The sequence below is a fragment of the Esox lucius genome, chromosome 2 (genome assembly GCF_011004845.1).
Source record: "Esox lucius isolate fEsoLuc1 chromosome 2, fEsoLuc1.pri, whole genome shotgun sequence".
Classification (NCBI taxonomy): Eukaryota; Metazoa; Chordata; class Actinopteri; order Esociformes; family Esocidae; genus Esox; species Esox lucius.
In genome coordinates, this window is record NC_047570.1 from 39,609,345 (window position 1) to 39,732,554 (window position 123,210).

General features: G+C 41.8%; 5 protein-coding genes and 1 long non-coding RNA gene across 16 annotated transcripts; 2 read left to right on the top strand and 4 right to left on the bottom strand.

Annotated features, from left to right (window-relative positions):
* Positions 1-3,135: 3,135 nt before the first annotated feature.
* Positions 3,136-15,857, bottom strand: cnbpb (CCHC-type zinc finger, nucleic acid binding protein b). The gene is made up of 6 exons (XM_010874372.4): positions 15,750-15,857; positions 13,871-13,992; positions 10,902-10,967; positions 4,935-5,005; positions 3,550-3,677; positions 3,136-3,370 (listed from the first exon to the last, which is right to left on the bottom strand). Exons 2-6 carry the CDS (start codon positions 13,971-13,973, stop codon positions 3,253-3,255), a joined length of 486 nt encoding a protein of 161 aa, XP_010872674.1. The 5' UTR covers positions 13,974-13,992; positions 15,750-15,857; the 3' UTR covers positions 3,136-3,252.
* A 6,922-nt stretch (positions 15,858-22,779) lies between these two features.
* Positions 22,780-34,996, bottom strand: LOC105013072. Its single transcript, XR_828216.3, has 3 exons — positions 34,846-34,996; positions 26,280-26,362; positions 22,780-23,352 (listed from the first exon to the last, which is right to left on the bottom strand). It is a non-coding gene; the product is annotated as an uncharacterized LOC105013072 (long non-coding RNA).
* Positions 34,066-62,857, top strand: raf1b (Raf-1 proto-oncogene, serine/threonine kinase b). Of its 4 annotated transcripts, none has more exons than XR_004576838.1 (18): positions 34,066-34,318; positions 34,449-34,488; positions 41,013-41,234; positions 41,540-41,652; positions 41,825-41,927; positions 43,639-43,796; positions 44,533-44,625; positions 45,544-45,712; positions 48,313-48,337; positions 48,687-48,802; positions 48,896-49,013; positions 49,611-49,695; positions 49,790-49,966; positions 52,619-52,665; positions 54,438-54,556; positions 56,681-56,812; positions 56,947-57,091; positions 62,202-62,309. XR_004576838.1 is itself a non-coding variant. In XM_034297207.1 (18 exons), the coding sequence occupies exons 1-18, from the start codon at positions 34,179-34,181 to the stop codon at positions 62,346-62,348; spliced, it is 2,139 nt and encodes a 712-aa protein (XP_034153098.1). In that variant the 5' UTR covers positions 34,069-34,178; the 3' UTR covers positions 62,349-62,857. The 4 variants fall into 4 exon arrangements, 3 of the variants coding, with proteins under 3 accessions (XP_034153098.1, XP_034153104.1, XP_034153101.1); XM_034297207.1 differs by having other exon boundaries at positions 34,069-34,318; positions 56,957-57,091; positions 62,202-62,857; XM_034297210.1 differs by having other exon boundaries at positions 34,302-34,318; positions 34,430-34,488; positions 56,957-57,091; positions 62,202-62,857.
* Positions 62,858-68,327: 5,470 nt separating this feature from the next.
* Positions 68,328-87,910, bottom strand: mkrn2 (makorin, ring finger protein, 2). The gene is made up of 8 exons (XM_010874331.5): positions 87,789-87,910; positions 87,091-87,219; positions 86,544-86,731; positions 77,165-77,502; positions 76,630-76,844; positions 74,749-74,859; positions 69,572-69,716; positions 68,328-69,096 (listed from the first exon to the last, which is right to left on the bottom strand). Exons 1-8 carry the CDS (start codon positions 87,812-87,814, stop codon positions 68,938-68,940), a joined length of 1,311 nt encoding a protein of 436 aa, XP_010872633.2. The 5' UTR covers positions 87,815-87,910; the 3' UTR covers positions 68,328-68,937.
* LOC105013067 (MKRN2 opposite strand protein) lies at positions 87,882-96,653 on the top strand. 7 transcript variants are annotated; one of them, XM_034286742.1, is made up of 9 exons: positions 87,900-87,993; positions 88,092-88,371; positions 88,511-88,557; positions 88,665-88,833; positions 92,684-92,764; positions 92,858-92,994; positions 93,671-93,720; positions 93,840-94,008; positions 96,240-96,653. In XM_034286742.1, the coding sequence occupies exons 6-9, from the start codon at positions 92,876-92,878 to the stop codon at positions 96,472-96,474; spliced, it is 573 nt and encodes a 190-aa protein (XP_034142633.1). In that variant the 5' UTR covers positions 87,900-87,993; positions 88,092-88,371; positions 88,511-88,557; positions 88,665-88,833; positions 92,684-92,764; positions 92,858-92,875; the 3' UTR covers positions 96,475-96,653. The 7 variants fall into 7 exon arrangements, with proteins under 7 accessions (XP_012991412.1, XP_034142633.1, XP_034142631.1 ...); XM_034286740.1 differs by lacking the exon at positions 92,684-92,764; XM_034286744.1 differs by lacking the exons at positions 88,511-88,557; positions 92,684-92,764.
* Positions 96,654-99,694: 3,041 nt separating this feature from the next.
* On the bottom strand, positions 99,695-114,970 carry tsen2 (TSEN2 tRNA splicing endonuclease subunit). Of its 2 annotated transcripts, XM_020051719.2 has the most exons (12): positions 114,637-114,970; positions 111,206-111,272; positions 111,076-111,115; positions 109,637-110,186; positions 107,932-108,030; positions 104,297-104,347; positions 104,201-104,208; positions 104,070-104,116; positions 103,343-103,379; positions 101,171-101,282; positions 100,209-100,295; positions 99,695-99,841 (listed from the first exon to the last, which is right to left on the bottom strand). In XM_020051719.2, exons 1-12 carry the CDS (start codon positions 114,823-114,825, stop codon positions 99,782-99,784), a joined length of 1,347 nt encoding a protein of 448 aa, XP_019907278.2. In that variant the 5' UTR covers positions 114,826-114,970; the 3' UTR covers positions 99,695-99,781. The 2 variants fall into 2 exon arrangements, with proteins under 2 accessions (XP_019907278.2, XP_010872622.2); XM_010874320.4 differs by having other exon boundaries at positions 104,070-104,208.
* Between the last annotated feature and the right edge of the window lie 8,240 nt (positions 114,971-123,210).

Genomic DNA, 123,210 nt, shown 5'->3' on the forward strand with positions numbered 1-123,210 from the left:
CATTGCCAGGCATCAACCAAAGGGACACCCACCAACCGCAACCCCCCTGAATGAGGGCCGAGTATTGCTAGCAGCATACAGCCCAACTGCACAAGTGCGCAATAGAGAGTCAACAACAAGCCAGTGACTCTTCCCCCGAAGGGCATTGGAGGGAGGGCATCCCAGTGGCGACGAGAGCCCACCTGGCAAGACAGCAAGGGTGGACAGTATCAAGCCTACTGGTCACCTTCACGCCCCCGGGCCAGGCTACACCTAATTATAAACCGTGCTGTAGAGATTACTTTTTAGTAGACACTTGAAAGTTTGCACTGAGTTTGCATTTCTAACCTTAATTGGCAGATCATTCCACAGGAGTGGAGCTCTATGAGAAAAGGCCCTGCCGCCAACTGTTTGTTTAGAAATTCTAGGTACAATTAAAAGGCCTGCATCTTGCGATCTAAGGTTACGTGTAGGTATGTATGGCTGGATCATTTCAGCAAGGTAAGTAGGAACAAGTCCATGTATTGATGTATAGGTTAAGAGTAAAACCTTAAAATCAGCCCTAACCCTAACAGGCAGCCAATGTAAGGATGCCAGGACAGGAGTAATGTGTTCAATTTTTTTTGTTCTAGTTAGGATTCTAGCAGCTGTGTGCAGCACTAATTGAAGTTTATTTATTAATTTGTCTGGATAACCAGAGAGAAGAGCTTTGCAGTAATCTAGTCTAGAAGTAAATCTGTATGACCACTGTCCAGGCTGTGATGTAGAGATTTCATCCCAGACTTAGCTATCCAGGCAAACACAGCCTGGATCAACTCATCTGCAAAAATAGGGGGATCTAGAGCTTCTGAATCTCTTGCCTGCAAACCCTGGTCACCCTCATCAGCTGGACTTCTACCAGAGCTCTGCTTCTGCAGAGAACCCTAAACCTTTCCCAGAGACCATGTCCTCTACTTCTTCCTGTTCTCTGATAGACTCCAATGATGAGTTGTGAAGAGCCAGGTTACTGACCAAGTCTTGAGAGACACTCTGAGGCCCTGAGCCCAGCTTGGATAATGATTCTTCATCTTGGTTAGTTTGTAAGTGGAGCTGGACTCATGGATCTATCAGATCTGTGCATTAAAGACAATGATATACAAAGCCTACATATCTGTATCAACCAAGCAAGAGAAATCAAATGCATTACCCAGAAGTAGGCAGTTCTGTTGCCTGCAGTGTTTTATTAACTCATAAGCTGAGTCCTTACCTGCCTACAGTTCTATTAACTCAACAGCAGTCATTACCTACCTACAGACAGTTCGATAAACTCAACAGATGAGCCTTTACCTGCCTACAGGTAGTTCCATTAACTCAACACCTGAGCCATTACCTGCCTACAGACTGTTCCATTAACTCAACAGCAGTCATTACCTACTTACAGTTCTATTAACTCAACAGCAGTCATTACCTACCTACAGACAGTTCTATTAACTCAACAGCAGTTATTGCAGGGTATCCTTCCTGTGTAAATGAGCGTCTCAGCAGTGCTCCAGTTACAATCGGTTCCTGTCCAGTCGGTCATCATCCTCTCCCATCAGCCCTTGTGTGCCTGTATACATCTACTCTTCCAGCGCTAGCTTGACCTTGTACTGTATCTAGAAGATAAATGTCTAAGCAAACATACGCTAAGTCACAAAGTGTCTCTGTTGCTATTGTTCAGAAGTCTGTCATGTTCACCTTACGTTTCACTATCAACAACAGTAAACATTCTACATCTCAGAAAACATTCTTTACATCAGTAAACATGTATTTCCACATGAATAATGCTCTGTCCAGCTGTCTCTAATGCTTTTGAATAATTCATGGATGAAATGAAGAGGATAAAAGATTGTTAGTTTCCCTTTAGCTAGACTGGGACACATTCAGTGCAAAAGTGTTATGGAGCCTTCAGATACAGGCTTTGTAGAACAAAGATAAATCTCTGAAATGCAGAATAAGTTACAGTTGTTTACATAAGCGGACTACCAAGCCTTCTTCAGACAGATTAGACACATCCTCACTGACTCAACAAAGGTCTCAACACATGAGGAACGGAATACCAATACTCAGGATTTTCTGTAATCGTATTCCATTTAGAATGTTTGCAGTGGTAGCTCGTGAACATGTCAGTATAACCCTTCATAGCTCAGAAAAGAAACAACGGTCCCACTCCCCTTCCTCCACTTTATTGAGGTTCAATTTACATTTATTGTTCCAGGACATCCGTTGCATTACCTTTCCACTTAAAAACTGAGTACAAGCAAATTATATTTTTACAGTAATCTAAGTGATATATTGTACAAAAATAACATTTAGATTTTTTTGTGTGAAAACAGTCATTTTTTTTTGCTAAAAGTTGTATTTTACTTTTTATTATAATTATTCTTGAAATTCCATCTTATACCATTGTTTTATTATACATCAACTTTGCAATCACTGGATCAGAACTCTGTGGCTGAACAGTGCTGAACATTCAGCACCGGACACCGTACCAAAACACTCATTCAGCATTTTGTGACGGGTTAGCTGGCGTCAGGCATGCTGCTCTGGGCCGGCATGAACCGTGCTGAACATTCAGCACCGGACACCGTACCAAAACAAATGCACCAGTAAGGAATTCATTATCATTTTCTTTTGTGTATTTGCTGTGATCGTCTCTACTCATTCAGCATGTTGTGACGGGTTAGCTCCCGTCAGTCATGCTGCTCTTGGCCGGCTGGCCGGATTGGACCGTAACCATATAGAAAGTCCACCGGCTCGTGCTACGGTGTGTGGGAGTATATGAGACAGAGAAACAGAAGATCCTGGAGGAGGAGGAGGACAGGGAGGGTCAGCCAAGTCACAACGTCCGCCGGCTGGGGCTATGCTCTCAACGTTTCTCTCAACGTTCCAGAAAAACAAAAAGTAAATCTTTATGGGAAGCTCAGACTGAGACTTGCCACTCATTCAGTCTTACTAAGGGCTGATTCCCAGAGGCTGGCAGGGAGGTCCCCACGTCATCCACTCAATCATCCCAGGTCACCAGGGGTATGGAAAGGGGGTTCTTTAACAAAGCATTATACATTACACCTCTATCAGACTAAACAGAAACATTTTGTATTAAATGCAGAAAGTGGATTTTCCACCCTTTTTTCCTCCTTCTACAAGGCAGAGCGGGCGGGTCTGGGCCGAGCCTCCACAGCCCCGGGTCCGTGTGCCAGATAATATTACAACCATCAATGAGAAAAAGGAGGGGCGTACGAGAGGAGGCGACCACTAGGCTGTGGCTTCGATGGTGCACTCCTTCGCCAGGTGACCAGACTTGCCACAGTTGTAGCAGTTGACTTCGCTGGCCTTGCTACACTGAACCGCAACATGGCCAATCTCCCCACACCTATGAGGACCAGAGCAGAGAACAGGCTTTGGCAAAGAGAATAAGTAGATAGCAAATGTAAGTTTAGGAAGAACATGTTTAAAAATAAACTTGGTGTCATGATGCCAGCCAACAGGCATACAGATGTGAAAACATCCTGTCCCAGAGGAGCCAACGGGACCAGCACCTCCAAAATTTACCTGTAGCACTTAACCTTCTCACAGCCCTTCTGGATGTGTCCAAAGCCTCCACAGGAGTAGCACTTCTGCTCGTTGGCATGGTCGCAGTCCCTGGCCACATGGCCAGCCTTGCCACAGTTATAACACACCTAATAACAACATAACATTACACCAGTATTATCTCAACTGGTAGATATAACACCTAAATAACACCATATAACACTAACAGTATTATTAGAGGTTATAATTAGATTATATAACAATATAACACACTGTAACACTATTCTTGCATTAAATATAATGTACATTCTGCTGATTGTATAACAGGTGATAGTGCATTTAACTAAAAAATTAAATACACTAAATATATTAATAATGAAAAAAGTATATCTACTATGCCTAAAGAATGTACTGTAACAAATATAACACCAGCGTTCAATCTGATATTGTGGATTAGAGGGGTAACCTGAGTGGTACTCAATCTGATATTGTGGATTAGAGGGGTAACCTGAGTGGTACTCAATCTGATATTGTGGATTAGAGGGGTAACCTGACTGGTACTCAACATGATATTGTGGATTAGAAGGGTAACCTGAGTGGTACTCAACATGATATTGTGGATTAGAGGGGTAACCTGAGTGGTACTCAACATGATATTGTGGATTAGAGGGTTAACCTGACTGGTACTCAACATGATATTGTGGATTACAGGGGTAACCTGAGTGGTACTCAACATGATATTGTGGATTAGAGGGTTAACCTGACTGGTACTCAATATGATATTGTGGATTAGAGGGTTAACCTGACTGGTACTCAATATGATATTGTGGATTAGAGGGTTAACCTGACTGGTACTCAACATGATATTGTGGATTAGAGGGGTAACCTGAGTGGTACTCAACATGATATTGTGGATTAGAAGGGTAACCTGAGTGGTACTCAACATGATATTGTGGATTAGAGGGGTAACATGACTGGTACTCAACATGATATTGTGGATTAGAAGGGTAACCTGAGTGGTACTCAACATGATATTGTGGATTACAGGGGTAACCTGAGTGGTACTCAACATGATATTGTGGATTAGAGGGGTAACCTCACTGGTACTCAACAACCCTGGTCCCTGGGAATGTCATTCTAAAACCAACGCTACAGTTCCCCCAAGTGGTTAAACTAACCCACAATGCACAGGGTATTTGCTTCTCAGCCAGCCGTTCCAAATACCAAAACGCTCAAGACTCTTGGTAAGGTTGATAGGTGTGGTACAATGTTTTTTTTTGTATTACTACAAGGGATAGAATTACATTTGTAAGGCCTCAGGCTATAACAAATCAGAGTTTTAACATGGCAGAGTAACATATTACCAATATTCTTATTCTCATTAAAATATATACATTTTAACCCACCTGTTCCCTCTCCTTCTTTGGCTCCTTACAGTCTCTGGAGATGTGGCCTCCACGCCCACAGTTATAACATGCTATAACACATCACAGAAACTGTTATAATATGCTATAAAACACCATGTGCATAGTTAAAAGATGCAATAACACACCACAGTAACAGAATTATCAACACATGCTAAAACCTGCTATAAAACACCAGAGGAACACAGTAATAACACAAGTAATAACACATACCACATAAACAGTTAAGACAGTGTCTTAAACCCAATGTTCGCTAGTAAGAAAATAATGCACGTTTTCACTGGGGATGGGCAGGGTTAGTCGAATGTTCAAATGACCGAAGTTACTATTAGAGTACTTGTGTGATTATTCATTTTGCCAATCAAATGTTTTTTCATTTTAATTTATTGTTTTGTTTGAAAGAGAGAGTAAAATAGGTAAGCATCTGTAATGAATGTTGGTTAGATATGAATGATAAGTAGGTGTTTGCATGTATTTCTCCAATCACAATAATAGTATTGTATTTATTTGAATGCGTCCCTTTTCATGTTGTTTCTATGTCCAGTGGAGAGAACAAGTATTTGATAACCTGCCGATTTTGCAGGTTTTCCTAATTACAAAGCAGGCAGAGGTCTGTAATTTTTATCATAGGTACACTTCAACTGTGAGAGACGGAATATAAAACAAAACTCCAGAAAATCCCATTGTATGATTTTTAAATAATTAATTTGCATTTTATTGCATGACATAAGTATTTGATCACCTACAAACCAGTAAGAACTCCAGCTCTCACAGACCTGTTAGTTTTTCTTTAAGAAGCCCTCCTGTTCTCCACTCATTACCTGTATTAACTGCACCTGTTTGAACTCGTTACCTGTATAAAAGACACCTGTCCACAAACTCAATCAAACAGACTCCAACCTCTCCACAATGGCCAAGACCAGAGAGCTGTGTAAGGACATCAGGGATAAAATTGTAGACCTGCACAAGGCTGGGATGGGCTACAGGACAATAGGCAAGCAGCTTGGTGAAAAGGCAACAACTGTTGGCACAATTTTTAGAAAATGGAAGAAGTTCAAGATGACGGTCAATCTCCCTCGGTCTGGGGCTCCATGCAAGATCTCACCTCGTGGGGCATCAATGATCATGAGGAAGGTGAGGGATCAGCACAGAACTACAAGGCAGGACCTGGTCAATGACCTGAAGAGAGCTGGGACCACAGTCTCAAAGAAAACCATTAATGACTCACTATGCCGTCATGGATTAAAATCCTGCAGGGCATGCAAGGTCCCCCTACTCAAGCCAGCGCATGTCCAGGCCCGTCTGAAGTTTGCCAATGACCATCTGGATGATCCAGAGGAGGAATGGGAGAAGGTCATGTGGTCTGATGAGACAAAAATAAAGCTTTTTGGTCTAAACTCCACTCGCCGTGTTTGGAGGAAGAAGGATGAGTACAACCCCAAGAACACCATCCCAACCGTGAAGCATGGAGGTGGAAACATCTTTCTTTGGGGATGCTTTTCTGCAAAGGGGACAGGACGACTGCACCGTATTGAGGGGAGGATGGATGGGGCCATGTATTGCAAGATCTTGGCCAACAACCTCCTTCCCTCAGTAACAGCATTGAAAATGGGTCGTGGCTGGGTCTTCCAGCATGACAACAACCTAAAACACAGCCAGGGCAACTAAGGAGTGGCTCCGTAAGAAGCATCTCAAGGTCCTGGAGTGGCCTAGCCAGACTCCAGACCTGAACCCAATAGAAAATCTTTGGAGGGAGCTGAAAGTCTGTATTGCCCAGCGGCAGCGCTGAAACCTGAAGGATCTGGAGAAGGTCTGTATGGAGGAGTGCGCCAAAATCCCTGCTGCAGTGTGTGCAAACCTGGTCAAGAACTACATGAAACGTATGATCTCTAATTGCAAACAAAGGTTTCTGTACCAAATATTAAGTTCTGCTTTTCTGATGTATCAAATACTTGTCATGCAATAAAATGCAAATTAATTACTTAAAAATCATACAATGTGATTTTTTGGATTTTTGTTTTCGATTCTGTCACTCACAGTTGAAGAGTACCTATGATAAAAAATTACAGACTTCTACATGCTTTGTAAGTGGGAAAACCTGCAAATTCGGCATTGTATCAAATACTTGTTCTCCCCACTGTATGTATGCATGCATGCATGCATGCGAGTGTATATACATTATTCTACATTATTCTTCTTTTTTTTGAAAATTATTTGCATATTTATTTATTTTCCATTTTCCATCAGGGGGTTGGGGATGATTGATTACCTCAAAATGTGTTGTTTGCAAAGTATATGGTGGAAGAACAATAGAAATATTCTAACAGAAACAAATAGACGATAGTGGTTTTGTGACCCAGTCAGTCTGAATGACGCAATACTGTATATACTGTATACCGTTAGCAAGTGGATGAAAGTTAACTAATTGAAGGGAAGATGGAATAGATTTATGGAATTAATGTTACATAGCATTGTTTCGTATGTAAAGTTAGGCTGTGGACTCTAAATGTAGTTGAAAGCACAGAGAACGGTGAGTTAAGTAAATAGCATATAACTGGCCAACTTAGCTAACTACGTTCTCTGGACTTCTTTATCCAAAAAACACATCAACAAACTGCGTGGCTCCACAAAACACTTTTAACGACAGAGCGGCTTGCTTCTACCAGGTGTTGTAGTACACAAACTGGAGAGAGAGAGAGACCTTCTTGTGTAATTGCTCTCCTCTCTCACACACATGTAAAATAACCACTGTCACATTTACAAACCTAAATTAGTAATACAACCAAGCTCAGAACCAATGTGCCTACAGGGCCATACGCTAACAGCAATGAGCTCAATACTACAACGAAGCGGAAAGACAACTTTTTAGGGATTCAGATCCATTCTATGGCAACAATCTTAATAGATAAGCATGGACACACTGACACTCGTCACCATCTATATCAATCGATCCAGCACAAAAATGACTTGGGTGTTATGAAATGTTTTTTTGACTGGCCGTATGCCTCACTTATGGTGGCCTCATCCCATCCTGGTTTTGTGCGTATGTCCTCCATACAAAGCGCAGCGTGGTTTTCCCAAATGTATCGCAACACAACCACCATTTGTGATTTACAGGAGACATCGGTTGTCTCATTTGCCTGTATGGCAACAAATTATGTCTCATCCACTTGCTTGGATATCTCCTCCTTGTACACTTCATACATACAGTCTAACAGTTCAGTTGTACAGTGCTAGATGTCCCTTTGAATATGGGCTGAGCATCATAGTATCATAGTCTCGAATCGCACTCACACAGTCTAAAAAATGCATCTGAATATTCCAGGATTCAGGGAGTCCACTGACTCGTCATGCCCCTGCACTGCGGTTTCACATTTTCCACACAGTTTAATACATGTTATGATCCGACTGAGAACGTACCGGTTTTCCTCCATCTGTTTGTTATGCTGCTCAATGGAGCGCCTGTATGCACTATCAACTTGGGCTGCAATTTCACAGCATTGTCCAGATGACTCCCGCTGCTCTCATCTTTTGCAATCCTCTCAGAAAGATTTCAAATCTTTGTAACCCATCCTCAACCAAGTACCATCTCCACCAAATAGAAGACATGGAAAACAGAATAGTGCCTTCTTTTGTATGGTAACCGTTAGACACTTTCTTCAAAAACCACTCCACGTTAAACCTGTGGTTACTTTTACCGGCAGTTTGAGTGATGACAATATCCTGTGGCTGATGTGCACCAGGTCGCTTTACTTCAAGTTTCTCCTCCAAATTAACCGTTTCAAACCGGTGCTCGAGTATGAAATCCACTTTATTCATTTTCTGAAGTTATCTGGCATTTGTGACACTAACAAGCTAGCTAAGACAATCTACCCTCCTCGCTCTTCTTGCCGACTAATGTTGGCACCAGACAGACAAACAGCCAATCAAGTCTGAAATACGAAATTACGCTCAAGTGTGGCTACTGGCTGTCAGTCCCCCTTGGCATCAAATTCGTGTGATCTACACTGATCACACTAACGTTCTGAGCATGCGTATTAATATTTTCACACGTACAATGTACATTGCATTGTGAGAGAGAGACTAGCCCCACACTCACGCTTAGCTTATGGCCTACTACTGGGAACTCGAATCGGCAGAACTTGCATTCTGCAAGGTGTGAGTGAACAGTGACATTTTGTTTTTCAGTAGGGATGCATCAATACCGATGCCAGTATCGGTTATTGGGACAATACTGGGCTCATGTACTTGTACTCATAAATATGCAGATACCATGCGCCGATACCACACCATGGAAGCCTTAAATGAAACTCGATGGTTGTATCACCTCTGGCCGCATAAGTATAGAATATAATAACACTAATTGAACACAAGCAATTTGATCAAACATCCTTAGAAAGAACACAGTGCAGAGTTCAAGGAGTATGCTAATGCTAGCAGCGCAGAACCAAAACTAAATCTAACTTTGCAGTAATCACTTGAGAAGCAAAATATAAATGTCCAGAGACAGCCCGGGTAGATAAAAATGAGAGCAGAGGCTCTTGCGGAGTACATTGCATTTGATGACTAGCCATTGTTGGTTGCTGATAATGTGGGATTTTGATGGTAGTAGTCATTTTTATGGGAGATACTGCATTATTAAAGAACGTTATTCTTAGCCTTGCTAATGTTAGCTTATGGTTGCTGGCTGCTAGCTATAGAGAGCTAGTTGAAGTCTTCTGCTTCTTTGCAGTTTTCTTAGTGTATGCTGTAGTAGACAAGGAAGGAATTGGCAGTTTGTTGTCCTGGTCTGTAGCTGCTCCCAATTGCTTACTACTGCAATATATCAGCCAAATCTCAAATTGCATGATGCAGATGATGAAATAGTGTTTACATAGTAAGCCTGTATTGAGACAAATTGGACACACTCGTCATAAAATTGCATCGCAACATTAGATCATGTTGTCACACATTAACATCACACCAAGTTTGAATATTTAGCCAGAAACCACTAAGCTTTGTTTTAAACTGACAAAAAATGTTATGAAGTTTACTTACACCACAAATAGCATATATGAATTGTATAGCTTTTGACACTGGCCATTTTAATAGCTTATTAGCCTGAAATAGGCCACTATTATCTTACTACTAGGAAAAGTCATAAGAACTGAGCAATTACTAACGAGCCTGAAGACAAACTTTACACTGAGTACGCTATTTCATTTCATGGCCCAACAACGTTAGTTTTTCTTTCATTCGTGAATGATACAATAACTATCAATACACACAATCATCCATAACATTACGACCACCTGCCTAATATTGTGTAGGTCCCCCTTTTACCGCCAAAACAGTCCTGACCCGTCAAGGCATGAACTCCATTAGACCTCTGAAGGTGTGCTGTGGTATCTGGCACCAAGATGTTAGCAGCAGATCCTTCAAGTCCTGTAAGTTGCGAGGTGGGGCCTCCATGGATCGGACTTGTTTGTCCAGCACATCCCACGAATGCATCCCTGTTTTTCAGTAACTTTCCCAGATCACAGATAACGACCATAATCGTATCATACTCAGAACACGCAGAGGGGGGCGGGGTCAGAACACGCAGAGGGGGGCGCGGACAGAACACGCAGAGGGGGGCGCGGACAGAACACGCAGAGGGGGGCGCGGACAGAACACGCAGAGGGGGGCGCGGTCAGAACACGCAGAGGGGGGCGCGGTCAGAACACGCAGAGGGGGGCGCGGTCAGAACACGCAGAGGGGGGCGCGGTCAGAACACGCAGAGGGGGGCGCGGTCAGAACACGCAGAGGGGGGCGCGGTCAGAACACGCAGAGGGGGGCGCGGTCAGAACACACAGAGGGGGGCGCGGTCAGAACACGCAGAGGGGGGCGCGGTCAGAACACGCAGAGGGGGACGCACATAACATTAAGGGGTCACATGGGATCAACAGAAGGAGTAAAACAGTTGCTTACCATCCTCAGTCCGCTCACAGTCTCTGGCCACGTGACCAGGTTCTCCACAGCGATAGCAGAACAGATCTGAGAATCAGAAATCACAACGTCACCATAAAATAAAAGAGCTGAAAAACCATTCAAAGTATTCACAACTAACTGCATGAAACTGTAGTTAATAATCACAGTTGCTCAAATTTGGGTCTGAAGAAGGATTTTTCCCTTTTAAAACACTAAGACAGAGTCGTTATTTTTTATTACATTTTCATCAGAAATAACATGTCCCTAACATACAGCGAATGCTCCACATGTTTAATTAGGCCTACTCCCTCTGACCAATGTTTAATTAGGCCTACTAAATCAATGTGATTTTTTTTTAAGTGGCTCTTTGTTGAAGACTTCTAAACTACGCTAATAACGTAAGACTCTGGAACCATCTTTACTTTCCAAACAATTTGTGCAAACACACGTATCCACGCACGCACACGTCTACCAGAGCCCAAGCTGACACTATTCACTCACACAGCTCACAACTTGCTCTCCAAAATTAAGACATTAAACAGAATTAAAAGATTTAATTCAAATACACCATATAATTAAACCGATTAGACAGGCCTCCCTTCCCACAATCAGTGTTGAAGTGCATGAGTCAACTGTCAGAAAGAGACTGCACAAACATAGCCTACATGGGGGTAATGAAGGAAGAAGCCTCTGCTTTCAAAGATGAACATCAAGACAAGACTGACATTTGCCAGACAACACCTGGGTAAAAAAAGACCAAACCTAACGGATTTGGACAGACAACCCAAAACTGGAGTTGTTTGGCCACAATGCCAGATGACGTGTTTGGCAAAAAAAAAAAACACTGACTTTGAACAATAGAACCTCATAGTATTGGAAAAATGTTGAGACAGCAGCAATAATGGTTTGAGGCTGCTGTGCTGTCTCCAGGCTGTGTCAATTCACCATTACTGAGACAACCATATTGTACCAGAAAATACTAATTTGAGGCCATCGGTCAAAAAGCTGAACCAAACTTGGATCTTACAACAAATTCCATAAGCACAGCTACAACAGAATGGCTTAAAAAGAAGAAAAGGTTGTAGAATGGAAGAGTCAAAGATCCCAATCCTATTGAAATGCAGAGGGGACTTGAATTGGGCTGTGCATATGAAACAAAACCTGGAACATTACATAGTTGAATCAGTATTGTAAAGAAAAGTGGGCAAAATTCCTCCCAGTCTTAACAGTTACAATAAATGTATATAGGAAGTTATTTCAGCCAAAGGAGGCAACACCAGTTTTTGAAGCTAGGAGTGTACTAATTTGTTCTACACTATGAAAATGCTTTTCTGATCTTTTTTGATGAATTAATGATTTCAAAGAAAACTGTCAATTGCAAGTTAACTTTCTGTCAATAATGTTGATGTTACGTTTACATATCAATGTCCACATGCTTAAAAAATTACTTTCCAGGGGTGTACTTTATATAATGACTTGCAACATTTTAAACATGTCTGACCAATTAACTAAATTCACATAATTATAAATGGTACTTGAAATTTTGTTCTGTTCTATATTTTATTTAAAAATATATCTATAAATTATTGTAAGGTGACATTGTCTTTACATTGGAAAATAATTGTTTGGATCAACCTTATGCTTTGTGATTGTATATGTTGAGTAATGGTCGCCTTTCAATACAGGCCAGTGTTTTGCAGAGCTCTTGATATTGTTGACTGGGGCACCATTACTCCACTCCCAGCCACTGAACTCAGTAGCTTCTGCAAAGAGATTGTTGGCCTCTCTGTGGCTTCACTTACAAGTACCTTGTCTGAGCAAGTTCTTAGGGATGGCCTTGTCTTGGCAGTGCCTCGGTAGTGTAATTCAGCTTTCACTTCCTGATTATAAATCCAACTGTGCTCATTGGGATATCCAAACACTAACTGTGAATATCATTTTGTACCTTTTTCCAAATCTATGCATTTGTATTACTTCATCTCTAACTGATGTAGAATTTAGTTTTTTCTTCCATCAGGTTCACAACCACAATGACCCTTCAACAGAGGGGAATTTATTCAGAAAATGTGACAGCAACTTTAATGGCTGACAGATGTCAATGGTAAAAAGTGACAGCAACTTTAATGGCTGGAAGATGTATGTTAAAGGTAAAATGAGACAACAACTTTAATGGCTGACAGATGTACACTCACCTAAAGAATTATTAGGAACACCATACTAATACTGTGTTTGACCCCCTTTCGCCTTCAGAACTGCCTTAATTCTACATGGCATTGATTGAACAAGGTGCTGAAAGCATTCTTTAGAAATGTTGGCCCATATTGATAGGATATCAACTTTAATGGCTGACAGATGTCAAAGGTAAGGTAATTTTGTTCATGTCATTTCTGAATCTGTATAAAGTGGGATGCTCCACAGCATATATGACATGGAGCGTATTTCCAAACATTGCAGTATTTTAAAAATGTTTAGCCTAGTATTCACTATAAATGTCTTGCAGTAAATTAAATTTTGGTCATCCTAATAGGTAAGCTTACCCTAATTATTGGAAAAGGAGATGGGATAAATCCATTTCATATTTTCAAGATATTCCAGTATATTTTTTTCTGAGACCCAAATGAAAGCACTTCAACCCCTTTTTAGGACCTGTGTTCCTCACCTTTACCCCTGCCACGACCTGTGTTCCTCACCTTTGCCCCTGCCACGACCTGTGTTCCTCACCTTTGCCCCTGCCACGACCTGTGTTCCTCACCTTTGCCCCTGCCACGACCTGTGTTCCTCACCTTTGCCCCTGCCACGACCTGTGTTCCTCACCTTTGCCCCTGCCACGACCTGTGTTCCTCACCTTTGCCCCTGCCACGACCTGTGTTCCTCACCTTTGCCCCTGCCACAACCTGTGTTCCTCACCTTTGCCCCAGCCACGACCTGTGTTCCTCACCTTTGCCCCGGCCACGATATTTGGTCCTTACCTTTACCCCTGCCACGACCTTTGCCCCGACCACGTCCGGCGTTGGGACAGTTCTTGATCCAGTGGCCTGTGCGGCCGCATCCAAAACACTCATTACTGCTCATCTCCGCAAAGTCCTACAACCTGAGAAGAGACAGATAACACAGACACAATCAGACGACGAGGCTTGTTTCTTTTGCTCAGATGTTGCTGACGTCAGTTAGACCTTTCAACAACTGGATAGGAGATGCACACATCAACAAGCCACCTCAAATGTTACAGCAATTAGAAAACGACAGAGCCGGCGATGTGGAACACAACTACTGGCTGATGCATGCAATATCCTAGCAGTGGAATGCAACCAAAATCCCATAACAGACAATCTGATCATGGACATCATGTTTAGAGTTGGAATGATACATCAAACATCACTGATACTAACAGAAACAAACAGTTATGGAGGAACTTTAGAAATTATATTGATTATAACAATGGCAGTCAAAAGAATTGTTGAAATTGGATTACTAATATACCTAAAGTTCTAATTGAGGCACAATATTCAGGAATATTAGATTTTTGTAACTAGTGCACACTAACATTGTAAATATTTTGTTTAATTTCTTGTCATCTTGATAATTCGGTTACATCCTCAACTAGACCACATACACAAGGGTAATGTCAATCATCAAGACGCTGGCTCAGAGATGTTATCTCTAGCTGGTAGATCAATGTGTTCTATGACTCTACTTGTGACACAAATGGAACGGACATATACAGGCACGTTCTTTACTACACAAGGATCTTTAATATATCCCTCATGTGGACTGTTCTAGGCAACCTGTCCAGAGTGGCCATTGGCAGAAAATCAGCTAACCACTGTCCAACCCGGACAGGGATCAACATGATGAGACCGGAAGGATAGCTTGACATGACAGGAGACCACAAGTTGTCCATGGGCACCACAACATGAACCTGAAATGTCCAAACCTCAACAATCCATTCATAGCTACTCATGTACAGCAATAATATGCCTTGTTATTGAAATATTGAAATGTATCATCTAACACGTTTATACTATAAGGTTTGAAAGCACTTTTAATTAAATGTTTTACATCTCAAGCAAGCATGCGAGCGAACTAGATAGTTAGCTAACAATGTCATAGGTCACCAATACGTCTTTACGTCTATGTCGGCAGTATTCCGTGTTAACCCCGAAAACAGTAAAACATACCTAGCTAGCTGCTATCCTGCTAATACGTTAAATAAACACAAACACGCTCAGACGATTTCAATGTACCCATCCCGGCAAGGTATAATCTCAATCAATAAAAACAAAAACTAGTGTACGAACTAACTATAGATTGGGTAGCTGACTCCATGATCAATCTTATCGATCTGGACTCACCGCGTCTTCCAGGTGCCCCGCGTCTGGTCCCGTTCCATTCGGAACACTTCGCAACAGCACCGCCCACCCACGCCCGTGGCCTCGCGACTTGTCCACTCAATATAGCTGACCTAGCTAACAAGCTAACTAGGTACACAACACCAAAACAAAGATGATATGCATTTTATTTAAACATAAATTGTGAAGGTATTACATTTCAAAGATTCTGTCGAGACCAAGTCTGCATTTAGTAAATAAATAATTAAATCCTGCGACTTTCCCGCGCACAGCCTGACGCAGTACAGTACTAGGCCAAAGTGCGCTGTCAGAAAAATGTGTTTAGCTAAAGTAGTTAGCTAGCCACGGAACCACAACAAAGGATCGACTTCCATACACATTTTACTACTACTACTACTACTACTTCAGACTGCGCCTCTTTACCACACAAATGAAACATTTAAACACGTCATCCACCGTTTTATTGTTGAAAACGTTGCCTTTTATTCTTTCCACTCACCTCTGCTACGTGACTGCTTCTGTTTGTTGTCGGCCCCTCCTCTCTCCTCTGCGCCACACGCGGTTTGCACACGGCCCTCTATTCCCATCCTCTCTTCCTCCTAACCGCCTTGTCTCGTTCTCGCGTCCCCATGGACCCTGGCGCTGCACACGGCTTTCTATATATTTTTTTTTAATTTCTCTGAAGGAGCTTTGTAATCCATCGAGTCATTTACAGAAAAAACGGAGAAATTAGGAAGAAAGTAACAGGGAGGACATAATATGGTTAGGAATCAATATTTGTAGTGATGACAAAATTAGAGGAGCTCAAAGAACACCAAGAGAGCAGGATTTAAGACAGGTACCCAGACTTTGTCACAGCCTGGGATATCAATCTAGGCAAGAGCATAGCCATCTGTTGGATATTGGGGTCAGGATGGGCTCCATGTTCAACACCCTCATGCTGCCACACCCCAAATTAATACATCCCACTAATTAACACCATTTTTATTAAGTTATTAGAAATTCATCACCACACTCATACTGCAACTACATTTAAAAATCGCAAAAACATTTAACAAAGTGAGTTGACAGAATCTGTTCATTGTTATGTATATACATTCCTAATTTAAATGCAATCCTTAAAACAAATGTTCTATAGACTTACAGGTTGTTCTGAAACAACTAATGTTTACAGTTTTGAATGGTTAGGCACTAACTTAAAAACTACAAGGTAGTTTTGCAAAGCTCTACACATTATTTACAAAACCTTACACCAAACCAGCAAAACATACATCTCTTGCAAAAGCAAAGAGTTCTTGCAAAACTCTTCAAACTGTTTTAAAAAGTGTGATTCTGCATCAATACAGTAAACACAAACCATAATTTGAATAAGCACAAGAAGCATCAACTACATGCTGATAGTATAATTGAAAAACACTTGCAGCTTTGTCTTTTTCTGTGTGCAGAGTATAGCAAATTGCAATCAAGTTGTCATACATGTAGTAAACACACACACACCAGCATTCAAATGCGTAAAGTATGGATGTGTATTCTGGACATAACACACCATCAATACAAATAATGGGGAATTGTTATTATTTCTATTCTCATGTTCTAACACTCCTTAGACAACAAAAGCGCAGTAGAAGAAAACAAAAAAATTGTGCTAAAAAAAAGAACCAACATTTGTTTTGGCTACTTCCCTCCTTCCTGGGTCTGGCCATAAGACTTCATCCAGATCACATGCAATGTAGTCTTTAGTTAGGCAGCGTGGTAAGTATAATTTGGAGTGCCGTATCCAGGCCTGGCATGACTCCTGATCGATGTTTCCAAGAGCCTCCTTCATTCTCTGTAGAAAGGGGATGCATTAGTGGGGCTGGTGATCATACATCTACCAACGCCATGTAGAGAGGAATTCCTCAATAGGATTCAAGAATGGAGAGTATGGGGGGAGATTGAGCGACATGAAAATAATCAATTGCGGATCCGAGCAGCCCAGTGGAAACTAACATTCAAAAGTTCAAGTTGAAAGTTTTATTTATCAAATGCAACAAATAACACAGTGTCATCATGCACAAGGAAATTCTTGTGACATGGCACACGACATCTATGTAGTGAGAATTTATGAATATATAAAGCAAAAATATAGCAATAATATACATAATGTAAACTAGCAGCAAATTTAAAAAGAACAAGATGGGGAATATGGACAATGGGTAGATGTATTGAATATAATAGGTATAATATGAGTGTAATATGTCAGTAAATGGTACATACAAAAGATTATTGTATTTACATTGAATGTATAGCCGAGACATATGAGAGACATCAGAACATGGAGTGTTCATATGTGATCAGTATTAACATAGATCAGTGTTACTGGTTGAGGAGCTTTGTGGGCAGAGGAAAAAAAAAAATCTGGGTCTGGAAGTCCCAGATGTTGATGTACCTGGGCTACTCCGGATCCTGGTAATTCAGGATTAGTCTGTTGTGGAGGGTGTCATGTAATGTGATAATGTTTGCAGTGTTGTATTGGCCTAGGATTGCATGATGGTGAAGGACACTGTTTTGACTCATAGCCGCACACTTATGTTGCCACCACAGTGTGTTATGTTGTCACCACAGTGTGTTATGTTGCCACCACAGTGTGTTATGTTGCCACCACAATGTGTTATGTTCCCACCACAGTGTTATGTTGCCACCACAGTGTGTTATATTGCCACCACAGTGTGTTATGTTGCCACCACAGTGTTATGTTGCCACCACAGTGTGTTATGTTGCCACCACAATGTGTTATGTTGCCACCACAGTAGACATTGATAATGGCATGGTGTCCAATTATACACTCACCTAAAGGATTATTAAGAACACCATACTAATACTGTGTTTGACCCCCTTTCGACTTCAGAACTGCCTTAATTCTACATGGCATTGATTCAACAAGGTGCTGAAAGCATTCTTTAGAAATGTTGGCCCATATTGATAGAACAGCATCTTGCAGTTGATGGAGATTTGTGGGAAGCACATCCAGGGCATGAAGCTTCCGTTCCATCACATCCCAAAGATGCTATATTGTTTTGAGATCTGGTGACAGTGGGGGCCATTTCAGTACAGTGAACTCATTGTCATGTTCAAGAAACCAATTTGAAATGATTCGAGCTTTGTGACATGGTGCATTATCCTGCTGGAAGTAGCCATCAGAGGATGGATACATGGTGGTCATAAAGGGATGGACATGGTCAGAAACAATGCTCAGGTAGGCCATGGCATTTAAACAATGCCCAATTGGCACTAAGGGGCCTAAAGTGTGCCAAGAAAACATCCCCCACACCATTACACCACCACCACCAGCCTGCACAGTGGTAACAAGGCATGATGGATCCATGTTCTCATTCTGTTTCGCCAAATTCAGACTCTACCATCTGAATGTCTCAACAGAAATCAAGACTCATCAGACCAGTCAACATTCTTCCAGTCTTCAACTGTCCAATTTTGGTGAGCTCGTGCAAATTGTAGCCTCTTTTTCCTATTTTTAGTGGAGATGAGTGGTACCCAATGGGGTCTTCTGCTGTTGTAGCCCATCCACCTCAAGGTTGTGCGTGTTGTGGCTTCACAAATGCTTTGCTGCATACCTCGGTTGTAACGAGTGGTTATTTCAGTCAAAGTTGCTCTTCTATCAGCTTGAATCAGTCGGCCCATTCTCCTCTGACCTCTAGCATCAACAAGGCATTTTTGCCTACAGGACTGCTGCATACTGGATGTTTTTCCCTTTTCACACCATTCTTTGTAAACCCTAGAAATGGTTGTGCTTGAAAATCCCGGGTAACTGACCAGATTGTGAAATACTCAGACCGGCCTGTCTGGCACCAACAACCATGCCATGCTCAAAATTGCTTAAATCAACTTTCTTTCACATTCTGACATTCCGTTTGGAGTTCAGGAGATTGTCTTGACCAGGACCACACCCCTAAATGCATTGAAGCAACTGCCATGTGATTGGTTGATTAGATAATTGCATTATCTCTTCCACCAAAAACTGGTTCTTGCAGTTCCGTAAAAACATTTTACTGGTTTTAGTGACAGATCCTTCTCATTATGAAAGTACAGTACATATTACTATACCAGTAAGACTACAGCACTTAGTACCTATCGGTTCTCATTTGGAAATATCAATCAATCAATCAAATGTATTTATTAAGCCCTTCTTACAACAGCAGTTGCCACAAAATGCTTTACAGAGACACCTGGCCTTAAACCCCAAGGAGCAAACAACAGTAGTGTTGAATTTCAGTGGCTAGGAAAAACTTCCTAAGAAGGTAGAATTTTAGGAAGAAACCTAGAGAGGACCCAGGCTCAGAGAGGTGACCAGTCCTCTTCTGGCTGTGCCAGGTGAGATATTAAGAGTCCAATTGGAATAATAAATACATTTCTCTGGGCTAAATCCAGAGTATATTTGATTTTAGACTAGGTCAGAAGTATGACCAGGTGGACAAGGACAGGGACAGCAACGGGCCCCCCAAACCAGGTAATCCGCAGGTGTGGACCAGGACCTCTGTGTGATACCTGTAACAGTACAGTGGCTTAGTGTGGTGGAACACGTTACCCAGCCTCCCTCATGCTCATCCCAGGGCTGACAACATGGTGTTCCTGACTCCCCTACCTCTTCCCTGTCCTCTCCTTCTCCCCCATCCTACTTCAGCTCTTCCTTCTCCTCCTCTCCTTCTCCCCCATCCTACTTCAGCTCTTCCTTCTCCTCCTCTCCTTCTCCCCCATCCTACTTCAGCTCTTCCTTCTCCTCCTCTCCTTCTCCCCCATCCTACTTCAGCTCTTCCTTCTCCTCCTCTCCTTCTCCCCCATCCTACTTCAGCTCTTCCTTCTCCTCCTCTCCTTCTCCCTCATCCTACTTCAGCTCTTCCTTCTCCTCCTCTCCTTCTCCCCCATCCTACTTCAGCTCTTCCTTCTCCTCCTCTCCTTCTCCCCCATCCTACTTCAAAATTGTGTAGCAATGTAGAGACCATTGTTTACATTTTTGCTAGGAGTGTGTTATTAATTTGAAAACTGAGTGTAAAGCAATGAGTTGTGATTACAGTTTTGCAAAAAGTGTGTTACAAAACAAAAAACTGAGTGTAAAGCAGAGATTGTGCATTCAGAATGTGCAGTCCTCTATTGTGTTAATAATATGAAATCTAGCTAATAGTCTAAAAGACAGGCCGTCATTCCGGAATCAGTCAGGGAAAATAAATGACATGTCCGTTCCCAACAGTATCAATATCATGCCAATGCTATTTTAGTACCATGGCAATTTTAGTACCTCCCCATACTATTCCTGCAGAACGGGACTTAGGACAGAATTAGCTATTACATGCCTACTTACAGAATTGAGAGTTGTCCGTTTGGTCCCTTCAGCCTCTGCCTCTTTCAGTTTCTTTGGATGGTTTAAAATATGAGACTGAGACAGGTTTTAAAAATGAGGCATCATTATGCAGTTTTCATCTCAGTATGGCCTTAATTGCGGGAAAACTCCTGCAAGAATCAAAACAACAACAAAAGAAACAGTCAAAAGGAGCTCAACAAACAGGGTCTCCAAGCATACATGCAGCGAAGAACACTCCTTGCTAGTAGGTTGGGGCACCCAGGAGTCTTACGGTCTGGGCTATGGAAGGAGTATTACGGTCTGGGCTATGGAAGGAGTATTACGGCCTGGGCTATGGAAGGAGTCTTACGGTCTGGGCTATGGAAGGAGTCTTACGGTCTGGGCTATGGAAGGAGTCTTACAGTCTGGGCTATGGAAGGAGTCTTACAGTCTGGGCTATGGAAGGAGTCTTACAATCTGGGCTATGGAAGGAGTATTACGGTCTGGGCTATGGAAGGAGTATTACGGTCTGGGCTATGGAAGGAGTCTTAAGGTCTGGGCTATGGAAGGAGTCTTACAGTCTGGGCTATGGAAGGAGTCTTACAGTCTGGGCTATGGAAGGAGTCTTACGGTCTGGGCTATGGAAGGAGTATTACGGCCTGGGCTATGGAAGGAGTATTACGGTCTGGGCTATGGAAGGAGTCTTACGGTCTGGGCTATGGAAGGAGTATTACGGCCTGGGCTATGGAAGGCGTATTACGGTCTGGGCTATGGAAGGAGTCTTACGGTCTGGGCTATGGAAGGAGTATTACGGCCTGGGCTATGGAAGGAGTATTACGGCCTGGGCTATGGAAGGAGTATTACGGTCTGGGCTATGAAAGGAGTCTTACGGTCTGGGCTATGGAAGGAGTATTACGGCCTGGGCTATGGAAGGAGTATTACGGTCTGGGCTATGGAAGGGGCTCAGGGTAGTACTTCCCACTATCACTATCAGTCATATTGAAAACAGGATTAATGCTCCTTGTACGAAGATAGTGTCACTCATCAAGGCTCCATCAGTGTTTTTGGCACTCCCTTCCTGTATCAGCTCCCTTCCTGTATCAGCTCCCTTCCTGTATCAGCTCCCTTCCTTTATCAGCTCCCTTCCTGTATCAGCTCCCTTCCCCCTCCAGCCTGTGTCTTCAACACTTCAATAGAGGGAGACCAAACAATCAACAAATTCGTATTCAGCTGAACCTGATCCCCACCAACCAGGAGAGGGCACTGTTGGTCTGGCTTTTCCTCAGCTGGCCACTGAGCTCCCACACTGTGTATGTTATTCCACAGCAGAGTGGTTAAGTTTCCAGGAAAGTAAATTTTGTTGATGGAAAGAGGACAGCTAAAAATATATTTTTTGCATTGTAAAGGGTCAGCTTAAAATAAACTTTACACCACCAATTATAAAAAGCATGCCTGGTAACACAGGGCCAAAAAGAGTTTCAATTATTCAGAAATTATTTAAACAGTTGATTTTAAGACACTCAAAATCAATGGCTTTTAAACTCCCATCCTTGCAGTATATATTTCTTAATATAGTTTACATTCTTTTTCCAGATGTAATCAAAGTTCACTTGACTGATGGTCTTGATGGCTTTTGAAGAGATTGCCATGTAAACTGTGAAAATTAATCAAGACAGACTTTCCATCTTGGCCAAATATACGACCAAAAATAGAGATGCTATGCAGCCAAGTATTATGTCTAGATTTGTAGTACTCTAATTCCATATATTCAAATTCTTAATTAAAGAGAAATCCTTGGCAATATAAATTGGACAACCTTGTTCAGTACCTCACTTAATATTAAATACTTAATAATTTGTTTAATCTTCTCACCAAACCCATATCATTCCAACACTACTGATTTTAGTTTGAAGTGTCGGAGATGGTTTCTGCTTGTGGAATGACAGTGTGCCTCTTAGTAGCTCTAGTGTGTGGACTGTGGGTTAGGGTTAGTGTGTGGACTGTGGGTTAGGGTTAGTGTGTGGACTGTGGGTTAGTGTGTGGACTGTGGGTTAGGGTTAGTGTGTGGACTGTGGGTTAGGGTTAGTGTGTGGACTGTGGGTTAGTGTGTGGACTGTGGGTTAGGGTTAGTGTGTGGACTGTGGGTTAGGGTTAGTGTGTGGACTGTGGGTTAGGGTTAGTGTGTGGACTGTGGGTTAGGCTTAGGGTTAGGGTTAGTGTGTGGATTGTGGGTACGTAGAGTTGAGAAAAATCGACCAGGATTTCCACGGCACCAATACAGCATGGCTGAGATTGCATTGGTTGTCATACTAACAACAATACTCTAGGTTTGGTTCATGTCTGTCGTGTGGGGAAAGGAACGAGCACGGTTGTAGGGGTTTTATTTATGTAGCCGCACAAACAATCGCAAACAGCAAGTTCAGATAACAAGGAGAATGTTCTCATACAAATAGGATTACACAAAAGAAACTACAGGACAATGCCCTGAATAAAGGTAGTGCCAAAACAGCATATAAACAACACACAAACCAAGAAACACAATAACGCATAAGGGCCAGGGCGCAGAGGGAGCAGATATACACTAGTAGTGATGGAAAATGTGGATCAGTTGTATGTCATTGGTGACTGGATAGTAAGTGGTGCGTTCAAGACAAAAGTGTTGAGTTGTGCTGGGAAACTGGAATACAGGACCAGGGGAAGGGTGGCGGCTAGAAAGCTGGTGAAGTCGAACGCCATGCCGGAGCCATGCTGGACCAGGAGAGGATGCAGCCTGGAGGAAGAAGTGAACATGTCATCTAAACATTACATCACAGACATTCTATGTTTTTGTGACAATGTCATCTAAACATTACATCACAGACATTCTATGTTTTTGTGACAATGTCATCTAAACATTACATCACAGAAGTTCTAAACCACTCAGTAATCTGGTGTGACCACCATTTGCCTCACGCAGTGCAACACATCTCCATCACATAGAGTTGATCAGGTTGTTGATTGTGGCCTGTGGGATGTTGGTCCACTCCTCTTCAATGGCTGTGCGAAGTTGCTGGATATTGGCAGGACCTGGAACACGCTGTCAACATGGGGCCGTGCATTATCATGCTGCAACATGAGGTGATGGTCGTGGATGAATGGCACAACAATGGGCCTCAGGATCTCATCACAGTATCTCTGTGCATTCAAAATGCCATCAATAAAATGCACCTGTGTTTGTTGTCCATAACACACCTGCCCATACCATTACCCCACCGCCACCATGGGCCATTTGATCCACAACGGTGACAATAGCAAACCGTTCACCCACACAATGCCATACAAACTGTCTGCCATCTCCCCTGTACAGTGAAAACCAGGATTCATCCGTGAAGAGAACACCTCTCCAAAATGCCAGACACCATCTTGGAGGTGAAGATGCTGGATGTGGTGGTCCTGGGCTGGTGTGGTTACATGTGGTCTGCGGTTGTGAGGCCGGTTGGATATACTGCCAAATTTTCTTGTAGAAAATGAATTTATTGGCATTCTTATTTATTCATTATCTTATTAGAAGGGATTTGTACTCTGTATGTTTGATCAATTACACATATGCTGAAAAGCTAGTTTCTTTCTCTGTCTCCAAGTTATAAAGCCAGTGTCTTGTGTTCAGGGGCAGTGATGAATGGAATCTCGGCTGAACAGGGCCTTGGCTCCTTTTAGCATTAAGAGAAACAGGCCTCTGCCTGTGCCATAAAACTGCCATAAGAAACGGTTCTCTAGGAGGAAGCTCTTGAACAGCTGGGGGTTATTATTACTTACAGGTGAACAGAGCTCCATTCCTTATTGGGAAGAGCATAATCCACTTGAGTCCCCATATAGTAACTGTCTAGATTGATATATCTCAGCCTTTGGAGACGCCTTTGGAGACAGCTTATGGTGGAGAAATGAACATTCAATTCACGGGCAACAGCTCTGGTGGACATTCCTGCAGTCAGCATGCCAATTGCACTCTCCCTCAAAACTTGCGACATCTGTGGCATTGGGTTGTGTGATGGAACTGCACATTTTAGAGTGGCCTTTTATTGTGGCCAGCCTAAGGCACACCTATGCAATAATCATGCTGTCTAATCAGCATCTTGATATGCCACACCTGTGAGGTAGATGGATTATCTTGGCAAAGGAGAAGTGCTCATAGACAGATTTGTGAACAATATTTGAGAGAAATAGGCCTTTTGTGTACATATGGAAAGTCTTATATCTTTGAGTTCAGCTCATGATAAATAGGGGCAAAAACAAAAGTGTTGCGTTTATAATTTTGTTCAGTGTAGTTCACACCCTTATCTGGAGCAACTTACTGTAGCCAGTGCATACATTTCTGACTTGGTCCCCCATGGGAAACGAACCCATAACATCTGGTGTTGCAAGTACCTAATTTTTCTTTGTGTTTCCTATGAGGGTCTGTAATACGCCAGAATGCTCACCACAAGTCAGCTCAGGTGAAGAGGTAAGGGAATGCGATTCTGGAATGATCCCGCCCCCTTACCCACAAGTCAGCTGAGGTGAAGAGGTAAGGGAATGCGATTCTGGAATGATTCCGCCCCCTTACCCAGGTGAGCATTCAGTGGTGTATTATTATCATATCACTTTTAGCCAAAAATTCAACCCAATTAAACTATAAGCTTCCAAAAAAAGCATGGTCCACCAAACCTTGGTCCACAGACTGGTTACAGGATGCCTGTTAAACCCGATTAACCTGTTCAACTCTGAGCAGTTGTTTTGGCCCCTAAAGAGCCTGGTAAGTGTGGGTAACAAAACATATTCAGACAATAGAAAGTGACATATCATTTGAAAGTTACAAAGCTTGTTTTTTACTTTGGGAAATATCATAAAAATCCACACAGCCCCTATGTGAATGCCATACATAATCAGCTCTGTGATCTTATCTATCTAGAACATGTAAGTAATACGATTTAAAATCAGAAGTAATGAGTAAATAGCAGTTGGTTACGATGATTAATTCGGTTGCACAGGAGCAAGTCAACAGCACGTCAGAATCAGAAGATACATTAACTGCAGGATTGGTTCTTCTCAGTCTCATGGTTAAATGGGCTTTATATACTCTTGACCAGAAGGTTGATTCTTTGTTACAAAAGGTGTGAAAACAGAGGAGGCCTGGCAACAAATGCTATGGCCATCTTCATTTGTTTTCTCCTACAATGAATTAAATAAACTGGCACTCTCATATTTATATGTATTCAAATAGTTTCACCCACAACTAAACTCTTGGTCTTACTTCTCAAGTATCTTTTGATATCCAGGAAAGCATTTACAGTTAACAAACTACAAATAACAGTATACTCAGACTACACCCTTGATAATTTCAGTAAATGTAGCCTAGGTTAGCACACATTCATTTCCTACAGTTGATATGGACATGTAATTAACAGGCTAGGAAATAACTTTGATCAGGATACAGAAATTGCTCTCTCTTAATGCAATCAATGGACAGGACATGATGGAAATAACCAAGGTATACCACATGAAATGATATACCCCTTAATTAGGCTTTTGTAAGAACGAGGGGGTATTAGACACCCGAATATCATGATCTTAACAACGTACAAGTGGGGGATAAAATAATGGAAAACACTTAACAATATATTAATATCAAGGAGCTAATATGGCATAGGGCCACCTTTTTCCCTCAGAAAAGCTCCATACCTTCTCAGAATGTTTTCATACATGTCCTGAACTGTGTGATGCGGGATCTTGCACCATTCTTCAAGATGACAAAGCCTGAATTTCTATAAAAGATGAAGGTAGAAATACATTTGGGGTCACTCAGAAATGTTCTTATTTTTGAAAAAAAAGCACATTTGTCAAATTTTTCTGAAATACAGTGTAGACATTGTTAATGTTGTAAATGACAACTGGCAGCTTCATTAACCCTTCTAGGCAGAGTTGCAAAGAAAAAGGCCAATAAAAATAAAAGATGAAGATGGATAAAAGAACACAGACACTGGAAGAACTCTGCCCAGAAAGCTGCCCATACCATTACATATTCTCACCATTTTTAACAGTTGACTGCCCATACCATTATATATTCTCACCATTTTTAACAGTTGACTGCCCATAACATTACAGATTCTCACCATGTTTAACAGTTGACTGCCCATACCATTACAGATTCTCACCATGTTTAACAGTTGACTGCCCATACCATTACAGATTCTCACCATGTTTAACAGTTGACTGCCCATACCATTACAGATCCCCCACCATGTTAAACAGATGACTGCCCATACCGTTACAGATTATCGACTAGGTTTAAGAGATGACTGCCCATACCATTACAGATCATCCACCATGTTTATCAGATGACTGCCCATACCGTTACAGATTATCGACTAGGTTTAAGAGATGACTGCCCATACCATTACAGATCATCCACCATGTTTATCAGATGACTTCCCATACCATTACATATCATCCACCATGATTAACAGATGACTGCCCAGGGTTTGTCCTGCTTAAACCAAATATGTTTATTTTTGCTCTGGCTTTGGATACCAGCAGTTTCCAAAATGCAGCTTTGTCATAAATTCCAAATATGTGAAAGTCACTGCGTGAAACAATGACACACAGATGTCCTGACTCAGTTCTGTGGTCATTTTTAAGGCTGTACTTTTGGGGCATTGAACAACTATCCTGTAAAGTGTTCATCTATTGTGGTTGATCAGCTTCGACTCTCAGCCATTATTTCCCGATGCAATTTGTCCATGTTTGGCATATGATGTCTTGATTTGAGACTGTTCACCTTGACACATTGAATAATTTAGCAGTTTTTGTGACTGATTACATTTTGGAATCTACTGTTTATCCCCTTTGTAAATCTCTATGAGATCTTTTAAATATATCAGTCTTGGCAGAGTGACTCAGTAGCTAAGCCAGATGCTAAGGACTTCTGTATCGCAGCCACTTTTAAATAAATAATAGTAGATATAGTGATAATGTCAAATTTTGTGGGATGAGAGATATTGTAGTCTTTTTGGATTGCAGGGCCTGTTCAGACAAAAATAATTGTAACAACTTTGCCAGAGGCTGTTTTCATTTCCAGCATGCTAGATTTTCTGTCATTTGGAAGTTTAGACATTTTTCACCGACAACAAATATTGTGCAATCTTGCTGAAAATTGGCACAGATGAACTTCAGACCAATCCTAACAAAAGTAATAGGATGGATAAAACAGTTTGTCTGTTACAGCCAATCGAATATGGCGATGAGGCCATGGTTGGAAGGAGGTGCAGGCACTAATCGGCCATGTGGGGGCTCTATACCTGAAAGTCATTTTAAAAGCTCCTGAATGCAAACAGATATTTCAAGTAAACTTGGTCTGTTGCATGAGTGCATCAGGTTGTTGTTCTGCAATGAATAGGAAGTCGGTAGTCCAAACCATGTAACTGTGATGGGCCAATGAAATTCAAGGCAATGAAAACTGCACTTATGAGCTCCGTCATATTTGTTTCCTGGTATTTTCAATAGATTAAAACAAAACTAAAATGAAATAGTCCTAGGCCGTGCTTCCCATTTCCACAAAACATCACATATAGCATCTATGGGTACTGCCCATCAATAATAACTTTTTTTTGTTGATATTTCAAACACAGCAGATGTCATATGTCAACAACTACCTGCACCCTACAGTTTCACAGGAAGTGAAAGCAAATCTCCACATACGTATATCCAATTCTCACCAAATTTTGTATGCATCACTGGAATGGCAAGATCAGGACATGTGCAGTATGTGGTGCCAATACCCCTTTTGGAGGCGCTACAGTGTATCGTCAAACTTGAGATTTTCAAATAGCGTTATCTCCATGCTCCTTAGAGCTGAACTCTTTAGGGTAAAACACCAGTGTTTGGCACCAGTGGAAACGTGACACAGGAGCCTCCACTGTCCTCTTCACTATGGCTAGAAAAGCTGGGGACCTGGGCACATGGTGCCTCCTCTGCATGTGTGGTGTATCCAGTGCCTTGCCAGGCTCCTCTAGAAAAAGACGTCTTCTTTGGAGCTTTCTTTGGTTCTAGTCTGGGTTAATTGCCATCCAAACTGTCAATGTGTTGTAGGCTGGGACATCCAAGATATAAAAGATGATCATGAGTAGCCACCGTAAAGTTCTTTTTGACAGCTGTAGCAGGATAGCATGCTGTCCAAGTTGTCTACCCCTCCTTTGGGGGCATTAAAATTAAGTATGACCTCTTGCTGACGGTTCTCCTGGCCACTGATCATTCCATCCCTAGGCAGAGTGCTCATGAGCATCACAATTTTGCTCTTTTTGCGTAAGTAGGATAACAGGGCAGTTATGGCTTTTCAAATAAAGTTGGAGGAATGAACTTGCCTGTTCTTTCCAGTCAGTAGCTGAGGTGGGAGCACCATCTTATTTTTTCTGATTGTCCCAACAGTTGTCAGCTTTATTTTGAGAAGTTCCTGTCACCAGATTGCTCGATGTGTGTATGTGCATCAAATTGACCTGAACATTATATGATGGAATTGTGGGAGAATTGTAGCATGTGTACTCAATGTCAAGGACATGGAATATCAGGTAATTTCAGATATTTTTTTACGGAGTATCATTTCTTTGGGTAAAAATTCGAAATGGATCAATTTGATCCGAACACCACATAAGAGTTAAAAATGAACATTTCCAGTGGTTCTCTAGACCCAATTCCAATAACACTCTTCAGAAATACCTCAGCCAATCCAATTCAATGTGTTACTTGTTTGTTCAACAAGTCCTGGCACACTGGGCAGGTACCTTCACTATTCAAGATGGCAGCCATCACCCACTTGAAACTGTCCCTTGACCTAAACATCATTTCAAATTTCCCAACTCCCATCCTAATCTAATGTCTTAGAGAAGACTGTGGCGACTCAACTTCACTCACACCTCAGTCCTAACCAGCTTAATGAGGTCTTCCAGTCTGGCTTCATGCCAATGCATAGTACTGAGACAGCACTGGAGAAGGTTGTTAATGATCTGCACATGGTTGCAGATACAGGATCCTCCTCCACTCTGATTCTTCTGGACCTCATTGCTGCTTTTGACAGAGTAGATCACACCATTCTACTCCAGCACCTAAGAGACCCCACTGCCATCACTGGAACTGCCTTCAACTGGTTCCCCTCTTACCTCTCTAACCGCAAGCAGTTTGTTTATTTCTGTGAGGCAAGAACAGAGGAGTTCACATTAACCTGTGGCGTCCCACAAGTGTTGGTGCTAAGACCAATTCTGTTCCTGCTATACATGCTCCAACTTTGCCAGATCTTCAGACATCAGTGTTCAGCGCCACTGCTACACAGATGACACACAGGTGTAGACTAAAACCCAACCTGACACAATGTCTGTGATGTCAACCCTGTCCAACTGTCTGGATGAGGTCAAACATTGGATGCAGAACTTCCTCCAACTCAATTGCAGCAAATCAGAGGCCATGCTAATAGGCACCCAACGGTAAATCACCAACTCTTACAGCATCTGCCCTGCCACTGACAGCCACATCATTCCCCTCTCCTCATCACCAATCTGGGTGTGTAATTTGACCCTACTCTCTCTTTTTAGGCACACATTGGACGTGACTGTTAATCATCCTTTGTTCTTCAATAAGTAGACTTTAAAATGATCATTTTAGTCAATAAAGCCATTGATAGTTTTATAAACTGACATGATCATTTTAAAGTGAGTATTATTTTTTGCGAATGTATTACATTTTTGGCAATGTATGTCCGATTCTTATCAAATTTGGTATGCATCATTGGTATGACAAAATAAATACATGTGCAGTGTGTGGCCACCAATTGGCTATACAAGAAAATCACTATAAACGCTCATTACACAAGAGCACAAACAGACTTCCTGGCCTATACGGTCTACCAGGCCAATAAGGCCTATTCTTGTATGGCATTGTTATAGCTTGGACCTCTTAATTGCTGCATGCAGCTATATTTATATTCATATTATTTAATATTTCTTTCATATTGTCCATATACCCCTTTTCTACACTCTTTGGAATTGCTGCTAGTTTACATTATGTATACTTTTTTCTTTATTTTTCTTTATATTTTACTTATTGCTTACAGCGTAGATGTCAGGTGACATGTCATAAGGATTTCACGGCTCTTATTTTGTGCATTTGACAGTAAAGACTTGGAATTTGACTTTAGATGTTAACTAAAGCCAGTGTTGACAGCTTGAAAAAAGTGTTTTAGCTTAGATCTTCATGATAAAGATATGTATGCTGAATTTGTTTTAAAGAAAATATAAATTTAATAACACTTTAGGCTTTAATTGGATGGGGACAGTGGAGAAAATAACCCTGTTCAATTCATATCTGATCATTAAACAAAGAATAATGACACAGATGCATTAACCAACCAGGGCACCGACCAGATTATTAATGTTAAAAGGAATATATGGAACAATAACATTTCTAACATTATTTTTATCTGGTAGGTACTGTAGATCCGTCTGGTTATTATCAGGACAAGGAACATGTTACTAGTCTACTTAGTGAGCCTTTTTCCCACTCTGGTAAGGCTCCTGATTCTTGGGGTTGGTTAGGGCTTCTTCTGCTTGGTCTTCATTGTCACCTCTATAATCTCTATTTTAGGGAGAGCTCTGACTTTGAGTCAGTTCTCAGCTGGGGTGCTGATCCACGCCACTGTGACTTCCCAGCCGAACTCGGCAAGAAAAATCAAAAGTAACAATTTAGTGCTAATGATTGTCATTCTGCCTGATTATTCTGTTCTATATGTTTTTACCCAATTAAATCAAATTAAATTCACAGTGCACCTAATTTTCATATGTGAATAATACACTGTCAGAATTGTGAAGATCTAGAATAAAAAAATTATTGAGGAAGAGTTCTTGCTGAAACATTCATTTGCCAGTATTTTAGTCCATTGCCAATAATGAGAAATTGCTTCACTAATCAGATCACCTAGATAATATAATCTTATGAAGATGAGTTGACATGGAAATCTACCCATGCAAATAACATCTAGAATCAAAGATATATTTGAACGTTAGATTTAACTATTTCTTCATAATTACAATATCCGATCTCTCTGTAAAAGTCTCCACGGACATACCTTACTTCTGTTGTATTTATGTTGTTACAGACCGACTAGCATTGACTGCAAAATGCCAATCAAATCAGTGCACCAGGATCAGTTGTGGATTTACTGCCTTTTAGGTTAACCACATTGTTTCAAAAGGCAGAATTATGTATAGTAATTTGAGTAACAGCCAACTAATTTCTTGACAATAATTCTCCCGACAATCAGCAGATCAGTTTTTAAGGGCACATCATTCATAAGGACGTTCAGTTGGACAGTGGGTCAATAAATGTACAAACAGGAGGCTGTGGAACTGGAATCCAGATCAACAGCACATTCAAGTGGGCTGTGCACAGTAACAAAGCCTGGAGATACAGTTAGGTCTGGAAATAATTGGACACTGACACATGTTTTGTTATTTTGGCTGTTTACCAAAATACATTCAGGTTACAGTTAAATAATGAACATGGGCTTAAAGTGCAGTCTCTCAGCTTTAGTTTGAAGATATGGGGGAAGGGTTTAGGTATTACAGCTCTTTATGTATCGCCCTCTTTTTCAAGGGACCAAAAGTAATTGGACAATTGACTCAAAAACTGTTTCATGGACAGGTGTGGGCTATTGCTTCATTATTTATTCATCAATTAAGCAGGTAAAAGGTCTGGAGTTGATTCCAGGTGTGGCATTCGCATTTGGAAGCTGTTGAACCATAACATGTGGTCAAAGGAGCTCTCAATGCAAGTGAAACAGGCCATCCATCAGAGAGATAGCAAGAACATTAGGAGTGGCCAAATCAACAGTTTGGTACATTGAGTAAAAAAGAACACACTGGTGAGCTCTGCAACACAAAATGTCCTGAACGTCCACGGAAGACAACAGTGGCGATGACTGTAGGATCTTTTCCATGGTAAAGAAAAACCCCTTCAAAAAATCTAGCCAAGTGAAGAACGCTCTCCAGGAGGTAGGCATATCATTATCCAAGTCTACCATAAATTGAAGACTTCACAAGAGAAAATACAGAGGGTTCACCACAAGGTGCAAACCATTCATACGCCCAAAGAATAGAAACGCCAGATTAGACTTTGCCAAAAAAACTTAAAAAAAGCTAGCCCAGTTCTGGAACAGCATTCTTTGGACAGATAAAACTAAAAGATCAACCAGTACCAGAATACCATACCAGAAAGTATGGAAAAGGCTTGGAATGGGTCAATGCAAAGCATACCACGTCATCTGTAAAACACAGTGGAGGCAGTGTGATGGCATGGGCATGCATGGCTTCCAATGGCACTGGGTCACTAGTGTTTACTGATGATGTGACAAACGACAGAAGCAGCTTGATGAATTCTGAAGTGTAGAGGGATATATTGTATGCTGAGATTCAGCCAAAATCAGCGACGTTGATTGGACGGCACTTCACTTGACAGATTGACAATGACCCAAAACATACTGTGAAAGCAACCCAGGAGTTTTTTAAGGCAAAGGAGCAAATTATTCTGCAATGGCCAAGTCAATTACCTGATCTCAACCCCATCTAGCATGCATTTCACTTGCTGAAGACAAAACTTAAGGCAGAAAGCCCCCCGAACAAACAACAACTGAAGCATCACAAAGGAGGTAACCCAGCGTTTGGTGATGTCCATGCATTCCAGACTTCAAGCAGCCATTGCCTGCAAATAATTCTTGACAAAGTATTACAAATGAACATTTTATTTATGATTGTGTTAATTTGTCCAATTACATTTGAGCCCCTGAAATAAGGGGACTGTGTATGAAAACGGTTGCAATTCCTTTTCATATGATATTTTTATTCAACCCCTTGAACAAAAGCTGAAAGTCTGCACTTTCAGTCTAAACAGTTGCATCTCAGTTGTTTTATTTCAAATCCATTGTGGTCCAAATATTTCTGGACCTAACTGTATATAGGCACGTTACACTATCCACTATATTTATGTTTATTTTAAACAACATTTAATTTTATAAAAATAAGTGACTATAATCACAGATTACCAAATCAATCCTAAGAATACAGAAAATCACTGCCGTTGTTTTCAGGCTGGTTGCATTGATGCAGCTCAGGGACGAAGCAAAGCTAACACAGGTAATCTGAAATATATCTGTAGCCGAAGTGTCCTATGTTACCTCGGTGGGCGAAATTCAGATTTTTTGCTGTTTACAATAACATAAAAATCTATAGCAGACTAAATTTTGGCAAAAAGACACATCCAATCCAATTCCAACCCACCCAACACCACCCAATGCCATTGAAACCTTCTGCCTTTTTGACTCTCTCTCCCCCATTCTCTGTCTTTTTCTGTTTTGCTCTGTCCTGGCTATAAGTTGCCAACCCCCCTGTAGTCAAACCTCACAGATCAGATTTCATTAGCTGGCGTCGGGCAGGCGCACTGGCCTTCTAATCTATCGTGCCCCTCCTGCTGGATTCACAGGCCTGTCCTCCTGCAGTAAGCGTAGCGTATTGAGCGGAGGAATACACGCACTTTTAAAACTGCATGTGTTATATCAACCTGCCAGTGCCTAGTTGTGTTGAAATAAACTACAGACAATACAGTAATCTGAAGAGGCCTTTAGCTTTCTTTCTCCGTCCCGGGACAGGAGTCAAGACGTGGGTGTATAGTTTACCGTTAAGCCGGTAAGTCTTAGAGTCAGCGGGATATTCGGGGATGTATCCCTGACAACGAGCGATTGGACTCAACCGCCTTTCTTTTCTGTGTGTATTTGCGAATATGATGATGTCATCAAGTCTCTACTTCTCCCCCAAGCGATAGTCATGGCGGAGTTGCAATTTCCAAACTTTCTTTGGTGAGTAGCCTAGAGTTACCAATACCAATCTGATTTACCTCTAACGTTTCCTGTTTTAGTCGGTTTCTTTACAGGGCTTCGTTGATTGTAAATCAGTTTTTGGTTGTCTCTTTCAGCCTCGACACTTGCTTCACTTTAGTATTGCATTGTCCTCTGAGTTAAGCGCTACACCGCTCCAAGGGTTACAATGTTGCAACAGTACTGTAGCCTCGAGCAAGGTGTTTATAAACAGAAGACCGTTAAGATATTCTAGATGGATTCCAGCCTCCATTTAGATAGAACTGGCTACACATGTAAACATTAACAATGATAATGTGCTTTATATAGATTGTAAATCGAATATGCTAGTTGCATTACCTTACAGACCAACTAATGAAGTAATTCTCATCCCGTCAAGAACTCTTCTAGATCAATAAGGGCAGGCAAGTCAGCGGTCAGATGAATTATTCCATGTGCCACTAGTGTCTATTAGCTTGCATATTCTTCTCATGAGTGTATATTGGCTATCAGATGCTAGTCTGATCTGCTGGCTGGCGTTTGCATTTTCATATCTTTCTCTCTGGGAGAAGGCCCGATTGGCTTAGAGATTTAAACAAGTTTGTTTTGTATAGTTACAATCACCCAATAGGAATTAACTTGGAGTCTAAAGAGTTAATTGAAGAAATGTAAAATGTTTCTATTTTTTTAATATAATTTTCCTGTTTTAGACTTATAACAACAACCTGACATTACCCTTACATACAGTATCTCACAAAAGTGAGTAACCCCTTCACATTTTTGTAAATATTTGATTATCTGTTCATGTGACAACAGGGAAGAAATTACACTTTGCTACAATGTAAAGTTACCGAGTGTACAGCTTGTATAACAGTAAATTTGCTGTCCCCTCAAAATAACAACACAACACACAACCATTAATATCTAAACTGCTGGCAACAAAAGTGAGTACACCCCTAAGTGAAAATGTCCAAATTGGGCCCAAAGTGTCAATATTTTGTGTGGCCACCATTAAGGGAGCGGATCATGCTCTGCTTCAGTATGTCACAGTACATGTTGGCATTCATGGTTCCCTCAATGCTCCCCAGTGCCAGCAGCACTCATGCAGTCCCAGACCAAGACACTCCCACCACCATGCTTGACTGTAGGCAAGACACTTGTCTATGTACTCCTCACCTGGTTGCCGCTACACACGCTTGACACCATCTGAACCAAATACGTTTATCTTGGTCTCATCAGACCACAGGACATGGTTCCAGTAATGTCCTTAGTCTGCTTGTCTTCAGCAAACTGTTTGCGGGCTTTCTTGTGCATCATCTTCTGGGACGTTTTAAGACACTCACTTCTGGGATGACAGCCATTCAGACCAATTTGATGCAGTGTGTGGCGTATGGTCTGAGCACTGACAGGCTGACCCCCCACCCCTTCAACCTCTGCAGCAATGCCAACCTCTGGCTATGACGCTGAGAAGGTGCACTCAACTTCTTTGGTCGACCATGGAGAGGCCTGTTCTGAGTGGAACCTGGCCTGTTAAACCGCTGTATGGTCTTGGCCACCGTGCTGCAGCTCAGTTTCAGGGTCTTGGCAATCTTCTTATAGCCTAGGCCTTTTTATGTAGAGCAACAATTCATATTTTCAGTTCTTTGCCATGAGGTGCCATGTTGAACTTCCAGTGACCAGTATGAGGGAGTGTGAGAGTGATGACACCAAATTGAAGACACCTGCTCCCCATTCACACCTGAGACCTTGTATCACTAATGGATCACATGACACCGGGGAGGGAAAATGGCTAATTGGGTCCAATTTGGACATTTTCACTTAGGGGTGTACTCACTTTTGTTGCCAGCAGTTACACATTAATGGCTGTGTGTTGTGTTATTTTGAGGGGACAGCAAATGTACAATGTTACACAAGCTGCACAATCACTAATTCACATTGTAGCAGTGTCATTTCTTCAGTGTTGTCACATGAAAAGTTATACTCAAATATTTACAAAAATGTGAGGGGTGTACTCACTTTTGTGAGATACTGTACATGCATTTGACAAACAACTCCAAATGACCGTTGTGCTTATAAACATCTGAACAAAAATTCAACGCACATTAACAAATACAAGGCTCCAAATAATGGTTAACCTTACAGACGTGTATAACTAGAAATACCACCTGGATTTTACCTGTCCAAAAATCCAGATCCCAATCAACAGACATTCACAGAGGGTTCACAGAGATGAACGTTGTCTGTACTCTATTAGTGTACTGTAGGGTTCACAGAGATGGACGTTGTCTGTACTCTATTAGTGTACTGTAGGGTTCACAGAGATGGACGTTGTCTGTACTCTATTAGTGTACTGTAGGGTTCACAGAGATGGACGTTGTCTGTACTCTATTAGTGTACTGTAGGGTTCACAGAGATGGACGTTGTCTGTACTCTATTAGTGTACTGTAGGGTTCACAGAGATGGACGTTGTCTGTACTCTATTAGTGTACTGTAGGGTTCACAGAGATGGACGTTGTCTGTACTCTATTAGTGTACTGTAGGGTTCACAGAGATGGACGTTGTCTGTACTCTATTAGTGTACTGTAGGGTTCACAGAGATGGACGTTGTCTGTACTCTATTAGTGTACTGTAGGGTTCACAGAGATGGACGTTGTCTGTACTCTATTAGTGTACAGTAGGGTTCACAGAGATGGACGTTGTCTGTCATGTATTAGTGTACTGTAGGGTTCACAGAGATGGACGTTGTCTGTACTCTATTAGTGTACAGTAGGGTTCACAGAGATGGACGTTGTCTGTCATGTATTAGTGTACTGTAGGGTTCACAGAGATGGACGTTGTCTGTACTCTATTAGTGTACAGTAGGGTTCACAGAGATGGACGTTGTCTGTCATGTATTAGTGTACTGTAGGGTTCACAGAGATGGACGTTGTTCAGTGAAACACTTTGTAAGCCAGTATCAATATCACATTAAAAGTTGTTTATTGGATGAATTTCCCTCCGATAATTAGTTTTCATAACAACTTGGTGCATTAGTACTGAAAGCAGCTATTAAAGTGGTACAAAGAATAAAGGTAAGTATTAACATTTGTATTACAACATCCAAAGCAAACAAACAGTATATTCACAGTTTTACAATGTGGATTGGCCTAGTTTATGCAGAGTTTAACCTATTCATTAACCAATAAGGCTATAGGGGTTCTTATCCAGGACATAGTACAGTCCCTATGCAGCTCTTTTAACACATCCTTTACCCCAGACTCAACCCAGTGCCTTTATCAGTGTTTCAAAGTTACGGGAGCTATTAAGGTCACAACATTTAATTTCTTGGAATTCAAACCAGTAACCTCTCATTTACAGTCCCAACCCTCTCGATCACTGGGCCATCTCTCACTGTTAAATTCTTCTAGAGGTGTAAATGTGGGGACTGACATCCATGATATTTAAATAGTTTAACCATGTTCTCAGGTTGTATAATGTTTGTTTACATTTACATCTGGTTTTACCAATACAATATCTAAAGGTGAATGAATTTTCTGTAAATTGTTTGAATTAGAGTATCTGCAAAAACTTTTTGTTTACAAATGTTGTGTATAATAGTAAGAATTATTTTTGGTAAATTGCCAAATCTGAGTTAGTGGACACATTAGCTAGGTGACTGTATAACATCCCCTGCAAGTAGCCTTATGTTAATCTAACTATCAGAATTCATTTATATGAGCCTACTACCCAATAAGGCCTAGCTATGCAATCATATCAGTATCTCAAAGCTAAATGAAATTGTTAGTGTTGTCATTCGTCTTAAAAATGATTAAAAACCAAAAAGCATAGTTGACGCTGAAAATGTCCATCATTTAGTTAAAATAAATTATACAATCAGAATGCATATTTTTCTCCCGGAACATGTTTTTCCTCAGTGGGAGAGGAGAGAGTGGTGGCTTTTCACACAGCTGCATGCCCCAGTAAAACCGGTAGAGACAGACTCTTCCATCTGAGGAATCACCAGCATCATTTATTTTCTTTCATCAAATCATGAGTTTATCCTCCTAAAACACTGAATGTTTTGATTGAGTTGCCTTGTAGAACGTCTAACTCGCACTATTCCAAATAAATGTTTTGCAGAAATATATTGCAAATATATAAATCACAGATATGACATCACAACCTTAATGTTATAATTTTGTTGATAACAGGTTTATAGTTGCAATAAGGCATCTGGAAGGTTTTGGTATATTGCTAATATTCCACTGCTAAGTGATGTGCCCAGGCTCTCCGTGATGTGTTGTCTTAGAACAGCTCATAAGCGTGTCATATTGCTCTTATACCACACCCTTTCATACCTTATTGCTCAAGTATACACAGTTTTAGCCAATCAGTATTAAGGGGCCTCCAAGTTTCCATTAAAATGTATTCTGTTACATTTTTCCTGTGGTTTAAATGTGTCTGCTGTCACAGACCAGTGTGGGGCTGAGGAAATGTTGTGTGTAAAGTTTTGCTCCTCTATGAAAAAGAGGTGGGCAAGGAGGTGTAGGGCCATTGAGAATAAAGCCGTCTTTTTGAAAGGCTCTAATGTTGGCATTTCTAAAACCTCTTACACGACGTCTGCTCTAAAGCCTCTCACGACACGACTTCTGCTCTAAAGCCTCTCACGACACGACGTCTGCTCTAAAGACTTTCACGACACGATGTCTGCTCTAAACCCTCTCACGAAACGACGTCTGCTCTAAAGACTTTCACGACACGATGTCTGCTCTAAACCCTCTAACGACACGATGTCTGCTCTAAAGACTCTCACGACACGACGTCTGCTCTAAAGACTTTCACGACACGACGTCTGCTCTAAAGACTCTCACGACACGACGTCTGCTCTAAAGCCTCTCACGACACGACGTCTGCTCTAAAGCCCCTCACGACACGACGTCTGCTCTAAACCCTCTCACGACACGACGTCTGCTCTAAAGCCTCTCACGACACGACGTCTGCTCTAAAGCCTCTCACGACACGACGTCTGCTCTAAAGCCTCTCACGACACGACGTCTGCTCTAAAGACTTTCACGACACGACGTCTGCTCTAAAGACTCTCATGACATGGCGTCTGCTCTAAAGCCTCTCACACGGTGGTTGCTTCAAGAGCTCTAATAAAGTGGCTATACTAAAACTTAACTGGGTTACAGTGTGACAATCAGCATATTATTAAGGAACCTACATTCAGGGGAAAGCTGAAGTGACATGAAAGTTGTTTTACTAGTTAAATTGACAGCAGGCGATGAATGTTACGGTTACAAATAGTCAGAGAAAGTGTTTTAGTATAAATTATGTACAGCTTTTCTGACAGGCCAGACCTGACCAGCAGGTTCTAGCAAAACTGACAGAGGCAGCTTCCTCTAACATCTCTACCATTGGGTCATACTAGTATCATGTTGCATCACTGTACTGAGCACTGGAAGCAGAAGTTATATAGAGATATGTCTCTCGAGTCATATCTCCCAAGTCATTAGTCATATTCAGACAGTGTATTTATTTTGTCACTGAGATGTGGTGATAATGCATGTTAAAAGTATTATGCGATGTATTATGTATTTTATATTTTATTTAAACAGAAAAACCTAACTGTAAACCTTTGGTATGTCCAGTATTAGAAAGTCCTGTGAATGTGAGTTATTTAAGCTTGAGCTTAGTAGGTCCTAGGAATCTTGTTAAATTGGGTCATACAGCTGAAATTCATTTATTAGGCCCCCAATCTATGGATTTGACATCTGAACTGGGACCTATCCCTAACACTGGTGAGAATCCAAGCAATGGAAGAACTGGGACCTATCCCTAACACTGATGAGAATCCAAGCCATGGAAGAACTGGGACCTATCCCTAACACTGATGAGGATGACAAGAATGCAGATGATATTTCCAGAAAAAGTTTCTGATGGCTTTTGAAGACCGTGGAAACCCAAAGTACTGTCAGTTGTCTGTATGGGTGTTCTTAAAAAACAAATGGATGGGATTGCCTCAAATTAAGAGAAGAGCTTAGCTAGGATAATTAAGGATACTAAGGTTTTAACTGTTCTTTTTCTACCATTTCAGCTCCTTTCAGATTGTTAGGTATTATTATGTAATTAGGAATCAACATTATCGTCATCATTGGATTTCAGCTTCTGACTCATAATTGACAGGGAAGTTCTCAGATCTAGACTCATTGCCAGAGAGTGGGTTCTCAGATCTTGACTCATTGCCAGAGAGTGGGTTCTCAGATCTAGACTCATTGCCGGAGAGTGGGTTCTCAGATCTTGACTCATTGCCAGAGAGTGGGTTCTCAGATCTAGACTTATTGCCAGAGAGTTTCTCATATCTGCTTTCATCCCTAAAGGTGGTTCGTAATGTTTGGCTGTTGAAATTAGTTTGGTAGACAGCCGAACACTATAGCCCTTCTTCCTACAAGGTCCATCTCCGGATTGGAAGCAAACTAATGCCTGTTATTGTATTTACCAGCAGTAACTGTTATGAACTTTATATTAACATAACCCTCCCCACCCAGGTGATCAAACCCTGCATCATTGTGATGGAGCACATCCAGGGGTCCTGGAAGACCCTGAGTAATGGCTTGGGCCTAACAGACTCTGGGTTTGAGGATCCCTGTTCACCTACAATCATCAAGAGCTTCCCATACCAGAGACGCTCCTCAGACGACAGCAAGATGGGAGACCTCAAGACCTCCAGCACTATTAGAGTCTACCTGCCCAACAAACAGCGCACTGTGGTAAGTACCCTATCTCCTGACCTCTGCCCTTGTCCTGCCCAGCAAACCGTGAGCCTGGGTAGGTACTGTAACGCTTCACTCTTCTTAATAAACCATGCTGTGGTATGTGCCATGTGCCCTGACCCTGTCCCATCCTAACACAGTGGTGTTGATGCTCTGATCACGTCTTACATTGCATTGCTTAGCTATACTATTGGTTTTCAACAAGGCTAATTAGCTCTTGGATGGTCTGGGTTTGGAAACAACAACACTGATTCTCTTACTATGTCTGTCTGATTTTTTGTCTGTTTTATTCTGCTTGTCAGGTGAATGCCCGGCCAGGTATGACTCTCCACAACTGTCTGTTCAAGGCTCTGAAGGTGCGAGGCCTCCAGCCGGAGTACTGTGCTGTGTTTAGACTACACCCAGGGCAGAGAAGGTACTGGTATACATTTGTATCATCTAGTAAATTTCATTAACCTACATCACCAGTTTCACAAGAGCATCTATTCTTTATTACTAGAACATTTCTGTATCATTAGAACATCTCAATATCATGGAACATAACATTTCATTTACGTAATCCTTCCTCTCCTCTATCTCTCCTGCAGCAGGAAGTCCAGGATGGACTGGAATACTGATGCAACCTCGTTGATAGGGGAGGAGTTACTGGTGGACGTTCTAGACCACGTTCCTCTCACCACACACAATTTTGTGAGTTCAGTTTCTTTATCAAATAGTACCCTATTTTCTATGTATTTTCTGGTCCAAATGGTACCCTAATCACTACCTAGACTCTGGTCAAAAGTAGTGCACCCTATTGGGCATGGCTATTTATCTATGTTGTTCTCAATACTTTTTAGGAAATTTTATATTTATTTTCCCTTTTGGCTCTATACTAAAAGTGGGGATTTGTAAATAAAGATATTTTAAAGTATATATAAATCCAAAGTATAGATTTACAGATTTTATTTGAGGGTATTTGTGTACTATTTGGTTTTACCATTTAGAAATAATGAAACTTTTTATTGATAGTCCCCTATTTTAAGTTTTGGGGCTGTTTTGCTTCAAAGGTTCTGTGAACCATGTCATTATACATGCCTTAGTTGACTTTGTCAAGTACCATAACATTTGAGAAAAATCAGGTTAGGTAGTCTTTGGATCTTCCAGTGGGAATTCACACTCTGTCATTGTCAGTCCAAACAAACTGGGATAAAAATCTGGCTAACAAACACCAGCCTAGGACATTTATATAAAAAAAGCATACATTTACAATGGACAGGATAGTCTATGAAAATAGAAATTCCAAAACATGTTTTATTAAGTTAGCTAGAATGCCAAGCTAGCTAGCTGCTACTAAGCCTAAACCTATGAAGTTTTCTCTCCTGTGTCGCTAACCTAGGACATGTACAAAATGTATTTGATCCCTCAGTTAGTTATACCACAGGTAGGACAGGCTATAGAAAGGCTGTCCCACCTGTTGTATAACATTAGCTTTATTGTCAAACGAACTAGCTGTTATATAGTGTGATAGTAATTGACAATGTATCGACACTCGGAGTAAGGAACACAGAGAAAAAAAGTTCTCTTTGCACTTACTAACAGTTTTATTAACTATTATGCAAATATGAGAGACGAGTCAAACGCTTACAGACATAATCATCCGAGGAGTCTCTAACTCCATACATGAACAATCCGTATTTATTGCATAGAAAAAGGGGTGTGGTAAGTCGTCGCCCATCGGTCTCATGTCAATCAAACACATGCCCTTTGTTCAATCACATGTCCTGGGCTTGACACAAGGGACATGTTGTCTTCCCCCAGCTGCTTAACTTTCTCCACCCTTGAGGGCAACTTAAAGCATCTAGACAACCTACAAGTCGGCAGATGATTAAGCCAACAACCTACTGGTGCCGGTCAGAGGATGCCCCCCTAGGACAAACACCCGATCCCCCTCTCCTACATCCCTAAGGAACAGAAAGGACTGACACCCTTCTTTGTCTAGGCAGGAGGACATGGCCCAAATACCTAATAATCCTCTGATATTATACAGACGTGTGTCACAATCAAAGTAAAGATTTACATACCAGCCAATAGAAAGACAGACATTTCTCAAATGCACCTTAGTTCAAAACTTCCATAACATTAGTTAGCTGCCTGGGCTATATAGACTTGTTTCTGCTATTCCCCTTATGTACACCTGAGGGCTGAACGTTCACATTTATCCTTTGAGTTAAAGGTTAGATTTATCTTATCATTTGAGTGTAAAGTCAAGCTGATTTAAATAACCAAGGCATTCTTACATAGCCTTCTTTGCTCATCTTTAGAAGAGGGGGGGTAATCATTTTGCTGGGAACTGTCACATCACATATGGTGCAAAATATGTTTTTCCATTGTATTTATGTATAACTCTGTTTGTCCACAGGTCAGAAAGACATTTCTAAAGCTGGCATTCTGTGACATCTGTCAGAAGTTCCTGCTCAATGGGTTCCGCTGTCAGACGTGTGGCTACAAGTTCCATGAACATTGTAGCACCAAAGTGCCCACCATGTGTGTGGACTGGAGCAACATCAGACAGCTGCTGTAAGACTGAGTTACACTGCCGATACAGCACGCTGTCCAAACACTGACATCAATAAACACTAGGGACCAATACAGCACGCTGTCCACACACTGACATCAATAAACACTAGGTACCAATACAGCACGCTGTCCACACCTGACATCAATAAACACTAGGGACCAATACAGCAGGCTGTCCACACACTGACATCAATAAACACTAGGTATCAATACAGCACGCTGTCCACACCTGACATCAATAAACACTAGGGACCATTACAGCACGCTGTCCACACCTGACATCAATAAACACTAGGTACCAATACAGCACGCTGTCCACACACTGACATCAATAAACACTAGGTATCAATACAGCACGCTGTCCACACACTGACATCAATAAACACTAGGTATCAATACAGCACGCTGTCCACACCTGACATCAATAAACACTAGGGACCAATACAGCACGCTGTCCACACACTGACATCAATATACTCTTAAGTATCAATGATGATACCTAACCAATGAACATGGTTAGGTAGCCAGCTTGAGCCGGCGTAACGTCCACCTTGTGATTTTTGTCTAGATGGTTTTGTATGCAGTCTCTCCTGCAATGGTCTATTTCACTGATGGTATCAATGTAAAGCAGTTGGTCCCAGAATAAAGCTATGCTGATATTGATGTGCTGAGTGTGGTACAGCCTAGAAATACTGCATGGTGGTGCAACATTATGTAATGACGTCTCCTCCCCTAGCCTGTTCCCCACTCCTGGGGAGATGTGTGGTTCTACTCTCCCTCCCCTCACATCACGGCGAATGAGAGATTCCCTCTCCAGATTCCCTGTCAGGTATACGTCTTCCCTCTCTCATCGCTCCACTCTGTCAGCACCTTGTTGAGGCCTCTTTTTAGTCCACCTGCTGTGTGGCACTCCTACTTTTCTCCATTGTCTTTTACTTGATGGCATTCCACCACTTAACCCATTTGTCTTATAGGACCTGGAACTTGTTTTGAAATTGGAACATTTGGGATATGCCATCATTTGGGATATACATTGTAATGTATATCATTTCACACTTTAATGAATGGGCACTATATCTAGCTCACAAAGGTTTTTCATGCATATTATTAGTGATTAAATAATATTTCACAATTGTGAAAAAATTAAAACAACAGTGGCTCCATTCTGCAAAAATTATGTTGTAAATAATTTGTTGAAGCTAACTCTTCCATCGTTAGCTACATTGCTATCGATAATGACCAGCCTATTCTCTTCAAACTGTATACATGCAGAGAAAGAAGAATGTTAGGTAGCGGCAGACCAAGCTGTACTGCTACAGTAGCTAGTGTTTAAATCCATGTAGTAAAACCCACAGGTTCCTGCACCCTTCTTATATCAAACAAACAGTGAGATATTACTAAGGAAGGAGGGATGATGTTGTTATTGATGTTACATACCCTAGGTTTTAACAACTTCTGTTTCGGACACAAAAAAAATCAGATCCCTATTTACTTTCATTGAAAGGCAGCGAAGTGGGCAGGTTACTGGGTGTGTGGACAATAAAAATTGGTTTCATCAATCAAATGTTGGTATTTAATCTGCTGAATATATTAACAAACTGGAGCATGAACTAAAAAAGCTGATCTAGTAGCTGTGATAGGTTTCCCCAAGCTTTACTATGTGACACAGTGAACACAATAGCAAGTAGTTTCCCTTATGTGACATCAGGATGGTGGTTATTGATGCTATTTATCTGTTGTTTCTCAGCTCCCAGCACCGACACTCAACCCCTCATGCCTTCGACTTCCACCTGTCTGCTGGTCCTGTATCAGAAGCTGAGCCGGTCGTCCTTTCCCACCGCTTGAGATCCACCTCAACCCCTAACGTACACATGGTCACCACCACCTCCATACCACTGGACACCACTGCCTTCCAGGTAACACCTAACTCTGACCTTTAACCCTTACTCTGTAATCCAAGGTTGCAGGGCTGTTTTGTTTCGGAGCGTTTAAACTGATGGAAAATGAAAAAGGATCCCAGATTCACAATAACATGAATGAGAAGAAAACAATAACATGAAGAAGAGGTCATAAATGTAATTGGACATAAAGTCTGTGATTTTTGCTGTAAAACAGGATGGCTAGCCCATTATAGTTATATAATGTTAGCAAATATTTTCTTGAGGTTTTTCTTAAACATGTTACTGCAAATTTCAAATAACGTTTGACAAATGCTTTCAAAAACCTATTTGGTACCCTTTGAGTTTTTTTGTGGGGCAAAAATTTTGGAATAATGTAATTTTGCAGCTGACCGACAGACTGGGATTACTGGTTACAATGTAGAAAAAATATTTGTCTCTACACATTCAGTCTGTCGGTCGGTCTGTCTACCCTCCCAGTCTGTCGGTCAGTCTGACTCTACCCTCCCAGTCTGTCGGTCGGTCTGTCTACCCTCCCAGTCTGTCGGTCGGTCTGACTCTACCCTTCCAGTCTGTCGGTCGGTCGGTCTGTCTGTCTCTACCCATCGAGTCTGTCTTTCTCTACCCACCTAGTCTGTCGGCCGGTCTGTCTCTACCCACCCAGTCTGTCTTTCTCTACCCAGCCAGTTTGTTGGTCGGTCTGACTCTACCCTCCCAATCTGTCGGTCAGTCTGTCTCTACCCATCCAGTCTGTCTTTCTCTACCCAGCCAGTCTGTCGGTCGGTCTGTCTCTACCCTCCCAGTCTGTCCTGTCGGTCGGTCCGTCTCTACCCATCCAGTCTGTCGTGTCGGTCGGTCCGTCCGTCTGTACCCATCCAGTCTGTCCTGTCGGTCGGTCGGTCCGTCTCTACCCATCCAGTCTGTCCTGTCGGTCGGTCGGTCCGTCTCTACCCATCCAGTCTGTCCTGTCGGTCGGTCCGTCTCTACCTATCCAGTCTGTCCTGTCGGTCGGTCCGTCTCTACCTATCCAGTCTGTCCTGTCGGTCGATCCGTCTCTACCTATCCAGTCTGTCCTGTCGGGTCGGTCTGTCTCTACCCTCCCAGTCTGTCGGTCGGTCAGTCGGTCTGTCTCTACCCTTCCAGTCTGTCGGTCGGTCAGTCGATCTGTCTCTACCCATCCAGTCTGTCCTGTCGGGTCGGTCTGTCTCTACCCTCCCAGTCTGTCGGTCGGTCAGTCGGTCTGTCTCTACCCTTCCAGTCTGTCGGTCGGTCAGTCGGTCTGTCTCTACCCATCCAGTCTGTCCTGTCGGTCGGTCCGTCTCTACCCTCCCAGTCGGTCTGTCTGTTTCCAGCCCAACCAGTCTGTCTGTTTACCATGTCTCTCACTGCCAACTTTGTGTCTTTGTATTTCTTTGTGATAATCTTTCTCTGTCTCCTGTGTATGACCTCCTGGGTGTCAGTTTTTATGTATATATGTGTTATAAACAGTCTTTATACTATAGCAGAACATAGACATGACACCCAGAAATTGTCATGTCTTTTCATTTTTCACTTTGTCCTTCCTCGCCTATTATGTAATTGTGTGTAGATAGATAGCATCAGCCCCCCCACAACTTCTTGGTCTCGGCGGTTCCACTTGAAGAGAAGCACTGTAGGTATTGTTCTGTTCTCCAGACTTTTAGTAGATAACACCAGGAAACATCTACAAAAGGTTTGGAGTAATCATCCCTAGTTAGGTGTACCCGTCCCTAGTTATCCCTAGTTGGGCATGCACATTCCTAGTTATCCCTAGTTAGGCGTACACGTCCCTAGTTATCCCTAGTTAGGCGTACACGTCCCTAGTTATCCCTAGTTAGGCGTACACGTCCCTAGTTATCCCTAGTTAGGCGTACACGTCCCTAGTTATCCCTAGTTAGGCGTACACGTCCCTAGTTATCCCTAGTTAGGCGTACACGTCCCTAGTTATACCTAGTTAGGCGTACACGTCCCTAGTTATCCCTAGTTAGGCCTACACGTCCCTAGTTATCCCTAGTTAGGCCTACACGTCCCTAGTTATCCCTAGTTAGGCGTACACGTCCCTAGTTAGGCGTACACGTCCCTAGTTAGGGGTACACGTCCCTAGTTATCCCTAGTTAGGGGTACATGTCCCTAGTTATCCCTAGTTAGGCGTACACGTCCCGAGTTCGGCATACATATCCCTAGTTAGGTGTAAACACATCTACTTACTGAATGGTTGCAACAGTACTGCCCATACTGAAGCAAATGCCATTATGACACTGATACACAGAGAAATCAAATTCCATCTCTGAGTGACATTAACCTAGATAACACGGATACAAGGGAGAGAGAGAAATGTCTTTTCATCTGTATGAGTGAGATTAACCGGAATAACACAGATACAAATAGTGACAGTGATCCCTTTTCATCTTTGTGCGTGAGACTGACCTGGATAAGACTAGTAATTCTGCTTGGCCCCAGCTAGATGGCAGTAGGGGATCTCATTCTGCCATTTTCATTTACTGTTAAATATTTTGAGAAGTTTACCCTGTACATTTAAATGATATGAAGGCTTTATTTATAAAGCATACTTATCCCTCTCCTGTTCCATTATTTCACAGGATGCCATTAAAAGTCATGAATCTGGTAAGACACATTTCACCACAGATCCTCTTTTCATATTAGAAACATTTCTGTCTATTTGATTATCTAATAGCCCTACCCGACTGTACTTACATACACTATGATCTGACGACAAATGGAAATACAATGAAGACATAGCTGTCTCACTCCTCATCCACTCCCTCTTTATTCTCATCTCTCCTCCCTTTCTCACCTCATCTCTGTCCTTGTCTCACTCTTTCCTTGTCTCACTCTTTCCTTGCCTGTCTGCTTCCACTTTTTTTCTTCTCTCCCATTGCCCATCTCCTCCCCTTCTTCCCTTATCTCTCTCCTTACCTCTTTTCTCCCCTTATCTACTCATCCATATTTCCAGAGAGCCCTCCTGACCTCAGCCCAACAGGCTGTTCCATGTCTGGGCAATGTCGTGCTCCTGCTCCCGCGCCCAGGGAGCGAGCTGTCTCCTCCAACGCTCAGGACAAACACAGAATCGTAAGTAGAGAGCATCCAACACTGGATGATTTCTTCTTTGTTTCTCGTTCATCTGCTCTGGGTTTGACTGTGAGAACCCCCCCACAAACACAGCGGCCCAGAGATAAGCGGGACTCTTCATACTACTGGGAGATCGAGGCCAGTGAGGTGGTACTCCAAAACCGGATCGGATCAGGCTCCTTTGGGACAGTCTATAAAGGGAAATGGCATGGTGAGTTAGTATGGGGGAACCAGTCAAGTGTTTATTGAGGCAACCCACCATATCGGCTTAGCGGGTTGAGAATACACAAAATAACTAAAACGTTGATGAATAATAATTAGAGTTTGGCTTCTTGTAACTCGTTTTAAGAGTCTTACTATATAATTAAGGAATTATTTGTTTTCTGTTTTTTCTAGGCTTAGAGGTTGATGGTCATGGAAATGAGCTGACAGTGCTGCTGTTTACAGCTCATTTTCTAATTTGTTTAATTAAACTGAGAACTTTTCCTGCTGTTCTATGCATTTTTACATGCCTATTTTTAAATGGTATCCTTATCTTGAATTGGCTTTTATTTAGGTAAAGGTTCTCAGATTCTATTATATTATTTTAATAATATAAAGGTCTGTTGTCTATTCTACATTGTTTTTAACCCCTGAAATGTGCACAAATGAATGATATCATTAAAATGTATTTATATAGATTAGAACATGCTATCCCATGATCCACCTGGGCCCACAGTGAAACTTCAGGCCTAGTAGACTGAGGAACTAGTGTGATCAAGAAACTGAAAATTAAATAAAAAGGTCTGGACTGTTGTCTCCCCATTAGGTGACGTTGCAGTGAAGATCCTGAAGGTGGTAGATCCTACACCAGAACAGTTTCAAGCCTTCAGAAATGAAGTGGCTGTTCTCAGGTCAGGTATAATTAAGATTCACAGACTCCTTGAGATTAATCTCCTTAAAGTATTCACAAGGAATGGCGATTAACATCTTTCTGGTATTCTACAGGAAGACACGCCACGTCAACATCCTCCTCTTCATGGGGTACATGACCAAAGACAACCTGGCCATTGTGACCCAGTGGTGTGACGGCTCCAGCCTCTACAACCATCTCCATGTCCAGGAGACCAGCCTGCAGATGTTTCAGCTGATGGACATTGCCAGGCAGACAGCACAGGGCATGGAGTATGACTGACATTTATAATATTACAGTACAATCCTAACCATAGACAGCACAGGGCATGGAGTATGACTGAAATTTATAATATTACAATATTCACTGATCAGCCATATGACCACTTTATGACCACCTGCCTAATATTGTTCCCCATTTGATGCCAAAACAGCCCTGACCCATCAAGGCATGGACTCCACTAGACCTCTGAAGGTGTGCAGTGGTATCTGGCACCAAGATGTTAGCAGCAGATCCTTTAAATCCTGTAAGTTGCGAGGAGGGGCCTCCATGGATTGGACTTCTGTGGGGTGTCCAGCACAAGTCAACACCTGGCCAAGTCAACACCTGGAACTCGCTGTGTTCCTCAAACCATTCCTGAACCATTTTTGCTTTGTGGCAGGGCACATTATCCTGCTGAACGAGGCCAATGCCATCAGGGAATACCGTTGCCATGAAAGGGTGCACATGGTCTGCAACAATGCTTAGGTAGGTGGTATGTGTCAAAGTAACATCCACATGAATGGCAGGACCCAAGATTTCCCAGAAGAACATTGCCCAAAGCATCACACTGCCTCTGCTGGCTTGCCTCCTTCCCATAGTGCATCCTGGTGCCATGTGTACTCCAGGTAACCGACGCACACACGCCATCCACGTGATGTAAAAGGAAATGTGATTCATCAGACCAGGCCACCTTCTTCCACTGCTCTGTGGTCCAGTCCTGATGCTCACGTGGCCATTGTAGGCGCTTCGGCAGTGGACAGGGGTCAGCATGGGCACCCTGACTGGTCTGCGGCTACGCAGCCCCATACGCAACAAACTGCGATGCACTGTGTGTTCTGACACCTTTCTATCAGAACCACCATTAACTTTTTCAGCGATTTGAGCTACAGTAGCGCATCTGTTGGATCGGACCACACGGGCCAGTCGACAGTTCACCTCTTAACCTTCCTTGGACCACTTTTGATAGGTACTGACCAATGCAGACCAGGAACACCTCACAAGGGCTGCAGTTTTGGAGATGCTCTGACCCAGTCGTCAAGCCATCACAATTTGGCCTTTGTCAAAGTTGCTCAGATCCTTACGCTTGCCCATTTTTCCTGCTTTTAACACATCAACTTTGAGGACAGAATGTTCACATGACAGGTGCCATAATAAGGAGATCAGTGTTATTCACTTCACCTGTCACAGCGGTCAATGTTATGGCTGATTAGTGTAATCCTAACCATAGACAGCACAGGGCATGGAGTATGTCCTGGTTTGAATAACGTATTTACAACCCTGTTTCCAAAAAAGTTGGGATGCTGTGTAAAATGTGAAAAACAGAATGCAATGATTTGCAAATCATTCAATAGTACAGGATAAGTCTTTCAGAAGTAAAGTTGGGGAGGGGTTCACCACTCTGTGAAAGTCTGTGCAGACAAATAGTGCAACAATTTAAGAATAACATTTATCAATGTAAAAGAAAATCTAGGGAAATCTGTATGCAAGGGACAAGACCGAAAACCAATATTTGATGGCCGTGATCTTCGGGCTCTCAGGCACACTGTATTAGAAAACGGTTCTGTAGAGGACATCACAGCATGGGCTCAGGGACACTTCAGAAAACCCATTGTCTTTGAACACAGTACCTCCCTGCAGCCACAAATGCATGTTAAAATTCCACCATGTAAAGGAGAAACCAAATATAAACAAGATCAAAAACCACTGCCCCTTTCTCGGGGCCCAACTATAATGGACTGAGGCAAAGTGGAAAATTGTCCTGTGGTCTGATTAATCAAAATTGTACATTATTTTAAAACATTTGGCCCATTACGAAACAAAAAATATGATGAATGAGACCCTGAACAGTTGAGCAGCGGCAATCCGTTCAAGCAAAAATGGGAAAACATTTCACTGTCAAAACTACAGCAATTGGTCTCTTCTGTCCCGAAACACTTAGAGTGTTGTTAAAAGAAGAGGTGATACAACACAGTGGTAAATATGCCCCATCCCAAATTTTTTGAAACATGTTGCTGCAATCAACACGTTTCAAACCGGCCTTTGCTATACAGGCCCCTAGACTCTGGAACAGCCACAGAATATCAGAGATGCTCTTTCAGTACATTCTTTATAATTTTATTTAAATCTTACCTAAAAACAAGATACCAAAAAAGTCGAAAAGGAAGGTTTTGAGTGAGGAACAGAAGGGTTAAAATCAAGAGACCACTGCAAATTGGATGCTTTTGTTCCTCACTCAAAATGTTCCTCATCAACTTTTTGGGAAAGGTGCAGTGGTCTCTTAATTTTTTCTGGAGCTGTATTTTTATTATTATTTTAATGTATTTCTATTTTTATTGTGTAATTGTACTAGAAAAGCACTATACAAATAAAGTTATCAAATTCAAAATGGGCATGTATTTTTCCAATAACAAAATGTCACTTGATATGTTGTCTTTGTACTCTTTTCAATAAAATATAGGGATACATTATTTGCACATTGCATTCTATTTTTATTAGCATTTTACGCAGCGTCCCAAAGTTTTTGGAAACAGGGTTGTATTATGGAGTGACTTGGTCCAATAAATAACATGGGATTCATGATTGTGGTGGTAACTAAGGGAAGTTATCTGCCTTCGCGACAATCTAAACCAAAATAATTGTACTTTTCCCCTTTTCTCTTACAGTTACCTACATGCCAAGAATATTATTCATCGGGACATGAAGTCCAACAGTATCCTTCACATAAAGCACTGTGTCGGAGTGATCCCTTTCGTAACATACCATCACTGTATTAGTAGCAGTACAGTGTATTCAGTGTCACTGGCAAGATGTTTTGGAAAACAGTTTGGTTATAATTATACAGTAATTATTGTGGGTAAAACACTATGTTCTAACAATATATAAACAGCATGTCTTAATTATAATGGATTAGAAATGAATGGCTTTTTCTAGCCTGTTGCTAGAAGCAAAACAATCCAGATGTGCATGATGTCTGGGACACGCTATAATAGCTTGATGACTGGGACACGCTATAATAGCATGACGACTGGGACACGCTCTAATAGCTTGATGACTGGGACACGCTCTAATAGCTTGATGACTGGGACACGCTCTAATAGCATGACGACTGGGACACGCTATGATAGCATGGCGACTGGGACACGCTATGATAGCATGGCGACTGGGACACGCTATAATAGCATGGCGACTGGGACACGCTATAATAGCATGGCGACTGGGACACGCTATAATAGCATGGCGACTGGGACACGCTATAATAGCATGGCGACTGGGACACGCTATAATAGCATGGCGACTGGGACACGCTATAATAGCATGGCGACTGGGACACGCTATAATAGCATGACGACTGGGACACGCTATAATAGCATGACGACTGGGACACGCTATAATAGCTTGACGACTGGGACACGCTATAATAGCTTGATGACTGGGACACGCTATAATAGTTTGATGACTGGGACACGCTATAATAGCTTGATGACTGGGACACGCTATAATAGCTTGATGACTGGGACACGCTATAATAGCTTGATGACTGGGACACGCTATAATAGCTTGATGACTGGGACACGCTATAATAGTTTGACGACTGGGACACGCTATAATAGCTTGATGACTGGGACACGCTATAATAGCTTGATGACTGGGACACGCTATAGTAGCTTGATGACTGGGACACGCTATAATAGCTTGATGACTGGGACACGCTATAATAGCATGGCGACTGGGACACGCTATAATAGCATGGCGACTGGGACACGCTATAATAGCATGACGACTGAGACACGCTATAATAGCATGGCGACTGGGACACGCTATAATAGCATGGCGACTGGGACACGCTATAATAGCATGACGACTGGGACACGCTATAATAGCATGACGACTGGGACACGCTATAATAGCATGACGACTGGGACACGCTATAATAGCATGACGACTGGGACACGCTATAAAAGCTTGACGACTGGGACACGCTATTAAAGCTTGACGACTGGGACACGCTATAATAGCTTGACGACTGGGACACGCTATAATAGCATGACGACTGGGACACGCTATAATAGCATGACGACTGGGACACGCTATAATAGCATGGCGACTGGGACACGCTATAATAGCATGGCGACTGGGACACGCTATAATAGCATGACGACTGGGACACGCTATAATAGCATGACGACTGGGACACGCTATAATAGCATGACGACTGGGACACGCTATAATAGCATGACGACTGGGACACGCTATAATAGCATGACGACTGGGACACGCTATAATAGCATGGCGACTGGGACACGCTATAATAGCATGGCGACTGGGACACGCTATAATAGCATGGCGACTGGGACACGCTATAATAGCATGGCGACTGGGACACGTTATAATAGCATGACGACTGGGACACGCTATAATAGCATGACGACAGGGTTACTAAAGCATGTTATTTCCTGTAGTTGGACCTTGATTCTGGGGCAGATATCTTCCTCCATGAGGGCCTGACCGTAAAGATTGGAGACTTTGGACTGGCCACGGTGAAGGCTCGCTGGACGGGCTCACATCAGGTGGAGCAGCCTTCTGGGTCGATACTATGGATGGTAATATAGCTACCATGCATTACCCTTCTGGGTCGATACTATGGATGGTAATATAGCTACCATGCATTACCCTTCTGGGTCGATACTATGGATGGTAATATAGCTACCATGCATTACCCTTCTGGGTCGATACTATGGATGGTAATATAGCTACCATGCATTACCCTTCTGGGTCGATACTATGGATGGTAATATAGCTACCATGCATTACCCTTCTGGGTCGATAATATGGATGGTAATATAGGTACCATGCATTACCCTTCTGGGTCGATACTATGGATGGTAATATAGCTACCATGCATTACCCTTCTGGGTCGATACTATGGATGGTAATATAGCTACCATGCATTACCCTCATGGGTCGATACTATGGATGGTAATATAGCTACCATGCATTACCCTTCTGGGTCCATAGTATGGATGATAACATATTTACCATGCAATATCCCTCTGGGTTCAATCAATCAATCAAATGTATTTATAAAGCCCTTTTTACAACAGCAGTTGTCACAAAGTGCTTTTACAGAAACAACCGGCCTTAAACTCCAAGGAGCAAACAAACAGTAGTGTTGAATCTCATGCTCCAGATGATCTCTACCAGATATTAGACCCACATCCAGAAGCCTTGAAGAAGGTTTTGGATGTCTTAGCATAGCAGCTAAAGTGTTCAGTTGACACAGTACTTGTTGAAATTATTCCTTTGCTACTGACCACCAAAACTTCAGTTCCTACACAATTGTTGGCCAACTAGGTAAAATGACTAAAGGGAATGAAAACTTGTCATTGCTGTTGATCAGATTGATTTTAAACTCAGAATATCAGAGGTAAAGGTAAAAATGTTAACTATTCCACTATTCTAGGTTAAGAAAAAGTAATTGTTAACCTAGAATTAAGTATTAATTAATATTTTTCTAAAAACTGTGACAATTATTGCTACCCCTGCATGTAGTTCTTTGTGCAGCCTTCCCTCCCCAAGACAACAACTCACCAGTGGTGGTCCTTGGATAATTTCTTAACTCACTGTGTTGCAAAATACACTTCGCTCTTCTAGGCAATTTTACCATGGCTTCAGTTCATTTAAACATCTTAGTTATTGCCCTAATTATGGAGATAAGTACATTCAGACGAGTAGCTATTGTGTTATAGCCATTGCTATTTTTATGAAGGTTAACAACATTTTGTCACCTGGATGATCACTTATGAGTTTCTAATGACTCCGATGCACTGGAAAAAATATCTATGCAAAGGTAATTCAAATTTAACCAAATGTAATGGAATTTGTTGGGGTGCCAATAATTGCTTCACATGTTTGATAAAATACGTTTTTCTTTATTATGTTCCACACAAGTTTGCGCCATCCATCTGCAGTGAGTTGAATACTCCATTAGGATCTGACGCTATCATTACTATCTATAAGCATACTGACCGGTCTGAAGCAGTGTCCCCTCCAACCGTTAGTGCTGGAGTAATGAACACAGACATTGATTTTACGTGGGGTAGATAGCGCTAACTACATGACAGTAGAGTGAGTAGACCATTCAAGGGAAAACAATAATAGGGTTAAATCTAGCAAAAATGCAATGTAATTGTTTCTTCTGAGCAAAAATAGCTTATGCATTAGATTGTTTTTCTTCTGCTTTCGCAGAGAACACCACATATTAGCTAAGTTGTAACACTGTTTTCCAGCAGGAAATGGAATCAAGGAGGTTTGGACGCATAACTAGCTAGCTAGCATTAGCTTATTGTCTCCACCAAAGACTTGGTCCTATCCCGACCCTAACCCCCCCCAACGCTCGACCCTAACCCCCCCCAACGCTCGACCCTAACCCCCCCCAACGCTCGACCCTAACCCCCCCCAACGCTCGACCCTAACCCCCCCCAACGCTCGACCCTAACCCCCCCCCCAACGCTCGACCCTAACCCCCCCCCCCAACGCTCGACCCTAACCCCCCCCCCAACGCTCGACCCTAACCCCACCCCCCCAACGCTCGACCCTAACCCCCCCCCCCCAACGCTCGACCCTAACCCCCCCCCCAACGCTCGACCCTAACCCCCCCCAACGCTCGACCCTAACCCCCCCCCCACCCTCCCAAATGCTCGTTAACCCTTTCAAACTCCTCTCAGGCTCCAGAGGTGATCCGGATGCAGGACAACAACCCCTACAGTTTCCAGTCAGATGTCTATTCCTATGGAGTGGTGCTCTATGAACTCATGACGGGACGACTGCCATACAGCATGATGGCCACACGGGACCAGGTAACTTTTACCCCTTAAACCCTCTCTATGGAGGTCAGTCTCAAATCCAAATGTAATGCTAACTGGCTAGTTGGTGTAGGTTCCTGTCATTTCATTTAATGCTGACCCCTGACCTCTAATCCTTCCTTTCTGAGTTATCCACAGATCATCTTCATGGTTGGGAGAGGTTACCTCTCCCCAGACCTCAGTAAGCTGTACAAGAGCTGTCCTAAGGCCATGAAGAGACTGGTAGCTGACTGCATCAAGAAGTCAAAAGAGGAGAGGCCCCTTTTCCCTCAGGTACGTCCAACCAACCCAGTTAGTCCATGAGCCAGGGCAGACTTATGCCTATTTGGGGTGGCTATAGTATGATGGTTTTGAATTGCTCCTCACAAATGTTAACTATGGAACTTAAGTCTGAGTGGATTTCATCTTAAACACTATGGTGTTAATCAGATCTAGAAATGTACTGACTCATTAAAACAATAGTCATTATATAATAATATAACCAAACTTCATAAGCCTATTTGTTTTAGAGAATTTGGTTATAATGGAAATAATACAATCAAATATTCCAGTAATGTTGTGCTCTGACAATTGTTGAGTAGTCTTATGTCAACACTAAGCTTTAGATGAACATCAAGAATAACACTAACCTATTTATCCAATGTAGTGTAATAATGCATTATAAAGAATATAAACCAGTGAAAAATGCTTTTATGAATATTATAGGTACTTTGCTGTTTGAAAAATGTATTATAGAAAGACCCAATAATAATAATGAATGAATGGTGTTATGTTTACAGTATTAACAGTTATATGAATGTGTTAAAAGTATTCCAATACCAATCCTAACCAAAACATTTGCGAAATTGCGATGTAGGGTTTGGAATAATTGTATTATGCTGCGTTTCCACCACAGGAACTTTACCCAGGAGCTAGGAACCTTTCCATGAACTCACTGCGTTTTAACCGCAGGAACCAAGGTCTAAATTAGGTTCTGGGGACTATATTTTCCCCAAAAACAGTCCCTGGTCGGGGGGTAGTACTTTCCCAAAGTACTGGAACTTTGGGGGGTGGGGCTTGCAGTGTTGAACATTTCTGTATTGGAGTGGAGGCAAACGCAGAGGAGACGAAGCCCACGGGTTAAATGCATTGAGCAATCATACAAAGGTTTTCCTTACACAATTTTATAATATTTATCAGGAGACATTTAATATATGCATTATTTCGTGGTAACCATAAAAGTTGCGATCTTGGTTGGGAATTAATTTCCTAGCTATATATTTTCATATATTCTGGGGCGCATAATCTGTTGCATGGTAACATCAATCATCCCACTAATGTTGTTAGGATGTTGTTTCAAGTGTGTTTCTTTTTTAATAGTTCATCCATAGGCTTTTTTCCTGAGGCTGAACATGCATACATTGAAACTATTCCAGCAGCAACTATCAATCACACACACTTACACAATGTGCCTTCTACTCTTGTCTCCAACAATTCATTATTTGTGTAAAATAATTTAGTTTTACGCTAATAATAATAATAATTTATTACATTTATATAGTGCTTTTGAAAGACCCAAACAATACATACATAACAAACTACAGCAATGAGACAAATGGTAGCTAACAAAACAAAACAAAAAAAGGGGGGGTGGGTCAAACAACATGGGGCTGGGGCTAGGGATAGGCTTGTTTGAACAGATGAGACTTGAGGTGGTGGATGAAGATGGAAACAGATTTAGAGCCATGGATGAATTGTGGAAGTGCATTCCAAACTCTTGGAGCAGCCCGAGAAAAAGCCCTCTCTCCAAAGCTCCGCAGCTTGGACCGAGGGATGATAAGGACCCCCCCAACGCTCGACCCTAACCCCCCCCCAACGCTCGACCCTAACCCCCCCCCAACGCTCGACCCTAACCCCCCCAACGCTCGACCCTAACCCCCCCATGGCTCGACCCTAACCCCCCCCCCCAACGCTCAAATCTAACCCCGCCCAACACTCGACCCTAACCCCCCCCCCTAGGGATAGGCTTGTTTGAACAGATGAGACTTGAGGTGGTGGATGAAGATGGAAACAGATTTAGAGCCATGGATGAATTGTGGAAGTGCATTCCAAACTCTTGGAGCAGCCCGAGAAAAAGCCCTCTCTCCAAAGCTCCGCAGCTTGGACCGAGGGATGATAAGGACCCCCCCAACGCTCGACCCTAACCCCCCCCCAACGCTCGACCCTAACCCCCCCCAACGCTCGACCCTAACCCCCCCAACGCTCGACCCTAACCCCCCCATGGCTCGACCCTAACCCCCCCCCCCAACGCTCAAATCTAACCCCGCCCAACACTCGACCCTAACCCCCCCCCCTAGGGATAGGCTTGTTTGAACAGATGAGACTTGAGGTGGTGGATGAAGATGGAAACAGATTTAGAGCCATGGATGAATTGTGGAAGTGCATTCCAAACTCTTGGAGCAGCCCGAGAAAAAGCCCTCTCTCCAAAGCTCCGCAGCTTGGACCGAGGGATGATAAGGACCCCCCCAACGCTCGACCCTACCCCCCCCCCAACGCTCGACCCTAACCCCCCCCCAACGCTCGACCCTAACCCCCCCAACGCTCGACCCTAACCCCCCCATGGCTCGACCCTAACCCCCCCCCCAACGCTCAAATCTAACCCCGCCCAACACTCGACCCTAACCCCCCCCCCTAGGGATAGGCTTGTTTGAACAGATGAGACTTGAGGTGGTGGATGAAGATGGAAACAGATTTAGAGCCATGGATGAATTGTGGAAGTGCATTCCAAACTCTTGGAGCAGCCCGAGAAAAAGCCCTCTCTCCAAAGCTCCGCAGCTTGGACCGAGGGATGATAAGGACCCCCCCAACGCTCGACCCTAACCCCCCCCCCAACGCTCGACCCTAACCCCCCCCCAACGCTCGACCCTAACCCCCCCCAACGCTCGACCCTAACCCCCCCCAACGCTCGACCCTAACCCTCCCATGGCTCGACCCTAACCCCCCCCCCCAACGCTCGACTCTAACCCCGCCCAACACTCGACCCTAACCCCCCCCCTAGGGATAGGCTTGTTTGAACAGATGAGACTTGAGGTGGTGGATGAAGATGGAAACAGATTTGGAGTCAAGGATGAATTGTGGAAGTGCATTCCAAAGTCTTTGAGCAGCCAGTGAAAAAGCCCTGTCTCCAAAGCTCCGTAGCTTGGACCGAGGGATGATAAGGAGGCCAGCAGTGGCAGAGCGGAGTGACCTGGAGGAATGGTATTGGGGAATAAGGTCCGAGAGATGATGGGTGGAGATGGGTGGAGCAAGTTGGTGGAGGGCTTTATACATGAGAAAATAATTTTGAAGTCAATGCGTTTAGAGATTGGGAGCCAGTGGAGTTCTTGTAGGATGGGGGTGATGTGCTGCCAGAATTTTGAACTAGTTGTAGTTTATGGAGAGATGAAGTGTTAATGCCAGAGAGGTGAGAATTGCAATAGTCAAGATGGGCAGAAATGAATGCATGTATTAGGGTTTCAGCGGCAGTGCGGGACAGGGAAGACTGTAATTTGGCAATAATGGCTAAAGTTAATTGCATAAAAAAAAAAAAAAGTGTAATAATTAATTGGATAAAAATATATATTTTGAATAACACAAAACAACTAAATGGTGGTAGGCAATACATCTGATTTCATATACTGCTTTAGTAAAAAGAAAAAACCTGGTTCGAATGTCAAATCCGCCTATGGTCTGAAGGAAACTTTTAGTTCCTTAAGTAGTTGTTCCTGTGACTAAAAGTTTAGGTGCTTTTGGTGGAAACGCGGCTTAAATATTTTTACTTTATCCAACATATTGAACATCGTTTTTAATCCAAATAAACTGATTATGCCTCAGAATAATTGACAGAATACTCGATTACCAAAAAACTGTCTTCATTGACAACCTTATATGGAACCTAGATCAGGGGTCTTTGAAGTTATCAAGTTTCAAGTTATCGGAGTGGATGTAGAAATATTTATGTGGATATGAAGAGCAGCTGGTAGAAAAAACTCTCCACAACCAGGTATCAATCCACAGTCCAGGGAAAACTTCACCAAATATCACAGAACAAGTAGACTCCGTAGGAAACCCTGCTCTAGATAACTACACTCAATAACACAGTACAAGTAGATTCATTGGGAAACACTGCCCTAGAAAACATCACCAAATATCACAGAACAAGTAGACTTAATGGGAAATCCTGCCCTAGATAACTACACTAAATATCACAGAACAAGTAGACTTATTGGAAAATCCTGCCCTAGATAACTACACCAAATAACACAGAACAAGTAGACTCATTGGGAATGTTTTTTTTGTTGTATAGGTGGTCTACAATCAGTACTAGCTTATTTTCAGAATGGCTGATTTTCATTTTAATGGGAAGGAACTGCATTGATTTGTTTGTTGCAATGAGGACAACCTAAAATGATAATGAAAATGTCAGTTATGGATTTATACACTGGATTAAATATGGGACAATAAATATAATGAAAAAACGAATAACTGGTAATACTACAAACCAACCGTTTGCATTCAAAACTTTTAAAACTTCATACAGCTTAACTTACACTTTAAATAAGTTACTTTATAGTCCTTAATGACAGAATAACATTTGTTTCTAAATATAAACAAACGCCATACTGAGGGATGGTAGGAAATGAGCGAGCATCTAGGACAATAGAGACAGGTCTAAAAATTCATGATTAATAAATTCGCAAATTGTTTGATACCAGATGCGACCATCACTTCCCAATGAAGACCTTGTCACTAAACTTTTATAATTATAACATTTAAATAAAACTTCTAGACATTTTTCATTTAGTCAAACCCCCAAGCTAACATTCTGTAGGCTAAATTCCCTACCCTCTGTCGCGGGAAAACGCATAACCGAGTCTGTGCACACACTGTAGACTGCAGCTAGCTACCCGGCTAACACACACAGCTAATGTAACTAAATGGAAAACTAACCTCGGCATTCTGATTCCTTCATGAATGGATGCTTCCACTTCAAATGTCGCAGCATGGCTGAAGTGCTGTTATGAAACTCAAGTTCAGTCATGCAGTTCTGACACAACTAGGCTATGTGAAGTGTTCCCAGACCTAGGACATACAGTACCACAGTATGACCATATGAGACCATGTTAAATGCCATGCTTTAATAGAAGCCTTGAGGCAGTCACATTCTAATCGACAATTTTCTGTGTAATGATATTTCTTGATTAATCGCGATAGCCCTAGTTCGGTTTGAGATTAGAAAGGTTGGGAACCCCTGACTAGGTTCTATGTGAGATTAGAAAAGTTGGAAATCCCTCGTGCAGTTGACACAAGATGGTTGAAGTCATCACAAAACTGTTGGTTCTGACATCTTCTCTTTCATCTTTAGATCCTGTCTTCCATTGAGTTGCTGCAGCATGCTTTACCTAAGATTAACCGCAGCACCTCCGAGCCGTCGCTCCATAGAGCAACACACACCGAGGACATCAACATCTGCACTTTGACCTACACTCGTCAGCCCGCCGCGGTCTTCTAGAATGACATTCCAGCCCGCCGCAATCTTCTAGTACAACTTGCCAGCCCATCACGATCTCCTAGAATGATTTGCCAGCACGCCATTGTCTTCTAGTACGACAGGCCAGCCTGCCATTGTCTTCTAGTACGACAGGCCTGCCTGCCATTGTCTTCTAGTATGACAGGCCAGCCCGTCACAATCTCCTAGAATGACACGCCAGCCCGCCATGGTCTCCTAGAATGACACGCCAGCCCTCTGCGGTCTTCTAGAATGACACGCCAGCCCTCCGCGGTCTTCTAGAATGACACGCCAGCCCTCCACGGTCTTCTAGAATGACACGCCAGCCCTCCGCGGTCTTCTAGAATGACACGCCAGCCCTCCACGGTCTTCTAGAATGACACGCCAGCCCTCCGCGGTCTTCTAGAATGATATGCCAGCCCTCCGCGGTCTTCTAGAATGACACGCCAGCCCTCCGCGGTCTTCTAGAATGATATGCCAGCCCTCCGCGGTCTTCTAGAATGACACGCCAGCTTCGAAGATCCTGCTTTCTTGATTCACACCAAACTGCCTTTGGCTCCATTCAATTCACTCAAACTGCATTATAGTTCTTCATTAATAATTAAGTTTCCTTTGGTCTATATAACTCAGACTGGTCTTAGGTTCTGTTTAAAAATGTCTAACTATGTGTTTTAGAAGTCTGGGGACAGGATGGATATTGTAAATAATGGTAGTGCATGGTTAGGCTTTATCTTGATCCCCATGAAACAATGATGAGGCAGCACTTCTGATCCTTGGCAACAAACAGAAACTGAGCCATGGGAGAGGAGTTGACGTTCCTTTCTCTTGGTAATTTATAGTAATTTATTGAAAAGGGAAAGTGGTCCTATCTCCCTCAGAGCAGTCTGTTTCATGTTAAAGCACATTCAAATAATGTCACTGGACAGTTTTCTTCAGCAGTCAACTCAGAAAACTGTAATCTTCAGCAAACTATATGATATATATTTTGGATTCATAGCGTAAATAACATTTTAATTGGAATCTATGCTATTTCTTCCACTGTGAATCTTGCTACACAGTGAACTGGTGTTTTCAGCGGTGGGGTGTGTAGCCCACTCCATGACAACCGTCTGACAATCCTCCATCAGGGTGTTAGTTTATTTTGGTCATGGTTTAGCTGAAAAGTTGCTACAGTAATGTCAGTCGAAGGCTCTTCAGTCAAGAGACATGACATGACAGGACTATTACTTTATAACAAACCTGAAGGATTCATTATATTTTAATAAATTAAAGCCAAATACTTTCTTTAGCCTAAATTAATTGAAATATTCGCAAACATATCCACACATATATAGCCTCAAATTGCATCTCTACATCCGATATACACACACACACACACACACACACAACATCCATACATTCTACAGTATGTACACATCACATGTACACACACATTCCATCTATATCAACAGATGTTTATATAGAGTTAAGAGTTTCCACATTGTAGAATAATAGTGAAGACATCCAAACTATGAAATAACAAATGGAATCATGTTGCAACCAAAAAAAAGTGTTAAACAAATCAAAATCTACTTAATGTTGTAGATTCTTCAAATTAGCCACCCATTGCCTTGTTGACAGCTTTGCACACTCTTGGCAATTGCTCAACCAGCTTCATGATGTAGTCACCTGGAATGCATTTCAATTAACAGGTGTGACTTGTTAAAAGTTTATTTTGGGAATTTCTATACACTATCAATGCGTTTTGAGCCAATAAGTTATTTTGTGACAAGTAGGTTAAGATACAGAAGAAAGTCATTATATCTGTACTGTAGTAGTCCATAGTATGGCAAGAATAGCTCTAATAAGCAGAAACGACAGTCCAACATTACTTTAAGACATGAAGATCAGTCAACCTGGAAAATCAGGGTTAGGGTTTTCTAGAAGTGCAAAAACCATCAAGTGCTATGACAAAACTGGAAAGGAACACCACAGGAAAGGAAGAACCAGAGTTAACTCTGCTGCACAGAATAAGTTCATTATTTACCAGCCTCAGAAATTGGTAAAAATCACTGCACCTCCGATTGCAACCCAGAAAAATGCTTCACAGAGTTCAAGTAACAGACATTAACTGTTCAGAGGAGACTGTGAATCAGGCCTTTACGGTCAAACTGCAGGAAAGAAACCTCTTATGAAGAACACTAATAATAAGAACAGACTTGCTTTGGCCAAGATACAGGAGAAATGGACATTGAAAATCTGTCCTTTGTTATGATGAGTCCACATTTTTGACATTTGGTTCCCACTGCCATGTCTTTGTGTGACCCAGAGGGTGTGAAGGGATGAGGTCTGCATGTGTGGTTCCCACCGTGAAGCATGGAGGAGGAGGTTTGATGGCATGGGAGTGCTTTGCTGGTTACACTGTCTGTGACTTATTCAGAATTCAAGGCACACTCAACCATCATGGCTACCACACAGAGATACGCCATCCCATGTGATTTGTGCTTAGTGGTACTATCACTTGTTTTTCAACAGGACAAATAAAAAACCCACCTCCAGGCTGTGTAAGGACTATTTAATGTCTATGGACTTGTTTACGTTACGCTATATTTTCCAAGACTTGAGACACTACATTATTTTGTTACGTAACCTTGCAGATATTGACAGGTTGAGATGCCATCTTCCAAGGCATTGTGTGCCACATTTTCGGGAGAGCCCCACCAGAATTTTGCAAGCGTGAAAACCACTCTGTCTGAATTGTTTCTAGTTTCTGTACAGTGCTCACATAATGCTCCATTTTCCCACACCTGACGGCCACAACCCTTCCAAGTACATTTCGAACATGCCAGCAGAAATTGATTCTGCAAACTAAGACAAGTCTGTCTCATGTCTCATTTCGTCTCTAGTAATGTAAACAAGCAATATCACTCTATGGCAAATAAATCTATCCACACTTACACGCTACAGGGAGTTGAATTATGAAGTGCCTGCGGCAGGTAACTAAATTGGGTTGCCTAGCGATTTGAGTTCAGTCAAGGTGGGTACCAGATATGCCTTTCAGCAAGGCACTTCACTCCAGTTGCTATGTTTAAAAACAACATAGAACATAGGAATCAGACATCAATGTCAAATATTTTATTCATTGAATGGACTCTTGTGCTACTGAATAAACAAGGAATAATTAAATCTAGAAAGTAACTGGATAAATAGAAGCCAACATAGTGATGAATGACTTACCATAGAATATACATATTGAACACAGTAGCAGAATAATAAGAATACTATCAAGACAACAGACACACTGCTATAGTTTCTAGTCTCTCAGGCTGCTGCACTCCACAACATATTAGATAATAGATACATTACTACTGATAGGAACCCATCCCTCTGAATGATGCCCTGTTTACACCTAGTTCTTACATGTACACTTTGTCCTAATTTTTTTGGTATTCAGAACACATTTTTGGATAGGTGTAGATGATTGAAAGACAGAGTGATCTAATTGTGATCACATATTGTGTAAAAAAATAAGGACGAATGTTAGAACCAGGGGCTTTTAAACAGGGCTTCTGATAGATCACCCAGCATTGACCGTCTCAAGGCTGTTTGACACACCACCGACCTTTAATCTTATAAACATGGTAGTTAGTGCGCTGAATGCTGTGCTATGACACATTTTCGGTATTACAAAAACATTTTACTTTTCTAATTGATAACCAGTTTGTAATAGCAAAAAGGCACTTCGCAGGTTTGTGGTATACCGCCAATTAACCATGGCTATGGGTTGAATCTGAGCATTTCATGTGGCGTCATGCAGAACAACAGCTCTTAGCCGTGGTTTATTGGCCATACACCACACCTCCTAGGGCCTTATTGCTCATTTACTGCGGAGCAGGGGTAGCGGACTCTTCCTGGAGGGCAACGGCTTTGCAGTATTTGATCAAAACTAGGCACCTCACTGATCTACTTGAGGCCAAATTGAATCAGATCCCCTTCAGCTAACATCTGCATAGTGGTAGCTATGGCCATATTGAATGTGCTGTGTGTGCTGTATTTGACATTTAAGAGAAAAGGAGAGAGTTTTCTCAGAGAGCAGCAGGCCTTTACTTTCATCTGAAGAGAGGACTTCAGACCACTTAGCAAAGGTCCAGTATTTTTTCTCTTTTCCCCAGGTAAGACACTTCTGACGTTGTCTCTGGTTCAGGAGTGGCTTGACACTAGCCCTGGCTCGTGGCACTGGCTCCTGATGCACTGTCTCCAGCCTCAGTCCAGTCCTTGTGAAGCTCCCCCATGTCCTTGAATTGGCAATCCTCTCAAGGTTGCGGTCATCCCTGTTGCCTGTGCACCTTTTTCCACCACACTTTTCCCTTCCAGTCAACTTTCCATGAATATGCTTTGATGCAGCACTCTGCGAACAGCCAACCCTTTCAGCAATGACCTTCTGTGGCTTACCCTGCTCTTGGAGGGTGTCAACAGGTGTCTTCTGGACAACTGTCACATCAGCATTCTTCCCCATGATTGTGGTTGTGTGTACTGAAGGCTCAGGCAGTTATTGAGCTGATTAGAGCTCTTCTCAGGTTGACATTTCTGTATTGTAAATTTTGAGATATTCAAACATTTTTGAGATACTGGATTTTTTTCAATGAGCTGTAATCATCAAGACTGAAACAAACAAGGCCTGAAATGTTTTGTTTTATGTGTAATGAATCTAGAATATATGAAGGTGTCACTTTTTGATTTGAGCTGATTAGGTCCTAGACTAAATAGAACATACCTGCACTCCCAGACTGCTAAGAAAACAAAGGGTTTTGCCTGCTGCACTTCAGAACCATGGTCGTTTACCCCTGCTGTCAAACAAAGTCCGATAGAATCATTATATTTATTTTACACCATAAAGGTATAGTCAATAAACCTCAATGTGAGCATCCATAAATATAGAAGGATCTAGTTACAACTCAAATGCAACAGTCTCTAAATTAACACTATAATTTTCTGTTTCATGGAGATGTGTTGGGTGTGAAACTTCATTTGATTTCATGTTTTTTTCCCCCATCATGTAACCTCCCTGTAATGATGAATGGCTGAAAGGGTGTGTGTTCTATTAAATCAGATCTATACCATCACAAACTGAAGGGCTGTGTATCATATCTATAGCAATGTAAGGTGATTCCATAGAGCTCCACATTCCTTCTATCCCACTCTCAGAACCCAAAAAAGCCTTTCAAAACAATTAGCTACAGGCCACTCCACTTTTTCCACCTTGTTGTGTTATAGACTTAATTTAACTGATTACATTTAAAGTTAAAAAATGTACAACAATCTTCACAGAATAGATTTGTCCCAATTAATTAAAAAAACAAGTCTTCTTAGGTGCCTCTGCTTGCTGGATTTGACAGGTTCTCCCACTCTTAAAAACTGCCAGATTGGATGGGGAGTGAGAGATCTTCATGTCTCCTCACTGCTGTTCAATGGAGTTTAAACTTGTTCTTTTGCTGGACCACTCAAGGACATTCACAAACGTATCCTGAAGTCACTCCAGTATTGTAGTGTATTTTGGCTGTGGATCAGGATAACTTCAAGAACGTCTCGTTATTTTGCTCTGTTCATCCTCCCTCAATCCTGAACAGTCTCCCAGTCCCTACCGCTGAGAAGAATCCCGATAGCATGATACTCCCACCACCATTCTTCACCATAGGGATGGTAAGTGATGAGCTGTACCTTGTTTTTGCCAGACTTAGCACTTAGCATTGAGGTCTAACAGATTTTTGTCTCTACAGAATAAATAATATTTTTCCTCATGCTCTTAGATGACAGGTCACAGCTTTAACTCAGGAACAGCTTATGTCTAGCCAATCTACCATGAAGACCTGATTGATGGGGTGCTGCAGAGATGTTTTTTTCTAGCAGTTTCTCCGTTCTCCTCAGAACTTTCAAAGCTTCAAGACATCTTTCCATTCCCCAGATCAATACCTCCACACAATCTCAGAAGTCCACAAAGAATTCTTTAGACTTTATGACTGGGTTTTTGTTCTGACATCCACTGTGAAGTGTGGGACCTTAAATAGACAAGACATGTGACTTCCTACAACATGTCTAATCAATTTCATTTGTTTCAGGTTGACTCCAACCTAGTTCTAGAAATGTTACAAGGATGATCAAGGGACACATGATACATCAGAGCTCAATCTGGACATGAGAAATTGCAGTTCTTCATTTTCAATGAATTGGCACCTTTCTAAAATGTCATTATGTCAAAAAATATTTTACCAACTATAAATTAAGTTTAACACAACAAAATGTGGAGGAAGTGAAGGGGTCTGAATATTTTCTAATGACACTGTAAAGCAGCTTTCTATAAGTGAACTGTTACAGCTTTGTACATATTAACTAGGTTTTTATCCCCACACCAATGTACCACAAGTAAAAATATCATTTAAAAAAGCCTCAAACCATCCACATGAAAGGCTTACTAGTGAGTACATTTTATTGTCCAGTGTATGTATGCATGTTTGGATGTATGAAGGTATGATATGAGCCATTGGTCAGAGTGTTGGGCTGGGACAGGGTTAGGCCTGGGAAACAGGTACTGTAGTTTGGGCCCCTGGTAAAGAGCTCAGGGCTGGGCAGAAACCCCGCTGCTCTCCTCCCCTCCTGGGCCAGACATCTGCATAAATAGCTCCCTCAGTTCGCTGACCTCGTCGTCCTGCGGCTGGGCAACACCACGCTGCTCCCGTTCTTCGATGAAGTCCCACAGACGCACAGAGTTCAGGAACTACAACACACGTCAGATAATTACCATCAAATTCACTCAATGTACCGGGCTAGGAATATAAATTCATAGTGTGTGAAGAGTACACTTAACTACGAACAGTCCATGGTATTAAATAATGTAGAATGTATTAGGTCATGGGTGTCTGCAACTCAGAAGGTGACTGTTGACAAGATGTTTACAACCAATGGACATCTGGCAACAAGTCTTGATAATCTAAATGAAACTATTGTTGTCTCAATAGGCCCAAAGAAAATGGTAATTGGAAACCACTGTAGCAATTACGACAGGCTATTGTACTGTAACTACTGTAGCAGTGTCATTATCTACAGATTAGCGATTGTAGCGATGACAGCCTGATCAGATTAATGACAGTAGCGGTGACAGCCTGATCAGATTAATGACAGTAGCGATGACAGCCTGATCAGATTAATGAGAGTAGCGATGACAGCCTGATCAGAACAGATTAAGGTCTTACCCTCACATTCCCCTCACAGCCCAGCTGCTTGCGGGGTTTGTCCGGCTCGGCCCGCGTCCCATCGGGGTAAGCATGCATGTAGAAACACTTGGCTCCAAAAGGACAGGTTCCCCGACCCTGGTCAAAGTATTTACAATGCTTCTTACTATGGGACAGGAAGAAGCAGAGAATAGGAATTAGCTGGTATTCCCAATGTGGTTACATGGAAAGATACACACTTGCTTTTCCGACCACCATCTAAGTTGGAGCCTTGACTGACGAGGGCGGGGTTCCCCATGGGTGATGTATACCGATCAGACATAGTATGACCACCTGCCTAATATTGTGTAGGTCCCCCTTTTGACGCTAAAACAGCCCTGACCCGTAGAGTCATGGACTCCACTAGACCTCTGAAGGTGTGCTGTGGTATCTGGCACAAGGACGTTAGCAGCAGATCCTTTAAGTCCTGTAAGTTGCTAGGTGGGTGGATTTGTTTGTCCAGCATATCCCACAGATACTCAATTGGATTGAGATCTGGGGAATTTGGAGGCCAATTCAACACCTTGAACTGGATATTGTGTTCCTTAAACCATTCTTGCTTCGTGGCAGTGCGCATTATCCTGTTGAAGAGGCCAATGCCGTCAGGAAATACTGTTGCAATGAAAGGGTGCACATGGTCTGCAACAATGCTTAGGTAGGTGGTACATGTCAAAGTAACATCCACATGAATGGCAGGACCCAAAGTTTCCCAGCAGAACATTGCCCAAAGCATCACATTGCCTCTGCCGGCTTGCTTCCTTCCCATAGTGCATCCTGGTGCCATGTGTTCTCCAGGTAAGCGACACACGCACCCAGCCATCCACGTGACGTAAAAGGAAAAGTGATTAATCAGACCAGGCCACATTGTAGGCGCTTTCGGCAGTGAACAAGGGTCAGCATGGGCTCCCTGACTGGTCTGCAGCTATGCAGCCCCATACGCAACAAACTATGATGGATTGTGTTCTGACACCTTTCTATCAGAACCACCATTAACTTTTTCAGCGATTTGAGCTACAGTAGCTCATCTGTTGGATAGGACCACACGGGCCAGTCAACAGTTCACCTTTTATCCTTCCTTGGACCACTTTTGATAGGTACTGACCACTGCAGACCAGGAACACCCCACAAGGGCTGCAGTTTGAGATCAGGAGATTACCAGTGTTATTCACTTCACCTGTCAGTTGTCAATGTTATGGCTGATGTATATTCCATAGCATCACTCAGTGAGGTGTTGCCAGCAGGGATTTCCTGATCTCATCACAGTCTAGCAAATCTCACACTCTTTAGTCTTGCAGATTTAGGTGTAAGTGTCTGGGAAGGACATTGTCCAATGTCGTGTGAAGTATAATGATTAGCCAAAACATTAAGACTACTCACAAGTGAAGCAAATAACGCTGATAATCTAACAAGGGCACATGTCAAGGGCTGGGGAATATCAGATGGTAAGGGAACAGTTTCTTCTGGGAAACCTTGGGTCTGGGCATTCATGTGTCACCTACCTAAACATTGTTGCAGACCAGCTACACACCTTCATAACAATGGTATTCCCTGTTGGTAGTGGCCTCTTTTCAGCAGGATAATGCGCCCTGCCACACTGCACACATTGTTCTGGAATAAGTTGAGGAACATAATGAAGAGTTCAAGATGTTGCCCTGGCCTCCAAATTCCCCAGATCTCAATCCGAATAAACATCTGTGGGATGTGCTGGACCAATCCATGGAGGCACCCACCACGCAACTCACAGGACTGGAAAGATCTGCTGCTAATGTCTTGGTGCCAGATACCACAGGATACCTTCAGGGGTCTTGTAAAGTCCATGCCTTGGCGGGTCGGCGTTGTTTTGGCATGCCCCCAGAAGACCAACCACATTAGGCAGGTGGTCATTGTTTTGCCTCATCAGTGTACGTAGGGTGGTTTAGAGTTGTGCTCAAAAGTATGCATACCCTAGGAGAATTGGTAATATATGTACCTTCGTACAGAAAAACACTAGTGAGCAGGCAAAACACGCCTTATTTTTTATGGGATTTACATTCTACTGTAGGTCATAACAGAATGGCACAATCATAAAACAAAACATGGTCAGGGCTTCGACTGGGCCACTCCAGAACACTGAACTTTTAGTTTTTAAGCCACTAGAGTGTGGCTTTGGCAGTATGTTTTGGATCATCGCTCTGTTTAAAAATGAATATTTTTCCAAGTCCCAGGTCTTTGGCAGACTTCAGCAGGTACTCTTTCATGAGTTCTCTGTGGTTTGCGGCATCGATTTTGCCCTCCCTTCACAATCTTTCCAGGTCCTGACACAGAGAAGCAGCCCCACAGCATGATGCGGCTACCGCCATGCTTCACGGTAGGGATGTTGTTCTCAGGATGATGTGCGGTAGTGCATAACATTGAGGTCAAAAATATGTATTTTGTTTCCATCAAACTCATGAAACTCTAGATGAGATTTGATGTGAGTTGTTTTGTTTTTGCCCCATTCTCATGAAGGATGTAATAATAACAACCCTGGCTATTATTACAGTATGCAGTGTTTCCTCAGCTGTGCGAGACCACAACAACCTTAGAGTTGCCATAGGCCTCTTGGTGGATACTCTGTTTTTGTGGATGGCTATACTTAACAGATTCAGCTATGTTTTATTCTCTCCATTTCTTAATAATGATGTGCTCCAGGGGACATTCAATGACTAGGAAATTCTTATATACTTCTTCTGATTGCTACTTTGAAGAACCTCATTCCAGATTTGGTGTTACGCTGCTATATTATTGTGCTGGGGGATATGAGGGATGTACAACTAACTTTTCTCAGTTTCCTCCAGTTTTACATTTTAGAAGGAGATGAGGTCCTGGTCCACACCTGCGGATTACCTGGTTTGGGGGGCCCGTTGCTGTCCCTGTCCACCTGGTCATACTTCTGACCTAGTCTAAATTCAAATAGACTCTGGATTTAGCCCAGATAAATGTATTTATTATTCCAATTGGACTCTTAATATCTCACCCGGCACAGCCAGAAGAGGACTGGTCACCCCTCTGAGCCTGGGTCCTCTCTAGGTTTCTTCCTAAAATTCGACCTTAGGGAGTTTTTCCTAGCCACTGAAATTCAACACTACTGTTGTTTGCTCCTTGGGGTTTAAGGCCGGGTGTCTCTGTAAAGCACTTTGTGACAACTGCTGTTGTAAAAAGGGCTTTATAAATAAATTTGATTGATTGATTTGCTTTTAAATGTTCCTTCATCATCATAGTGTAGTTATTTATAGGAATTGTATTAACCAACCAGATGATTAACTTGAAATTCTGTGAAAGACCTAAGTTGTACAAACCCGATTCCAAAAAAGTTGGGACACTGTACAATTGTGAATAAAAACAGAATGCAATGATGTGGAAGTTTCAAATTTCAATATGTTATTCAGAATACAACAGATGACATATCAAATGTTTAAACTGAGAAAATGTATCACTTTAAGGGAAAAATAGGTTTATTTTAAATTTCATGGCATCAACACATAAAAAATGTTGGGACAAGGCCATGTTTACCACTGTGTGGCATTCCCTCTTCTTTTTAATAACAGACTGCAAACGTCTGGGGACTGAGTAGACAAGTTGCTCAAGTTTATGAATAGGAATGTTGTCCCATTCTTGTCTAATACAGGCTTCTAGTTGCTCAACTTTTTGAGGTCTTCTTTGTCGCACCTTCCTCTTTAAGATGCGCCAAACGTTTTCTATGGGTGAAATATCTGGACTGCAGGCTGGCCATTTCAGTACCCGGATCCTTCTTCTATGCAGCCATGACATTGTAATTGATGCAGTATGTGGTCTGGCATTGTCATGTTGGAAAATGCAAGGTCTTCCCTGAAAGAGACAACGTCTGGATGGGAGCATATGTTGTTCTAGAACTTGGATATAACTGTCAGCATTGATGGTGCCTTTCCAGATGTGTAGGCTGCCCATGCCACACGCACTCATGCAACCACATTCCATCAGAGATGCAGGCTTCTGAACTGAGCGCTGATAACAACTTGGGTTGTCCTCGTCCTCTTTAGTCCGGATGACATGGCATCCCAGTTTTCCAAAATAAACTTCAAATTTTGATTTGTCTGACCACAGAACACTTTTCCACTTTGCCACAGTCCATTTTAAATGATCCTTGGTCCAGAGAAAACGCCTGCGCTTCTAACCTGTTAAGATACGGCTTATTTTTTGAACTATAGAGTTTAAGCCGGCAACAGCGAATGGCACGGTGGATTGTGTTCACCGACAATGTTTTCTGGAAGTATTCCTGAGCCCATGTTGTGATTTCCATTACAGTATCATTCCTGTATGTGATGCAGTGCCGTCTGAGGGCCCAAAGATCACAAGCATCCAGTATGGTTTTCCGGCCTTGACCCTTACGCACAGAGATTGTTCCAGATTCTCAGAATCTTTGGATGATATTATGCACTGTAGATGATCTTAACTTCAAACTCTTTGCAATTTTTCTCTGAGAAACTCCTTTCTGGTATTGCTCCACTATTATTTGCCGCAGCATTGGGGGAATTGGTGATCCTCTGCCCATCTTGACTTCTGAGAGACACTGCCACTCTGAGAGGCTCTTTTTATACCCGATCATGTTGCCAATTGACATAAGTTGCAAATTGGTCCTCCAGCTGTTCCCTATCTGTACATTTAACTTTTCCGGCCTCTTATTGCTACCTGTCCCAACTTTTTTGGAATGTGTAGCTCTCATGAAATCCAAAATGAGCCAATATTTGGCATGACATTACAAAATGTCTCACTTTCAACATTCGATATGTTATCTATATTCTATTGTGAATTAAATATAAGTTTGATATTTGTAAATTATTCCATTCCTTTTTTACTCACAATTTGTACGATGTCCCAACTTTTTTGGAATCTGGTTTGTACATAGGTGGACACCATTCAACAAATTACGAGACTTCGAAAAACAATTGGTTGCACCACAACTCATTCAGGTGTCAAAGCAAAGGGAGTGAATACTTACCAAATCAATTATTTTCTGTTTAATATTTGTAATTAATTTAGAACAGAGTTTATTTTCCACTGACATTATGGACTATTTTCGTGATGTTCTGTAGCAAAAACTACCCATTCTGATGTAATTTTGTGAATACTGTCTGTAGGGTGTGGTGAGGGTTAGAATGTACCTGACTCCAAACTTGAACTCTTCGATCAGTCGGTTCTTCTCATCCTGGTCTTCCACCCAGTAAACACTGGGAATTACAAACTCAGACACCACTCTGCACTCCGGACAGGACCTACACAGTCAGCCACAGACAGGCATCTTTGTCATAATGTTGGTACAGCAGGTGCCTCACGTTGTCACAGTTACCTGATTTACAGAGTTTTCCAGTTGTATCATCTAGTAAAAATCATTTATTTTGCACTTTGTGACAACTGCTGATGTGAAAAGGGCTTTATAAATAAATGTAATTCATTGATTGGGCTTCTCCATTCAAACTGTGGGCACAAGGTAGACATTAAGAATGTGACCTGTTTCTAACTTAAACATTGAGGAGGATGTTTGATACTGTGAAAGACGTGACCTAATCAAAGTTTGTACAGGTTATATATATATATATATATATATATATATATATATATATTTTTTTTTTTTTTTTAAAGCTGTCTGTTATGAAATTCTCAGTAAAGCCTTTCCTTATTGGAATTTTGGTTGAAATCCAGCACTTCATATAGAGCATTTCTGACCCAGAAAATGCTCTGACCCTATTAATGTTTGATATTGAGGAGGACGAGGGTAGTGTGGTCAGTTTTCTAACTGATATTGAGGAGGACGAGGGTAGTGTGGTCAGTTTTCTAACTGATATTGAGGAGGAGGAGGAGGACGAGGGTAGTGTGGTCAGTTTTCTAACTGATATTGAGGAGGAGGAGGACGAGGGTAGTGTGGTCAGTTTTCTAACTGATATTGAGGAGGAGGAGGGTAGTGTGGTCAGTTTTCTAACTGATATTGAGGAGGAGGAGGACGAGGGTAGTGTGGTCAGTTTTCTAACTGATATTGAGGAGGAGGAGGAGGACGAGGGTAGTGTGGTCAGTTTTCTAACTGATATTGAGGAGGAGGACGAGGGTAGTGTGGTCAGTTTTCTAACTGATATTGAGGAGGAGGAGGGTAGTGTGGTCAGTTTTCTAACTGATATTGAGGAGGAGGAGGACGAGGGTAGTGTGGTCAGTTTTCTAACTGATATTGAGGAGGAGGAGGAGGACGAGGGTAGTGTGGTCAGTTTTCTAACTGATATTGAGGAGGAGGAGGAGGACGAGGGTAGTGTGGTCAGTTTTCTAACTGATATTGAGGAGGAGGAGGAGGACGAGGGTAGTGTGGTCAGTTTTCTAACTGATATTGAGGAGGAGGAGGGTAGTGTGGTCAGTTTTCTAACTGATATTGAGGAGGAGGAGGGTAGTGTGGTCAGTTTTCTAACTGATATTGAGGAGGAGGAGGAGGAGGGTAGTGTGGTCAGTTTTCTAACTGATATTGAGGAGGAGGAGGGTAGTGTGGTCAGTTTTCTAACTGATATTGAGGAGGAGGAGGGTAGTGTGGTCAGTTTTCTAACTGATATTGAGGAGGAGGAGGGTAGTGTGGTCAGTTTTCTAACTGATATTGAGGAGGAGGAGGGTAGTGTGGTCAGTTTTCTAACTGATATTGAGGAGGAGGAGGAGGACGAGGGTAGTGTGGTCAGTTTTCTAACTGATATTGAGGAGGAGGAGGAGGACGAGGGTAGTGTGGTCAGTTTTCTAACTGATATTGAGGAGGAGGAGGGTAGTGTGGTCAGTTTTCTAACTGATATTGAGGAGGAGGGGAATGTGGTCAGTTTCAAATTAATACTAAGGATGATGTTTTAATAGTTTTTGTAATTAAGTATTTAATTAGATAATTCAATTAAATGGACAGCTGGTCTCAGAACTTTATCAGTATAATACTTGATGACAAAATCTATAAAAGAAGATGTAATCTTTAAACACACAGACTGGATAGAGATACTTGTGGTCCTTTTTGAATTGTACCATCTACTCACTTGATGATCTTGTTTTCAAACTCCTTAGCACAGCGCCACTGGCGGATGCAGGAGAGGCAGTAAGTGTGGCAGCAGGATGAGAGAATCCCAAAGCGTCGCTCAGAGGCTGCAGCTTTCTCATACACCACCTCCATGCAGATGGCACACACCTTCTCCTGGCTGTTCTGCACTGCGAACGCCTTCTCCATGTCTGCTTCAAAAGCCAACATACACATCTGGCAAAGAGAATGTTAAATGCCTGTTAATGTAAAAATAACTTGTTCCTTTAATAGAACATGTAGGCCTAGTGAATGTCTGCCATAGTCCACTATAAAATACAGTTTTCCCAACATACAGGCCAACTTCATGATTAGTGTAGTGACAGTAGACTGGCCTAGCATATGATTAGTGTAGTGACAGTAGACTGGCCTAGCATATGATTAGTGTAGTGACAGTAGACTGGCCTAGCATATGATTAGTGTAGTTACATCAGAAATTATGGAATGTTATGAGAGTATAGTGGTGATGGTAAGGAACATAACCGTAGTTACAGTACCTTCTCGTGAGCTCTCCTCTGCTCTGGGTCTTGTGGGTGGAGCACCTGCAGACGGCAGATGTCACACTGATCACCATGGAGATAGGGACATGTGTTTCCATAGTGACACTGTCCTGCAGCAGCGTAGGGGCAGAGCTGTGGCCCCCTAGGGCCCGGGAGGGGGACAGGATAGGGGCTGGCATTGGCCGAACACTCCAGACCAGTCCGGATGGCGTCAAGGTAGGAGTGAGGCACCTTGGCATGACCACTGTCGTCCCGGTACTCTGGCCAACACTCTGTCTCTGACACGGCCGGGCCGTCGCCACTGTAGGACATCATTCTGCTGTCACAACCCAGGGCTGGAAAACACACCACGAGACAGATGATGTCTCAAACTTTGGATTGTCTTACAAATACTTCGCTAGGATGGGTTGTCGGATACCTGTCAGTTGCTGAGGTGCAGGAGTCAGAGCTAACGTAGAAACAGAAGTAGAAATACTTCCTAACATAAAACCAATGTCACATTTCGAAACAGAATTATATTTTAATATACTATTTATAATTTATCAATATGAGAAATAGTCAGGGTAGGGTTGGGCAATATGACCAAACACTCATTAAGGTATTAGCGATTCTAGACTGTTAAGAGATCAAATATCATAATGCGCTAAATGAATAAAACTAAAATGTGCTTTTTAAACAGGTAACACTACCGATTTCAAAGTACAGCCTATGTCTAAAGATTGTAGTCATATATACTCATTTACTGCATTTGCCAATAGTTAGACAAACTTTCTTAATCCTTAAGCGATACATTCTCCTGTAGCAGGTAAGTTAGCAGGTACCAAGCTTGAAGTTAAAACGCTTCCAACTCCAGAAAATGTCATGATGTTTTTGGTCTCTTCTTCACCAACACTTTCAACAGGTTCACATCATTTTAGAGTAGATTTTAATAGTGCTTTACAGAGACACCCGGCCCTAAACCCCAAGGAGCAAACAACAGTAGTGTTGAATTTCAGTGGCTAGGGAAAACTCCCTAAGAAGGTCTAATTTTAGGAAGAAACCTAGAGAGGACCCAGGCTCAGAGGGGTGACCAGTCCTCTTCTGGCTGTGCCGGGTGAGATATTAAGAGTCCAATTGGAATAATAAATACATTTCTCTGGGCTAAATCCAGAGTCTATTTGATTTTAGACTAGGTCAGAAATATGACCAGGTGGATAAGTACAGGGACAGCAACGGGCCCCCCAAACCAGGTAATCCGCAGGTGTGGACCAGGACCTCATCTCTTCCTAAAATGTAAAACTGGAGGAGACTGAGAAAAGTTAGTAGTGCATTCCTCATATCCCCCAGCACAATAATATAGCAGCGTAACACCTTGGAACTGAGACGGGGGGTCCGGTGACACTGTGGCCCTACCCGGGGGAGGCCCGGACAGGGCCCAAGAGGCAGGAAATCAATCCAACCACATTGCCAGGCATCAACCAAAGGGACACCCACCAACTGCAACCCCCCTGAATGAAGTCCCCCTCAAGGGTTGAGAAAGTTAACCAGATGGGGGAGGACAACGTGACTTGTGTCAAGCCCAGGACATGTGATAGAACAGAGGGGTGTTTCATTGACAAGGCAGATGGGCAACAACTTACCACACCCCTTTTCTATGTGATATATACTGTTGAATGAGCTATATTGAGTTAGAGACTCCTCAGACGATTATGTTTGTAGGCGGTTGACGCGTCTCTCTCATTTGCAAATGACTAATAAACTGTTAGTATGTGCCAAGAGTATTTCGTCTCTGTACTTCCTTCTTAAAGAGTTCTGATCGATAAAATTACCATCACAGCAACCTCAAAGAGGGTGAGCCTACTTTCTGATCCAGAGAGCAATGATGTGTGAAATGTAATGAATGTGTTTCTTTAGTGAAAAAATTTAAAGGTATTAGACAGACCATCAGAACTACACAGTCTAACAAGGACTCTGTACCGTCACCATGACCACCAAAACAAATTGGTTATGTCGCAATTTAATACAATGGATCAAAAATCCATAGGAGAAACAGTTCGACATCTTAAAGCTTCCACAGGTTGTCTCGACACACTGCCAACAGATGTTTGTAATAATTTTTTAACTCTATAAAAATCTACTGCAAAGATCTACTGCAATCAAGCATTTTCCCAATGTCTCTAAAAACAGCTGCCATTAAGCCCCTATTAAAAAAACAAACACTGGACAACACTGAACAACTATAGACCTGTATCAAATCTCCCTTTTATAGCCAAGATCATTGAGAAGGTTGTCTTCAAACAACTCAGCAATTTTGTGAAATCAAGCAGTCACCTTAGACAAATTTCAGTCAGGCTTCCGACCTTACCAAAATTGTCTACAATTAAACATTATTGTGTTTGGCAACAAAAATAAAAGAACAAGTATTAGTAAAGAGCTGGATTCTGTGTTGTGTGTGTATGTTATATTTCCATATAGCAGGATTATAGTTCCATATTGCATAACAGGATAGTTGCTCAATGCCTGAAAGCACAGCCTTCTAAAATGATCAGAATTGTGTCAAAACCTCAGTGACCAAGAATTGATGGCAGGGCAGCCAATCAGAAACCACTTGTATTCAAAGCCAACACGCATAAGCTGCATGGAGCACCAAACCTGGGTCCCAGAGCAATGGATAATTGTTAAACAGTCATCTGTTAAACATGGTGGTGGGTGGGGGGGGGGTCTATAATGGTATGGGCAGTCAATTGATAAAAATGGTGGGGGATCTGTAATGATATGGGCAGTCAACTGTTAAACATGGTGGGGGATCTGTAATGCTATGGGCAGTCAACTGTTAAACATGGTGGGGGATCTATAATGGTATGGGCAGTCAATTGATAAACATGGTGGGGGATCTGTAATGCTATGGGCAGTCAACTGTTAAACATTGTGGGGGATCTATAATGGTATGGGCAGTCAACTGTTAAACATGGTGGGGGATCTGTAATGGTATGGGCAGTCAACTGTTAAACATGGTGGGGGATCTGTAATGATATGGGCAGTCAACTGTTAAACATGGTGGGTGATCTCTAATGGTATGGGCAGTCAATTGATAAACATGGTGGGGGATCTCTAATGGTATGGGCAGACATCTCAGGGGAGTCATTGGGTCTGATGATTGCTCGACATGGTCATATAACGGCCAAGAAATAAGGCCATTTTACAGGACGGAGTGCACCCTATGGTGCAAACACTGTTGACCCAGGATGTTCCAGCATGATAATGCCCCTATACACAGCTAAACAAATTCACAAGTGGATACCTACCAATCACCAGATCTAAAAAATAATTTCACCTTAATGGAAGTTCACTCCTGTCTGAAGTTTTCCAATGACCATCTGGATGATACAGAGGAAGAATGGGAGAAGGTCATGTGGTCTAAAGAAACAAGAATAGGGCTTTTTGGTCTAAACTCCACTTGCCGTGATTGGAGGAAGAAGAAGGATGAGTACAACCCCAAGAACACCATCCCAACCGTGAAGCATGGAGGTGGTAACATCATTCTTTGGGGATGCTTTTCTGCAAAGGGGACAGGACGACTGCACCGTATTGAAGGGAGGATGGATGGGGCCATGTATCGCAAGATCTTGGCCAACAACCTCCTTCCCTCAGTAAGAGCATTGAAGATGGATCGTGGCTGGGTCTTCCAGCATGACGACCCGAAACACACAGCCAGGGCAACTAAGGAGTGGCTTTGTAAGAAGCATCTCAAGGTCCTGGAGTGGCCTAGCCAGTCTCCAGACCTGAACCCAATAGAAAGTCCATATTGCCCAGCGACAGCCCTGAAACCTGAAGGATCTGGAAAAGGTCTGTCTGAAAGAGTGGGCCAAAATCACTGCTGCAGTGTGTGCAAACCTGGTCAAGATCTACAGGAAACGTATGATCTCTGTAATTGCAAACAAAGGTTTCTGCACCAAATCGTTCTGCTTTTCTGATGTATCAAATACTTATGTCATGCAATAAAATGCAAATTAATTACTTAATCATACAATGTGATTTTCTGGATTTTTGTTTTAGATTCCGTCTCACACAGTTGAAGTGTACCAATGATAAAAAATACAGACTTCTACATGTTTTATAAGTGGGAAAACCTGCATAATCGGCAGTGTATCAAATACTTGTTCTCCCCACTGTATTTACAACACATAGGAATATGGATCACCCAGACACCTGCTCCAATTTTTTTGTAAAGTGTGATATCACAGATAATATTACTGTATATCCCATTCATATAATAAAGGCTTGGAAAAAAATTGAGTGATGTAAGCTAAACTGTCTAAGTATGAGCAATTTGGTTTGTTTGCATGCTTAACCTGCTTACACCCTAGCTAATGTTGCTAACATTGGTCAATGGTGAATTGGCCTACAGAACACCAGCTTCGTGGTTCATTTATTGTTACTATTATTTTCAACAGCATAATGGATTTTGCCAATGTGTGATGAACAGTGGACAAAACCTTGCCTGAAACAAGCACTGCAGAGACAAGCCTTCCGGATGATTTCATCATTAGTCCAGTCAGTCTGTTTAAGGGCTTGCAATCATAAACATCTGCTTTTAGCTTCAAAGGGGGGCTTCCAAAAGAGTATTCTATAAAAATAAAGGCCATCTTATTTGCATTCCTATTCTGACATAACACAACAAATGTTTTTCTTTAGTCCGATGATTTCCTAACACTTGTTCCCACAGTTACCACCAAACTTCAGTGACGTAACCGTGACGTCCACTCCAAATTGGTCTATAGAGCATTACGCAAATCCGAGGGCAGTGCTAACATGAACCCCCACCACCTGGTGGAAGAATGTCAAAATAACACCCCAACAGCAAAACTGGGTTTAAAAAACACATTCCAGTCACAGTCCCCTTACCCAGAGTATGTCTTTCAGGCACATAGTCATTATTTTAAAACAATCCAATATTCAGCCCTGTCTCAGTCAATAATTAGCGCTATTAGCATTGTACAAATTTAAATGGAAAAAGTACATACTCCTAACAAAGCTGCCTGCAAGCGGAAAATGACTCAAAAACACTCCAAACTAAGACAAGTGGTGTTGTTTACCTCAAAGAGCATTCCTCAAAATAAAGTTTTAATTTTCACGTTATAATTCTCATATCAAATAAACAGGTACTTCCTGTGTTTACCGGTTCACAATTTTATCAGTCCATGCATTCGTTCAAGTTAATATTCGCTAGCTAGATAGTTACATATTTGATCTTAAAAAATTACCTCAGACAATGAAATTGTATTTGCTTAAACACACACACAGAAGACAGAGCCTTACTTGTTGTAACAATTTAAACACAGATGACGAATTGACCGAATAGAAGCTTGAACAGCAGCTAAGGGGGGCAATGGTGAACACTAATTCCCAACCCTTGCCCAGAATATCCAGAGGCACTTTGCAGGCTACTAATTAGAGCTCTTCTCCGGTCAACATTTTTGTATTATAAATTTTTTATTATAATATTTTGACATACTGGATTTCTGATTTCCATGAGCTGTAAGCCATAATCATCAAGACAAACAAAAAACAACTTGAAATGTTTCACTTTGTGTAACGAATCTAGAATATATGAAGGTATCAATTCTCTCTATATTAATTATGGGGGGGGGACGACTTTTCCACATTATAAATTGTTTTTGAGATCCATCTGTAGTTTGAAGTGTTTTGGAGTAGTGATCCGCTTGCAATGGAAATATTTCCATTCATGAATTGGGATGATGCTAATAACGCTAATTACAGACTGGGACAGAGCTGAACAATGGATGGTTGAAAAAAATTACTATGGGCCTTCTGGAATATATATTTTTTCATTAACTTTGAGAAAAATATGAATTGAGAGTGCGTGGTAGGTAAATATTTTAGCAAAATACATGAAAAGTAAATGAAAAGTATTTTCGATCATTTATTTATTCAGCTCGGACAGAAAGTAACAGCGCACAGAAGTGCAGTGACTAGTTGTTGTCTGGAAATAGGGTCTTTCCATTTGATTGATGGACTTATTCGATCAATGGCATTGGTTGTAGAAATGCAAATGTAACTGGCCAATAGGAGAAGACCCACACCTCTCTCACTTGCGGAATTAATTTTCACTTACCAACCGTGAAATACAGAACTTGTAAACACGTCAAAATTCCATAGAATGATCCGCACGTGCATTTTAGCCACACAGCAAGAAATGTTACAGTAAATGATCTTGTTAAAATGTATAAATTAAACTTGAACAGCAATCAAGTTTGTCAAATATAGCTTGCAAGAACGAACTAAATGTATGAACTTGCGAAATGTATTTACAGACTTGAGCAGTCTTGTGAACACAGGTCTCAATATACCACCACAAATTGTGTGATACAAGTGCATAGAGTTAAGACATGATTAATATTCACTAGGTAATGACATTATTTTAAATGAATGAGAACATCAGTACACTGAAAAACGTAGCACATGTATTTGACAATGTTGATTGTTTTTCACTGCAGGAAATTATTCAAATAACAGCATAACAAGTAAAAACATTTACCTTGGAGATCATGAAGGAAATATATTTATACATAAAAAAACCAATAAGAAATGTATCAATCAATATTATTTCCCTATTTAATTCCTTGTTCATTCATTTCTGTATTTAATTTGCATAAACATTTTTCTGTATGTATTTCCGTATTCTTTTATTTCTGTATTTATTTATCAGTATTTCCTTGTCCTCAAGCTAATGAGAGGGCGGGACTAACAGTCAGACGTAGCAATCAAGCCCAGAGGAGCAAATAGAATCAGACTGTGAAGACGATGAGTGATGTTTTTCATCTTTTGTGCTTAACCTCGAATATGTAGATCTATACTTGTTGGATAGATCCAAATCACACCACTGAAATTATGGAACACTTCTTTAGGTCTCCCCTCATTGGACAGGCCAGCAAAGACGCGCTGTCCCTAGTAGCCTATTTACTTTGCAAAAATGACGTTGTGCTTTTTCCGAAAACTCCTATAGGTTTTTCAATACCATATTCAAGTCACCTATGCACAAACGATGCATGTGCTTAAACTAGGAATAGTGATTGGCAACATGGGAACACGCCAAGGATCTAAAATTAGACTGAAGATGGTGAGTGCCATGTGTGGCTCTGGCCTGGATTGCTATGTCTGACTGTTAGTGTCGCCCCCTCATTAGCTTAAGGACAAGGAAATACAGAAATAAAATACGGAAATAAAATACAGGAATAAAAAAAAATATATACTGAAATATAATATTATAGAAATGAATATAAAAATAAATACAAAAATGAATGATCAAAGAATTAAATGAATAGGGAAATAATATTTGTATGTATAAATATATGTATTGATACATTTAGTTATAGTTTCGGCAGGTTTGGTCCTCCATAGGAGTTAGTGTTATATTCCAGAGACTCACGAGACTATCCTGTGAGACTCGCTGTGTCCGTTAACAGTTGAAAATGCACAGTGGATAGCTGACAATAAAGTGAATGCGACTATTTTAATGTGATTTGGTTTGCCATTTGGATCTTATCATGTTACGTCCTAAACTGTATCGATAAGACAGTCACAAAAGTTTTACCAGCACAAACGGAGCACAAATGATTGAGCCTATTTTGACCCAATTTCGAGCATGTTGGGGGGCTAGTGACATCATCTATAATTAAACTGCTAATATTTACAACACCATAACAGCATAAACAAAACTTGTAATGGCACAAACGAAGCACAAACAAACAAGAATATTTAGGGAGAATTTGGAGCATGTTGGGGGGCTGAGTGGCCTCAGAATATTAAATACTATGATTTTTTTTTTTTAAATGTATGATAGCAGCACATAGGAAAAATTTAACAGGACATTTTTTTGAGCCGATTTGGAGCATTTTGGGGGCCTGGTGAGGTCATCACCTAAAATGAAATGTCTAATATATAAATCACAGCAGCAGCTCAAACTAAACTTTTAAAACATGACTATTTTAGGTGAATTTGGAGAATGTTGGGAAGCTGAGTGCCTCCTCTGGGTAGGGAATGAGGCGTTACCCCAAGTAAAGGAGTTCAAGTATCTCAGGGTCTTGTTTGCGAGTGAGGGGACAATGGAGCGGGAGATTGGCTGGAGAATCGGAGCAGCGGGCCGGTATTGAATTCACTTTACCGCACCGTTATGACGAAAAAAAGAGAGCGGAGCCGGAAGGCAAAGCTCTCGATATACCGGTCAATTTTCGTTCCTACCCTCACCTATGGTCATGACCAAAAGAACTAGATCGCAAGTACAAGTGGCTGAAATGGGTTTTCTCAGAAGGGTGGCTGGCTTCTCCTTTAGAGATAAAGTGAGAAGCTCAGTCATCCGTGAGGAACTCTGAGTAGAGCTGCTGCTCCATTGCATCGAAAGGAGCCAGTTGAGGTAGTTTGGGCATCTGGTAAGGATGCCCCCAGGACGTCTCCCTAGGGAGGTGTTCCAGGCACGTCCAGCTGGGAGGAGACCTCGGGGTAGGCCCAGGACTAGGAGGAGAGATTATATTTTGACATTGGCCTTGGAACGCCTCGGGATCCCCCAGTCAGAGTTGGCAAATATGGCTCAGGAAAGGGACATTCTGCTGCCCCCGTGACCTCCGCTGAACATTTTGAGCATGTAACTGAATACACAATTGCTGATGCTCCAGATTCTCAGCTAGTCTAAAGGAGGACAGTTTTAATGCTTTTTTAATCAGAATAAACGTTTTCAGCAATGATAACATAGGCTTAATTGCAAAAGGTTTTTCTAATGAGCAATTAGCCTTTTGAACGGATAAACTTGGATCAGCAAACACAACATGCCATTGGAACGCAGGACAAAAGGTTGCTGATAATGGGCAACTATACGCCTATGCAGATATTCCATAAAGAATGTAAAAGAAATCAGCCATTTCCAACTACAACAGTCATTTACAGCATTAACAATGTCTACACTGTATTTATGATACATTTGATGTGCTTTTCTTTCAGAAATAACTACATTTCTAAATGACCCCAAACGGTAGTGTATAAGCATAGATTTGAGAATGGATTTTTGTATTGTCAAATAGAATCATCGTCTATTCCCATCCCTAGAGCCCACCCTTTCACTCAGGCAGTCACTGATCACTAATCACATTAGCACTGACATTATACATTGGTACCAAGCATTTCTACTGGCCCTCAACACCAGCAGCAGGGGTTCCTACTGGCCCTCAACACCAGCAGCAGGGGTTCCTACTGGCCCTCAACACCAGCAGCAGGGGTTCCTACTGGCCCTCAACACCAGCAGCAGGGGATCCTACTGTACCTATATCTCTTAGCATCAGGGGTTTCAGTTATACCCCAAAAACACCACAGGTTTCAACTATACCTCTATCTCTTAGCACCAGGGGCTTCTTTCCACCATGTTGCCTGGTTGGGGGTGCAGAAGGGCCTGGAGTAGCAGGGACTGACACACCAGGGGGAATGAAGGCCCCGGCAGTAATGGGGTTTCTGTTAGGGAGATCCATGGGCACACCTCTGCCTCCTCCCCCTCCAGCCGGCTTGATGTGGTCATACCTAGAACACAGAGCCATGCAGACAATTATAGCAACAGGTATAACATGATTTTTTTCCTGTATTTACCTATATACAATGTCATTGGAAATTAATCAGACCAATTCAAATGTTGATGTGTTATAAACTTAATTTATAATTTATTACAATTAAAGGAACTAAAAATATTTGAAACATTAACTGCAGAATGTCTTCTGACTGTTTACGCTTGCATTTATGCTAATAATACAGTAAACATTTCACATAAGGCCCATTGTCTATCAGTCAGATCTACCAGTCCAACAATATATTCAACTAGTGGTCTATCAGTCTCCCTGGTCTTTATGTATATTAGTCCAGCCAACCAGTATGTTGAATCTTACCTGCAGCGGTCTCCGTACGCGCAGACACCTCTCTGGTAGAACTTACAGATAGTTGAAGGTTTACTGGTATTAAGATCATGAGAAAACATACACCTATTCCCCTCTCGGCAGACACCATGGAGAAAATACCTGTACATAGCAACAAAAGAAGCCTGCAGAATTAGCAAACTATAAGCGAACTGTTGGCTTGATATCTTGCTGACTGCTACATATCGATGATGGATGTAACACAAAATGTGATGCAGTCTTATGCTTGTACTGTAGCTAGTTCCAAACAGTTACATTAACGACCAGTTACTGGTTTCCAACAGAAACTCACTGAAATAATATATACTTGCTGATGGCTGTCATTGTCATTCATACCAGTCTTGCTAGCAGCAAAGCTAGCATAGCTAGTTAGTTACCGGGAGCTTCACTTTGAAATGCCAACTGGCAAAGGGCACCAGTGTTTCGTGTAAACTGTCATTTAAAGCAACACAATAGCATGTTTTCACAATGATGATGCCCGTGAGCATCCTCCCAGCTAACTTTTGCCAGGTAGTCAACGTTAGCTAGTTAGCAATGCCAGGAAAGAGACTAGCTAGTTACAAGGTTACATTAGCTAGCTAAGAAGCTAATATTAGCTAAAATGTAAGAATTACATGTCACACACACCAAGTGGTAAAACAAATGTTAAACATTGAAAATTGGACTTGTACCTGCAGGTGACTTGCTTCGTGCTCATTTTTGTTGCTCAATAACATTGGCACAACGGTATTTATGTTCCCGTTGTCAACGTTTGAGTGCAAGCCGAAACTCCCGCCTATGAATCCCCAGATTCATTAAACTCAAGGTTCCGAGCTAAACGAGGGGAATGTTCCGGATAGGTACACAAAAGGTATGTGTCTCTTAATCATACGACAGGTATGTTAAAAAATATATAATTATATTTAAGAATAAATATAATTTATAATTCAGAAAATAAAAGTAACTTCTTAAAGCGTTCAAATTATTTCCTATAGTTTTGTCGAAAACATCTGTGTTCCTCATATCCTGCATTTCCCGGATGAGCCAGATGGACTTCACTATCTTGAAGTTTAATCACTGTGGAAAGACAATCTACACATTTGACAAAAATAGACTACAAGCAGAAAACACTGAACGAAAATGTCCAATCTGTCAGGAGCATATGAGATTCAGTCTTCTCGAGGCACCTATCATAGTTCCTAGTCCGTTTAGTAATGGACACAAGGTTCCGTGTGCCTTCCTCATTGGATCCTCGCTGGGACCGGCATTCCTCAGGTATAATCATTTTCTGATATTGTATTTGTATTGTCATTTATGTTTTGCCACAGTGAATGTTAAAAGGTAACTCATTTTAAATGTGTTTTTTCCTTTTCATGGTTCTTTCTGACCGGACTGGTATTGACATCTGACATAGTGAACTGCAAGACTCAGAGATGCATGTTGGAGTTACTAACTCCCAAGGTGCCCTCAGATTAGTTTATTTTACATCTAGGTGAAATCTCAAACAGTGACTACCTAACTAACCAGGTGAATACCTAACTACTTAAAATGTTGGTTTGTGTGTTCAGGTGTGGTCTACAGCTACACTTCTTCAGGCGTCCAGAAAGAGAAACAGGGTTGGGAACAGTGCCTCTGTGTCCCCCTGGTGGCACCTGGGACTGGCAGTGACAGCTTTGGGACACTGTGGGACAACAAGCTGGAACAGTTCTCCCTATTGCCCATCTGGTCGCCAAACAGGTGAATATTATACCAAGAAATAGTTTGTGTTCTCCATTATATGACCAGGTAAGTCTGCTAAGAACAGTATAGCAACTTGGGAGAAAATATGGTTAACTGTCTTGCTCAGAACAACTGGGTATTGGCTTAGGGATTAGAACCAGATAACTTTTTTTTACTGGCCCAACACTTTTTATCAGTAACACTGATGGGTGAGTAACACTGATACACCCATCAGCCATAACATTATGACCACTGACAGGTGAAGTGAATAACAATGATAATCCTGTTATCATGGCACCTGTCAGTGGGTGGGATATTTTAGGCAGCAAGTGAACATTCTGTCCTCACATTTACATGTTAGAAGCAGAAAAATGGGCAAGTGTAAGGATCTGAGCGACTTTAAAAAGGACCAAATTATGATGGCTAGAGAACTGAGTCAGAGCATCTCCAAAACTGCAGCCCTTGTGGGGTGTTCCCGGTCTGCAGTGGTCAGTACCTATCAAAAGTGGTCCAAGGAAGGAAAAGCAGTGAACCGTCAACAGGGTCATGGGTGGCCAAGGCTCATTGATTCACGTGGGGAGCGAATGCTGGCCCATGTGGTCCGATCCAACAGTTGTGCTACTGGAGCTCAAATTGATGAAAAAGTTAATGCTGGTACTGACAGAAAGGTGTCAGAACACACAGTGCATCGCAGTTTGTTGCGTATGGGGCTGCATAGCCACAGACCAGTCAGGGTGCCCATGCTGACCCCTGTACTACTGAAAGCGCCTACAATGTGCATGTGAGCATCAGAGCTGGACCACGAAGCAATGAAAGAAGGTGGCCTGGTCTGATGAATCACATTTTCTTTTACATCACGTGGATGGCTGGGTGCGTGTGCGTCGCATACCTGGAGAACACATGGCACCAGGATGCACTATGGGAAGGAGGCAAGCCAGCAGAGGCAGTGTGATGCTTTGGGCAATGTTCTGCTAGGAAAAATTGGGTCCTGTAGCATGTTGCATGTTTTCACAAAGATGTTGCCTTAAATTTAACGGTATTCCCTGATGGCATTGGCCTCTTTCAGCAGGATAATGCGCTCTGCCACAAAGCAAAAATGGTTCAGGAATGGTCTGAGGAACACAAGTTCAAGGTATTGACATGGCTTCCAAATTCCCCAGATCTCAATCCAATCAAGCATCTGTGGGATGTGCTGGACAAACAAGTCCGATCCATGGAGCCCCCACCTAGCAACTTACAGGGCTTGAAGGATCTGCTGCTAACGTCTTGGTGCCAGATACCACAACAAACCTTCAGAGGTCTAGTGGAGTCCATGCCTTGACAGGTCAGGGCTGTTTCGGCGGCAAAAGTGGGACCTACACAATATTAGGCAGGTGGTCATAATGTTATGGCTGATCGGTGTGTAAGGGGTTTATAAAAGGTTTTTACCAATTTGTAAACTGAGGAGTTTATGGGAAGACTGATCTTACCATAACAGATCAAGACCATCAGACTTAGTACAATAGTCAAGACCATCAGGCAAAACACGTCTTGTATTTCTTATGGGATTCACATTCAACTGTAGGTCATAGCAGAATTGCTATGAATTGCACAAGTATTTTCTGATAATTTGCTGCATTTATCTTGCCATACATTTTCAGTGGGGATGGTATTCTGTTCACTATGGGCCTTGTTGACCCCTCTCCAAACACAGCGCTTGTGACCATAAATCTCTATTTTGGTCTCGTTACTCCAAATTACAGTGTGCCAGAGGCAAGGTGTTGTCGGGCCTATTGTAACTGGCCTTTTTTGCGGTTTGGGCTCAGTAAAGGCTTCGTTCTGGCAACTCAACCATGCAGCTCATTTTTGTTCAAATATCATCGTATTGTGTTGCTTGAAACAACCACACACTTTTTCCAGAGCAGCCTGTATTTATCCTGAGGTTATCTGTGGGTTTTTCTTTGTATCCCAAACAATTCTTCTGGCAGTTTTGGTTGAAATCTTTCTTGGTCTACCTGACCTTGGCTTGGTATCAAGAGATCCCTGAATTTTCCACTTCTTAATAAGTGATTGAACAGTACTGACTGGGTTTTGCAAGGCTTTGTATATCTTTTGATATCCTTTTCCATCTTTATAAAGTTCCATTATCTTGTTACACAGGTCTTTTGACAGTTCTTTTCTGCTCAGTATCTAGCCTGCTCAGTGCATCCACGTAAGCGCTAACAAACACATTGACTATTTATACACAGACACTAATTGCAAGTTAAAAAGCCACAGGTGTGGGGAATTGCCATTTTCACCTGTGTGTCACCTTGTGTGTCTGTAACAAGCCCAAATATTCAAGGTTATGTAAAATTTTGATCAGGGCCATTTGGGTGATTTCTGTTACCATTATGATTTGAAAAGGAGCCAAACAGCTTTATGATAATAAATGTCTTCATATGATCACTATCCTTATATAAAATATAGTTTTTTGCATAATGGCATTGATATTTTCAAAATCAATGCCAAAATATTTCAAACTAATGAGCACAACTGTATAATAGTCAAGACCATCAGACTTAGTATAATAGTCTTGATTGTTGATTCTCTAACTCTGATCTTAAAATAAAACCTGAACATGCTTATTTTGTTTGATACTAATAATGCTCTGTATTCCCTAGATTTGAAGAAGAGAGGGAGTTTGGTTCATGTTGTTATGGCTTTGCCTTGTCCTTACTAAACCAGCTGAGGAGATCAGAGAGCAGAGAACTAATAAGTAGGGAGGACTTCACACAGCAACATGTCCTGCCAGTTGTGAAGATGGCTTCCAAATACATCACAGCCTACCAAGAGATTTATCTACATGGATTCTACACTGCTCATTAATAACATGCCTGTTTTTAAGGATGAAGGATCTTGTGAAGCCCTGGAATTAGTAATAATTTGATAATATCAAGGTATTGTTATTGGTCAGCACAGATGAATCATCTGATGACATTAAGGCATTGTTGTTGGTCAGCACAGATTAATCATGATGTTTTTATGCTTTTTAATGGCTAAAGCAATGTGTAGTTATCAGGGTAATATGCAGCTTGAATGGAGTGCAATGTGGGTGTTTCCCAAGAACCAGCAACAAGGTTATGTCTAATCTGAAGGAAATAAGCTATCAATAATTGTCCACCCAACACCACACTGTGTTATTGACAACCACTTGTGTAATTTGAGCTTGACTGATTGTTAGTTTAATGCTATTTGCCATCAGAGTGGCGTTCAGCTGGCTTTAGGTTACGGATTAAAGTAATGTGAGACCAACAGGACCCTTCAGGTTGAGCATCCTCTTGGTTATTACCTTTTTTTTTTCTGACTGTGCTTTTCTATTCTAAACTCCCAGAGTCTCAAACTTCTAGATTCTAAGTATGGGCCAACCTTCTAGAAATATAAATTGTTGATATAATTCATACAAAAATGTAAGCACTCAAAAGTATGCATCTGTTCAATGACAAAATAAATCCTGCAATAATAAAATAATTAAGGTCATGAGAAATATTTCCACCACAAGGCACAATTCTGGGCTAACCAGCGTTTCCATTCTTCAAATAATTGTAGACTCTAAACTGGGATTCTACAGATAGTTAATTTGCAGATTCTTTACCAAAGATGATATCTATGATCTTTACACTGAGCCAATAGTTAAAGTTTGTTAAAGGACAGCTGATGCTGTTCAGAGGGGCATGGGGACAGGACATGTCTACTGATCAGATGAGTTAGGGGCAGGCAGGTAGCTGCTGTAGAACCAGGACATCTGCAACCTGATAGGCCCCAGATGGTCAGTAGGAAATTAGGCTCTGTAAGTTGAGCGAGCATCACAGAGCAGAAAGGTTACATTACGTTGCCCTACTGTTCCCAGGGTGTCAGTATGCAACCAGACAACCACCTGGCTTCACTTGCCTAGCTGTGAGGAGTCTACTCTGTCTCCACTAGCCCAGCTGTGAGGAGTCTATTTTGTGTCTCCATGGACAGCAAGAACGTGATTAAGGTCAGCCACTGTCAAAAAGACATCTTCTGTTTCTTTGTTCCGAAGGAATGCCCAGAGTGTGGCATGAGCATTAGGGGGTGTCGGCTGGAAGAGGCACCTATCAGTATCCCAAACCCTTTTTCTAACGGACACAAGACTCCATGCTGCTTCCTGGTTGCACCTGCTGAGGAAAACACCCACAGGTAATTCAGTATGCAAACCTAATGCAGTTGTGATGAACAGCATGCAAACCTAATGCAGGTGTGATGAACAGCATGCAGACCTAATGCAGGTGTGATGAACAGCATGCAGACCTAATGCAGGTGTGATGAACAGCATGCAGACCTAATGCAGGTGTGATGAACAGCATGCAGACATAATGAAGGTGTGATGAACAGCATGCTGACATCATGCAGGTGTGATGAACAGCATGCAGACCTAATGCAGGTGTGATGAACAGCATGCAGACCTAATGCAGGTGTGATGAACAGCATGCAGACATAATGAAGGTGTGATGAACAGCATGCTGACATAATGCAGGTGTGATGAACAGCATGCAGACCTAATGCAGGTGTGATGAACAGCATGCAGCCCTAATGCAGGTGTGATGAACAGCATGCAGCCCTAATGCAGGTGTGATGAACAGCATGCAGACCTAATGCAGGTGTGATGAACAGCATGCAGACCTAATGCAGGTGTGATGAACAGCATGCAGACCTAATGCAGGTGTGATGAACAGCATGCAGACCTAATGCAGGTTTGATGAACAGCATGCAGACCTAATGCAGGTGTGATGAACAGCATGCAGACCTAATGCAGGTGTGATGAACAGCATGTTGACACGCTGTTAATGGAGATGTAAACTTTTGTGTTGTTTAGGGAGTTTGATGGAGGGACAGACCTACACACTGGCATCACCGACACTAATGGTAGGTTATGTTTTCATTCCTACAAATTACAGACAAAAGCCAGACTATTTGATAATATATTTGCATACTAAAATTGTATAAGATTCGCTTAATTCTGCCTGTTTGTTTGGTCATCCTAGGGGTGGTGTTCAACTACACAAAGACAGGGGTCCGGCGAGATCAGCGTGGATGGGAGAGGTGCATCAGTGTCCCCCTTGTTCAACCAGACATGTTCAACCTCCTCAACCAGTGGGACCAATACCTCCACAAGTTCTCAGGCGCTGAATTGTGGGACCCAGCTTACAAAAAGTATGGGACCCAGAGTAAGCCGCACATACACTCACCTAAAGGATTATTAGGAACACCATACTAATACTGTGTTTGACCCCCTTTCGCCTTCAGAACTGCCTTAATTCTACTTGGCATTGATTCAACAAGGTGCTGAAAGCATTCTTTAGAAATGTTGGCTCATATTGATAGGATAGCATCTTGCAGTTGGAGATTTGTGGGATGCACATCCAGGGCACGAAGCTCCTGTTCCACCACATCCCAAAGATGCTCTAATGGGTTGAGATCTGGTGACTGTGGGGGCCATTTCAGTACAGTGAACTCATTCTCATGTTCAAGAAACCAATTTGAAATGATTCAAGCTTTGTGACATGGTGCATTATCCTGCTGGAAGTAGCCATCAGAGGATGGGTACATGGTGGTCATAAAGGGATGGACATGGTCAGAAACAATGCTCAGGTAGGCCGTGGCATTTAAACAATGCCCAATTGGTACTAAGGGGCCTAAAGTGTGCCAAGAAAACATCCCCCACACCATTACACCACCACAACCAGCCTGAACAGTGGTAACAAGGCATGATGGATCCATGTTCTCATTCTGTTTACGCCAAATTCTGACTCTACCATCTGAATGTCTCAACAGAAATCGAGACTCATCAGACCAGGCAACATTCTTCCAGTCTTCAACTGTCCAATTTTGGTGAGCTCGTGCAAATTGTAGCCTCTTTTTCCTATTTGTAGCGGAGATGATTGGTACCCGGTGGGGTCTTCTGCTGTTGTAGCCCATCCGCCTCAAGGTTGTGCGTGTTGTGGCTTCACAAATGCTTTGCTGCATACCTCGGTTGTAACGAGTGGTTATTTCAGTCAAAGTTGTTCGTCTATCAGCTTGAATCAGTCGGCCCATTCGCCTCTGACCTCTAGCATCAACAAGGCATTTTCGCCCACAGGACTGCCGCATACTGGATGTTTTTCCCTTTTCACACCATTCTTTGTAAACCCTAGAAATGGTTGTGCTTGAAAATCCAAGTAACTGAGCAGATTGTGAAATACTCAGACGGGCCTGTCTGGCACCAACAACCATGCCACGCTCAAAATTGCTTAAATCACCTTTCTTTCCCATTCTGACATTCAGTTTGGAGTTCAGGAGATTGTCTTGACCAGGACCACACCCCTAAATGCATTGAAGCAACTGCCATGTGATTGGTTGATTAGATAATTGCATTAATGAGAAATTGAATAGGTGTTCCTAATAATCCTTTAGGTGAGTGTATATTTTTAATATGTAAAACATTGATATTTCATATGCAAAACTAAAGGATCTGAAAGACAAGATGTAAACAGGTGTTTATGTAAGCAGTAAGGGGGTGTGGGAAATGTCCAATATAACACAGCCAAGAGCAGTTAACATCTCAATTTATTTACCACCTCTGAACACACACCAACATCTCATTTGAGGTATTCACCTGGTTAGTTAGGTAGTCACCTGGTTAGTTATGTAGTCACTGTTTGAGATTTCACCTAGATGTAAAATAAACTAATCTGAGGGCACCTTGGGAGTTAGTAACTCCAACATGCATCTCTGAGTCTTGCAGTTCACTATGTCAGATGTCAATACCGGTCCGGTCAGAAAGAACCATGAAAAGGAAAAAACACATTTAAAATGAGTTACCTTTTAACATTCACTGTGGCAAAACATAAACGACAATACAAATACAATATCAGAAAATGATTATACCTGAGGAATGCCGGTCCCAGCGAGGATCCAATGAGGAAGCTTGTGTCTTACTAAACAGACTAGGAACTATGGATCACAGACCCATCCTCTCTGGAATGATCTTTTAATACCCAATCATTACTGACCTGTTGCCAGTTGACCTGATTCGTTGTGTGGTGTTAAACCGGGTTTAGTTTTCAGCATTACACAACTTTTCCAGTGTTTTGTTACCTCGGTTCCAACTTTTTTGAAATGTGTTGCTGGCATTAAATTCAAAGTTTGCATATATTTCTCAAGAAACAATAAGATGTCGCAACTTCAACATTTGATATATCTTTTACTATTTTCTATTGAATATAGGGTTTAAGTAGTTTGCAACAAATTTTTAACAAACGTTATCGGTTATGTTTGTTACTATATGAAACCTAGAGAAATGTTCTCTGTTATTTCTCTGGGTTTAATATAGTAACAAACATGATCATCTGTTATTTCTCTAGGTTTAATATAGTAACAAACATGATCATCTGTTATTTCTCTAGGTTTGATGAGGAGACCCACAACTGCTATAACTACAGTCTGATGTTCATCAACTGTATCCTAGCAACACAGAGAAGAAACCCCCTAACCAAAGACCAGTTCACTCAGAGCTTTGTCCTGCCAAGGATCAAAAGAGCCTGTAAATACACCACTCTCTGCAAGGACATATCCAAGAAGCAGTTCTTTATAGTGGAACGTCTGATGAGGGAGAGCGAGAAAGACAGAGGAGAGGCTTGACTGTAACTGGAGACACAGAGGCAGCCACAGTGTCGCACTGAACAAAAAGGTCTAGCTGATCATGTTCTTCGTAACTGTTACATTCTACATTCCATCTGAGAGTGGACATGTTTATGTACAGTACAAGGCCAAAGTTTAGAAACCTACTCATTCAGGGGTATTTCTTTAGTTTTACTATTTTCCACATTGTAGACTAATAGTGAAGACAATCAAAACTATGAAATAACACATGGAATCATATAGTAATCAAACATGTTAAACAGATATTACAGATTCTACAAAGCAAGCACCATTTACTTAAGACAGCTTTGCCCACTCTTTGCATTCTTTCAACCAGCATTATGAGGTACTCACCTGGGCCCTCATTTATTTATGTTGCGTAGAAAAACCGTATAAATTAACTTGTACAAAGAACATTTACAATATTTATCAATTGCTCATACACGTGATTTACACACACCTTTAAGTATTTTGCCATAAGACACTTTCTAAAACACTGTTCTAGCGTATGCGAAATCTAAATAAAGAACCACCCAAAATGACCATGTATTATCACAAACCTTCCCTTTAATGCTGCAGGAAATGTCACCAATTTCTGAGAAATCAAAAGACAAAGAAATAATAAATATGAAAAATATACACAAAATAAATGGAATACAAAATCTACCAATATGCCATTAATGTATTATTTACCAATACGCCAAGTGTCAATCTAAAAAAAATCTGCACACTCATTGAAAACGTGCTCCTTGCATAATGCAGCTTGTACCAGATCTTCCAGCAATGCAAGAGTTACCATTTTGTACAAGTCAAGATTCCTGTTTTCCCTTTTAACTAAATTGCCTCTAACCTTACATTCCATTCTCTTTCTAATTTAATTATTCAATTAGGAGTAAATGGTTTCATGTTTATGAATTCGATAGCACCCTTTGAAAACTATCATTAGCTTAAGTGTCTATAAATGCAATACATGAATAAACTATTAATGTATTATCTTTTTTCCCCCCATAGTTTTTTATTTGGTCCAGCATGTCAATCCTCTCTCTATTTGGTGGATGGTATTTCGTTAGCAGTTTGACTTTTCTACCACAAGGTGCTGTGTGTGTGTATGCATGATCAGAGGTGTGCTTAAATTTACACACATTCAAGTAAAAATGTATAAATCCCACACTTTACTTAGAAATTATCGCACACATGGTTTACAAACATTTCTGTTTGAACACAAGAATGATAAATGAGGACTCCGGAATGCATCAATTATCAGTTGTACCTTGTTAAAAGTTAATTTGTGGAATTCCTTTCCTTCTTAATGCATTTAGGCCAATCGGTTAAGTTGTTACAAGGTAGGGTTGATATACAGAAGACCATCATTGTGTTTGTACTGTAGTTGTACATACTATGGCAAGAACACCTCAAATAAGCAGAAACAACATTCCAACATCAAGACGTGAAGGTCAATCAATCCATAACATTTCAAGAAGTTAGATTGCTGCCCAAATAAATGCTTCACAAAGTTCAAGCAACAGACATGTCTACTGTTCAGATAAGACTGTGTGAATCAGGCCTTCATGGTTGATGTTCTACAAATAAACCACTACTGAAGAACACAAATAAGAAGGAAGTGACTTGCTTGGGCCAAGAAACATGAGAAATGGACATTAGACCAGGTGAAATCTGTCATTGGGTAAGAGTCCAAATTTGATATTTTGAATTCCATCCGTTGTGTCTGTGTGAGACACAGAGTGGGATGAACAGATGATCTCCATATGTGTGGTTCCCACCGTGAAGCATGGAGGAGGTGTGACGGTATGGAAGAGGTGTTGTGACGGTATGGAAGAGGTGGTGTGACGGTATGGAGGAGGTGGTGTGACGGTATGGAAGAGGTGGTGTGACGGTATGGAAGAGGTGGTGTGACGGTATGGAAGAGGTGGTGTGACGGTATGGAAGAGGTGGTGTGACGGTATGGAGGAGGTGGTGTGACGGTATGGAGGACGTGGTGTGACGGTATGGAGGAGGTGGTGTGACGGTATGGAGGAGGTGGTGTGACGTTATGGTGGAGGTGGTGTGACGGTATGGTGGAGGTGGTGACGGTATGGTGGAGGTGGTGTGACGGTATGGAGGTGGTGTGACGGTATGGAGGAGGTGGTGTGACGGTATGTGGGTATTTTGCTGGTAACACTGATTTATTTAGAACTCAAGGCACACTCAACCAGCATGGCTACCACAGTATTCTGCAATGATACGCCATCCCCTCTGGTTTGCTCTTAATGGGACTATCATTTCAGTTTTTGAACAGGACAATGACACAAAACAACTCCAGGGTGTGCAAAGGCTATTTGACCAAGGACAGTGATGGAGTGCTGCATCAGATGACCTGGCCTCCACAATCATCTGACCTCAAACCAATTGAGATAGTTTTTAATTAGTTGGACAGCAGAGTGAAGGAAAAGCTACCAACATGTCTTCAGCATATTTGGAAACTCCTTCAAAACTGCTGGAAACTAATCCAGGAGACTACCTGGTCGAGAGAATGCCAAAAGTGGGCAAAACTGTCCAAAGTGTGTCAAAAGTGTGGCTACTTAGAAGAATAAAAAAATATTCATGCATTTTGATTTGTTTAACACTTTTTTTATTGCTAAATGATTCCATTAGTGTAATTTAATAGTTTTGAGCCTAGCAGCACAGCTGTCATTGTGGCTAGTTGAAATCCTGGTTGCGGCATACTGACAGAGACTGGTACTCCCGCAGAAAGCATTGCACTTTGACTCAGACCAGACTGGGGTGGAAACATTAAATGCTCGACAGGCTAGTTTGTCTCATCACACTCTATCGATTCCTTGTGGTGAGATGCGTGCAAGATCAATTGTATTTGCTTGTTGGAGGATTCTCTCCTCCAAGTACCTATGTATTGGCAAATACTTCCTGTTTGTGTGAGCAGTATAGATAACCGAACAGCTTGGTGACATATCAGAGCTAAATACCAACCACATTCATTGATAAAGGAAGCCGTATTTAACAAATCACACAACAATTACTTTAAACCCATTTATGCAATTAAAATAAACAGAAATGCAACTTCCTCGTGCAAAAAAAGCCTTATCTTCACGTAAAATGGCTAGAATTAAAATCAGGAGCACCTAAACAGGTCCACATTATTACAGAGTCAGAGTGCAACTTGGGAGGATCCAGCCTTCTTTAAAGACTTTACAAATGGCATCAGTTCTGTTTAAAGCACGTTTATTGATATTTTGACATATTAGGTTGGATCATAATTCTCCAACATGTACAATGCAGAAACACAAAGATTTCAAATGTCATCCATCTCTGTTCGTTCCTGGGAGGATATCCATCTGCTTAAAATGATCTCCTAAAGTAGAACAGGGGACAGACAGTCCTTAGGGTTACAGGGGATAGCTAGTCTGTAGGGTTACAGGCGATAGCTAGTCTGTAGGGTTACAGGCAGTAGCTAGTCTGTAGGGTTACAGGCAGTAGCTAGTCTGTAGGGTTACAGGCAGTAGCTAGTCTGTAGGGTTACAGGCAGTAGCTAGTCTGTAGGGTTACAGGCAGTAGCTAGTCTGTAGGCTTCCAGGCAGTAGCTAGTCTGTAGGCTTCCAGGCAGTAGCTAGTCTGTAGGCTTCAGGGTTAGGAGGTTAGGTCGTATTTTGGGTTAAAGGTGATGGACAGGGTTAAGGGTTAGGTACTCCTTTAAGGTCTAGAGCATGGTTTTAGCATACCTGAACCGTGACCCTGCTGAGACAGTGTGGAGAGGAGATGTGTTCCTCCATCTCTGATGGGTAGATAACATAACACAGCATCAGCTCCTGCAAAATATCACAGTATGTTCATTCAACCTCTGAACAAACATGGAAACTGAAATGGACACCTCATTGACATAACAATGCAAAGATAACTCCATGAAATACAACCCATTTCCAAAAAAGTTGGGACCCTGTGTAAAATGTAAAGAAAAACAGAATGCAATGATGTGCAAATCATTTAAACCCTATATTCAACAAAAAATGGTACAAAGACAACATATCAAATGTTGATACTGAGACATTTTATTGTTTCTTGAAAAATATATGCCCACTTTGAATTTGATCCTGGCAACACGTTTCAAAAACCTTGGGACAGGGGCAACAAAAAAACTGGAAAAAATTCACCTGGAGGAACATCTCACAACTAATTAGGTTGACTGACAACAGTCCAGACTGTCCCATATTGAAAACATTTGGTGCATTATGAAATGACAAATACTGCAAAGTAGACCACGAACTGTTGAGCAGCTGAAGTCCTATATCAAGCAAGAATTTCACTTCCAAAACTACAGCAATGCTTACAGAGTGTTGTTAAAAGTGATGCAACACAGTGGTAAACATGCCCCTGTCCCAACTATTTTGAAGTGTGTTGCTGGCATCAAATTCAAAATGGGCATGTATTTTTCCAAACACAATAACATTTCTCAGTTTCAACACTTGATATGTTGTCTTTGTACTATTTTCAATTAAATAAAGAAAGACATTATTTTTCACATCATGGCATTCTGTTTTTTTTGTGTGCATTTTACACAGTGTACCAAGGTTTATGGAAACTGGGTTGTAGATGTGAACACAAACCCTACTATTAAAATGTGATTTAATTAGATATGACACTATAATTATATGGAAGACTGTACCCAGGGAGTCTGGAGTGTTACCTTGGAGACATTGCCAGTGATTCTGCTGAGCGCTGCCAGGGTCCTCCAGCTGAAGGGACGTAGAGCTTCTCCTCTAAGCCCCTGATCTACCCTCTCAACCACCACCGAGTAACTAAAGGGACATCAGGACAAAGGTCATACACACTAAGCTACATATACACACAGTGTCCTTTACTAATATTGTAACCCTTGGTAAATATGAGCAAAATAAGCTGTGAAATTGTATTTTTGCTTTTAATCCTCTAGGTCTTTCATTCAAAATATTCACAAGCATCGAACCTTAAACTGAAGCAAAATGATAAGAAATAAATACATGAGAAATAAAAAATAATAATATCCAAAACATTTATTGGCACCCATTCATATTTGATTTGAATGATTAGGAACACTTAATTGTTAGCCATGACTTTGGTATGGTGACACACAGGCCAAATTCCCATAGTCAATCATCACTATGGGAAAGACCCCAGAATACAATAATGATGTGTGACAAAAGGTTGATGAGCTGCCAAATCAGGAATTGGCATTAAGAAAATAGCGCTGTCTGAAAATGGCCATTTCAACAATCAGAACAATAATGAAGAAGTTTAAAGCAACTGGAGATGTTAACAATCGCCCTGGAAGATGTGTCTATATCAACCCCACGCACAGTCAGGAGGGTTCGAGTGGCCAAAGAATTTCCAAGGATCACAGCTAGAGAATTGCAGACGTTGAGTATTGAGGTCAGAAAGTCTCCAAAACTATAATGAGACGCCACCTACATAACCCCAGGTTGTTTTTGGCGAGGTTGCCATAAAAAAGCCATTGCCATCATCAAACAACAAACTCAACCGCCTACAATTTGCCAAATGTTTCTGGAACGTCCAATGGGACCGGGTCAGGTCAGACCAAAATAGAAACAAATACCAGATGTGGGTTTGTCGAAGACAGAAAGATGGCCATGCAGAAATGCACCTCATCCCCAATTTGAAGTGTGGTGGTAGATCCTTGATGTTGTGGGGCTGCTTTTCTTTCAAAGGCCCTGGACAACTTCTTAGGATACATGGTTTCATGAACCTGACTGCCTCTGCCAGGAAGCTTAAACTGGGCTGTGGTTGGATCTTCCAGCAGGACAATGATCCAAAGCAGACCACAAAAATCTTTCACTGAACACAGAATCATGTTTTTACCACGGCCATCCCAGTCCCCAGAACAAAATCCTCATAGAAAACCTGTCGGATGAACAGAAGAGAGTCCACAAGTGTGGACCTCGGATTTTGGAAAGATTCTCCAACCTCATTACGCATTATAGGAGAACACAGAGCTTTTATCTTGGCAAAGGGAGATTGCACAAAGCATTAAATGAAGGGGTGCCAATAATTGTAGTAAAAAAACTATCTTTGAATTGTTTTACTTTTATTAAAGGTAAGATTTTTGTGATTATTTAGAATTACAGACCAATGATGAAAAGCAAAGATTTGATTTTCACAGCCCATTTTGCTCATATTTACCAAGGGTGCCAATATTAGTGGAGGGTATTGTACATACCGGTTTAGCTGTCAATGCATATCCAGAGTAGCCTTCCCATACAGTAAGCCCAAAAGACTACACATTGAGAGTGACAATAATGAAGCAAGTCATTACTGTCGAGATAAACTGGCAGTAAGGGATGTGATCATTTGGCACATAGCTAGAATTATGATTTTTTTAATAGGCACATTTTAACATTAACAAAGAACTTGCTTGCTACCTGGCATCATGTCACATCTTAAAAAACTCAGTCATTTTGCAAGTTAGACAGACAGCTGACAGCCCAAAGAACCACCAAGGAGGGCTACTGGTTATCAAAGCAGTAGCTTGTTATGCTACATTTCTACTGAGTCAAATGAAATTAGGCAAAGCTGGTGGACATGAAAATAAAATATACCATTCACTTGATTGTTCAGCTCTCGTCTATATATGTTAGCACTACAGCCAACTTTCAACTGGAATAGCTGGGTCTAGCCAACTAGGCAACTGGTCACAGTACTGACACAAAATTGATAACGCCATTTCAATAAATACATAGCTCAAGTTTATGACAGAGTAATACTTTTATTTTAATGCAATTTGTCACTTATGTTATTAGGCAGCCTAACTCTAACTCGCTCAAGAGTTTCTATGGCAGACAAAAACATGGCAATTCATACAAACCTGGCATGGTAGAAAGGTGGTCCTTTTCGGTAAAGCACTGCATGAAGAAAAACAGGTCTATTAGATAAAGCCAATGAGATCAACAGAATCATATGATCAAGACTGTTATACTAGATCTGAGGGTCTTGACTATCACAGCCAACAATCTCCACAGTGAAACAAGACCCCAACTTTTTGTGAACCAAGTGACTGAGCTGGGGAAGCACGGCAAAGATCTGGAGCTGGGGAAGCACGGAAAAGATCTGGTGCTGGGGAAGCACGGCAAAGATCTGGTGCTGGGGAAGCACGGCAAAGATCAGGTGCTGGGGAAGCACGGCAAAGATCAGGTGCTGGGGAAGCACAGCAAAGATCTGGTTTACCTGATGAGCAGCAAGAAACAGTCTGATCTAGCATTGAGCAAATCAGTGCTGAAGGCTGGTCTACTCTAGTGTTGAGCTAATCAATGCTGAAGACTGGTGTACTGTAGTATTGAGCTAATCAATGCTGAAGACTGGTGTACTGTAGTATTGAGCTAATCAATGCTGAAGACTGGTTTACTGTAGTATTGAGCTAATCAATGCAGAAGACTGGTGTACTGTAGTATTGAGCTAATCAATGCTGAACGCTGGTCTACTGTAGTATTGAGCTAATCAATGCTGAACGCTGGTCTACTGTAGCACTGAGCTAATCAATACTGAAGCCAGATGTACTGTGATCCATTCAATCGATTAAGTCATTAGTAACTCACAAAGGTCCGTCCCGTACTTCACCCCAGGCTTGGGTACCCACCCTCGGCTGCGGAAGAAATGGTAGGCAATGTAAGAGGTATCAAAGTGGGGCTGGATTGACCGGAACATCTCCCATAACTGAATCACTGACAATGGCTCCTAAACAGAAAGTCACAATAAGCAGGATAATAACAGCAATAACACAAGTTCAGAATTATAGTACATGGACAAGACTGTAGCTTCCCACCTCATTGTAGTAAACTGAAAGGCACCCCAATGCATAGACCAAGAAGAATGCCTGAAAAAAGAAAATTAAATATTTGAAAGATTATTTTTGAATAAAACTGAAATTCACTATTAGTTGAGACTATTCTGGGCTCTTGGATGTCCTGCCCCTTCTGGGCAGTCCCAGATCCATGTAGTCAAAACTCTTCTCTGTCCGGACATCTTAATGGTACAACCCGCTTCCCCCTGAGGCTATGATTGCAGAGAATCATCTACAAAAAACATAATAAAACTCACCTTTTTATAGAGAACTTAACATACATTGATCAAAAACATTAAGGGAACATGTAATCATCACAGTATAACACCAACTCAGTTAAACTTCAGTGACATCAATCTATCCAGTTAGGAAGCAGAACAATCGTGAATCAATGTCACCGGTGACAACAGGTGCACTGGAGAGGCAACAGCAAGACAACCCCCTAAAAGGGATGGTTTAGCAGGTGGTGGCCACAGATAATTGCTCTCTCCTTATCCTTCCTGACTGATTCTTCTGTAGTTTTGTGTTTGCTAGTGTCCTTGTCACTACTGGTAGCACGAGGCAGTACCTGCAGCTCAATCTGGTTGCACAGGTAGTCCAGCTCCTCCAGGATTGCACATCTTGCTGTCGCAAGAAGGTTTGCTGTGTCTCCCAGTACAGTCTCAAGAGCCTGGAGGAGACACCAGGAGATACTGGCCGTTACAAGAGTAGAGCTGGACAGGGCCGTAGAAGGGCATCAATCCAGCAGCAGGACCAGTATCTGCTCCTTTGTGCGAGGAGGAACAGGAGGAGCACTGCCAGAGCCCTACAAAATTACCTCCAGCGGGCTACTGGAGTGCAACCAAACTGTCAGAAACAGACTCCATGAGGAGGGCATGAGGGTCCAATGTCCTCTAGTGGGACCAGTGTTCACAGACCAACACTGTGCAACTCGATCAGCATTCGCCAGAGAATACCAGAATTGTCAGGTCCGCCATTGGTGCCCTGTTCTCTTCACAGATGACAGCAGGTTCACACTGAGTACATGTGACAGACATGAAAGAGTCTGGAGACACCGTGGTGAATGTTATGCTGCCTGCAACATCATCCAGCATGACCGATTTGGCAGTGGGTCAGTGATGGTCTGGGGAGGCTTACTCTTGGAATGTCGCACAGACCTCCACGTGCTAGCTAACGGTACCCTGACTGCTGTTAGGTACCACAAAGAAATTATCAGACCCATCGTCAGACCGTACACTGGTGCAGGAAATGCCCAGCCTCATGTGGTCAGAATGCGTATGCAGTTCCTGGATGATGAGGGCATTAAAAAAACACATGCCTACAAGCCTAGAAGTGAATAAAGATAAAATTTTTACAGATGAACTGGGCTATTGAGAGCAAACAGAAACCACTAGCACCTAAAAAGCCAACAATGTATCAAAGAGAGGATGTACGTAACATCTAGGTGGAGTAGAGAATGGAATTAACCTCTAAGAGGAGTATATAGAGCAACCAAACTCTGCACAACATGAAAGATGTTGTCTGAGACTCCTTGTACCATCTGTTTGACCAGAAATCAAAGCATTTACTTGGACAATACATCATGTTTTGAAAAGTGGTTTAAAAATTTATCCATGGCTTAATGTTTCCTAAATATAGACAGAGGAATGTAGACAGTACGTGTGTCCTGCTATGAACTTGTGGGCCCTTTACATTGAAGGAACTAGTAATAGGCAGATTGGTCAGATGTGCTCTTGATATTCTTGGGAAGAAGAATTACTTTGGCTTCTAGATCCTGGATAGATGTGTAAGTTGGCATGGCAACATGTCCGCAGACGAGTCTGATGTTAAGTTGGCTTCCATCACAGTTCCTCCTCATCAGATCAATGATAATCACTCATTAAGGAGTTATTAGTTCCCTCTATAACAGCCAAATTACATTAGAGGACAGAGAGGAGAGGAAAGACAAAAAAAGAGAGAATAGACAAAAGAAATGCTGTTATTCCTTTGAGGCTAGAATAGCAGAATGCTAATTCAGAAAACATCAGAAACCGTAACTATTGAAATAGTACTATAAGGGACGTTTTTCGCAGACATGGATTAAGTCAAGCCTAGGACAAAAAAATCAAGTTCAATAGAAAACTCCTAAATCCCTCAGTTGCCTTGAACTAACGCTGGCCATGTTTATTACTAGTATTGTCTTCTTTCCAAAACTAACTTATGGCCATAACTAATTGAGTAGAATGTTCTTACTTGTGATTTGTGTGGATGCTGCACCTGGCTTCATAAAATTCAATAAATGTACACCCATCAGCCATAACATTATGACCACTGACAGGTGAAGTGAATAACACTGATAATCTCGTTATCATGGCACCGGTCAGTGGGTGGGATATATTAGGCAGCAAGTGAACATTCCGTCCTCAAAGTTGACGTGTTAGAACCAGGAAAAATGGGCAAGAGTAAGGATCTGATAGACTTTGACAAGGGCCAAATTGTGATGGCTAGATGACTGGGTCACAGCATCTCCAAAACTGCAGCCTTTGTGGGGTGTTCCCGATCTGCAATGGTCAGTACCTACCAAGTGGTCCAAAAAAAGGAAAAGGAGTGAACCGGTGACAGGGTCATGGGTGGCCAAGGCTCACTGATGCACGTGGGGAGCGAAGGCCGGCTAGTGTGGTCCGATCCAACAGATGAGCCACTGTAGCTCAAATTGATGAAAAAGTTAATGCTGGTACTGATAAAAAGGTGTCAGAACACACAGTGCATTGCAGTTTGTTTCGTATGGGGCTGCGTAGCCGCAGACCAGTCAGGGTGCCCATGCTGACCCCTGTCCACTGCCGAAAACACCTACAATTGGCACGTGAGCATCAGAACTGGACCACAGAGCAGTGGAAGAAAGTTACATGGTCTGATGAATCACATTTCCTTTTACATCACATGGAAGGCCGGGTGTGTGTGCGCGGCGCTTACCTAGAGAACACGTGGCACCAGGATGCACTATGGGAAGGAGGCAACCCGGCAGAAGCAGTGTGATGCTTTGGGCAATGTTCTGCTGGGAAACCTTGGGTCCTGCCATTCATGTGGATGTTACTTTGACACATACCACCTACCTAAGCATTGTTGCAAACCATGTGCACCCTTTCATGGCAACGGTATTCCCTGATGGCATCTTTCAGCAGGATAATGTGTTCAGGAATGGTTTAAGGAACACAACAACGAGTTGACTTGGCTTCCAAATTCCCCAAATTTAAATCCAATCGAGCATCTGTGGGATGTGCTGGACAAACAGGTCGAATTCATGGGGGCCCCACCTGGCAACTTACAGCACTTAAAGGATCTGCTGCGAATGTCTTGGTGCCAGATACCACAGCACACCTTCAGAGGTCTAGTGGAGTCCATGCCTCGACGGGTCAGGGCTGTTTTGGCGGCAAAAGGGGGACCTACACAATATTAGGCAGGTGGTCATAATGTTATGGCTGATCGGTGTATGAACAAACAAAAGTCACTCTGGCTGAGAGCATCTGCTAAATGACAATTCTAAACAGCAACGAGAGAGAAAAAATAAAAAACAGATCAGAGAATAGAACAAAAAAGAAGACAAGAACAAGACATAATAGAGTAGAGAGCGATCCCACCTCCTCAAGAGTCAGCTGTAGATACTCCAGCAGTCTGAAGGGGTTCACTCGACACACCTTCCTGCCCGTCACCTTGGTCCCAGGTTCTGATCTGGCCGGCTGGGACACACATCAAACCCATTCGTCAGAAACCTGATCGCAAATCACACTACGTTTTATTATTGCCATAAGAGCAAGGGACATGTGGCGCCTTTCCAGTGCATGGTACCAGCTCGACTCTGCTCTACACGTCTCGCCTTTTTTGCGTTTCCACTGGCTAAATGTTAGGATAGTACCTGGTACCAGATACTTATGTTTAGTACCTGCTCCGTCAAGGTTCCAAGCAAGCTGAGGTGATACCAAAAGGTGAGGTGGAAACACAGAAGACTTCTGATTGGACAAGAGTGACTCAAAGCGTGCAGCAAAGCAAAACAAGCTGTTCTGCTGTTAGCCGTCCAGTGTCAGAGAATGGTTTTATGAGAAGAGAACGGCGCATCTTTGCCAGTCTGTCCCAGGAATCCTTGCATTGAAATGGGTTAATTTCAGTGTCAGTGCATAGGGCCAGACTCATAATTTAAGTGATCGTATATTCCTCTCGGTTTGGACCTGCACTGACGTGAGAGACCCACAAAGACGTGCATTTTTGAAGCCTACAAAAGGCTCATAAGTCCTCCAGGGTTTATATAGGGTTCTATAGGCCATCTGCCATACATTGCACTGGTCAAAGTAGTAATATCAAGCCAAACCGAAGCAGCCTACAAAGCTTTCTAACAATTTTTGCAGTCTGCAATGTATTAAGATACTGCTCCCGCGTGTTCCTCGCTACTACCAGTAGGCTACTACCAGTATAAACTCTGCCTTGTGTACAGTAGGCTACTACCAGTATAAACGCTGCCTTGTGTACAGTAGGCTACTACCAGTATAAACGCTGCCTTGTGTACAGTAGGCTACTACCAGTATAAACGCTGCCTTGTGTACAGTAGGCTACTACCAGTATAAACGCTGCCTTGTGTACAGTAGGCTACTACCAGTATAAACGCTGCCTTGTGTACAGTAGGCTACTACCGGTATAAACGCTGCCTTGTGTACAGTAGGCTACTACCAGTATAAACGCTGCCTTGTGTACAGTAGGCTACTACCGGTATAAACGCTGCCTTGTGTACAGTAGGCTACTACCGGTATAAATGCTGCCTTGTGTACAGTAGGCTACTACCGGTATAAACGCTGCCTTGTGTACAGTAGGCTACTACCAGTATAAACACAGTCTTGTGTACAGTAGGCTACTACCGGTATAAACGCTGCCTTGTGTACAGTAGTCTACTACCGGTTTTATACTGCAGGGCGAAAAGTCTATTCTTATATTTTCACTGTTTCTCAAACAGGGTACTATCTGCAATGGAAAATGAACCGAGGCGAGGAGTGTAGAGCCAAGTCGTGCTGGTACTAAGCGGTGGAAAAGCTCCCAAAGTGAGTGGAGTCGAGGTGAAGCGACTAGAGTCGAACCGGTACCATGCAGTGGAAACGCCACAATGGTAGTCCTCCACCAGACGCTTCAACTTTATAACACATTACTTCTATCATGTGTACTATGTACAGGTCAGAACTAAGTAGAAATATATCAACCAATCCATCATGGGTTCAAATTATTGACTCAAATTCAGTTGGGGTCACAATGTCAGGATAACATCTGTGAAATGATTGGTCCTTTAGATGATTACACTGTTACCTTGATAACACGGTTTTCTTCATCCTCCTCCATCACCAGTACATACTCATGCTCCACATCTGTCCCCGGTCGGCCTGTCCCCGGTCGGTCTGACTGGCTGTCTATCTGTAGGGTCTCCACTATGCTGTCATCCAGCCTGCATCCACAGTCAACTAGCCAGTCATCATGTCTGGAACACCGGACCTTAGCCAGTGCTGCCTTGTGCACCAGCCGGGGCTCCTGGGAGTACAACTTAGCCAGAGGGTCAAATTGACTATCTCCCTGCCTTCGAGGTCTCTTAGCCTGAGGATGGTCACTCTCCTGGTTTCCGGGCCTCGAGGTAGCCTTGCCCTCATCGATCTGTGCCTGCTTTGACACTTGGTCCTGGGCTTTATCTGACCCTGTGTCCTCTCTCCTTTGTGGGCTGGATGGAAAGACATTGTGTCCATTCTTCTCCCTGAGATCCATCTCAATTGGCTGAGAAAACCATTTCAGGGTCTGACGGACAACCTCTTCCTCCAATCCCTGAGCTAGAAGAACATCCCGTGCCCAGCTCATATGCTTCTGGTACCTGGCAGCAAAGGCGAAAATCTGATATCAACTTTAGAGGGGACAATTACATAACATTTTCTCAAGAGCAATTCTTGAGGGGGACACCAAAAGTAGTGCTGTAATACTGTTTTAGTTTGCTCCATCGGTTTGCGTGCTACTGTAGCTCTGCATATTCTGCTCTTCTGTGTTAACCCTCCCAACATAAAACAAACTGACTGGATTAACCTCACATTAGCTACATGCATTGAGTGCTTTTCAGATGGTGGACACAAACACTGCCACCTTCCCAGCTAAGGTAATCTACATACATTATATTACAAGCCTCTCTTATTGACTCAAATTCAAACAGCTGCAAACACTGGTGATGTTACTGTAGCTAGCTAACAAAGTGTGACCTGTAATTCAATACAGCGAAAATGAAGGCTTAGAAATATGTTTTAATGTACTGAGTGGTAGAAGTAAAGAATTGCCTAACATATCCTTTGTTTGAACTACTTACTGAAAGTCAGCCACCAACGAAAGACTGTCAGATTCCCACACATGCACTGTACCTGAACGATGAACCACTGCCGAGGACTGGAGGGGGGCAGTGGATCAAACCACTGTGAGGCAAAGGGCGGGGGGTTGCAATCTTTTGAAACTTAATGGTGTAACACGCTATTAAGTGTCTATAATCAGCACAACTGCTTTCATTGCATCTTATTACTATTATTGAAATTACATAGTTATTTATACATTTATATATTGGGGGGGGGACAAATCAGTCCCCCCCAGGATTTCCATCTATGCCTGGGAGAGTGTAGAGCTAGTCAATAACTACTATTGCGGTGTTAAAATCAATACCCAGAGAACATTCTACTGATCTGGTGGAACGATCCAGTTCAGCTCTATCAGCAGAAGCTACTTACTTGGACAGGGAGATGACAGGTAAAACCTGTTCACCAAACTCTACAGAGACAAAGAGAAAAGGTTAAAATGGGACAGGTTTACAAAAACATTCCGACAGACAGGCCAAGAGAGAAACAGCTGGATACTCACTCTCCCACATGTGTGAGACACTGTGGTCTGGCCTGCTTCTTGATAAGATGCCTTTACCAAAGTAACCCTAGACAGTAACATCACACAGTCAACATCAACACGTTATTAAACACTGAACTAAATACTCAGCAAATGTAGTTTACTTTTAGTGCATTTTACAAGTAGTGGCAGACCAGTAGCTCCATGGTAGGGCTGGGCGATAATTCAAAAAATATTGTTATGGCGTTCTTGAAATAAATCAATAATGAAAATAACAATCTGTGATATTGCGTTATTGCTAATTTGCTTTGTGCATATCTGATCCAAAAAGCTTTCACTGGTATTATCCTGCCTGCTCTTTAAAACATCTGATAAGACAACTAGAGGGCAATAAGTACATAGGCCACCTATTAGCAGCTCACCTACTAGCATTCAGAAATAGCAATGTAATGTGGTTCGCATTAGGGAAACTAGTGAAGGAGTCATCCCCCAATGCAGATATTGGACAAGTTTCTGCTAGGGATGTGCATTGAACATGATTTTGTTATTCAAATAGTATGTGTTATTGTTCGAATAGTATTCAGTTTACAGAAACATGTTTTTTTTAAACTACTGATACCACATGTGCGCAACTACTGTACATAATGTGCGAAAGAGTGGGTGTTGTTCTCATAAAAGAGAAAAAAGCAAGCGCTCATATGCAGAAAGCAGTGAAGTAGACCTGCTAAACTTGGCTAAAGAACTATAAGACAACATCAACACAACAGAGTTTATTGGATGGAAGAGACTAGAGAAGCTAGAGTTATCCAGTTATATGCCATTTGCTTATCTCGCCGTTTTCTGCACTTTGAAATGCCTTTAGATGGCACTCGACAGTCTAAATTCATGTAGCATTTTGTGGCCAAATCCTCTTTTGTAGGTAACATTAATTCCATAAATATATTAAATCTTCCTTTAAATTAGCAAATTTTCTGACTGAGTGGGTCACCACACCACTACTACTCCTGTTCAGGTCTATTTGTTTCAACCAAAGAAATACATAAAAACTATAACAGTATATAAAAAAATGTAAGTATGTTTTAAGATAAGTTTTGAAACAGTCTATTCCCTGGTAGTAGATAATAGTTTGGGGAACACAGGGCTCTATGATGGTAAATTGAATAATCTAGGCACAAAGAAATGCATTAAGGAACAGTAATACATTGTTATGGTGCAGTTTTAATGGTCTCTAGTGCTGACAAATAACCACAGCAATATGGACAATAACAGGGAGCTATAAACATACCTTATAAAAAATATCTTTGCAAGGATCTTCAACCTTTTCACTTTACAAAATGCAACAAATTTATGCAACAACTCTTTTATAGCTTTCAATAAGGTATTCTTATCTCCTCTGCAACTTTTACCCAGGTCTTTATTGTACCAGAAAAAGTACAGCACTACATTATCAATCAATATACCTTTCAATGATTCAATAATATCAGAATAAGATTTAGGTCTGGAAAACCATTTATTTCTTCGTAAATGTCCATTAATTGCAAATCCGGCCCTTTCACTGCTACCAGCAAAGAGGACTGTGTAGCCTGCTGTGGCTGTTTATACAACCAAGAGATCTATATTGTGCTTAGCAGGTGATTATCAAACCATAGACAAGGGAAGCATAAGCAACATGCTGACAATCAATTTACCAGATATTTAGCCAGTAGTGGCTAGACATGGGTAGGATAGTTTCAATGACGCCTTGATTAAACAGTAGTTGGAAGCTTGCATTCTCTGATACTGGTGTGGATTGTTAATGTGATTTTTGAAATCTTAAGGTTTATCGCGCACGTCTATTTTAAAATGCACATGCGAGTATATCTGTACAGCCCTGTAGAAACTAAATTTGGAATTAAATAGATAAATGATACTTTTAATTTATTAGAAAAATGTGCAGATTTTTGTCCCAGTTCGATGCAGGCCCAGTTCAATGCAGGTCCACGTTCTCTCACTGCATACTCCCGGGTTTCCTCTTCACCAGTATATTTGGTAACGACGAGAAACGCTTTATATTTCTACACATGCGGACGGTGAGCAAGCTGGGTCATTGTTCTGTGCTAGTAGGCTCCACTCAATAGTGAATATCTGATTATATGTATCAAGGGCTTGACATGGGCAGCCGTCCAACCGCCAAATGCGGGTGGAATTCAGATGTTGCGGGTAACGCTGTCACTCTTACTAGCCACTTTGGTGGGTGGCATTCTATATCTATAAGGGTTTTTCCCAGTTTTCAAAACTCAAATCAAAATCTCGCACTGCCTCGGAGTGTTGGCATGGTAAAACATGATTTTGTGCAGGAGAATTCTGTCAATGAAATCTGGCAACCTTTCATACAGGTGAGTAACGTCAGAAATACAAGTGGATCTTAGTTTTCTTTGACACCCAAGCATGTCAGAATATTTCAATAAAAAATAACCTCAAACTACATCCAAGCCGCATACAGTTTAAAACTTTTCTGGTGACTTCTAGTATAGCCTACAATTACAGATTTATTTAAAGAGAGATTGAGAGACAAATTAAGATGACTGGTGAAAAGATAATCAGATTACGGTGTGTACTTTCACCAAAAACATTGGGCTATATATGCAATATACAGTGAAAATATATACAATTAACATATTTAAGTCACAAAGAATATAAATATATGAACGTGAAAAAGACTTTGGTTCAGCGACAGCAGCAGAGCCAAGTACAGATGAAGGAGGTCGAGAGAAGGACATTAACGATGTGGCGTCAAGGCAAGGAGGGAGCAAACAATGATGTGACATGGCTGTAATATATACAGCTGTTTCGTTTATATGCAAGTCTATATTAAAAAGAATATAACATAACGAAAATAAACAATAATATTGGCTGCTATATAGCTGATGAGTTTTAAATAACATGCTTATAGATCTATGTTAAGAATAAATATATTGCTTATAGATTTTGGTTGATATTAGGGAGGTCATTGCAGCCTGCATTAGCTGCTCACGTGGACATGGACAACAGGGCAGATTTAACACAAGGCGGGACAAGGCTTTTTCAAGTGTGTAGCCACATATTAAATAAAGTATATATACACACACATATATATATATATATATCTTTTTTTTTTATTGCAATGAGAGTGACATTACGACCTACTTCCCTACAACTCCCATGAGCACTACCTACATACAGTGTTTGATTCTGGTCCATTTGTGTTAGGCCTATTGCCTTGCATGTCAGTGACCAACAGTGTGAACTAGACAGGCTACGATGTACCACTGATAAACAAATAAAACATAATTTCCCAACAACAAAATGGTGGCTAGTGAAAATGCTGAGTGATTAGTAACTTTGGAAAACCACTAGCCACAATGGCTGGTGAGCCACAAAGTTAATGTTAAGCGCTGTATGTAACTGAACATGGGTTTGATATTTCTACAAACCTTGTTGTAGAGTGCTTGGACGTGTTCAGGGTCCCTGACAACGACGTGCTGGTTGACTATCTCTGCTCTGTAGATAAGGGTGCGCTGCAGCCTCCCATCCTCCGCAGTCAGCGGTACGGGAAACGGGGCGTCATACAACTCATACACCCTGGCCCGCCGCTTAGGCGCCTGAAACAACGCTTCAGTCATTGCGATAACAGGTATGAACGCATCCAAAACTAAGATGATACTTGTCTTCAAACAGTCATCGGAGTTGGTGGCAATGTATAAAGAATCCGCTAAAACACACGCTGTTTAAATGGTGTTACTCAAATTTCTTCCGGTGGGCCACACTGGCTCGTTAATCTAGTAGTTCCTAACTACATTTAATGTAATACATAAGTAGCACCAGTAGTGGGAGATGTTTGCTAACTTATGTTGGGGACTAGGAAGCTAGTGTATCATTTACTACCTTGTGGTGATGGGCATCTCAAGTATTTTGTTTGTGTGAACAGGTTCGGTTCACCTAAAAGAAATGTCTCATCACGTGCCTCCCAAATGGCCTTTCTGTCAAAATGCTTTAAAATAACCATGAAAAGATCCTGGAAATCAAAGTTTTTTTCTAAAAGCAGAGAAACTACAACTATGTCAAAAAGTGAAATACATATCTTGTGGGCCATTTTGTGAGGGCTGAAGGTCTCAGGTATGCCAGTGAATAGGCAGATAAATTATTGGCACTTGCCTAGATTCCCTTCCTTCCAAAAAAGCACCAGTGACATAACCAACCAAACCTAACCCTAAACAAAACCCAGCTTAATTTAAACCAACCTAACCTTATTTAACTCTAAAATATATTACCCTAATCCTGACCTAACATGAACCATAACCACACTAACCACCAGTGCTTGACGCATCATAATAATATCTAAGACTACATCATGGTCTTGTGCTGGTGGAGCCACCATAGAGACTACTGGGACAGAGGTCAAAATGCCTTTCCTCTGGCCCCTCTTACAGTGGTCATGTTGAGGTTTAGTCACAACACAGTTTCTTCACTTTCAATAGAACCACATGAATTAAAATACATGGATATACACTCACCTAAAGGATTATTAGGAATACCTGTTCAATATCTTATTAATGCAATTATCAAATCAATCAATCACATGGCAGTTGCTTCAATGCATTTAGGGGTGTGGTCCTGGTCAAGACAATCTCCTGAACTCCAAACTGAATGTCAGAATGGTAAAAAAAAGGTGATTTAAGCAATTTTGAGCGTGGCATGGTTGTTGGTGCCAGATGGGCCGGTCTGAGTATTTCACAATCTACTCAGTTACTGGGATTTTCACGCACAACCATTTCTAGGGTTTACAAAGAATGGTGTGAAAAGGGAAAAACATCCAGTATGCGGCAGTCCTGTGGGCGAAAATGCCTTGTTGATGCTAGAGGTCAGAGGCGAATGGGCCGACTGATTCAAGCTGATAGACGAGCAACTTTGACTGAAATAACCACTTGTTACAACCGAGGTATGCAGCAAAGCATTTGTGAAGCCACAACACGCACAACCTTGAAGCGGATGGGCTATAACAGCAGAAGACCCCACCAGGTACCACTCATCTCCACTACAAATAGGAAAAAGAGGCTACAATTTGCACAAGCTCACCCAAATTGGACAGTTGAAGACTGGAAGAATGTTGCCTGGTCTGATGAGTCTCGATTTCTGTTGAGACATTCAGATGGTAGAGTCAGAATTTGGTCGTAAACAGAATGAGAACATGGATCCATCATGTCTTGTTACCACTGTGCAGGCTGGTGGTGGTGGTGTAATGGTGTGGGGGATGTTTTCTTGGCACACTTTAGGCCCCTTGTTTAAATGCCCCAGCCTACCTGAGCATTGTTTCTGACCATGTCCATCCCTTTATGACCATCATGTACCCATCCTCTGATGGCTACTTCCAGTAGGATAATGCACCATGTCACAAACTCAAATCATTTCAAATTGGTTTCTTGAACATGACAATGAGTTCACTGTACTGAAATGGTCCCCACAGTCACCAGATCTCAACCCAATAGAGCATCTTTGGGATGTGGTGGAACGGGAGCTTCGTGCCTTGGATGTGCATCCCACAAATCTCCATCAACTGCAAGATGCTGTTCTATCAATATGGGCCAACATTTCTAAAGAATGCTTTTAGCACCTTGTTGAATCAATGCCACGTAGAATTAAGGCAGTTCTGAAGGCGAAAGTGGGTCAAACACAGTATTAGTATGGTGTTCCTAATAATCCTTTAGGTGAGTGTACATTGATCAGCCAAAACATTATGACCACTGACAGGTGAAGTGAATAACATTGATACACAGATCAGCCATAACATTATGACCACTGACAGGTGAAGAGAATAACACTGATACACCGATCAGCCATAACATTATGACCACTGACAGGTGAAGCTATCATGGCACCTGGGATATATTAGGCAGCAAGTCTACATTCTGTCCTCAAAGTTGATGTATTAGAAGCAGGAAAAATGGGCAAGCGTAAGGATCTGAGCGACTTTGACAAGGGACAAATTGTGATGGCTAGACGACTGGGTCAGAGCATCTCCAAAACTGCAGCCCTTGTGGGGTGTTCCTGGTCTGCAGTGGTCAGTAGCTATCAAAAGTGGTCAAAAGGGGACAGGATGCAATAAAATGCAAACGTTTAAATGTCACGGCCTACCTGAGCATTGTTTCTGACCATGTCCATCCCTTTATTACCACCATGTACCCATCCTCTGATGGCAACTTCCAGCAGGATAATGCACCATGTCACAAAGCTCGAATCATTTCAAATTGGTTTCTTGAACATTTCTAAAGAATGCTTTCAGCACCTTGTTGAATCAATGCCAAGTAGAATTAAGGCAGTTCTGAAGGCGAAAGGGGGTCAAACACAGTATTAGTATGGTGTTCCTAATAATCCTTTAGGTGAGTGTATGCATATATGTACAGTATATCTACTCCTAATATTGTGTAGGTCTCCCTTTTGCCACCAAAACAGCAGCAGTTCCTTTAAGTCCTGTAAGTTGCGAGGTGGGGCCTCCATGGATCAGACCAGTTTGTCCAGCACATTGCACAGATGCTCGTTTGGATTTAGGTCTGGGGAATTTGGAGGCCAAGTAATCACCTGGAGCTCGTTGTTGTGTTCCTCTACCAATTCCTGTACCATTTTGCTTACTCCTGAACCATTATCCTGAAGATAGAGGCCAGGGCCATCAGGGAATCCTGGTGTCGTGAAAAAGTGCACATGGTCTGCAACAATGCTCAGGTAGGTGGTACCATAGGGGGAAATCCTGGGGTGGACAGGGGGACATGACCCCTCCCCCATCCTGGGGAAAACTATGATTTGTCCCCCCCAATATATAAATGTAATCATAACTATGTTATTTCAGTAATAGTAATAAGATGCAATGAAAGCACTTGTGCTGAATATAGACACTTAATAGCAGGTTTAATTTGTGACCCCCCCCCCCCCCCGCCTTTGCCTCACAGTGGTTTGATCTACTGCCCCCCCAGTCGTCAGCAGTGGGTCATTGTGCAGGTACAGTGCATGTGGGGGAATCTGACAGTCTGTCGTTGGTGGCTGACTTATATTTCAAACAAAGGATATGTTAGACATTTCTTTACTTCTACCACTCAATAAAATTAAAACATTTCTTACCGTCACCAGCCTTAATTTTCTCTGCATTGAATGACAGGTCACTCGTTATGTTAGCTAGCGGTTAGCTAGTGTTTGCAAGCAAGCTACAGTAACATCAATCAGCTTTTGCAGCTGTTTGAATTCAAGTCAATTAGCAGATGGAACATATATACTGGGGGGAATGATGAGAATGAGGACCAGGTGCGCTAAACAAGAGGTGAAATGTATAATAAGATGAGCGGTGGTGTCAGAAGGCCGGTGATATCGAACGCTGGAGCCTGTCTGCTGCAGGGGGAGGAGAGGCAGCAGAGGGCGCAGTTATCACAATCACACTGCCTCCGCTGGCTTGCCTTCTTCCCATAGTGCATCCTGGTGCCATGTGTTCTCCAGGTAAGTGACACACATGCACCCGGCCATCCACGTGATGTAAAAGAAAACATGATTTATCAGACCACGCCACCTCCTTCCATTGCTCCATGGTCCAGTTCTGATGCTCACATGCCCATTTTAGGTGTTTTCGGCAGTGGACAGGGGTCAGCATGGGCACCCTGACTGGTCTGTGGCTACACAGCCCCATACGAAACAAACTGGGATGCACTGTGTGTTCTGACACCTTTCTATCAGTACCAGCATTAACCTTTTCAGCAATTTGAGCTACAGTAGCTCGTCTGTTGAATCGGACCACACGGGCCAGGTTTCACTCCCTTTTCCTTCCTTGGACCACTTTTGATAACTACTGACCACTTCAGACTTGGAACCCCAGTTTTGGAAATGCACTGACACAGTTGTCTAGCCATCACAATTTGGCCGTTGTCAAAGTCGCTGAGATCCTCAGGTCAACTTTGAGGACGGAATGTTCACTTGATGCCTAATATATCCCACCCACTGCCAGGTGCCATGATAACGAGATTATCAGTGTTATTCACTTCACCTGTCAGTGGTCATGATGTTATAGCTGATTAGTGTATAACCAGTCAAATGTTTGAACACACCTGAGAAAACAGCTTAAAGTTGTTTATCTGGTCAGAAAGTCTTTATTTATATATAACTATGAATAATACTGTATGAAAACTTTATTCCTCTGTCCAGTGTCTGTGTTCTTTTGCCCATCTTAATAATTAATTTTTATTGGCCAGTATTTATGGATTTTTCTTTGCAACTCTGCCTAGAAGGCCAGCATCCCAGATTTGCCTCTTCACTGTTGACGTTGATACTAGTGTTTGGCGCTTACTATTTAATGAAGCTGCCAGTTGAGGACCTGTGAGGTGTCTCCTTCTCAAACTAGGCACTCTAATGTATTTGTCCCCTTGCTTATTTGTGCACTGGGGCCTACCACTCCTCCTTGTATTCTGGTTAAGGTTAGCTCCAAATACTCAAATAGTCTAAGGCCTTTAATCAGCACAACAGTTTTCAGCTGTGCTAACATACTTGCAAAAAGTTTTCTAATTATCAATTAGCCCTTTAAAAGTATAACCTTATTAGCAAACACAACTTGCCATTGGAACACAGGACTGATGGTTGCTGATAATGGGCCTCTGTAGGTCAATGTAGATAGTCCTTTGCAAATCAGTAATTTCCAGCTACAGTAGTCATTTACTACATTAACATTCTCTACACTGTGTTTCTAATAAATGTGATGTTATTTTAATGGACAGAAAATGTGCTTTTCTTTTGAAAACAATGACATTTCAAAGTGACCCCAAACTTTTGAAAGGTAGTGTACAAAATATAATCTATTATAGATACAGAGTATTATTCATCCTACTTACAGAGCATTTTTTGTACTATGTACAGAGATGTATTCATCCTAGATACATAGTATTATTCATCTCATATACTGAGTATCATTAATAATATATATAGAGTATTATTAATCATATATACAGAGGGTTATTAATCATATATGCAGAGTATAATTAATTGTATATAGAGTATTATTAATCATTTATACAAAGTATAATTCATCATGCATACAGAGCATAACTAATGATATATAGAGATTGATCCTAGATACAGAGTATTATTACTCCTAGATACATAGTATTATTGACAGTACATACAGAGTATTACTCCTACTCCATTATGAGTATTATACTCTTAATATAATTCATACTCTTTACATCACACATGAGTATTAGTCATCACACATAATGAGTATCATACAGAGTATTAATGTTACTACATTCTGAGTATTATACTGCTAGTGTAATTTATACTGCTTACAGATACTATAAAGCTTATTATTTCTCATTTAATTGCATTAGGGCAGGGTCCTGACTGGATGCAGAACCAAGGCCAACATGCCATGTCTGGTGTTTTGGAACATTGAGGATCTGACATCAGTCAAGGTCACAGCTCTGCCACTTTGCATCCTTGTATGACTGATATTCAGCATTTATTTTATGGGACCAAAACTCACCGGTGAAAACGAAGGTTAAGATGACATCAAAAGTGTATTTCCATAAAATAAAAACATTTATTAAGTGTATTGAAATATTAAATATAATTTTTGTTGAGACAATTCTAATTCTAAATCTTCTGAATTCAAATGCAATTCCAGTACACATTTATGCAATCTAGATGGGTTTACACTGACCATTATAATAACAATATTCTGTATAATGAAAGTCACTTTACACATGTAATACTTTTAATATGACTATTATTATTTATGCTGAGAGTTCTAGAACGAGAGTTCAACTGCTGAGAGCTTTAGGTGGGTGGATAGCCCTTTGGGACTGGTTTCACAATATGTTGCCAAGAAGGAACACATTCTAAAACAACCAAAGACTCACGAGAGGCCTGATCCTTTTCATTAGCTCTTTGCAGGATTATTGTCTCAGGAAAGAGTTTACATAGTGTAATAACAAAGAGTGAATCATTTTAATTAATCTTTACTTTAATTGTCTAAGTTGTTCTCTGTAAGTCTAACTAATACTTTACTATACTTTTTTAGTTTTGAACTTAATTTAGTGTCTGAAATGGCAACAATCTTTATTTAAAATATCTGGAAAAATACTGTATACTTTTAATCAAAAAATGAAGAAAAACAACAGTTTAATCTTATCAACGGTTAATCTTAAAGTTATGAAATGTGTCCTGTCTCACTGATTAATAATCAATCCTGCCTGGCTGGCTGTCAGACACAAACCAGTTGAAGCCTTTGTAAAGGGGAGGAGTCTTGAAGAAGTGCTCAGCAGGCATTGTTAAACCTGTCAAACCCCACAATACTCATCTTTAATGTTCTGTGAAATTTAAACATGGCAAGATCTGATGACAGCAAGTATCCCACTCTTTCTGTGAGCAATGCAAGATTGACTTTGGTCTATAAAGTCACATGAGGCAACAATGGTGAACGTCAGAGGGTGGATTACAGAATTAGATTAAACTTGTTCTTCAGTGGAGCATCATTGTAAGGTAATTGATCCTAGTGTAACTGACTGAATTATATAAGTCCATATGAGAACCAATTGAAATGACCTCTAAGGGCTGGATCAATCCTCTGTGGAAGATTGAAAATGCAATTTAGATGTAAAGGTAAAATCCCATTTAAAAATATGCTATGCTTGAATTGAGTTTCTCAAGTGTTTATAGGTATATGTTTTTACCCAAATAGAAATTCTCCTTTTCTCCCCTCCACAATTTTCCAACTTGGAAGTCAGTTAAATCAGCGCATGTGAGGTAATGCTCATTTCCATCACAACCACAGATAGCTTGCAGGTGCCAAACCTGCCTGAAGGAATATCTAGAGAGTGATGAGGAAATCCTTGCTGATGACTGCTCCACATCCCATTTAGCTCCCAGACACATTTCAACCATCAACACTGTCAAGGCTTGAACCTAGACCGTGGTGTACAGCTTGGCACTACAAACAAGCATTTTAGACCACTGCGCCACATGGAATTCTCTCAAGGTTCTTTCAAGGTTTGTGTTCCCTTTCTTTATTTCTCTGGGATAGGTGAGTCTCATCCCAACACAGAACCAGACCTCTCCCTGCAGAGGAATTCCCAGCAAAGAAGACAGAGAGAAGTTGTTATTTTGTGGATACAAACATGAACATTATTACTGCAAAAACAAGACTTCCTCATCTAGTGTGCTATCTTTGGATATGTTCCTTTGGTCAAGGGGCTTTCAGAGAAGGAAAGATATGCTTTTGAAAATTATTTGGCAGATAGACTGGAGAATCTTGGCAGGAGTAAGTCAGTTGAGACTGGATACTAACAAAGTAAGGATATGCTGACAAGACTCACTGTAAATAACACATTTAATGATCAATACAAACAGCATCAGGTTCCAGAATACCCACCTGCCAACTATATTGTTAGTGCCAAACAGCCTTCTCAACTTCGAGCCCATTTGATGGAGAGATGCTTGGGTTCCGATCTCACGGTGGGCTGGGTCTCTACCTGGGACTTTGCCAGCTCTATTCAGGATTTACCAGCTGAGGCTGAAGTAGAAATCCCCTCATTCACCATAACAGACGAGCCCACTTCAGCTTTGTTAAATTAACCATCGACATTCCCAGGCTGAGCTGAGCCTTGTAGTACAACGAATGAAAACACATACAAATGGATATAAGAAATACATAAAAAAAAGAAAATACAATATACAATAAAAATATAATTTATAAAAACTAAACTACAAGATACATGTATATGAACTAAACTAAATAAAATAGTTATTTTAACTTATGATTACTCTGAATGCCATTCCCTGAGTGTGGTGCAAAATATTCAAAAGCAGTTTTACCCCGTTCTGGAAAGGCTTGTGGTACAGTTGTGCTCATAAATTTACATACCCTGGCAGAAATTGTGAAATTTTGGCATTGATTTAGAAAATAATGACTGATCTTTCTTTTATCTGGATTTTATTTAAGGATAGTGATCATATGAAGCCATTTATTATCACATAGTTGTTTG

Excerpts from the sequence above, each read along its gene's own strand:
- cnbpb (XM_010874372.4), bottom strand. The coding sequence starts at position 13,973 with ATGAGCAGTAATGAGTGTTTTGGATGCGGCCGCACAGGCCACTGGATC. Across the intron at positions 10,968-13,870 it reads AGGTCGTGGCAGGGGTAAAG|ATCTGTTCTGCTATCGCTGT; the intron begins GTAAGGACCAAA and ends TCTGATTCTCAG. Across the intron at positions 3,678-4,934 it reads CAAAGAAGGAGAGGGAACAG|GTGTGTTATAACTGTGGCAA; the intron begins GTGGGTTAAAAT and ends TGTTGTTATTAG.
- raf1b (XM_034297207.1), top strand. The coding sequence starts at position 34,179 with ATGTGTTATATCAACCTGCCAGTGCCTAGTTGTGTTGAAATAAACTAC. Across the intron at positions 48,338-48,686 it reads CATTAAAAGTCATGAATCTG|AGAGCCCTCCTGACCTCAGC; the intron begins GTAAGACACATT and ends CCATATTTCCAG. Across the intron at positions 48,803-48,895 it reads CTCAGGACAAACACAGAATC|CGGCCCAGAGATAAGCGGGA; the intron begins GTAAGTAGAGAG and ends CCACAAACACAG.
- mkrn2 (XM_010874331.5), bottom strand. The coding sequence starts at position 87,814 with ATGAGCACGAAGCAAGTCACCTGCAG. Across the intron at positions 87,220-87,788 it reads ACGAAGCAAGTCACCTGCAG|GTATTTTCTCCATGGTGTCT; the intron begins GTACAAGTCCAA and ends TGCTATGTACAG. Across the intron at positions 74,860-76,629 it reads TTTGAAAACAAGATCATCAA|GTCCTGTCCGGAGTGCAGAG; the intron begins GTGAGTAGATGG and ends CTGACTGTGTAG.
- LOC105013067 (XM_013135958.4), top strand. The coding sequence starts at position 88,136 with ATGAGCCAGATGGACTTCACTATCTTGAAGTTTAATCACTGTGGAAAG. Across the intron at positions 88,558-88,664 it reads TGGAGTTACTAACTCCCAAG|GTGTGGTCTACAGCTACACT; the intron begins GTGCCCTCAGAT and ends TTGTGTGTTCAG. Across the intron at positions 88,834-91,457 it reads CCCATCTGGTCGCCAAACAG|ATTTGAAGAAGAGAGGGAGT; the intron begins GTGAATATTATA and ends TGTATTCCCTAG.
- tsen2 (XM_010874320.4), bottom strand. The coding sequence starts at position 114,825 with ATGACTGAAGCGTTGTTTCAGGCGCCTAAGCGGCGGGCCAGGGTGTAT. Across the intron at positions 110,187-111,075 it reads CCTGTCATCTCCCTGTCCAA|GTACCAGAAGCATATGAGCT; the intron begins GTAAGTAGCTTC and ends CTTTGCTGCCAG. Across the intron at positions 100,296-101,170 it reads TCACTGGCAATGTCTCCAAG|GAGCTGATGCTGTGTTATGT; the intron begins GTAACACTCCAG and ends GATATTTTGCAG.